This window comes from Nomascus leucogenys, chromosome 5 (assembly GCF_006542625.1).
Source record: "Nomascus leucogenys isolate Asia chromosome 5, Asia_NLE_v1, whole genome shotgun sequence".
Classification (NCBI taxonomy): Eukaryota; Metazoa; Chordata; class Mammalia; order Primates; family Hylobatidae; genus Nomascus; species Nomascus leucogenys.
This window is the reverse complement of record NC_044385.1, coordinates 77,351,554-77,473,449: the sequence shown is the minus strand read 5'-3', so window position 1 is coordinate 77,473,449 and position 121,896 is coordinate 77,351,554. Positions and strand designations below refer to the sequence as shown.

At 44.4% G+C, this 121,896-nt stretch overlaps 1 protein-coding gene across 1 annotated transcript; it reads right to left on the bottom strand.

Annotated features, from left to right (window-relative positions):
- Positions 1–2,717: 2,717 nt before the first annotated feature.
- On the bottom strand, positions 2,718–71,470 carry FAM124A (family with sequence similarity 124 member A). The gene is made up of 4 exons (XM_003270112.3): positions 71,224–71,470; positions 62,431–62,462; positions 41,667–42,400; positions 2,718–6,483 (listed from the first exon to the last, which is right to left on the bottom strand). The coding sequence occupies exons 1-4, from the start codon at positions 71,289–71,291 to the stop codon at positions 5,677–5,679; spliced, it is 1,641 nt and encodes a 546-aa protein (XP_003270160.1). The 5' UTR covers positions 71,292–71,470; the 3' UTR covers positions 2,718–5,676.
- Between the last annotated feature and the right edge of the window lie 50,426 nt (positions 71,471–121,896).

Sequence of the window (121,896 nt, the reverse complement as noted above, 5' to 3'; positions counted from 1 at the left end):
CCTCGGCCTCCCAAAGTGCTGGGATTACAAGCGTGAGCCACCGCGCCCGGCCTAGATTCTTTAATCGTAAATGAGAACTAGACAGCTACTCATCTTTCCCTTTTCACTCTGGCTTCCAGGAAATTCCAGGAAACTGCTGTAGCAGTTACATTTTTCTTTACGGTGGATATAGTTGTAGACTCCTTTTGGGGGGCCCGCTTTTCTATTTGCATTGTCTTGTTTCATTTGGAACTTAAATTGCCTCAATCCTTTGTAGACATAAACAGCATAGAAAATTAAATGCAGGATAATAAAGTGAAGTGCCTCCCTCCCGTTCATCCAGGTGGAGGCTTCTTCAATGAAAAGGGCACTCACTGACCCTCCCGCGCACAGCGGCCACCAGGTGGCACCAAAGCTTCCCCACAGCCACCTTCAGGGATGCGATTTGGCTTGAAAGCGTTTCTGTTCAGCCGGCCGGCCAGTTCTTGGGCTGTGCCACACACATTCAGAGTGACTCCAATCCAAAATGCTCTGGGTTTAGTTTTAGGGACTGGGCAAGGCTGACCTAAGGGAGTCAGGCAGCCTCTTTCAGGCGCTTAACTGATAAGATCAATATTTCAAATGTCTCAAATGGACCACTCCCAGCCAGAACAGGGCAGTGGGGCATGGTGAAGCAGCTCCATTTTTCTTTCTTTCTTTTTTTCTTTTTGAGATGGAGTCTTGCTTTGTCACCCAGGCTGGAGTGCAGTGGTGTGATCTCAGCTCACTGCAACCTCTGCCTCCCAGGTTCAAGCAATTCTCCTGCCTCAGGCTCTCAAGTAGCTAGGATTATAGGTATGTGCCACCATGCCCAGCTAATTTCTGTATTTTTAGTAGAGAAGGGGTTTCACCATGTTAGCCAGACTGAGCTTGAACTCCTGACCTCAAGTGATTCACCCACCTCAGCCTCCCAAACTGTTGGGATTACAGGTATGAGACACCGTGCCTGGCCTACAGCTCCATTTTTCTACCACCATCCCAGATAACAGGAGGCGACACCCTCATCACAAACAGAGTTCATGGAGGTTGTCAGTGGGACCCAGAAGGGGTCTTTTTGTCTTTACCATGTATTCTAGTGACTTCAGTCTGAAACGAGTGTGTTGCTCCTTATAGTGGGCACATCATGGGACATCAGTCCTCACCCCTCTAAGATGGAAATTGTTAAAAAGACTCAAGCCTGCCGACATTCATTCATGTTTGCCTCCATTATTCACTCAGGGAAATTAGATCTTTTAAAACCACTTTGTAAATAGACCTCTGTGCGCAAGACTAGAAAAAGCCTTCAGTAAAAGGTGGAAGAATGTACTAATATATAATCTTTAAATTCAGGTTCCTGACCCTTCATGGTTCCATTTGTTATAATAACAGTGTGTCAAAAGGTGTTTCCCTTGAGAACACAATTTATTCATGTCAGCTTCTCATGCTATTTTCTGAAGCCTCTGCAGTATCTGATCAATTGTATTTCTCAGGAATGCCAGAGAAGCAGAACCCTACAAATGATGAGCACATGGAGCCACGTGGCCTGGGGTGGAGGAGAGGGTGACTATTCAGCTATTCCTACTGCTCTCCTGAAATTCATACCCAGGGATCACTGGTCAGAACTGGTCACTGATACCGGTCTGAGGGTATGAGGAGGGAGAAGCTGTCCACAGCTGGTTTTATTGCCCTTAAAAATCTTATAGGAATTCCATGAATCTATTCAGATGCCTCTTGGCTGACAGTTTGGAGAACTAATTCATCTACAGAAAGTAGAAAGATAGGCCGGGCGCTCTGTCTCATGCCTGTAATCCCAGCACTTTGGGAGGCTGCAGTGGGAGGAGGGTTAGAGTCCAGGAGTTTGAGACCAGCCTGGGCAACATAGCAAGACTCTGTCTCTATAAAAAATAAAAAATTAGTGGGGCATAGTGGTGCATGTGTAGTCCCAGCTACTCAGAATGCTGAGGTGGGTAGATCACTTGAGCCTGGGAGGTTGAGGCTGCAGTGAGCCATGATTGTGCCACCGCACTAAGCCTGGGTGACAGTGATATCCTGTCTCAAAAAAAAAAAAAAAAAAGGAAAATAGGGAGGTAGGAAGATACCTGAGTTTCTCCTGATTTCCTTGTGGCCAGGAGCTCATTCTAAGTAAAGTAAACATGTGGTCTCACCTGGGAATGCACTGGGTGGTACAGTCCAGTACACTCTGCTGTGACTGTCCCCCTGCCCTCAGACCCAGGGGCTCAAGGAGCAGCCAGTACTAAAACCCAGTTTATTCAAGCACACATCAACCCTCCCATGTCACAAAAGTCTCTGCAGTGGCTCACCCACTGCTTCCACCAGTTTCTCTTATGCTCCTTTTAACCAGTTGAAGTGACCTAAGATGATTTCTGTAGGACTTGCCAGGTGAGTTGGGGACAGACAGAGAAAGATTTGCTCTTTAAAGCAGATACTAGGTGGTGTTTAGTGTAGGCCAAAGTGGGACTGTGAGCAGTAATTTGGGGGTGAGGGGATCTTACTTGGAAAAGAGGCAAATGAGGGATGGGATGTAACTCAACCAGAGCACTTACCAACACACCCCCTTCCCTGGCAATGCTGGAGGAAGTGCAAGGCCAAGGAAACGAGACACGGTTCCATTAAGTAACAAAAAACCAGGGCTACAATCTAGACTTCTTACACTACAGAGCCTAATACATAGAAATAATTTATGAGACAACCTCAATATCTTTCAATTGAATGCATTTATTGAGCACCTACAATGTGCCAGCATCTTTTACAAGGGTAATACTCCAAACGAGTCAGGATCCTCCAGAGAGTATTGGGAGCCCTTCTGGATGAGGAAGATGCTACTGGAATGGCCAGAAATGGAAGGGAAGGCTTTGGTAAATGTGTTCCTGTGACTCCCTCTCCATGGAGGGACTGCCATTTCCATGCGTTCTGCAGTAGGCGTCCTCTCCCTGCTCACCTGATGCTATGGGAACATTTTGCATTTCTTGCTTTCAAATGTTGTCTATGATGTCCTTTGGGGTCACTCAGTTTGGTAGATTGGACTGTGATGAGGGCAGGTCCCAGAGTTGTACTCTAAAGCAGTCCTAGGCGAGCATGTGAGCATACTGAAATAAGGACACTGATTAGGGAGAAAGAAGGAGCCAGCCCTCGGCCGTTAGCCTTTTTTTTTTTTTGGCCTCACTGACTTTTGCTACTGATGAACTTGCTTCCCTGTTCATTGGAGGTGGTATCATCACCTCTGAATTATTTTTCTCCTTCTTCCTAATGTTTGCAGGTTGCTTTTCATTATCAGCTATTGACTGAATCACATTTCTGGGCAGAAGGTGCAGTGCTGGTGGGTTTCCAGGAGTCGGCTCTGCAGAAAGAAGCTCCTTCCTGTTCTGAGTCCTGTGGTTCTGTAGTCATTGGTCTAACCTGAGTAGCCCACTTTCTTGGCATGACACACCACAGCAGCATTAGGTGGGAGACTTAGAATTTTTGTTGTTGACTGGAGCTGGGATGTTGAATCAACTTCGGGCAGCAGCCTAGCTCAAGGGATAATAAACTATGACACTTGGGCCAAATCTGGCCCACCAGCTGTTCTTGTAAATAAAGTTTTATTGGCTGGGAACGGTGGCTCATGCCTATAATCCCAGTACTTTGGGAGGCCAAGGTGGGCGGATCACAAGGTCAGGAGTTCGAGACCAACCTGGCAAAGATGGTGAAACTCTGTCTCTACTAAAAATACAAAAAATTAGCCAGGCATAGTGGCGTGCACCTGTAGTCCCAGCTACTCGGGAGGCTGAGGCAGGAGAATGGCGTGAACCCGGGAGGCAGAGCTTGCAGTGAGCCGAGATTGCACCATTGCACTCCAGCCTGGGCAACAGAGTGAGACCCTGTCTCAAAAAAATAAATAAATAAAGCTTTATTGGAACTCAGCCATTCCCATTCATTAACATTATTACCCATGGCTGCTTTCATACTACAGTGGCAGAGTTGAGTAGCTTCAACAGAGACCGTACGACTAGCAAAGGCTAAAACACTCATTATCTAGCCCTTTTCAGAAAAAGTTTGCTTACTCCTTATCCTAAATTAGGAGACTATATGTTTTTAAAAATTTAAATTAGAGCAGAATATTACAATTCTGAGTGTTGGAGAGTCCAGAATGCTTGGGGCAAGACCTAAGGCTGTCATTACAAGGATGGAAAAGACTTGAAGCTTCAGCTGAAGACCGATGGTTGGTAACTGCTGCCTGGAGGGTCGTGTTGGAAAGGACTCTGAGGCTGTGTCTGGGCTGGCGTGGGCATTTCCAGAGAGATGAACACTGTGCCATGATTAATTCAAGGAGCACCAGCCTGGGAATTGAGCTTGGCAAACCCACGCTCTTCTTCCTCAAAGGTAAATAGTATCCAGGGACAGCTTGGCACTGCCCCTGATGCCAGCCTTTGGCATTGCTGAGGTTGGAGCTGTAAACAAACATACTCTTACTGAGGTGAGAGGGAGATGAGATTCAAATACCATTCACAGTGTGACAGTAGCAGAGAACAGGCAGGAAAAGCCAAGGTCGTTGGGCTTCAGCGTTAATTAAAGCTCCCATGCAGTCATGTGAGGCTGGCAGTGCACTGGTGTTTGTTCAGGAGAGCGTTTCATGTAAAGTTTCCCGTTTTGGGGAGGACATCATTATTAATCTGTGTGATCAAAATGCTGGCTAAAATGTTCCAAATCATTTAAAAATGAGCAACATAGGCGTGTGACCCAGCATGGTCACAGCAGAAAGCAGTATACAGTCCGGCTCCTGTCATTTGAATATTGCCCTTAGACTGTAGTTTTTGAAAGTTGAAGAATCTTAAGACTACCTACCCATGATGTCTAATTCTGTAATCCCAACAAATGCTCTTCCTCAGTGATCCAAATAAATTTAGGTAGTGGAGTGGTCTTCAGAAGCCCATCATCCATTCCAGTGAAATGTGCTGTTGAAAAGGTGTATGCAAATCTACTTTCTGAAACTCACATATTTTAAATGCACCAAGAGTCTGTTACTCATGCTAAATCTTTATAAAACACATTAGCGACCTCTGCATAAATCCAGATTTTCAGGTGTTGCATGGCTTCAAGGTGAGGAATTACCTTAGTCTGATACATGTTTACTTCTCAAGCTGACTTTTTCCACTATAAGCAGTGCTTAAACATCCCTAGGGCCACTGTTTTCTGGTAATGTAAATATATATGGTGAATCCAGTAAGGTGTGCATCATGTTATTATGCAGTAATCCCTCATACAAGTCACTTACTATCTCTCCCACATTCAACGTTTTGGCCTTAATTGATTTTCCTTCATACCATGGAAAAATTGCCAAATTGGTTCTGGCTGACTAGGTTTTCTTTTCATTTCAAATAATTATATAAGCCATTTAAATTGTATAAACCCACTAAACCATATCTCAAATGCTGAATATTCAAAAAATATATTTTATGACAAGTTTGTTGAGAATTTATTTGCATAAAAATGCCAGTATTTTTCTGCTGTGTCTCTAGAGATATACCACACCCCAGCTAAGAGTGGGTGGTAGGCAAATGTGCTACGGGCTCCTGGGAAATGGATCATGAAGAATGTGGTGCGCTCAGTGGCCAGAGGGGCAGTGGGGCCTGAGTCTGTGTCTCTGAGTTTGTGTATTTCGAGAACAAGAGCAGAGGGCATTCAGATGTAGAATTCCTCCATGTCATTATCCCCGGGGCCAGCCGACCCTGGGGGTGGTGGCACGTTTCCATCGGTCTGCTTGACTTTGGGGGTATCACATGGGAGCTGTGGGGAGGAGTCTGTGAGGGTGGAGGTGCTGGGAGCTGGGGGAGCAGCACCAGCTGTCGCTGAGGAGCTGGAAGACCTTTTGATGAAGAAAGGGAGGGAAGCCCAGGAGGCCTCTGTCGTCACCCTGCTGACAGCGGGCAGTGGTCCCTCCCTGGAATCCTTGTGAGCTGCCCAGTGGCTGCTGCATCTTTCGGAGGGGAGGGATGTCTCCACTGTGCTGCAGAACCTACTGGGTGCAGAATACGCAGAGACCACAGACAGGTCCGATGAGGACAGCCGCAGGCCTGTGTCCACGTCTGTCTCCTGGGCCCCCTCTAGATCATCAATAGAGAGGAGGTGGCCATGCCTCCACTCTGATGCCCTGTGCCCTGGGGCACCTGTGCTTGAAAACCACTGTGGTTCAGCTGAGGAGGCCAGGGAGGGGCCGCCCGTGGGCAAACAAAACAAGGACTTGCTTCTCTGGAAAGACCAGGGAGGGTTGGGGGTGCTGTTGGCTCGTCCGGCAAATTCCTGCTGGTGCCCAGGAGGCAGGCCTGTCCGGATGGGCCCCGGGTGAGGATTGTTGAGCGGGGACTGCTGGCTGCTGCCAGGTGTATGGCTTGGTACAGCAGTGCTCGGCAAAGGAGTGGAATGACGTTTCTTCTCGGAGGAATGATGCACTCTGCCAGGTTTAGGAAACTTCTTATGCACCCTTTGTGCCTGTGGGGGGAGAGGCAGATCATATTAGTGCGGGATGGGAATTGTTAAATGCATCAGGAAACACAGTTACCAATCACTGGAAACTCCTGGCAATGTCATGGCAATAAAGCATTACCAGCGTTACCAGTTCTGCAATCTCTAGAGCAAAGACAGAGGTAGCAGAGCTTTGAGGAGCACCAGACAGACTTTTCCGTCTGAGGAGCCATCTCCGAGGCTAGGAGGAGATTCAGCTCCTTATGACAATACAGAATACTTTTTAAAGCACACATGCCCATTGCGCTCAACAAACTGGCAAAAAGAACACGGGCCTGGCTGAGTAGGATAACGGAGATAAGAATTATCACAAAATGCAAAAAGAATGCTTGCAGGGTTTGTTTCCTTCCAACCAAAGAGTCACAGTGTGCTCACCTGATAGACACTGTTTGGAAATGTTACCGATGAGAGGACAGAAGTGATCAGGATGGGCTATGCACAGACAATTTCAGACCAGAACCATGTGATTCTAGTACATGCATGATAGCCAGGACACAGTCTTAGGGTGGGGTGGTCCATGGTTCCAGACAGTAAATCCTCCATGAGTGAGGGGCTGTCGGGGTTAGCATTTATCTACTTGTTGCTAGTAACTACTGATTCCTCTATATACGTTGCCTTTCAGGAACAGTGTACAGGAAAGGGAGCTGCCACCTGCTGACTGTTCCTGCAGATCCTGCAGGGGTTGGCTGAGCAGCTTTGCCCTGTCATATCCCAGCCTGTCCTCCTGGTCCAGCAGCCCTCTCCCGCCCTCACTGCAGCTCACCAGTAACCCATTTCTGTTGCGCAGAACCGGAGACCTCTCTTCCAATGCGCATTTGCACCAGGGTCTGCTTCTCCCAGGTTCTCTCTCTGGTCTGTGTCCAAGCCTACAGGCCAGAACCCAAGGCCAACCCTACTGTGCATCCAAGGTTTCGATTAAATAATGGGTTTGGGGGCAGTCGGTCTGGCTTGACTTAGTATATATTAATAGTATCTGATTTACAAATCCCTGCAGTAAGAAAAGGGTTCTGACTGGGGTTTACTACAGGGGCTCTCTCTTGGCATCCAGCAGGAATGGAGAGTCACCCCTTTGGGACCGGGTAAGGAGCAGCCCCAAAAGGCTCAGATGTGCCTGAGAGATGTCACAGGTGGGTGGCTGCTGGGGAAACAAACCAATTTTCTTAATCATTTGAATTGGCTGAATAAAAGAGAAAATAAGTCATGAGGCTATTAAAGAAGTCCTTGGGTACAGAGGTTGTTTCCGGGGGAGGGGGACAATGTTTATTAATTCAAATGTCTATCTTATTTTTTCCAAAGGCCAATTCCTTTGGGTGCCCTAATGTCATTTTCCTTCTTGATAAGTATGCATCACCTTGTAACTTCTGTCTGCAAAGTCTTATTTGAGAACATGCACTTGGTGAAAAATTATTGCAGTCCGAATCTGCCTGAAAAAGGAAGACTTTGTGGTTGCTTTATGAGGAGCAGAAGGTCAAGGTTCCCATGCAAGGAATGCCAGGGGACGTCTAAATCTTCCCACTGTCAGGGAATAGGGCACTGTTCAATTTGGCTTAAAATCAGGCACAACTGATGGAGGATGAACATTGTGTAGTTTTGCAGAGATTTTCATGACTGTGCTTGTTTAACAGAAATCTATCTGTACTCTCTTATTTTTACCACATGATGAAGGTAGGAATCCAGACAAACCCTACATTCTGCTGCTTTGAAGAGAGATGGTACCCGGTCTTTTTCACTGGAGGGTGCCCACGTGCACAGTGGAGCTGCCTGCTGGGTGGGCAGAATTTGAGGCTGACATGGCACTGTGAATAACAGCAGGAATCCTGGGCGGCAGCAGGAGGCAGGTGGCTGAGGAGCCTCCACATCCCTCCTGAGGCCTGGAGCTGATGTGCCTGCAGGGTTTGGATCTGGGCAGATCTGGTGGTATTCTCTGGCTCTGTCCAGTGGCAGAGGGGTCAGTTTCTAAAAGTGGGGTCTTGTTGGATTTAAAGACAACTTGCACCTGTGAAGGTTGGAGCTCCTTTATGTGCTGTTCCCCCGGTGGTGGTTCCATCTCTGGCCTCTCTTGTGTGCTTGTCTGCTGACCAGAAACACTAGAAGCTGAGAGGGAGTTACTTTAGATGTTTCCAGAGACTCCTCCTCAGTGGACCTTTTTCGAGTGAAACGGGAACCTGAATCCTCCTCACATGGAAGCCTCCCCCAGGCTTTCAGCTCTTGGGGGCTGCCCTCCTGAGCTGCTCCAAGTGACAGCAGTGATGTACTGGTTCCTTTCTTTCTCTTTGAAGCAGTGCAGGCTAGCTGCCTCCCTGGAATCCAGAAGCTCCCTTCTTTCTATTTAAGGAACTCTATCTAAGGAACAGAATAGCATCACATAAATTGATGTGCTTAAGGCAACCAGCCCGGGAAATTTGGTTATGTCCCTAAAGTCACCAAAAAAATTGGAATTCAGTAACTGATCCAAGAGTTTTCCCTGCACCTTTGAGTGCAGTTTGCTGTTGGGGAAGCAAAGGGGTCTGCGGCGGACCACTGAGCCAAAGCACCTTTTTCAAGGATCTGGGTGTCAAGAGGCTCATTCTCTGGCACATGGATAGAATCCTTTCTCTCTTTTTTTTGAGACAGAGTCTCGCTCTGTCGCCAGGCTGAAGTGCAGTGGTGCGATCTCAGCCCACTGCAACCTCTGCCTCCTGGGTTCAAGTGATCCTCCTGCCTCAGCCTCCCTAGTAGCTGGGACCACAGGCACGTGCCACCATGCCCGGCTGATTTTTTGTATTTTTAGTAGAGACGGAGTTTCACCATGTTAGCCAGGATGGTCTTGATCTTCTGACCTCGTGATCCACCCGCCTTGGCCTCCCAAAGTGCTGGGATTACAGGCGTGAGCCACCATGCCCGGCCAATTCTTTCTCTTTAATTTTTTACTTTTTATAGATTTAGGGAGTACAAGTGCAGATTTCTTATGTGCAAATACCACATAGTGATGAAGTCTGTGCTTTTAGTGTACCCATCACCCAAACAGTGAACAGCATACCCAATAGGTAATTTTCAGCCCTCACTCCCCACTCACCCTCCCACCCTCCCACCCTGTGGACGCTCCAGTGTCTCTTAGTCCACTCTGTATGTCCATGTGTACCCATTGTTTAGGTCTCACTTCTAAATGAGAATATGTGGTATTTGACTTTCTGTTTCTGAGTTATTTCACTTAAGATAATGACCTCCAATTCTAACCATGTGGCTGTAAAAGATGTGATTTCATTCCTTTTATAGTTAAGGAGTATTCCATGCTATATACACACAATTTTTTTTCCAGTCATCCACTTGATGGACACTTAGGTTGATTGCATATCTTTGCTACTGTGGATAGTGCTGTGATAAACACACGAGTGAAGCTATCTTTTTGGTAAGAATCTTTTCTTCTTAAATCACTAGTAAAGGTGATTCTGCCCCTCCCCCAGGAGCCCTGGCAGAGTCTCATGATTTGTTCATGGTCAGGGACTTTACCCTCAGCCTCACACCTCCTCTTTCCCAGTAAGATCATTTCCTCTTGTTTTTTCCTTGGCAGAAACATGAACAGTGTGACAATGTCTGCTGGTAATGAGCCCGTGATGGCCATTTTAACACAGGGACTAATACAAATTTGGGGCTGTCTCAAGAAAATTGGGCAACGGGTTCACATTGAGAAATCAGAGTCTTGCTCTAAAGGAAAACACCATGTTTTGTTTTCCTTTCCCTTTCCTTTGGGTGGTTTTCATACACTCACTAAGGATGCTGGCCATGGGCAAACAAAGCCTGTGTTGTCTTTTTGGAATGGTCAGTGCAGGAAGAGGATTTGGATGAAAAGGGCAAAGTTCACTCTAAGAATGGACAAAGCCCGTACATGTTTTGTAAAATCAGTGATGTTTTTGGTAGAAAGTTTGAAAGTTGTCAAAGAGATGCTGAACTAGACAGGATGGCGGTTGAGCAAACGCTTGCTGGATTGTCATCTGTCTACCTTCTTTTCCTGTCGCCATTATGGAAGTGTAAGGCTTTCTGGAAAATCATCAGTTATAGCAACATACCAATTCCATTCTCTGCATAGAATGGCAGGTAGTATAATATGGGGTAAAAGTACTTATTCCCCCAAATTGGTAAAATGGCAGGAAAGTGATAATTAGCACCCCCTGTGGCTTCCTGCCAAGAGTTACTTGGCCTCCCTAGCTTCACCCCGCATACCTCTTGAGTGATCTTTCTGGAAGTCAAACCTGAACAAGCTCCTTGGCAAAACTCACTCCTTGGCAAGCTCTACAAGACCCGGCCTACCCCTTGAGCCTTGTGTCTTTCTAGAATCCTAACCCATGTGCTCCAGCAGTTTACAACTACCATGCTCCCAAACACCTCATGCTCATCTGTATCTCCATGACTTTACATGGTGCTCCCAGTGTCTGTGCACTTAGAGAATATCTGCCATCTTCGGAGACAAAATTCAAGGTGCTGCTGTGAAGCCTCATTTGGCCACTTCCCCTCATTTGGTGAACAACATGCACTCATTTCTCTTGGGCATATTCCTAGGAGTGGAGATGCTGGGCCACAGCATGAGCATGTTTGCAGCTTTAGTATATACTGTCAGTTTTCCAAATTGGTTGCATTGATATACAATTCTACCAGGAATTTATAAGTATTCCAGTTGCTCCACATCCTCACCAGCATTTGGCACTGTAATTCTTTTTTAATTTTAGCCATTCTGGTGGGTAATGGCATTTCATCATGTTGTTAATGCATTTCCCTGATGAGTGATGATATTGAGCATCTTATGAGATGTTTACGGGCTATTTAGGCATTCTTTTTAGAGACATGCCTGCTCTTTATGCATACTCTGGATTTAACACCTTTCTTAGATATATGCATTGCAAAAAATATCATCGGCCAGTTTGTGGCTTACCTTTTTGTTCTCTTATTGGTATCTTTTGATGAACAGAAGTTCTTTTTAAAGTCATTTATCTTTTTTTCTCTAAGGCTGGTACTTATTGTGCTCTGGTTTATTTCTTTATTTCTTTAGAGACAGGGCCTCCTTCTGTTACCCAGGCTGGAGTGCAGTGGCACGATCATAACTTATTGTAGCCTCAAACTCCTGGGCTCATGTGATCCTCCTGCTGCAGCTGCCTGAGTAGCTAGAGCTAAAGGCATGTGATACTATGCTCAGCCATTTGTTTTTTTGGTATATACAGGGTCTGGCTATGTTTCCCAGACTGGTCCTTGAATTCCTAGCCTCAGGTGATCCTCCTGCCTTGGCCTCCCAAAGCACTGGGATTTCAGGCATGAGCCATCATGCCTGGCCCCTTGCTCTATTTTAAAAACTTTTTGCTACTGTATCCAGTAGCCATTGTGAACCAGGATTCCTGAGTACTGTGGATGCCCACAGGTAGGACAGAAAATAAGCCACTCTTGATTAAGCCACGATTCTTTAGGTCCCTATCATTCTCCGTTGAACTTGAGCTTACAAATTACCTCAACAAATAAGAGATATTGATATATTTAGAGGAACTGGGTTAATTGTTAAATCTTCACTTAGTTCTGTGAGGCTTTTAGAAACTGGGTTGCTTGACGTCTGATCCTGCAATTATGTGTTTAAACAAAGGTTCAGTTTTGTACATAGCAAGCACTCAATATATTCCTGAATGAGTAAATACAAAAATACATGTGAGATACAAATACATATCTTCTAAAATAACTTAAGGTAATTTTAAGGTACTTATACATGTGTAAGTTATGATATATGCCTATATATCATAAGTCATAAATACCAATAAATATTATTTGATTTTAACAGAAAAAAGTTATGAGGACTCTGATATTTTTGGGAAAAGCAGTAGCAACATCTAATGATAAAGAGCAACTTTTCAAATAAAAAAAATATCTGAGTAGTTGTCTCAGGGACCAGCTTTGTTTAATACAGGTTGAGTATTCCTAATCCCAAATCTGAAATCCAAAATGCTTCAAAATCATGTCAGCTTTGAGTGCTGACATGATGCTCAAAGGAATGCTCACTGAAGCATTTTGGATTTTGGATTTCCAACGCTCAAGTGATAAGCATAATGCAAATATTCCAAAATCCAAAAAAAATCTGAAATCTTAATCACTTCTGATCCCAAGCATTTCAGAGAAGGGATAGCCAACCGGTATCAGTAGCGACTCTTGTGAAAATGTGGCAAGGATCCCAGGAGATACTATTAATAAACAGAAAAGGGCTGGGCACCTAGAAGTTCTAGGAAACAACATGGATATTGATCTGATGTATATTAAAAAGCTATTCACTTAAGGAGGAACAATACAGAAAATCAAAGTGACAGCTGAGGACCCGGAGCTAGCGCCAACAAATCTAATGATAGAATCTGTAAAACTTGAAAGAATATCATGCCCAGGTGCAAGCTTTCTCTTTGTATAAGTTCTGCATCTTTCCCCGAATATTTATTTTTGATGTAATTTGTGAATTACCCTGCCCATTGGCTGTAAAACACAGGAGTAGACAGAACTGATTTTTATATTAACAAAGGATCATCAGAGTTTCATTAAGTATCATTGATTTTAGGAAATTTCCAAAGAGAAATATCCCGTGACATAGTTCAATGACCAGGAGGAGCTGACAGAAATGATTAACAATAACTTAGGTTAAAAATCTCATTCTTACTTTATTTGAACAACAACAGATAGAGTATTTTGTTTTTGAATTATCCAGATAATTTCTTCAATTTTCCAATTTAATTTTCTATTGCACTGAGGGTATAATGCTAGCTTGTGGGACTGAACTTTAGCTAATTACTGCATTCTAGCCCAAAGGATTCAAGTTGAAAAAAAAAAAAAAATTAAGCCAACACAGTGTTACACGCCTGTAGTCCCAGCTACTCAGGAGGCTGAGGTGGAAGGATCGCTTAAGCTTAGGAGTTTGAGACCAGCCTGGGCAACATAGCAAGCCCCCGTTTCATTAAAAGAAAAAGTACATGCATACATATCTATCCGCGAGCCCGACTGGAATCTTGGATATTCAGTTTAATCTCAGTTTTCTCTAGCTCAGCACAATTGACATTTTCGGCTCGATAGCTCCTTATTGGGAGAGCTGTCCTGTGAGGATGTTTAACCGCATCCCTGACCTCTATCCACTAGATACCAATAGCACCCTGGCTACCTCCCAGTTGTGACAACCAAAAATGCCTCAGGACATTGCCAAATGTACCCTGGTGGAGGAGAGATGCCAAGTGCCCCCAGGTGAGAGTCGCTGCTAAACTTTTGTATTATGAAAATATAATGCCCTTGTATAAACCTGGGGGTATAAGTTCTGCAGGAATGCCTCTCTATCATTTTTTGAATTAAATTTTTATTTTTATAAACTGATCAGTAAACAGAGTTTTAAAAACAAAGTACACATTAGTTCTACAAAGCTTATAATGGGGGGAAAAAAGGTTTTACCCTTATCCAAGTCTTACTTCTTAGAGCAGTGCTGTCTGTAGAACTCTGTGCAGTGATGCAAATGTTCAATATCTGTGCTGTCTGATTTGGCAGCCACTAGCCTCCCAGTTCTCCCCAGAGGGGACTCCCTCAGCCTCCTGCCTGGGCAGGTGTTAGGAACCTGGCAATCCCAGAAGTGTAACACAGAATTGCACTTCTTCCTCCTGGGCCCAGTATGGCACTCCTACCTTGACTGTGCTTGGTGTCCTGTGGCCTAGGTCCCTGGTCCATCTTTCCAGAGAGTAAGCTCTGGCCTTCTGATGGGAAGGAGAAGAGGTAGCTGATCTGGGGGTTCAACTGGGGTGTGTGTGTGTGTGTGTGTGTGTATAAAGCTTTATTTACAAAAATAGGTGGCGGGCTAGATTTGGCCTGTGGTCTTTAATTTGTTGACTCCTGTCAATTACTTTCTGTACAAACTCCTAAACCAATTTTTCCCACTCTCTCATCTAGGCATAGACACTGTCTGTTTCCCATTTAGCCCAGCCATCTCCCTCCTGCTCCTTTCTTAGGGCCCAGGCCTGCAGCATCAAGTCTTGGCCATTCAGTGTCTCAGAATGATAAAGACAAGAGACAATCAGTGTGGGCAGGAGGGGAGTGTGGTTTGAGGACTCTTGATTTGGTAGGGAGCAGAGGGTAGGTGTGCCCCCAAAGCCAGCCTACTGACCTCCTGTGCCCCCAGCTTCCTTCTAAGAAGGTAGGGGGAAAAGGATATTCTGGTTTTGCAGAACTGGGCCACCCAGCCTGCCTTGAAGAGGGAAGTGGCTGGTCTCACAGCTGGAGCTTCTCTGAACTTTAAGTGTGAGATACTTATCACTGTTCTTGCTTTTTGGCCTGGACTCCAATCACTAATTCAGAGAAAAGTGAGCCCCCATTACTTGACATAATAAAAATGGATTATGAAAACTCAAAAGCAGTGCTACTGCAAGGCTGAGCTAGCTGACCATATCAGAAAAGGATCCACGCCTAAACTGTGGTTAACACCAGTGAGTCAGGTCTCCTCAACACCGTCAAAACCTTCCACTGGACTTGGCGAGGTTATATTACTGCCTAGACTGCAGCTGGGCATCATAGTCCCCACCTAACCATCCTCCACTCTGGCCACCCACACCATCATTAGAATCAGTGAATACACGTATTTGCCAGGAAAGATACTGGCAGCGTCCTCAAGACTGAGATTGTCATGAAATCAAGCCAAGAGGAAAAGAAACGAGAGCAGAATTTACTGTATTATGTGAGCCAGTACTCTGCAATCCTGGTTGCACATAAGAATCACCCAGAAAGCTTAAAAAAAAAAAAAAAAAACCATTCCAGAGCAACTGAAACAATCTCCGGGGTGGGTCCCAGGCATCAGTTGAAAAGCTCCTCAGGTGATTTGAATTAATGTGTAGCCGGACAAGGGCCAACCTTCTGATTTTCCCTGCTGCCTAGCTGGCTTCACTTCTCTTGTTCTGGGGCCCTTATCTATTTTTATGGCTACTGAAATTATTTTATTCTGAATGACTTTATATTTTCATGACTATATACTCTTCAAAACTTAAAAAATGCCTTTTTTTACTCTATGTGAACTAAACTCTTGCAACCTCCCAGCTCCAAAAATCTGTCATTCTGGAAAGCTGTAAAAATGGAGACCTAGAAAAACTGTGCCCTGTATAATGTGCAGTGAGAAAGCTAGTGGGAGAGGCAGCGCCAGCACACAGGAGTGTTCTGTCCCTTTTGTCTTATCCCTACTGTGTTAATTCCTTTAGCATTCACATTTTCCCCTCTTTGTATACAATTATCTTTGCTAAAGTATGCTGAACTTGTCCTTTCAATTAACCTCTGTCTGGAAAATGATATGGATAATGGAAATTCCAGAGAATGATTTCCACTGCCACATTTCCCTCTCAATAAATTTTTATTTTGTTCTTATCTGCAGATCTGTTTAAATAACAAAACTTGCTTTTTAGCCTTGAATCCTCATCAGTTCCACCCATTTCTACGGCTTACATAAGTTTGCTCTTGCAGTATTATCTGTTAACTCACTTAAAACAGAGAACTATTGAATATATTTGCAATGCTTATGCCAAAAACACAGGCTGCCTACATCAGAAGAGATCAAATAACCGCCCACAGGACAAAGACTCAGGCTGAACAAATGGTCCCTCCGGCCTTCCTCAGAATACATGGACGTCATGGACACTGTAGATTCTAAAGAGTAACTATAGATCTAATCTTTTCCATAAATCTGCCTAAGGGGGGAAAATGTTGATTGTTGAGATTAGCCTTGTACTAACAATGCCTCTTCTCAGCAAATAGAATTTAGGACAGCACCTCAAAGTTTCATGGGTTAGTAAGATTCATGCTAAGAATAGGTCAAGAATTCACTGTGGCTATTCTATTACCTGCAAAGCAGCAGTCCTTAGGTGCTCTCCTGGCCAGAATTCTGCGTGGGCTTTCTTGAGTGGTAAAAAACAAGTAAGAACATTATAAATTTAAAAAAAATCCCATCTTTGAAGTGCATAGTATTTAAGACACAAATGCAGAAACAAAAGGACCTAAAGACAGGGCAACTTGACAGATGTTCAAAGAATATGTCAATTAACTAAGTATCTTCTCCAGAGACAAGATGGGATGCAAGTACGTTGTAAATAATGACTTATCTCAAGTTTGCATTTTCAGATATGGCAGCAACCTCGTATGTAGTCAGTGGGCTATTTGCCTGAAAAAGTACCAGCCTCTTAACTTGCTGGGGACCCTTAAGGCTAGAGGATGATCTGGGTCTGGGGTCTCTGATTCAGGCTGGGCCCACCCTGGAGTTGCAAAGGGCCTTCAAAGAGACAGGCCAGAACCCCATGTCCACAGGAGGTGGAAGAACCCAGAGTAAACAGGATGTTTCCAGGAACACTGTGGGTGAGAACTGGCCCCCAGAACTGTCTCACTGATTCTAAACTCACCCAGGATAGTAGTTGGGTCCTGGGATTCTGGCTGTACCTAAGTAGTCCTGGGTGGGATTAAACTAACTCTCCATTAGTTACCTAGGGTGGGGGTTTACATAATCAGATAAAATTCTGGAATATCGAGGTAGGTTTTCTGATCTACTTTTGGATACAGAAAAAAAATCCAAAAAATACTTTAAAAAATTAACATTCAATTAATTAAAGTTACCAATTTCAAGCTCAATTTTCCCTTAAACTGATTGAGTTCAACTCACAAATCTTTTTTTTTTTTTTTTTTTTTTTTTTTTTTTTGAGATAGAGTCTTGCTTTGTCGCCCAGGCTGGAGTGCAGTGGCGCGATCTCGGCTCACTGCAAGCTCCGCCTCCCGGGTTCACGCCATTCTCCTGCCTCAGCCTCTCCAAGTAGCTGGGACTACAGGCACCCACCACCACGCCCGGCTAATTTTTTGTATTTTTAGTAGAGACGGGGTTTCACCGTGGTCTCGATCTCCTGACCCTCGTGATCCGCCCGCCTCGGCCTCCCAAAGTGCTGGGATTAACAAGCGTGAGCCACCGCGCCTGGCCTCAACTCACAAATCTTATTCTATTAATAAGTCTAGCAAAAGTTAACAATTAACAATTATTTTTAAAAGGGCTTTGTAGCTTAATTTCCTTTAACATCTTAAACTTCATTTATACATTTAATGTATTGATTTTAAGTAGTTCAGTGGTCTTATTCATAAACAAAATCTTTAAAGTACTTAAGTAACTCTTGTAAATCTAATCAATTCAACATATAAACATGGTGACAGTTAGATCCTCTTAACTGTTTCAATGTTACAAATTTACTGAAACTTTGCTCTCATATTCCTCAACTTAAAAGTACAAATCTAAATCAATTCTAAACTACATTTTACATTGGAATCACAAGGTTGACCTCTTGTCTTAATAGGTCAAATTCTCTAAAACACAACAAATTCTTAAAATACCAAACATGACCAAATTGTTTCTCAGCTACCACAAAAAATGTTAATATCATGTATTTTTACTGTATTATTTCTATTCTAAATTTTCCTGAGATTAAGTGTCCATTAAGCAGGTAATTATATCATTTCCAACAGTCTGGTGTTGCTTTTCTAGCTGACTGAGGTTGCACACAGACAGCAATTCTGGCCAGGGGGTGTCCCAACAAGGAGGGACACACAGCAGCCTCTTGTGGTTTCTGTAACAGGGATTCGGAACCGAAAAGAACTGTGCACATGGCCCATCCTCTCTGCACTTTACTAAGATTGTGGCTAACTTCCATCATGGCTTCATTGGCTCTGCATGTGTTTGTTTCTCCTAAGTTACTTACATCTTATTCAGCTGGATTCTGCATCTCTCTTGAGGCTTTGCTGCCTCTGTAGCCCTCTGATAACTTGGTGTTCCTGAGTTAATGGAAGAGAGGAGCTGGTTGAACCTGGAAGCCCCAGCTGTTTAAAATGTCCCACTTGAGTGTGATACTAAAGGAGCAACCCCAAACCAGCCAGGCAGCTGAAGAGAGAAGCAGGGTTAGGAAAGAAAGCCACTAAAGGTGCTCAGAACTTGGTGACCCACACCATTACACTTCAGTGGATCTTGGAAAGCAACTTCCTTTATTGACATCTGGGCCCTACAACGTGGTGTCCTCTTGTGACCATGCACAGGCCGCCTCCTGAGGTCCCAGTTGCACCTGTTCATGCTACAGGACCCTGATCCTGCCACCTAAGTGACTGAGCCAGGGTAGACACCTGACCTAATGAAAAGCAACTAAAAGACTGAGCTAAGCCAACTGGATTCTCCCTCTTCTTAACAGTGTGGATTGGGTTTTGACTTTCATCCATTTCCTCTAGTGAAAAAGAGATAAAAGACCTTTTTTGTTTTTTTGGTTTTTTTTTAATATGACATTAAGAGAAGGTTATAAAATTATTTCTTCACTCGATAATGACCAAGTTCTGGAAACTTCCTCCTTGGTCCTGTTATTTTTTCAGCCGTTGTCATTACTCCTTTCCATTGCCCTTTCAAAGGAAAGATGTCAGAACTGAATTTGTCCCCTAAGACTGTTTTACTCTTTCGTTCGTCAAGGACAGAAACCCAACTCACACTATTAAGAAAAGAGATTTAATGAACTGGGGAGATGTCCACAACTGCAGGAATGCAGCTGGGCCATAGGATAAGTGGAGCTAAAGGTTCAGACGCAACAAGTCCTGTTCCTTCTCTTCTCTGGCCTTCTCTCTGCAGGTCAGCACCCTTCCCTTCACTCAAGGCAGGATGGCTTTCTCTCCCTGGTGGAAAACACAGCTGCTGACCACTCCCCAAGCTTTACATGGAAGAGCCAACTTTTCTTTCCCAATTCCAATCCCCAATGCCTCGTGACATCTGGTGCACAGATAGTCTTGACACACCGACTACCGCTAGGGAGGCGGGACTGGGTTATTCTAACATGGCACTTCTGTGTGAATGGGGTAGGAGGCTCTCAGTAAAGGAGTACTGAAAAGGGAACACTTCAGTTGGCCACAATCTGGAGCTGACCGGTGCTGAATATTAGTAGAAGGGCAGCTTAACCCTTATACTCAGAGCATCGCTTAGCTGGTTCAGTAGCAGCTATTTCTCTTAAAACAGCTAGATTACATTTCTCATTTACATTGTTCAAAATGAATCAGAAAAAGAGAACACTTTTAGAAAAAAAATCTTATTTACATGAAACCTATGTGACAAGAAACCTATAAAACCTAATTTCTTGGAAATTTATAGGAAATGAGCAGATAGCCATAGCCTAAAGATTTAGCTCTGACTTCAACCCTGCAGTTCTAGGCATTTTCTTGGCTTCTCAATTTCAGGAAGTTATTCTTCTCTTTTGAGGTCCAGAAAAATCTATTGCAATTTCCTACAAGTATTTCAGATAAGCAATATGCTAGGATCAAACTAAAATGACATACATTTAAAAAATTTCAAAATCCTATATATTTTGTGTAATATATATTATGTAAAACAAGGGAATATATTTGAAAACAAATGTGGTCATTTCTTCCACAGGAGGTTTATCTACATGCTTCCAGAAGTTTTTGGTTTGGATTACTAGTGAATCTTAGCATGTGTGAGGACAATAATGGCTTGATTCAAGTAACCCAAAATCCTTATGCTTTGGAGGTTTAGTAAACAGTGATTTGAGGAAGAGAATCAGCCTCCTATTACAAGTTTTAAAAAGCAGGTTGAACCCATTTCCCCCATCGGCTCTCCTAATACACTACATAATTTTTATTACAGCTATTGTTTATTATCTGCCTGCCCCTGCTAGAATGTAATTTCACTAGGGCAGGGACTTCTGTGTTGTTTACTGATGTATTCTGAGCTCACAGAGCCTGGCACAGAGCAGGCACTCTATAAATTGGCTGAATGGACAACTGGTTAAATTTAGGCATGACATAAATTCCTCCTGACCTAAAGATTACAGGTCTGTGTTGATGCCAACAACTGCCATAAGGATTAACTACAGTGGCAGATGCTGTGGCAGGACTTTTCTTATTCCTGAGTGTCACTATGAGGGCGGTGGTGCATGGTGGAAGCCCGAGGGCTCTGTATGAGCAGAGGCCAAGGAACGTGGCTATGCAGGAGGCAGGTCCCCCTTCCCAAGTAGATGGCCTTGTCTTTCAGGATGATAATACTCAAGCTTCCTGCCCTTGCCACTTCCATTCTGACTTACAGACATTTTTACAATTGCTATAAACTTGCAGTGTTGTTACTGGTAAGTCATCAGTCTCCGTGGCTCATAATGGGCCCCATCACCTTCTAAAATCTAGTTGTCAAGTTCTGCCATAAACAAACACCTGCAGATGCATCCTTAGAGCATTACTGAGTCCCTGCTAACTGAACTGGCTTTGGGGTTGGACGGGTAGATTCCTGGTCACTAACGCACATTAAAAGTACCATTTTATTTGACAAAGGTGGTTTCAAAGAAAAAAAAAAAAAGGAAAAGAGTACAACTTAGATACCTACTTTAGGAGGACAGAGACACTGTGTGTGTCTTATGTTTTACCTAGCAGATGATAGCTTTTATATATTCTAAATAAAAATTTGGCAATGTTTATTCAGTGGCCTCCACTGGGAAAAGGCCCCCAAAACTATCCCCTAAAAATGGCTGAAAATATGTGCACTTTTCTCCAATGTTTATTATAAAACTTTCAAACATCCGAAAGTGTTAAAGAACACCCCTAGACCCACCACTTAGATGAAGTTGTCTTATTTTAAAAATCTACATATGCACATATATTATCTAAGTATGTATACATATATGTATGAGTATATATGTAATATAATCTGTATAGCTTTTTGGTGAGCCACTTGAAAGTAATTTGTGGCATCTTCTAGAATAATGTATATAAATCCCACATATGTGAGTGAGATGGGCACATGTTCCCATCGACCAATCAAGCACCTTGAATTCCTATCTCAGTTAGGAAGGTGATATATTTTGTGGTCTGAAAAGAGGCCCTTGCTGTTGGGAAGGCCCTGGGCAGCCACCAAATTCAGCTAATGGTGGAGCTGCCTCTGTGCATTTCAATCCTTAGTGGTTTATGGACTCTGATGATGGTGGTGGCAGCGGTGATAATGATAATAACAGCAGCTAATTTTTTATTTATTTATTTATTTATTTTTTTTTTTTTGAGACAGAGTCTCGCTCTGTCGCCCAGGCTGGAGTGCAGTGGCGCAATCTCGGCTCACTGCAAGCTCCGCTTCCCGGGTTCACGCCATTCTCCTGCCTCAGCCTCTCCGAGTAGCTGGGACTACAGGCGCCCGCCACCACGCCCGGCTAATTTTTTTGTATTTTTAGTAGAGACGGGGTTTCACCGTGGTCTCGATCTCCTGACCTCGTGATCCGCCCGCCTCGGCCTCCCAAAGTGCTGGGATTACAAGCGTGAGCCACTGCGCCTGGCCAACAGCAGCTAATTCTTCATAGTCCTTACCGTGTGCCAGGATTTACCATGCTACATTCTTTCCCTATATTTTGTTCATTTCATCCCATAACCATGTGGCCTTGACTGTGTTGACTTAGGCATGCGAGAACCACCCAGAAGTCCCTTCCCTGCAGCATTGTGTAGGGTTGGGTGTAAGGTGGAAATGCAGAAGCAGCCATTTCTTCATGCTCTGAAGGTTAGACTAGGGCTATCCCCAATCAGCTGGCTCAGTGCTCCCAGGCCTGCAGCTCCTCAGCTCTCACTAGATCTCCATTATTAGCTTCACCTGGCCCTGGGCAGGTGTGTTTTAGGACCACGGCAAAGGGTACCAGCTCCTCCTCAGGTCACCATGTCACAGAAGTTGAGGCGGTGAGAGACAGACGTGGGTTCCAGCACATCTCCCCGACTTCCCAGCAGCCTTCTTTCCCATCTGGTGGCCAAGCTGACCTGGGAAGATCTCAGCCCCAGCACCAAGAGTCTCCTTCTCCACCAGCTCCTCCAGCTGTGTGCCATCCTTAGGCCAGATCACTCCTAAGCCTCTGAGTGAGCCCTGACTGGTACAGCCATCCTATGAGATGCTTACTCGTATTACCCCCATTTTACAGATAAAGAAATAGAGGCACAGAGAAGGAAAGTAACTTGTCCAGGGTTGTAGAGCCAGCATTTGGAAGAGACAGGATACAAATGCAAACCCTGGCTCAGAGACCAGTCTTTGAATCATTGTTTTACTAATACACAAAACAGGAAAAATGATTCTTAGCATCAAAGCTTAAAGATGATACATATACAATGTCTGAACCATGACAGGTGCAAATATATGCTTAATAAATGTGATGGACATCTCAGTTACTCTGATTTGGTTATATGAGTGTATCAGATGGCCACAAGTACTGTGAAAATATGTACAGCTATTATGAATCCATAAAATGCATAAACTAGAATTTCAAATAAATAAATAGAAGTCACTGCTGTGGAAGATAAACAGTGTATGCAATTTTTTTTTTTTTTAAGAGATATGGTCTTGCTATGTTGTCCAGCCTGGAGTGCAGTGGCTATTCAAGGACGTGATCATAGAGCACTGCGGCCTGGAACTCCTGGGTGCAAGTGATCTTCCTGCCTCAGCCTCCCAAGTTACTGGGACTACAGGCATATGCCACTACATCTGGCAGGTGTATGCAACTTTGAAGCTGTCTTCAGTTTCAGTTAAGAGAGATCTCAAAGCACAGGCCACTGAGGAGGGACTGATACAGAGGGGCTGACAGACAGGCAGGGCTTGAGTTTCTGAGGATGTACAAGGTGAAGGGTCAGGTTTTGAGGAATCCTATAGGATAATGGAAACATGGACAACTGGTAGGGAGAGGGGGTGCCTTGGGGGTCAGACCAAGTGGCTGCTTTCATCCAGTGACTACAAGATTTTATTTAAAGCCAATTCTTGTTTCCTCTTCCAAAGTTGGACAAATAGCAATCATGGGCATTAAAACCATTCCAGAGCAAGCAAGACAGCACCACTGGACTAGAGTACCAATGGGTATAGCTTCTAAAGGCATCAGTCACCCTTGTCTTTGTCCTTGGCCACATGAAAAACATTTATACACCTTCAAATAGTCATAATGGAAGGCCATTTACTGTTATTTTGAATGATTCTCCTAAAAGGACCTAATGAGATTCAGCACCCAGAAAAGTTTGTTTTCAGATCTGGATTTTTGTTTTAATTAATAAAAATTTCATTTTTCTTTCTGATTTGGCTTCCAGGAAGCTGAGCACTTAATCCTCAATTCCTTTCTCTGCCCTTGCTGTATTTACTTTCTGATCTCTTAGTGAGGACAACTATCCTACTATGTATATATTTACTGAAATTTTTTTAGACGGCAGTATATAATTTATAAATACCAAATACAGACACTGAGAAGTACTGAAGAAATACAAACTCAAACTAAACGGGATTATAGGAAATTCCCAGTAAGCAGAAGCACAGTGAAGGGGCACTGTTGACTTGCTTCTTTCTCAAAGGGGATTGGAGGGTTTCAAGTGCCCAGGCGGGGTGCTGTGCTTGTTTCAGCCAGGTTTTCCACCTACTTACAAAGCACTGAGTCTGAAGCTCATGTAGTAGAGGGTTCGCTCGGCCAAGCGAGGGTCCCCCTGAGAGGCATGTGGGGCTCCATCTCTTGTTAATCCCATCACTCTCCAGCCAGCGCTGTGCAATGCTCTCGTCCCTGGAAGGGTGAGGACGCAGGGGAGAAGAGGCGTCTTCAGGGATGTGGTGAGGTCCAGGGGAACAGAAAGGTTGGCAAAGGGACCAAGGACCATTCAGGCCCTTTTTCCATCCCATGCTGGGGAATGCACAGAGAGCAGGCTCTCTGCCTGGTTAAGAGTAACCAGGCAGGACTGGCATTATGGCAGGCGGGCCAGCGTGGGCTTTTCGGGAGCAGATGGATGGAGCCCCTGTGGGCTGGGCCTGGAGGTCTTCACTCCTTACCACCTCCCTTAGGGCCAGCATGTGCTCTCCCCACCCTTGGTCCGAACACCACAGGGAGATGTCAGAGTGAGAGGCCCCCTAGTGGGAGAGGCTATGGCTCCCCACTAAGGGCCCACAGACTTCCAGCTACACTGACCCAGCAGGGACTACAGTGGGCCCAGGAGCCCTCTGCCTGACCCTGTGGCCTGGGTGAGTGCTTGCAGATGTCTGAGGCCAGTCGATGCTGGTCATGTGGCGCTTTTTAAAGCTTACTAAGAGCCTGCTGTGAGCAGGTGCTAAGCTAGTTGCTTGGGGTAAATAGTAACTGGATTCTCACACATGCCCCCTTCCAGACTACCTCGGGAAGATAGTGACTCAAGATGACAAAAATCCAAACTAGTAGAACCTAGATTCTTTGGTAGGAAAGCATGGACTCCCTTCACGTAAAGTCCCAGAGGCCCAGAGGCTCATTCTCTCAGCATGAAGCCAAGAGCCAGGAGGAAAGTTCCTTAAAGTGAATGTAATGTTTGACCTTCCGTTTGAATGGGAAGGAGGGTGGCAGCAGAAAAGAGACTAACCCAAAGGTCTCAAACCCATTTAGCAAAAGGTTCTTTTCCTACATTTTTGGGGATAAGTGAGGAAGAGAAAGAAAAAAAAATTTAAAGAATTTAAAGAAAAAAAATTGACATGTAGTTCACATGACAAAAATTATGTGGATGAAAATGTACCAAAATGCTCTGTGATGGTGGCAGCACCATGAGTGATTTTTTAAAATATTGTGCAACTTCCAAAACTTTTTTTTTGGGTAATTTGGTTTTGTTACTAATAAAATTATAATTAAAAGTATGAACACATCAAAAGAAGGATAAATAGAAGCTAACAAAAAATAACTACTAACATGGGGGAAAATTCAGTGGAGATGAAAGTAGGTTTTTGATCTGGTGTTTGAACAGGCTAATCTGACAAAGCTGGCAGGTCGCAGGACAGACAGGATTTGGTCTCTGCTTTGTGAGATCTAGAGCCTGGACTTTTAACTGCTGCCTCCCAGCAGGCATTGGCTATGCCTTCCTGTTTTCCTGGGCCAGGAGGGTGTCCCTCCAAAGCCACACCCCACTTCCCTGTGCCATGGCTCTCATAAGCCATGCCACAGAACAATCGGAACCAGCTGTGAACTTGGCGCACAGGGACCCTCTGGTTCATCTTTGTCCCCCTCAAGTACTGTACCTGTCTGAAAGGAGCTGTTCAAGGAGTTTGCTGACCTGAGCACCTCCTGGAAGTGCTGGACTGGCCATTTTTGGTGTGGTTTACTCACAGGCACAGAGAGGTTGGCTTGTAGCCCTGTGTCCCAGGGGATGGGCCCTGCCTGCTGGGCACCATTTGCTACATGCAGAAGCAGCAGCACTTTCTTCCAGATCTCCCACCAAACCTCCCTTAGGAAATGGAACCCTGAACAGACCAAACTAAATAAGCTAAGTGAGAAAGGAAGGGCAAGAGGGAGAGCTGTTCCAAGAATGAGAGCAGAAAACATCGCTTAAAACTCCTCACTTTCCTTCCTCTACCTCAAAGATCTGCCTGTAATCATAGTTCACTTCTTTTTTCCTAAAAGAAAATTACTCTTCCTCTCAGGGCTGAAAAGGCAACGATGTCACTTATACCTGCCGCAGGAATATTAAACCCAGATGATGCTCTGAGAAATGATTTTCTGGGGGTGACTTTCAAGCACGCTGGGTAGCCGGCACAGATGAAATGACCCTGTGCAGGCAATGCAGTTGGCTGAAATAGCGATTTCCTTCAGGGTCTCGGCCTAGGGGCAAGCCCATGGCGGGCACATTAGTACCACTTTCCCAGGTCCGGGACCCTCTGCGCTAGCCCCGTGCCCCATAGCCTGCTGTTCGCAGGTGTCTTCCTGCCCCCACATGTGGATCTCCCGCCCCTCAGGTCACTGCATCCCTGCCCAGAGAATACCTAGAGCCCAAGCGGGAGTAATAAGGCAAGCTAATGCTTACTGAGTAGCTGCCGTGTATCAGACATCAGGTGCTAATGGGATAAAATCAGTTTGAGGAAGGTTTGTTCACTCTCCAGATACCTCTTGAGACTTGTATTCTTGATGGTCTTACTGAGCCTGTTATGAATTAAAACTACAAATATTTTTAAAAGTGGCTGTGTCTTAGGTGGTAGTAATCAAACCTGAAGCAGCAGCTGGGCTATCCTGCCCTAGAGTGTGCTGTGCCTGGCAAATGTCTAGAAGGGTGTTATGGGCCAGTTCCTGGAGCCGGTCAGAGAGGCAGAACTTCAGCCCCAGCCCACATCTGCTGGACCAAACCCTCTGGAGGTGGAGTCCAAAAGTCTGTCTGACAAGCCCTCCAGGATTTTATGCCTTCTAAAGTTGGGGACGACGCCAACACTGGAAATGCCAGGTCTCTACTGGGTCCATGAGTCGACTGTGCCTCCATCCACTCCAGTCCTACCACTTACCATCTGTAGTACTGGGAAGTAGGCAGTTTTCTGACCTAAATATCAGTGTGTGCATCTGCAAAATGGAGATAAAAATGGTCTCTGGCTGGTAGAAATGCTGAGGGTTAAGTAAGATATTAGATCACACTTAGCCCAAAGCGTGGAACCTATTAAGTGTGCAATTAACATTAGTTATCACATTATTATTTCTAGGGTAAATGCTTTCCTGCATGAGCTCATTCCCAGGCAAGACCAATTGGGGATAGTCTGTCACCACTTCTGGCAGCAAGAAGCAGAGGTGTCATGCCAGGAGGGTGGACCATGGCAGTGTGTGTCTCTGGCCTTCCCAGGGACACTGGCTGAGCCCTCCCCTGGGAGAAGGGGGGCTCTCTCACAGCCACATGGCTGGCCTGGGGACGGAGGACTCCATCAGCACAGCCACCATTTTTTGTGTGTGGAAGGGAAGCTGGCCCACAGGCATCAGGCTTGGCATGAGGGTCAGGGACAGGGTACAGGATGGCCACCTCCAACCTGCTTTACTCTCTGGCCCTGCTTTCAGTGGCTGGAGGTTCCTGCTCACAGCCAGCCAGCAGACACCACGGCCCCAGGAGCCCTCATCCCGGATACCTCCTGATACAGCCCCCTCCTGTGTCCTATTGGGGGGTCCTCCTCACTCTGCACACACCCAGGAACTGCCTCTGAACCGCCCCCTCTGCCGAGGCTCCCCACTGCTCCCTCAGCCTCCTGCACACACCCCTACCAGCCCAAGGTCGCCATCTTCACCACCTTCTCTCTCCTTCTTTTATTCATTCCACAAACACTGGGTGTCTAACACATGCCAGACACTGTTAGAGGTGCTAGGGTGACAGCAGTGGGCAAAGGAGACCAAGTCCCTAACCTCAAGCTGCTTGTCCCTGGTGGGAAGGTGGCCAAGCCTGTGATGTGGGCAGCTGCCGTGTGCTGGCAGCTTACAGTGCTACGGGAAGGAACACAGCAAGGTGAGGGGGACGGGCTGGAGCATCTGTGCCTGAGAATGAGAGAGGGACAACTGCGTTTTACTGCGGGGAGACAGACCATTCTTCCCACAGATCTCAGTGAGCCTCCCTGTCAGTGAGCCTCCAGGGAGGCCTCACTCATGAGGGGATCCTGAGGGGAGACCTGTGGGGGAGCGGCAGCCAGCGTGTTTTTATGTGGGGAGGGGATCAGGCGGCGGGGACGGGGGTGGCGAGCCTGGGAGGTACCCTGCGTTCTGAAGGACCCCAAGTGACACAGGGTCACAGGCAGATGAGGGGAGAGGCAGGAGGTCAGCGGGAGGGGGAGGCAGGCCTCACCGGCCCTGGGAGGAGCTGGGCTTTACTCTGTGGATGAGCAGCCGCTGGAGGGTTCTGGGCAGGAGTCACATGATCTGATGTGCATTGTAAAAGGATCCCTCGGCCATCCAGTGGAGAAGTGGCTGTGGGAGCCCAGGGCAGAAACAAGAGGAGATGTCAGTCGCATTTAGAGACAAAGGGGGCAGCAGAAGTGGAGGAAGTGGCCGGGTTCTGCAAGCGTCCTGAGGTAGAGCAAGTGGTCTCACGAGAGAGGACTTGGGGATGACTCCGCTGGTTTTGGGCTTTGGAGCTGGAGCATGATTTGCCTGTTCTGGAGTTAGTGTCTCACCAGACGTCTCTGGCCCTGGGAAGATGCAGCTCGGAATGTGACGGCTGCCCCGGCCCCGTCCTGCCCAGGCCATTGTGCCTTCTGCTCCCTGGGGCTCCCCAGTGCCCCCGCAACAGCATCTGCCCCAGCTCTGCTCAGGCATAGGTTCTTCTGAGCAGCCTCTCGTGGCATCTTCCTACCCTGGCCACACAAACCCATCCACCTCTGTGTGGTAACGGTTGCCATTCCCGGGTCATGGGTGCTGACCGAGGGCACGCCAGAGGCATTCTTCCCATAGGTCTCAGTGACCCTGCTAGGGAGGAATTACCATCCTACGCGTTCAGATTTGGAAACAAAGGTTCCCAATGTGGTGGAACATGCCCCTAGCCACTCAACAGGTGAGTACAAGAGTTGAGACTCTGAAGCCCATGCCACATGCTGCCCTGGATGAGTTTTGAAGCCATAGCGCTGGAATGCTTTGCTAGCTTTCTTGGTTTGCATGTCTGCCATCTCCATTGCTCTGAAAGGTGAAGCCTGGCATATGAGGCTGTCCAATAACCCAGACATTAGAGTCTGAAGAGGGTTCGGGGACCCATGAGAGATCCCAGATGGCCCTCACTCCTCTATTCCCAGCTCACACTCATTCATTTTTTGACAATATAATAACTGAGACAGATCAGATACAAGTAAACAGATAAATATACAAGATAGTTGTTACGGGTTGAACTGTGTCCCCTCAAAATTCATATGTTGAAGTCCCATCCCCTAGTAACCTCAGAATATGACCTTATTTGAAAATAATGAGTTGTTGGAGATGGAGATGGAAGGAGCTTAATTAGGATGAGGTCATGCTGGAGAAAGGTGAGCCCCTAATCCAGTAGAACTGGTGTCCTTACATAAAGGGAAAATTTGGAGATGACACACACAGGGAGAATGCCATATGAACTTGAAAACAGAGACCAAGCTGGTGCTTCCACACACCAAGGAAGGCCAAGAAGGCCAGTGCAACAGCAGGCTGGGGGGGAGGCATGGAACAGATTCTTCCTCACAACCTTTGGAGGAACCAACCCTGCTGATGCCTTGATTTTGGACTTCCAGCCTCCAGAACTCTGAAACAATAAATTTATGTTGTTTAAGCCACCCAGTTTGTGGTACTATGTTAAAACCAAGACAAAAATTTGGAAAAGTGATTAAGTGTGTGAGAAGAAAAACCAGAGTGCTGAGGGTTGGGGAAAGGGAACTACTCTAGGTGGGGAAGGCAGAGAAGGCCCCTCTGAAACTTGGATGATGGGAAGGAAATCATGGAGGATATCATTCCAGGTAGAGAGAACAGCAGGTTTAAATGTCCTGAGGCAGAAATGAGTTCGCTGCATCTGAGGAACAGAAAACAGGCCAATGTAGAAGAAGGAGAGTGAGCAAGAGGGAAGGGAAATGAGAGATAAATAAAGCCAGAGAGCCATAGGCCTTGGTGAAGATCTGGAAGGGACTGCAAGGGCCATGGGAAGCCCTTGGAAACTCTGAATCTTGAAAGAGACATGATCTGATGCATCTTTTATGATGACGCACATAAGCACATGCACACAAATGGTCTAGATCTGGAGTGTACAGGGTGAAGATAAAACAAGGCCCATCTCAGTGTCTGCTCCACTCTTTCCATCCACTGTCACTTTCTGCACCTCCTAGTGGAGAATACCATGTGCTTCACCTCAGGAAGAGCAGGCCTTTCTCTGCTTCCCTAAAAAACAAGTTTCTGCCTTGTGCACTCTTGCTGGGAATGTAAAATCACACAGCTGCTATGGAAAACAGTGTGGTGGTTTCTTTCCTCAAAAAATTACACACAATTACCGTACAATCCAGCAATTCCACTTCTGGGTATACATGCAAAAGAACTGAAAGCAGGGTCTTGAAGAGGCATTTATATACCCACGGTCATAGCGGTGTTATTCACAATAGCCAAAAGGTGGAGGCAACTCAAGGGTCCATCCTGAATGGACATGAAAAATCTATCATATTCCTGCAATGGAATACTATTCAGCCTTAAAGGAAAGGACGTTCTGACACATTCTACAACATGGATGAACCTTGAGGACATTATGCCAAGTGAAATAAGCCAATAACAGAAAGACAAATATTATATGATCCCACTGACATGAGGTACTTATAGTAGTCAAACTCACAGGAACAGATAGTAGAATGGAGGTTGCCAGGGCCTCGGGGAAGAGGGATGGGAAGTGGTCAGTGGCTACAGACTTTCAGTTTGGCAGGATGAAAAAGTTACAGAGATGGATGGTGGTGATGGTTGCACAATAATGTGAATGAATAAAACCACTGAACTGTAGGCTTAAAATGGCTAAAATGGTAAATTTTATGTGTATTTTACCACAATTAACAATTACAAAATAAACCTCTGGAGCCCACATCAGTCCCTCATCACATCTTCAGTGGCATCTGTCTCTCTGTCCTCACAAAACCAGTGTCCCCAGTGTTCCAGGAATGATGGCCCAGTCAATCTCCTTGCTGCATGCAGAAGATAAGCAATACTGGCTGGTGTGGATGAGATCTGAAAAGCTCTCTGGTGATAACAAACAGTCCCACTCCTCTGCCTGGCAACTCATTTCAACTGGTAATAATTCTCCATGTCAGGTTTTCCTGCCTTTTAAGCCTTATTTAAAACCTTTAGTTGCAGCTCTTTTCTCTTTCTACCTTCTAAGGACCCAAGGGATAGAGGTGAGCATCTTCTACAGAACAACTTTTCCATAGACCTGGAGACCATTGTTAAATTATCTTGCCACTCTGAAGACATGGAACTACCTGCTCTCACCATTTTCCAGCCTAAAAGTACAGCCACAATCTCATTGTGGAATTGAGCTTTGGGTCCTTGGACTGTGCTTCTGTCTGTTGTTTTAGGGGGCCCCAAGTTACTTCTTAAGGAGAACTCTGGCCTTGCTCACAGCACTCCCGTAGCAGGCCTCCAAAAGAGGCAGGCGGCCTTCCATTCATCCAGGCCTGTGTTCCTACCAGGCTGCTCGGGACTCCCTGAGAAAGGAACAGTGCACAACCCCACATGGCCGAATTGCAGGACACATGAGCCTGTCCTTTACCTATCAATCACATAGAGAATAGGCTCCAGGAACCTGGCTGGGAATAAAAAAGGCTAATTCACTGACACTCACTAGCTACTGAAAGCCTGGCTGAGAGAAACAAATTGTGGGAGAGTATCTGAAGGTGCATTCTTCCCTCTGAGATTAAGCAAAACCACCAGAAGGTGTGAGTGGGGGCTACTCTGTTTGCCCAGCCTCCCCCTGTGCAGCAGCTTTTCTGAACTACATCTGGCTGGGCATACCTGGCCTCACTGCAGCCATCAGTTAAGAAAGACTTGTGAGTCCCCTGCTGTGTTATTCGAGAGGTGCGGCTGAGCACAGGCTGTTGACACCACTGAGCATGTGAGATGCTGGGGGGACTTTGCTTCCAGGACTCTGAACTGGGACAATATGTGCATCTAAAGCATAGTTGATTTTTCCTTTGTGAACTCTGAATCATATCATTGATGATTTTCCATTTTGCTTTTGCTGCTACAAGAACTCAAAGTCAACTTTGGGGCTCATTTCTGGAACAGTGCTGGCTGATAGAACTTTCTGCGATAAGGAAAATTTTGCAGTGGTGCTATCCAATACAGTAGCCACTAGCCACATGTGTCTAGTGCCAATGAGGAATGAAATTTAAATTTTAATTTTAATGGCAACATTAACTATGTAGCTAGTGGCTACCATTGAACAGTATAGCTCTAGAGAGTTGACATGCATTTTGGATGTCACACTTGGTTTATCTAATTTTTCTATGAATATTTGCCTTCTACTTGAAATCCCTTTGTATCTAATTGTTATCACTAATCTTCTTTCATGGTATATATCTTTGCCAGCCATCTTATAGTTTTTTAAATGTGAGATCCACTTATAAATATTAAAAAAAGGATAACATAGCCATATGCCCAATTTTTTTGGACTAGAAATTTCTTCTCCCTCCCCTTTTCATGTAATATAGAGTAATTAAGATGTTCATTTAAGTGGAGGGAGTCCCAGGGTGGGGGAGGAAGAATCTTTTCTTTGGTTTCTGTCTCTGTTCTGTTTTTTTCATCTGTGTGCTGCTTATACAAATGTTAAATTTGTGAAAATTCACTGAGCTATATATTTACAATGTGAACTTTTTGGTATATACATAATGAATAATATTCTTTAATAGAAAGTAAACAAAAACATATAAGGAGAACCTACTGTGTTCAAAGTAGAATGTCAGTTTAGTTCTATGGGGGATCTGGAAAGATTCATAAAGCAATCCTTGACTCCACAAAGCCATAGTTTAGTATCATCAGGCATCAGTGCAAATTTCTACAAAATTCTTCCAGGGGGCACCAGGAAGAACTGGGAACATGTTTGCTGACAGTGAAATGAAAAGAACCAATGGGAAGAGTCTTTCATGCCCTCTCTGCATTTTCCAGAGGAATCTTCGGCAACACCTGATGCTAGTAACTCCCCACCTACCTCCCTGCCCTCCCCCCATGAATCAGGCAATGCCAAGAATGAAGGGAAGATACGTTTCAGGAGGAGGACAGCTTTCTTTCCATTTTATCTGATGTCAGTACAACACATTTCCAAATTCCTACAAGGGGCTGAGTAGATCCCAGAAAAAAAAAGTTTCAATTTTTCTTCTCTGGAGGAATTAAAATGGGAGGAAGAAGTCCCCAAAATATGGAATGTTAAGTCAGTGGTGTAGGATGAGGAAATAAATGCAATCTTTCTTAACAAAAAAACTGTATTTTAAGCAAGCAACTAAAAACTACCCAATCAAGATTTTCTTCAATATATAGCTCCATTCAACTAAAGAAAAAAAATTTATCTTAAACATTACAGTTCAAAATGGCACTCAGGGAAGATACGCTGCTAAAGAGAATGTGGATAGAAAGGTTCACTCTCAACTGCTCTTCCCTCCAAGACCTAACTACCTTAATTTTGCTGAAGACTGAAATACAAATTTTTACTTTGGAAAGTAACTTACAGAGATGGGCAGGTGTGGATCTCGTGCTAGCTATCTGCACTGATGCAGCTGAACAGGAACCTGCTTGACGTTACGAGAATCTTGCAGGAGGAGGTAATGCGTCCTTTCGGCCCACATTCATTTAATTCCTCAACATATTACCATTTGAACAAGGGCCTGCATTCCTGAGTCCCAAGATACAAATCTTTTTTCTACTCTTTCACACTCTGTTGCTCTAACTTCAAAAGCCTGCGCCTGTATAGATTTTATAGCCATTTAAATATGTGGATCTTCTTTGAAATATTCTTTCCATGGTTCCTTTGAGCAGAGCCCAGGCCAAGCTTTCATACTGCATTCAGTTATTTATCTTATTAGAAGGATCAGGAGAAAAAAGTGCTCTAATTACTGCAAAAAGGAAGAAGTCACCTCAGAAACAGTCACATTCTTTTTGGTCTTTTAGTATAAACAATATCCTTTGCATTTCATTAACTTTTACTTGGTGCAACTGTATTATATTTTGCATAAAGATCTGGCATTCTTCAAACACAGAGACAATTTTTCTCACATTTCAAAAGGGATTATAGAGTAAATGCTAGAATATTGAATAATAAAACATTACTTAGTTCCTTATCTGCACAGTTCAAAAGGAAGTTTGAAAATTATCTAGTTCCCTTCCTTCCTCCCTCCCTCCCTCCCTCCCTTCCTTTTCTTTTCTTTTCTTTCTTTCTTTCCCTCTGTGGCCCAGGCTGCAATCTACTCAGCTCACTGCTGCCCGCGCCGAGGACTGCCTGGGACTGCCACCGCGCACCACCGCTGCCTGCTTTTTCTCCTTTGGCTGCAGGCGCGCGTTTGCCATCTTCGCCACGCTGGTCGCCAGCTCCTGACGCCGAGTGCTCTGCCCGCCTCAGCCTCCCGCGGTACTGGGACTGCAGACGGAGTCTCCCTCACCCAGTGCTCGGTGTTGCCCGGGCTGGAGTGCGGTGGCGTGGTCTGGGCTCCCGGCAGCCTCCGCCTCCCAGCCGCCTGCCTTGGCCTACCAGGGTGCTGGGATTGTAGCCCCTGCCCGGCCGCCGCCCCGTCTGGGAGGTGGGGAGCATCTCCGCCCAGCCACCCATCGTCTGGGAGGTGAGGAGCGCCTCTGCCCGGCCACCCATCGTCTGGGAGGTGAGGAGCGCCTCTGCCCGGCCACCCATCGTCTGGGAGGTGAGGAGCGCCTCTGCCCGGCCACCCATCCTCTGGGAGGTGAGGAGCGCCTCTGCCTGGCCACCCATCGTCTGGGAAGTGAGGAGCGCCTCTGCCTGGCCGCCCCGTCTGGGAAGAAGTGAGGAGCGCCTCTGCCCGGCCGCCCCGTCTGGAAAGTGAGGAGCGCCTCTGCCCGGCCGCCCCGTCCGGGAAGAAGTGAGGAGCGCCTCTGCCCGGCCGCCCCGTCTGGGAAGTGAGGAGCCCTCCCCCCCCCCCGGGAGGGAGCCCTCTGCCCGGCCCCCACGTCTGGGAAGTGAGGAGCGCCTCTGCCCGGCCACCCATCGTCTGGGAAGTGAGGAGCCCTCTGCCCGGCCACCCATCGTCTGGGAAGTGAGGAGCGCCTCTGCCCGGCCACCCATCGTCTGGGAAGTGAGGAGCGCCTCTGCCCGGCCACCCATCGTCTGGGAAGTGAGGAGCGCCTCTGCCGGCCACCCATCGTCTGGGAAGGAGGAGCGCCTCTGCCCGGCCACCCATCGTCTGGGAAGTGAGGAGCGCCTCTGCCGGCCCCCGTCGGGAAGGGAGGCCTGCCCGGCCCCATCGTCTGGGAAGTGAGGAGCGCCTCTGCCGGCCGCCCGTCTGGGAAGTGAGGAGCGCCCTGCCCGGCACCCACCGTCTGGGAAGTGAGGAGCGCCTCTGCCCGGCCCCCGTCTGGGAAGTGAGGAGCGCCTCTGCCCGGCCACCCACCGTCTGGGAAGTGAGGAGCGCCTCTGCCCCGGCCCCCCCGTCTGGGACCCCCCCCCCCCCGTCTGGGAAGTGAGGAGCGCCTCTGCCGGCCGCCCCGTCTGGGAAGTGAGGAGCGCCTCTGCCCGGCCACCCCGTCTGGGAAGTGAGGAGCGCCTCTGCCCGGCCCCCTCTGGGAAGTGAGGAGCGCCTCTGCCCGGCCACCCATCTGGGAAGTGAGGAGCGCCTCTGCCCGGCCCCCCGTCTGGGAAGTGAGGAGCGCCTCTGCCCGGCCACCCCGTCTGGGAAGAGTGAGGAGCGCCTCTGCCCGGCCACCCCCGTCTGGGAAGTGAGGAGCGCCTCTGCCCGGCCACCCACGTCTGGGAAGTGAGGACCCCCCCCCCCCTGAGGAGCGCCTCTGCCCGGCCACCCTCGTCTGGGAAGTGAGGAGCGCCTCTGCCCGCCGGGAGAGGCCCGCCCGCCCATCGTCTGGGAAGTGAGGAGCGCCTCTGCCCGGCCGCCCCGTCTGGGAAGTGAGGAGCGCCTCTGCCCGGCCACCCATCGTCTGGGAGAAGTGAGGAGCGCCTCTGCCCGGCCGCCCCGTCTGGGAAGTGAGGAGCGCCTCTGCCCGGCCCCCCGTCTGGGAAGTGAGGAGCGCCTCTGCCCGGCCACCCATCGTCTGGGAAGTGAGGAGCGCCTCTGCCCGGCCGCCCCGTCTGGGAAGTGAGGAGCGCCTCTGCCCGGCCCCCCGTCTGGGAAGTGAGGAGCGCCTCTGCCCGGCCACCCCGTCTGGGAAGTGAGGAGCGCCTCTGCCCGGCCGCCCCGTCTGGGAAGTGAGGAGCGCCTCTGCCCGGCCACCCCGTCTGGGAAGTGAGGAGCGCCTCTGCCGGCCACCCACCGTCTGGGAAGTGAGGAGCGCCTCTGCCGGCCGCCCCATCTGGGAAGTGAGGAGCGCCTCTGCCCGGCCACCCATCGTCTGGGAAGTGAGGAGCGCCTCTGCCCGGCCACCCACGTCTGGGAAGTGAGGAGCGCCTCTGCCCGGCCGCCCCGTCTGGGAAGTGAGGAGCGCCTCTGCCCGGCCGCCCCGTCTGGGAAGAAGTGAGGAGCGCCTCTGCCCGGCCACCCATCCGTCTGGGAAGTGAGGAGCGCCTCTGCCCGGCCACCCACGTCTGGGAAGTGAGGAGCGCCTCTGCCCGGCCACCCACCGTCTGGGAAGTGAGGAGCGCCTCTGCCCGGCCCCCCGTCTGGGAAGTGAGGAGCGCTCTGCCGGCCGCCCCGTCTGGGAAGTGAGGAGCGCCTCTGCCCGGCCACCCATCGTCTGGGAAGTGAGGAGCGCCTCTGCCGGCCGCCCGTCTGGGAAGTGAGGAGGCCTCTGCCCGGCCCCCGTCTGGGAAGCCCCGCCCCCCTCTGGAAGGAGCGCCTCTGCCCGGCCACCCACGTCTGGGAAGTGAGGAGCGCCTCTGCCCCGCCCCGTCTGGGGGGGCCCGCCGGCCACCCCGTCTGGGAAGTGAGGAGCGCCTCTGCCCGGCCGCCCCGTCTGGGAAGTGAGGAGCGCCTCTGCCCGGCCCCCACGTCTGGGAAGTGAGGAGCGCCTCTGCCCGGCCCCCCGTCTGGGAAGTGAGGAGCGCCTCTGCCCGGCCCCCCGTCTGGGAAGTGAGGAGCGCCTCTGCCCGGCCACCCCATCGTCTGGGAAGTGAGGAGCGCCTCTGCCCGGCCGCCCCGTCTGGGAAGTGAGGAGCGCCTCTGCCCGGCCACCCACGTCTGGGAAGTGAGGAGCGCCTCTGCCCGGCCGCCCCGTCTGGGAAGTGAGGAGCGCCTCTGCCCGGCCACCCATCGTCTGGGAAGTGAGGAGCGCCTCTGCCCGGCCGCCCCGTCTGGGAAGTGAGGAGCGCCTCTGCCCGGCCACCCATCGTCTGGGAAGTGAGGAGCGCCTCTGCCCGGCCACCCATCGTCTGGGAAGTGAGGAGCGCCTCTGCCCGGCCGCCCCGTCTGGGAAGTGAGGAGCGCCTCTGCCCGGCCACCCATCGTCTGGGAAGTGAGGAGCGCCTCTGCCGGCCGCCCCGTCTGGGAAGAGGAGGGCCCTCTGCCCGCCCCCCGTCTGGGAAGTGAGGAGCGCCTCTGCCCGGCCCCCCGTCTGGGAAGTGAGGGCGCCCTGCCCGGCCGCCCCGTCTGGGAAGAGGTGAGGGGCGCCTCTGCCCGGCCACCCATCGTCTGGGAAGTGAGGAGCGCCTCTGCCCGGCCGCCCCGTCTGGGAAGTGAGGAGCGCCTCTCCCCCCCCGTCTGGGGGAGGGCGCCTCTGCCCGGCACCCACGTCTGGGAAGTGAGGAGCGCCTCTGCCCGGCCGCCCCGTCTGGGAAGTGAGGAGCGCCTCTGCCCGGCCACCCCATCTGGGAAGTGAGGAGCGCCTCTGCCCGGCCACCCACCATCTGGGAAGTGAGGAGCGCCTCTGCCCAGCCGCCCCATCTGGGAAGTGAGGAGCGCCTCTGCCCGGGCGCCCCGTCCGGGAAGAAGTGAGGAGCGCCTCTGCCCGGCCACCCATCCTCTGGGAAGAGGTGAGGGGCGCCTCTGCCCGGCCGCCCCGTCTGGGAAGTGAGGGGCGCCTCTGCCCGGCCACCCACCGTCTGGGAACTGAGGAGCGCCTCTGCCCGGCCGCCCCGTCTGGGAAGTGAGGAGCGCCTCTGCCCGGCCACCCATCGTCTGAGAAGTGAGGAGCGCCTCTGCCCGGCCGCCCCGTCTGGGAAGTGAGGAGAGCCTCTGCCCGGCCACCCATCGTCTGGGAAGTGAGGAGCGCCTCTGCCTGGCCGCCCCGTCTGGGAAGTGAGGAGAGCCTCTGCCCGGCCACCCATTGTCTGGGAAGTGAGGAGCACCTCTGCCCGGCCACCCACCGTCTGGGAAGTGAGGAGCGCCTCTGCCCGGCCGCCCCGTCTGGGAAGTGAGGAGCGCCTCTGCCCGGCCACCCACCGTCTGGGAAGTGAGGAGCGCCTCTGCCCGGCCGCCCCGTCTGGGAAGTGAGGAGCGCCTCTGCCCGGCCACCCACCGTCTGGGAAGTGAGGAGCACCTCTGCCCGGCCACCCACCGTCTGGGAAGTGAGGAGCGCCTCTGCCTGGCCACCCACTGTCTGGGAAGTGAGGAGCGCCTCGCCCGGCCACCCACCGTCTGGGAAGTGAGGAGCGCCTCTGCCCGGCCGCCCCGTCTGGGAAGTGAGGAGAGCCTCTGCCCGGCCACCCATCGTCTGGGAAGTGAGGAGCGCTTCTGCCTGGCCGCCCCGTCTGGGAAGAAGTGAGGAGCGCCTCTGCCCGGCCGCCCCGTCTGGGAAGTGAGGAGCGCCTCTGCCCGGCCTCCCCGTCCGGGAAGAAGTGAGGAGCGCCTCTGCCCTGCCGCCCTGTCCGGGAAGAAGGGAGGAGCGCCTCTGCCTGGCCGCCCCGTCTGGGAAGTGAGGAGCACCTCTGCCCGGCCACCCATCGTCTGGGAAGGGAGGAGCGCCTCTGCCCGGCCACCCATCGTCTGGGAAGTGAGGAGCGCCTCTGCCTGCCGCCCCGTCTGGGAAGTCAGGAGTGCCTCTGCCCGGCCACCCACCGTCTGGGAAGTGAGGAGCGCCTCTGCCCAGCCACCCACCGTCTGGGAAGTGAGGAGCGCCTCTGCCCGGCCACCCACTGTCTGGGAAGTGAGGAGCCCCTCTGCCCGGCCGCCCCATCTGGGAACAAGTGAGGAGCGCCTCTGCCCGGCCGCCCCATCTGGGAAGTGAGGAGTGCCTCTGCCCGGGCGCCCCGTCCGGGAAGAAGGGAGGAGCGCCTCTGCCCGGCCGCCCCGTCCGGGAAGAAGTGAGGAGCGCCTCTGCCCGGCCGCCGCGTCTGGGAAGAGGTGAGGGGCGCCTCTGCCCGGCTACCCATCATCTGGGAAGTGAGGAGCGCCTCTGCCCGGCCGCCCCGTCTGGGAAGTGAGGAGCGCCTCTGCCCGGCCACCCACCATCTGGGAAGTGAGGAGCGCCTCTGCCCGGCCGCCCCGTCTGGGAAGTGAGGAGCGCCTCTGCCCGGCCACCCACCGTCTGGGAAGTGAGGAGCGCCTCTGCCCGGCCGCCCCGTCTGGGAAGTGAGGAGCGCCTCTGCCCCGCCACCCACTGTCTGGGAAGTGAGGAGCGCCTCTGCCCGGCCACCCATCGTCTGGGAAGTGAGGAGCGCCTCTGCCCGGCCGCCCCGTGTGGGAAGTGAGGAGAGCCTCTGCCCAGCCACCCACCGTCTGGGAAGTGAGGAGCGCCTCTGCCCGGCCACCCACCATCTGGGAAGTGAGGAGTGCCTCTGCCCGGCCGCCCCGTCCAGGAAGAAGTGAGGAGCGCCTCCGCCCGGCTGCCCCGTCTGGGAAGTGAGGAGCGCCTCTGCCCGGCTGCCCCGTCTGGGAAGTGAGGAGAGCCTCTGCCCGGCCACCCATCGTCTGGGAAGTGAGGAGCGCCTCTGCCCGGCCACCCATCGTCTGGGAAGTGAGGAGTGCCTCTGCCCGGCCACCTATCGTCTGGGAAGTGAGGAGCGCCTCTGCCCGGCCGCCCCGTCTGGGAAGTGAGGAGCGCCTCTGCCCGGCCGCCCCGTGTCTGGGAAGAAGTGAGGAGCGCCTCTGCCCGGCCGCTCCATCTGGGAGGTCTACCACGGAGGCCAGAAGCAATGTGGGGGCTGGACGTGGTGGTGGCTCACGCCTGTGGTCCCGGCACTCTGGGGGGCGAGGCGGGTTGATCACTTCGGGCTAGGAGTTCGAGACCAGTCTGGCCAACTTGGCGAAACATGAAAAATACAACAGACAAACCAACCAACCAACTCATTGACAACAAAACAGGTCTACCCTGGAGTCATACTCTAATTTTTTCTATTTTCCTCCCTTTCCGATCCTTTATCCCACTTTCTTTTTCTTCCTCTTCCTTCTCCCTCTTCTTTGTCAAATAGAGGATTGAGTTGTTATCACTGATCCATATAAAGTCCCTCTCTCATTTATTTTAACTCCCACCCCCCATTTCTATTCCCCAACTTCCCATGTGTAACCTTCCTAATATGTTTGTTTGATACGCATCTTTTTGTTTGTATGTATTTTTAGAGGATGTTTATTGTTTTTGTGTGCAGAAAAAATTAATTAAAAAAAAAAGAAAATTATCTAGTTCCTATAAATAGTAAGTATCTCAAGGTGACCTTTCTGATGAGAAATGAGGCCTGGCTGTAGTCTGAACCAGTTATCTGACATGTGCCAAATTCTGACTTCATTTCATGTTATGTGGATTATAGTTCTGGTGCTTAAAGCCAAAACCAACAAAAACGATGAAACTTTACCTGTGATTCAAGTAACCACAATCTTTGCCTCTTAAGGCAATGTCCCCCAATTCACTATCAACTTTCTCTTTTCCGGTAGCCAAACGTGAAAATTGAGACATCAGAGGTAGAGGCTTTTCAGAAAAATAAGGCCCTAGACTCCTGGAACTAATTTACTTGTAAAATCAAGAAAGCCTGGGTCTGGAAAGCATTTATCAGGTAGGACCAGATGTAGGATGTTCTGTAATATACACGCTGAATTTTGAATTGAGTATAACTAATGGTCTCTAATGAGTCTGGGACAACCACTGGAAGGATGAGAGGAGAAAGGGGGCTGATAATGAAGCTAAAGAATTTACCATGGAAGGACTAGGGCAGCCTATTTAAAATGAATTCGCTCACCCCTTCCAAGCTTAGTGAAACCTGAAGCTCCCAAGGCATCACTTACTCCTTAAAATGTTTAACGGGACATCCTTTTCCAAGTGATCACAGGATTTCAACAACCTGCTGCCCAGCAGTAGAAGGATGCAAGAGTAGAAGGTGGGGGAGGCAACTGAAGGAAGAGAATAGCTATCTCCTCTATGAACATCAATATATATTTTTAAATTTCCAGATAGATGGGCTTTCCTGAAGTTCCTTTGTGGGAGGGAAGAATCCAGTGGTAAAAACTCTCTAAGTACATGGGCACAGATTCAGGAATCTTTAATAGCAAATTCCCTAGCTTATAAGCTCATCTGAAATCCCCAGAAATCATGGGTGTTTAGTGGATGCCCAATAGGCGAGGACAGAAGGGGCACCTGGAAGAATTGGGAACATGTTTGCTGACAGTGAAATGAAAAGAGCCAATGGGAAGAGTCTTTCATGCCCTCTCTGACTTTCAGGCCACTTTGACTTCGACTAGGAGCTGGGCAGAGGGTCACTGATTCCTTCCTTGATCACTGCTCTGTGACTGTTACTATAGGGTTGGAGGCAAAGCTAACTGACTTGTTTCTTGGGTCCCCTAAACAGACAGGCAGGCATCCCCCCAGTACCTGCAGGAGGATCTTGTTCCCATCGTGGTCCTCCGTCTGCCAGCGCCCCTCGCTGATGGGGCTGCAAGGGTTGGGCAGGAGAGGCACGAGCTCGCCTATGTCCCTCACTCGGAACTCCAGCACGGAGGAGTCGGTGGGCACCGGGCACTGGTCACAGGGCAGTCTTTTCAGGGAGAACTGGATGTCCACATCCAGATTGGAAAAAATCGGGAAGATGCAGAAGTCCGCTTTCTTCTGGCTGGGGCTCCTCCGGAGAATCAGCTGGTAGAACCTGAGGCTGTCGGCGTAGTTGTCGTGGCGACAGTAGACGGTGAAGCGCACGATTTCCTTGCCGTAGTGCACGGGCCGGATGGCCCAAAGCGGCGTCCCGGGGGCCAGCGTGAAGAAGTCCTGGCTGCAGGGCAGGTAGGGCAGGAACCGGCCGTGCACCTGCTCGGTGTGGTGGTGGCGCCAAGGCGGCTGCTGCAGTGTGCGGTGCAGCTGCAGGATCTGCTCCTCGCCGTACTCCTCCTGCAGGAACAGCACCACAGCCAGAGCTGGCTGAGCGCCCTTGGGGGGCTTCCGTCGCCGCCGGCACGCCCGCCTCTCAGACACCCGGAACAGCGGGAGATCCGGGTGGATCCACGCCAGGACGTTGTCGATGGCCTCCTGCAGGGGCTGGGACTCCCCTGGGTCTGCGATTATGTGGATGCTGACCAGGAAAGGGTCCTGCGCCTCTTCAACGGAAAGCTCACCTGGGGGCACGCAAAAAACGAATGGATGAATGAATACAATTATGATTATTTCACTAAAGTGTCCAGCTATGATGTGTACTGGCTTGACAGGAAGAGAAGTCAAATTCTAACTGAAGTGACTCCATGACCTGTGATTTTCTGATCCCAAGTTTACCTATAAAAACTACTATGCCAGCACTCTAGCAGCCAAAGAGGAAAGGGCCGTTGCTATGTGAATAGTTTCCAAGCTGGACAGGGTGGGGAGAACCTTGGTCCTGTATTTCATCAGGTTGGTTGGTATAGGGAACATTTGACTTTATATTTAAGTATCAGACAAACAGTCAAGTCTAGTGACTTGGAAGGAACAACAGGCCCATTAGAAAAGATGGCATAGCATCTTGTGGACACCATTTAGTATTTCCTGAAATAACTGCAGGGCCTTGCCCCATACATGTTCCCTACACAAATGCACTCCTCTGGTTTGCTTATTTCATTTGTTTATTTTGTTAACACACACTCATGGGCTCCTTCCTACCTGCCTCACAGGGAGTGAGGCACAAGGCGAATGATGGAGGCCAAGAGAGACCTGTGCTTGCCCCTGGGGCTTACTCTATAGACAGGTCATGCCCTGGCTGGTGATGAGTCCTGCCCACAGCGTCCCCTACTGTGGGGGCCTGGCCACGATCATGTTGCTGCTGGAGACACAGGGAAGGCTGACCCCTGGAGCCAAGCACAGAGTTCTTGCTGTTAGAGCTTACTGGGGCTGAGGTTAGGGTGGAAGGAAAGCAGGGTGAGACCATGACTACCCATGAAAGGCTGCCTTTTGTGCCCCTTGCTGGGCCACGTCCACTCAGAAGCCCACACATCTTGAATGGGTCGGTTACCCTCCCTGTGATCTCTGGTGGAACACCTGAAAGTATTGAATTCCAAGCATGAAGTTGACTGTTTAACTTGGCAATAGTTTCCCATGGGGTGACAGTTTTTTGGCCACACTTGGCATATTTCTAAATCATATAACTATACCTGATAAAAGGCTTGCTCTTTTAAAAGATGGTTCTATTTGCATTTATATAAGTTTTAGGTCTCATTTAAGGGAACTGAGACATCTTTAGGCCAATTGTGATTTAGGGGGCTAGATTCACCTAGAACCTAGATCTGCCTTTACAAAACACCTGCCTCACAGTGTCCACTGGGGGTGTCAGGCATAGAGTGATCATGTGGTCAATTGTGTTCTATCAATGTGGTGTGCTTTTCAGACTCATAATCAAGTCACAGGATGAAAATTTTTTTGTGGTAAGGCAGACATTCCAAGTGGGCTTACAAGTCCATTTCACCATGTACAGCTGCAATAACATGGTTTTAATTTAATTGGATCAAAACCTGTCTGAATTTTCATCCTGACTCTATTAAGTGTCTCACTTGAAAACAGTCCAGCTTGTTGTCTTCTCTCTCATTCATGCATTCATTTGCACATCTGTTAAGCAATCAGTTTGTACCAGGCACTGGGGACACAAAGAAGCTGGCACTAATTATGTATGCCCAAGCACTATGGGAGTACATTTACGTATACTCTGGCATGACATGCTCCCTGAGAATTGTGCAGTGCATAACCTGCACAACCATAGGCAGCAGCCCTCTGAAGACCCATAAGCCCATAAGATGAGAACTTTGGGACTGAGTGGGGAAACACAAACATCAAAAATTAAAATTAAATCTGATATATGCCTAAAGGGAATACAATGGAATAGTAACTTGGGGTGGGGGCTAGATTCTAAAATCACTGTGAAGAAAAGGTTATCTATAGACACTGAAAGTCTCCTAAATTTCCAATAAAGCACTAACTTGTAACAAGACAAGATGTCCAGATAGATGTTTCTTTAGTTGAACACCACATAAAATAACCATTTTGCTGCAGGGCCATGTATAAGAGAATAGTCTGTTTTTTTAAACACTAAACCCTTACTCATCAAACCCTGCCCTTCACTCTACAAGAGGCTTTTGGGAACCTGAGAGGCTTCTGGAACTTAAGGATGACTAAGGTGAGAGCAGAGTCAAGTTTCAGCTCTCCACAATCATGGAGTAGAATGGCAAGTGGAATCCTTTAAATTGTTCTTCCCTCTCTTTCCTTCCTGCTGGCTGAGCATGCATTCTCAAATTTGTATGAGTTAAACGAGCATAAAGCAATTCCAACTTACCACATATGACAAAAGAAGGAGGGCTCTGCAGAAGGCTTCCTGGAGGAGGCACCATATGAACTGGGTCTTGAAGGGTAAAGGCAGAGCACATCCTCTTGCTCATGATGCCCTCAATGCTAAGGAGATTAGGAAGTGTTTACGAAGGTATAGAACTGTGCAAAAAACAAGCACATTTGGAAGGGGGCCGTGGGGAATTCTGAGACATGGCAACAGATGCAGCTGGAAAAATGGATTAGAACCAAGCTGTATGGGGCCTCAGCTCAGTTCAGTAGTTGATAAGGGGCAAAGGAAGGTTTTATGAAGGGGTGTCAGGATCAAGTTGGGGGAAAGTTGGCTACAGGCAAAATAAGGAGTTAGAAGACTAGTGAAGAGTCCAGACAGGAGATGACAAGGCCTTGGCAGAGTAGGAGATGATGTTAGTGGCTTCAGTTCCTTATCCTATCATGTATCCTTACTTTCTGCCATGTGACTACGTAGTTCCTCCCACTAAATGGGTGGCGTTTCCCCACCCTTTGATTTAGGATGAGACTATATGCCTAGCTTTGGCCAGGAGAAAGAGACAGCAGTGGCATGTGTTTTGGCTTGCCTCCCTGTGCTCCCAACATTTCCATAAGAACATGCTTGGTTGGGTGAGCCCACCAGTCCCGGTAAGGGGATGAGACACATGGAACAGACCCACTCTAGCTGAGCCTGCCCTAGATCAGCCAACCTTCACACCCAAAGACACAGGGCAAGAGCCACTCAGGTGAGCATGGTCCAGATCAGCTGACCCAAGACAAATGGGAAATAATAATGACGGTTGTTTCAAGCCTGAAACTGAGACTGGAGGTGGCTGTTACCCAGCAGTACTTACAGATCCAGGACAGTCAGTCAAGTGGGTAAATAGAAGAGGCACGGATTCACAGGCTATAAAGATGCAAATGGCAGGCCAGGGAGCCCACAGGCCTGGTGGGTGGGGTGTAGGAAAAGTTGGAGAGGAGTATATACCTTGAGGTTTCCAGCTTGAACAAGTGATCTGATGTGATGTTTAACTGAAATAGGAAATAGAGGAAGAAGGGCAGATTCATGGGAAAAGACAGAAAGTTCCACCTTGACCACTTGGCTTGAGATGCCCAAATGACTTCCAGGAGAGATGTCCTTTGGCAACTGGACCTTAGTGTTGCGTAGGTGAAGGGCTGAATTTAAGGATTGGCCAGTTACTTTCAGATCATATTCTCATTTTTATGCAGTTATCTGATAAGTATGTGCCCCCATATAGACATGAATCATGAAAATTCATCATGATGGCTAGGAAAACAATCAGAATTCAGAGATAATTCTGGCCCCTTTCTTTGCTTGCCCTTTCTGCCTGCCTGGCGTCTTTCGGTTTGGTTGAACATTCATGACACTATCGGCAGAAGTACAGTTGACGCGAAAGTAGTAAAGCTGCAATGAAATTTTCTGCCAGTCAGTAACTCCAGTAAAATTGGGAGAAAATACCACATCATCTAAATGGATTTCACTTTTCTCTGGTGCCTTGAACTCCCAACAGTGGAGACATGCGACTTTGCTAAACATCAGTGAATGCTCCATGTGAATGGAAAAGGACAGAAAGGCTTTGAACAAGGGCATCAAGAATTTTACCTGAAAAAATGACAGATGATTTTAATGAGGGGGGAAAAACGCCATGCGAAGTAAAGGAACATCTGGGAAAAGAAGCTGCCCGGGCCACCAGGCAGTCCCTTCAAGGTCCTAATCCCACCCCCAGGTGTGCATGTGGCCAGGTACACAGGGTGACATGTTAGCTAACATGGGTGCTTTCTCCATGTTCTACATGTATGAACTCGTTTAATCCTTACAACCACCATAGAAAGGGGAGGTGCTATGATTGTCCCCATTTTAGAGACCAGGAAATTGAGGCACAGGAGGTGAAGTAGCCTGCCAAGGTCACACAGAGTATGAGCACTAACTCCAGCATCCGAGTTCCGTGTGCACCATCAGCCCAGGCTCTGCAGAGAAGTGTGCTCGCCTCTCCACTGTATCCGTTTCACAGCAGAGTGGCCAGCTGCCATTCTCCATCCATGTGTGGCCACGGCAGCTCCCGCCTGGCCCCTCTGCACGGCTCTCCCACCTCATTCTGACTGCCTTCATTCCCGGCCACCAGCCAACAGCTTCATTTCTTGGACACCCACTTACATTTCTTTCCTCTGGCCCCAGGTCTTGGAGGAAGAATAAGCTAGAAACTGCCCTCCCTGTTGGCACATGCCCAGGTCTTCACATCTCAGCAGTGCCCTTGAGGGCAACTCAAACAGGCCAGCATCACAGGTGGGTACACAAGTGAAAGGAATGCACAACAGTCACCCAAGAAAGCCTACAGCATGGTGTGAGAGGCTTGGGTGTGAAGAGGCCCGGGAGAAGGTGGCTTCTGAGACTCCCCAGTGGAGCTGTCAGGGCGCTCAGCCCTGTGCCATCTCTATCAGTTACACAAAGGTTTCCCTGAGAGCAGTAACAAAGACCACGCTGAAGTCTGCATGGATGAGTGAATGTTTACAGCTCTGCAGAAGGGCGAAATGCCCGGCCTCAGAGCAGGGGGGTGAGCTGAAATGCATTCCACCAAGTACCAGCTCGCCTGGCAGTTTGGGAGGCAGCCAAGAGCAGTCGAGCCAGGATGACGAAGACCCAACCCCCAGAGCCCCCTCTGCACTGCCTGAACCAGGGACATGTAAGTGGCTAAGACCCTGCCCCAGAAGAGCTAAGGAGAATGAGCAGTAGCATTAGCATGCTCCGGCCATCACTAGCATGTACCCGCTGCACGTGACCTGAAAACATAAACAAAGAACACAGAACACAGCTTCAAGCTGTCATCAGGTGTTAGAGTTACCCCCCAGAGAAATGTGCCTCTGTGGAGCTGGATAGGAAACCAAGTATTTGACGGGAAGGACAGAAAATGTGAATAATTAATTGCCACAAAAAGTCTCTATGCCTCCCTGGAGAAGCACAGACGACATGACTGTGGGATGTGCTCTGCCTTTATCATATCTATTACATGTCTTCTCAAAGGACCTAGCGAGCACCTGTTGAATTAGGGTAAAACACAGACCAGAACCAAACAGAGCAGTGGCACAGACTGCCCCAAGGCTGGTGGGAGGATGGGAGCTCCTAGCACACCATTAACAAGGCTTTCAAATTAGTTTGTGTTTTCCTAAGGAGAAGGAAGATTCTTTTTCATTTGATTATAGGCAATTAGGCTTTCCTTTGATAACAAAAAATGAAAACTGTTAAAGAAAGCAGTGCACAAGCTCAGGCCTTCTATGATGCAGAAAGTGTACTATTAGCCTGGGCATTTGTTATATATATATATTTTCCAACATTTTACCTCTCCTGTGTATCCTGTTTCTGGCCATTTAAATTAATGGCAGAAAATTAATTTAGACAATAGCAACCATTTATTATGCTCTTATTATTTGCCAGACATTGTCCTACAAGCTTTATGTATACTATCTCATTTAATCTTTAAAGCAACACTATGATAGATGAACTACTAACTGATCCGCTCAAGACCATTTGGAGAACAGCAAGGGCTGTCTGAACCCCGGATCTGTGCTCCTCACCAGTATGTCCTCTCACCACTCAAGGGCACAATCCTTGTGATACAGAAGATGGAAAGAAATTATTTAGGCACATAGTGAGTATAAAAGAGCCCTTGGCAGAATTTTGCTTTTAACAAAAAAGCAGCCCCCAAATCATTTCTTTTCTAACAAAGAGCAGTCTGAAAATTCGAGCTGTAGACGTAGATAAGCAAGCTGGAAGCTTGCACGGATGAATGCCGGCAGCTGCGCCAATAGAAAAGGGCTACCTGAGGGCCAGGTATGTTCAGCCTGGAGGCTCCATCTTCCCTTTTCTTTGTCACCGTGTGTACAGTAAAGGAACAGGCAACATGGTGTCCGCCAGGTAGAGAACCCATCTGTATAATAAAAGATTAAAGTGGGGGGCGGCCAGATTTTCGCATGCTGTGCAAATGGCACACCTAGTCCTAACGAGTTTTTTGCATCTTATGCAAATGGCATACCTGGTCCGACCAATCTTTCGTGTCCTATGTAAATCAGACACCACCTCCTCAAGCTCATCTATACAGCCCTAAGCATTTCATGGCAGACCAGAAACCCGCTTGGGCGCCCTCTCTCTGCAGGAGATAGCCTTTCTCTTTCTTTCGCTTATTAAAGCTCTGCTCTTAATCTCATTCCTTGTGTGTCCACATCCTTGATTTCTTTGGCGGGAGACAACAAACCTCGGGTATTATCCTGGATGAATGACGCCCCTTCACTTGGAATCGTTGCGTTGGTTTTTCTAACCCGCTCTGAAATCATGGCTTAGCTCCTTCACCTACCTTAGGTGGGAGAGCCTGCTGTGAATGGGCTGGCTGTTTCGCCTGGGTGGGCATCCTCAGCTGGAGTCTTCGTAAGAAGAAGGCAGTCTGCCTGTTGACAGACTTCCGGGTGCTGGACCTACCTCAATGCTGCTTGTGCCAGGGCCCCTCACAACCACTCTCTGCAGTCTTGGGCTTTAGATCAGCCATGCCTGCATTGCCTCTTGCTGCCCAGTGCCTGTCAGACTAGCCCTCCTCCCAGAACTGGCCAACTGGTGTGTCCCCAGAGCACCCCCTCCCCAGCAGTGGGCATGTCTAGTTGACGATATCTCTCATTCCAAAATAACTTCCTAGACAAGTCTCAGGATATGACATGCTCAGGTACCCCTTTCTAGAATTTTTGGGCAACGATTAATATGATTGTCACTTTAGACACAATTTGTCACTGACAATTTGCAATTTAGTTTCATCATTTATTTAATCAAAGAATGTTTACTGAACATCCACCATGTGCCAGGCACTAGAGGATACAGTGGGGAATAAAACAGTCTCTGCCTTCAGAGAGCTTATAATCTAGTGAGGGAGACAGACAATAAACAAATATATAAGATGAAGCCGGGTAGCTAAGTCCTACAGATAGACACTTCACTGAACACACACATGCTCAATGTGGTTTCCAAGGCAGCGGCTGTAACAATTTACCATTGACGGAATAAACTGCCATGCACCATTCCAGTGCCAAAATTACTGCCAACACCGCAGTGCCCAGTAATCCCCGACAAGGCCAACAGACTGTGAAAGAGGGCACCTCCAGCTGTTGCAGGCTGTTTGGTTTAGGAATCTGGCCCTGGAGCCTGGCTTGAGACCTGCATAAGGTTGAATAAACACTTATTTGCATTTCTAAAGCCCCCATCAACGGCACTGAGTGGCTTGGGGGCTGGGATACTGGTCTGCCAACCAGACCCACATGATCCGGTGGCAGAAAACTCAGGTGAGACTGTGTCACACACACAACAAAGACACGTCCAGGGCACTGGCTGACACTGTGAATAAAGACCAGATCTGGGCTGGGCGTGGTGGCTCATGCCTGTAATCCCAGCATTTTTGGAGGTCGAGGCAGGTGGATCACCTGAGGTTAGGAGTTCAAGACCAGCCTGGTCAACATGGTGAAACCCCATCTCTACTAAAAATACAAAAAAATTAGCTGGGTGTGGTGGCGGGCGCCTATAGTCCCAGATACTTGGGAGGCTGAGTCAGGAGAATCGCTTGAACCCTGGAGGTAGAGGTTGCAGTGAGCTGAGATCACACCATTGCACTCCAGCCTGGGCAATAAGGGCAAAACTCTGTCTCAAAACAAACAAACAAAAAACAACAACCGGATCTGAAAGCAGAAGGGAAAAAGGCTCTGGGTGACGATAAACACGAAACTTGCAGAGGGCTGGCCTCCCCACATTGAGGCATTCCCCAGAATGCCAGAAACAAATGCCTTCAGAAAGGGGCCTCCAAATTCCCTCCTGGGAGACGCTATTCATCCGGAATGTAACGAGTAACCTGCCTTCATCTCTTTTTTTCACAGTTTTAGAAGCCAGTTGTTTGAAACTTTGAACTAATTAAAAATGTGTAAGCAACTCCCTTACTCCACCAATATTTAAGACAAAATCTCAGACTTTGTTAATTCTTAGTAATTTTATAATTTTGACAAGGCCTGTTGGCCTGCAATTTTGGGCTGTGAAAATGGCGAGACTGGTTGCAGTGCTGGAAATAATGACCTGTGGTGGCAGTGAAGTGACATATGGGATTTTTAACATGGAGATCCAAACTGCATTTATAATATAGATCATAAGGTTCTTCCTCAGCCTGATTTCACAGAAGTGTCCTGTAATTGAAGAACTGAACCTAGGCTGAAATGATTAAGCTAAAGCTTATATTTTCATTTGGCAGAGGAGTACAATAAAGGATCTTTCTGGTCTATAGGCCCTCTCATGTTTTTATAAGAAGGGTGGCTTTGCTATAACAGTTATTCGACTGCCCTCTCATTTTTTTTTTTTACGATTTGCTGCAGAAACAATGTCAGCGATGTGGATGTCTAATTCATACTCCTGAGCTCATTCTAAAACCAGGACACTATTAAGAAAAAAAAAAATATATAGAAAGTAAGGCAGATACTTTAGATACCCTGCCGGTTTTTTTTCCACTTGGAAATGGGACATCCATCTTACTTTAAATGTATTTCTAAGCTTCATTCAGGTCCATCATTCTGAAACATACTCTCCTGATGGGAAAAGGAGGGGGAGCAAAAGCCAGACACTAACCAAAGGAATGACAGACACTTTAAATTCTGACACAGCTTGACAGAGATTCTGGGATACCAGGAGGTTGATATGTAATTAGTTTGAGGAGGTGTAACTGCAGCTAGAAACACTTAAACATATCTAGCATACGTGTGTAAGTCCTTGGGACTGCAAGGACTTTGAAAGTTTATGAGAGGTAATGCAGGCCTGACATCCAGCAATGTACCATGCTTAATGATGTACTAAGACTCCTCTTGCATAAAAATTTGACAGTTCAAAATGCCTGAAGAGACTATAGCATTCTACACAGAGTCCTTTCTTCTACTCAGTAATTTTAATTCTCTCTAAACCACATTATGGCTTGTCATTTTCATTTGTAGCAAAATCATCCTGAGAAAGTCAGGATCTCAACAAATATTGGAGATCCGGAGATGACAGAAGCAGGGCTTGGAAACAAGAGGAACAGAATTAATATTCGTCTTGTATTAGGAAATGAAAGAAATCTGCCAAAAAGAACAAAACAAAAGAGACAAAAGAGGAAGATGTTAGCCTAAGCCTATCTCAAGGATTTGTTCATCAGGAAACTCCAGGCCTCTGTCTTACACTAGAGCTCGTGGGAGGAATCCTTACAATTATATTAGTCAAGATTTATCTTAAAAAGGGACTTATTCTGGCAGGATATTGAGAAATCAGATGAACAATGATTAGCTGTTGCAACTCTTCTAAGAAAAGCCACTGCATATGTGCTTATAAAACATGTCCTGAATGCAGTAGACGCAGCAGTGACGAAATCCAGCATTGGCTTTGCTCATGATCAAACGAGCAGTGTAGGAAGTGGATGGAACCTGGGGACTCATTTTTTTTTTGGCCTAAAATTCAGTGGAATATTCAAATATTTTGAAAGTTTTAATATAACACTGACAAGTCTCCAGTCCTTGTTTCTATGTCTCCTTAGAAAATGTGTACTTTGGGCCCATTTGCAGAACAAACTTACTGGACATGACTAGAAAATTAAGGATGGGTAAGATAGTCCAGCCCCCTCATTTAACAGTTGAGGTCAGGCCACTTGTCAATGGTGGGTCTAGAAAGAGAACAAACATCTCGGAACTCCCAGTTCAGGGCTTTCTCCTTTATACCTCAGCGGCACCTAGTCCTGAAGTGCCTGCCCCAAGGACTCCAAGTAAGAGGAGACAAAGCTTGTCCTTGCCTTTGGGCAGCTTACAATCTAATTGAGAAGCCAAGACCTTCACACGTGACAAATGTAACAAAAATACAAATGGGAGATGATACATTCTAAACAACATAGAGAATGAAATGCAGAAATAATAACCAAGTTTCCCTTTCCCAAGTTTTCTTAATCACCTTGGGGCCCTCCACCTACAGAGTCCTGGCTGTTCACTGCATCAGGGAGGATGGCAGCAGATAAACTTAGTAATTGAATTTCTGAAAATTTTGTTTTAACTCATAACAGAGGAAATGGTCTTGAAGGCCAAGGCTCTCTATTGCAAGAGCTGGGCTTCTGGAGACAGAAAAGGCTTTCTGAGCCAGGATAGGGCAAAAACCTAGAGCAGAGTGTTCACACTGTGAACCAGAAGGCAGAAGAACATGTGGGGCTGCAAGGGCAGCTTTTCCAGCTCAGATGCCAAGTTTGGGCTTCTGGTGGGAGGACGACGACTGGAAGGAACTTGACCAAAATCTGTGTGCCAGAAGGGTTCTAAGAAAGGATCATGGATCGAACCTCTCCTGGGCTGAGCCCTGCAGGCATTAGGATCCCTGAAAAGAGCAGGACTGTGTCTTCACTTGTTAGGGGGTGAGGGCAGCAGCTCAAGATGAAGTTCAGCTCAATTATAGAGAAATAAAGCAGTACTGCTTTTATGTCTGAGTTGGTGACTGAAAATTCATACTCTTTATAATAGGAGCTTCTTATAGGAGTTCTCAATGAAGAGCAGAACGTGTTATAATCTAACAGATGGTGAGCCCTTCATCACACTGTCTCATAGAGAGACCTCTAACTTCCCAGTTCAGTCTATCTGTGGCCCTACATGTTTGAGCCTCACTCTCCTCAAGCCTGGGGCAATGAAATATTAAATATGGACTTGTAGAGAAAGGCCCAATTATCTCCATAATTGACAAAGGAAAGACTTCTTGCAACTATTCTTGTTACGAAAAGGAAAATCATTCTTCTAAGCACAGGTTGAACTGCTCAGCTTCACTTCCTTTGTGTGCCAATAATAACATCAGAAGATGTCAGGGTCAGGTCAAAATAAAAAGGGGAGTGAGAGCATGTGGAACATTCCTTCCCTTCCCGAATCAGGTGATGTACAAAATAGAAGTTTCACAAATGTGGAGAAGGAGAGAAGGTTTAGAAAGAAGGAAGAATGATGGGATCATCTTAGTTTTCTTCGACTCTGAACTTTGTAACCTTGAAAGGATAGGACTTGGCTTTTTGTATCACATTTTTCAGCTACTTCTAACTTGTTATACCATCAGCGGTTAAAGGCAGCAGTATGGATGTTGAATAAAGATAGAAACTGTACTGGAGTGGAAAATATTTTCCATAAAGGCTGGATGGAGAACCAATGGCTTTGCTGTGGCTGTTACTGTGGTCCGAGGCTGGAGCAGGATTGTCATCAATACCACACTTCCAGTGAGGGCAGCAGAAAAGATTTCCCTGTGGTTCTCCAAAACCTGAAAGTCTCCCCATTTATAACCTACTCCATAGAGTAATTTTACTCATTGTTATTGTTTAAAAAACCTACTATCTATCTACATATGTATCTGTCTATCCAGATAACCTTTTGTGTACATAAAGTCACAATTTTTATGACACTCTCATCCGTGTCTGTGGGAGAGTGAAATGGCACCTTTGGAGAATACCCTAGCAATAGGGATCAAAAGCTTTAAAGAGTACACTTTTTACCCCAGCAATTCCAATTGTAGGAGTTTTTTCTAATAAGGAAGGATATGCACAAAGACCTATTAGAAAGATGTTTTTGGCAATGCTCTTTACAGTAGTGAAAAAGTGAATACAACCTATAGGACCAACAACAGGGAACTGGTGAATGAAGTACAGTGCAAAAATATAAGGGAATACCGTATGAATAGTCAAACTATTATAGAAATGAGTTTCCTGGCATATAAAGATGTTTGCACTATAGTTAGAAAATCAGACTATAAAACAAAATATACAATGCCATTTTTTAGTAAATTATTACCCAAAATGTTATATATCTACATAAATATATAGAAGCTCAGGAAAAAATCCTATAAAGGCAGATACCAACTTATGTATAATGGTTGCATCTGGATAGTAGGATTCTGGGTTTTCTTCTCTTTGCTAATCTGTATTCTCTGATTTTTCTGCAATGACTATGTATTATTTGTGTAGCAAAAAATTATTTTGAAATTGAGAAAAGCACCAGGCACATCAAGGTAAGGAGTAGTGGCAGTTATTCACTTTCGTTTCCTCTCTTGGGGGAAATCCTGACGATTCTGGTAGACCAGATATCCCTGAAGTACCACTTCAGCTTTTCAGGTGGGGGAAAAAAGTAGTCATGAGAAGTCTGCCTCCATTTTTCTTTCATACGCCGGATGGAAATCAACACCCTCTGTCGAGTTGAAGTCACACAACTAAAACTGACCTTTGAAACCAGAAGGACTACACCATATTTTTTTTTGGAAATGGATGCCAGCGTAGCAAAGCATCAAAGGAGTTGTCTGTGTCATATATTGTCCTTACCCTGTGATTTCCTGATGCATATCTTTGGTTATTGCTTTTTTCTTATCAACTGTCAGATAATACTGCCTAGCTTTTCAGGCCCCCATTCAGAGGACTCTGAATATACAGGCCCCACACCATGAAATAACAATCTAATGGACTCACACGTTCAGCTTCAGTAGATTCCTTCATCTCAGAGGTTTCATTTGCCACTTCCATGGTCCAACAGGTAAGGCTGCTACCTGCTTCTCAGACAAACCCCAAACACACACCTCTACCCTCTTCATAAGGGATATATCCTGTGTTTTAGAATAAACCACTCTCAATGGATAATCTTTTCAATTATCACCTTAAAAATGCAAATATCAAGTGAAAAGTGTTTTTCATCTAGATATTAGGTGGATCCTAGAGACTGTAGGTTTTAAAAATTAGAACCCAAAAGTAAGAGATTCAGATAAGCCACCTGTATCAGGGATGATTTAAGAGTGAGCTTGCATAACGAAGAAATGGGCTAGCTCGGTGCTCCTCAAACTTTCAGTACATACAACTTACTGGCCTCGGGAGGCCTGGGACTCTGCATTTCTAACAAGCTCCTGGTGATGCTGATGCAGTGGTCCCTGGACTACACTCTGAGCAGCAAATTTTCCAGTTTGGTGATTTTATAGGCTCTACCAAGCCATTAACACCTTCCCTGGGCAGCTGACAAAATGTGAAGCAGCAGGATGCCCTGACCCACAACAGTTGGCATTCTGTGGCTCTGAGGCTATGGCTGAGCCAAAACCTAAGTGGCTGCAAAACCCAGACCTGCCATAAATGCCACACACAGGCCTGTGGCCTATTAGTGTCACCTACCAGCTACATGCTAAATGGCCCCAGCCCTAAGAGGAGGGTCCAGGAACCTGACAAGTATCCCAAAGCCCCTCCACAGAAAGCTTCAATGCCTGGGGTTGTGGGAAGGGCCACCAGCAGCAGGGCCCTCTCTCTACAGTTAGGGAAAGCTGGAGTGAGGCCCCTGGCTTCTGGGGCGGGGAAAAGAAACCTTAAGGGTGCTCTCCCATACCATACACCTACAGGGACAGTAGCTATAGGTATACCAGATGTCCCATGCCTGGAATGCAATAGATACTACTGAGTAAAAGCTTGAATTCTGCAGTCACTTTGAAGGAAAAGCCACAGAAGAAGGCAGACTGGATAAGGAAATCAGAATGATCTGTCCAGACGTACAGCATTTCAGTGGTTTCTCACTGGTTTCTGCAGCCATGGCCACACACCAAGACGGAACATGTTATCACTGACACCATCGACCAACACTCAGCCCCTCATGGAGAACCCGATCCAGGGCTGCAGACTCATTCCAGCTGTGCCACAGCTCACCCTGAATCTCCTTTGAGGACAGTTTTGTGAATAAACATGACTGTTGTGCCAGGACATGGTCTTAAATGTAATAAAAATGGAAATAGTTCTTATTTGGGGTTCGTTGGCTGGAAGTTGCTCACTCAAGTGCTTCCAGCTCTGTGGATGGTAGAGTAGAAATTCAAAACCCTACGATTTTCCTCCAGTTGGAAATAAATACACCATCTCCCCAGTGCTTTTGTTTGTTTTATGTCAACTGCTGGGTTTACTACAGTATATCAAACAATCATTAGTATTACTAATAAGCCCTTTGGAAGCTAAGGAAGTAAAAAACTAATGAAAATAGGGGCAAACCTGAACTGAGACGCTCAAGATATACAACTAACTCTAACAGACTACATTCTAATTTAGACAATATTGGTGACTTTTCTTTATGACACTTTTACTGCAGCAGGGTGTGAAGCTGGGGATGGAAGGGGTAGATTTTTGAGTCTTTTCACAAACCTGTGAACACTGCCAACTCCATGCTAATCACAAAATTAAGCAAGTTCAATAGCTAAAATTGTTCTTTATGAGAATTAACAAACAGATTTGAGTTTTGCCTAGATCTTATGGAATAAGACTCTGGAAGAATATTTGTTTTGAGAATTATAGGGAAAGTATTTTACACAGAAGAAAAAATGAAGACTCTAACATTTACAAATGGATAAAAGTTAAATTGACTACTAGCATCTCTTCTGACACATTGATCTTCCTTTTCTGGAGATGTGATAAAAAACTGGTTCTAAAATGAGCAAAATCTGTCAATAAGTTATCATCTTCTCTAATGAAAACAGAAAGAAAATAATAAATACTTCATTATCCCAAGTCTGAATTTAGCTCTTGGATATGGAAACACAGATCATATGTATTCACGTATTCCCCATTGGGGAGGAGTTGTACAGTATGCAATCATATCTTTTCCATGTGTTGCTTTCAAAGCTCCTGCATTGGCTTATCACAAATGTAATCGCTTAATTGTATCACAATGAGCTCATCTTTCCCTCCAAAATGCTGAGGGGTTGCAAAAATGTGGCCAAGGCCAAAATCAAAACAGTTATTGCATCAGGATCCTGAACTTGTAAGAAAATGTTGAAATGACTGAGAAACTAAAGGGAGAAGGCAGCATTTATGAGGAAAGAGACAGCTGTGAGGAAAGAGACAGCTGTGAGGAAAGAGAGTCTCAGGGAGGGATGAGATGTTTTCCCAGACAGAGCAGCGAAGCAGCACTGACAAGCCCCGGTGGTGGCTCTAGACCAGCTATAGTGACTTGTAATTAACCAAGACACCTGGACTTGCCTATTTGAAAAACACCTGTGATCCACCTGACCCCTTTTCTCTCAATAAGAGTGTATCCAGGGGCCCAGAGCAGCAGCTGTGCCTAGTTGGGGCTGCTTCGAGGGCAACCCCAGGAAAGCAGCAGGGAGGATGTCGGCAGGGAGGGAGGCTATCTGAGTTACTGGAGGGACAGAGCAGGAAATTGGAAAAAGAAGGTAGGGCCAAAATGGAAGAGGGCAGGAATCTGAGGCCCCAGGAGGTTGAAAAACAGTTTCAGTGACTCACAGCCACCCGTCGTGTGTGCCTTTTTGCATGGCTTGGTACATGTTCCCAGGCTCAAATCAGCAGAGCACACTGTTCATGGCCTTTTCTCCCTGACTTCCACGGCCACAGAGAATTCTTCAGGGAACTGTCAAAGGGCTAGGAGAAGCCCTCTATCACTTCACCCGATCTTTTACCATTTGTGCTTTCTGCTGTCTACAAGGCATTCCTGCCATCACTGGCAGTTCCTAAGGTGCCAGCTAAAGAGTTCATGACTATCCTGAGTTTTGAGGAGGAACAGTTTTAGAGGCAAAATTAGGAGAGAAAATAGAGAAGGTTCCTTCAGAACAGCCTCAAATAGGACTAGTTAATTATTTGACTACTTCCTATCAGCTTATTCTGGGGCTAGATATCCTCAAAAAATGTCATATTTCCCTAAAAATATAATTTTTAAGTTCCTAATATCTTCTAAGAGTAATTCTCTAAGTATGATTATAATTTTAATTTGAATGGAAATATTCAATCACACATGATGCAAATTTCATTAGCATTACGTGGCAGAGTTGATTTTTTTTTCCTGGCATAATTATTGTTTTTCTTTTCTCCTGTTGATAAATAATTTCCCCCCTTTTATTTAAACCGCATAAGAATGTAAATTGTACATAGCGGCTTGATGATCTCACTAGATTTCTGGAAAAATAGGATTCTGGAAGTAAAAATTAATCTTCCATAGCAAGTATTATGATTTATTGAGATCTCCTGAGTGCCAATAGTGTGTTTAGCCTTTCAGAAAACATTGAAAAAAAAAATAAAAATCCTGTCTTCCTTGTCAATCTGAAAAAGGCAAATGAACCAGTTGCAACTGGAAAAAATTCATCCAGACAAAACCAAACCATCCATTAAAGAAGCCCCTCGGTCACGCCCCCCAGATCTGGACAGGGATAGAGGACAAGTCAGCGAAGTGCAGTTCCACGATCTGTGAGGTGGAGGAAAAGAGGACGATGCCCAGCAGTCCACATGCCTGCCCCTACCCTAGACCTGTGCAGTTCTGTGAGGGGAGGGGGACAAAAAGCAGCTGCTGCCTTTCACCACAGTCTCTCTACTGTGACCGACTTACAGGCAACTCACAGTTCAGAGAAGCTCAGGTTGATTCTGGCAGGCCCTTGCTTTAGGATTTACATTACAGGCCACGAGAGAGGATGCCCAGGCCTCCAGATTTTTATTCTGGGTCAAAAACAGAGCAAACAGAAAAGGTGTAAGTGCCTCAGTACTTCCCTGCTTCTTTCTTTCCTCCTTTCTTCCATCTCTTTGTAGAAGAGTTTCTTGGACATTCATATCTCAGCCTCCTAGAGCTCCTGGAAGGGCCCTTAAAGGCTTTCCAGCCTAATTGTCTTATTTACAGGGGAGGAAACAAAGGCCCAGAGAGGGTGAATGACCCAAGAGCATGTGGCTAATTCATGGTGGAACTGGGAGTAGAACTCAGGACACCTAACCACGCCACCACTCTTATACCTTTCGCTTAGTGATAACTTTTCTTTTTCTCCCATGGGGCAGCTGGCATGAGGAAGCAGCCCCATGCATTTTGAGGAAAAAGACAACTAAATAGAATGGTGCTCTCTGGAGAGAGGTCTCATTACAATCCCTAGTAATGAAAACTCAGCTGTGGACAAACAGGCAACAAGGTCGATGCTCTTGCTAGCTCACCCCAAGGAAGCATTTCTGCGCCTGTGAACTCAGGAACAAATGGGTAAAGGAGCATCATGTGAATGTTGTGTAAGAATCACTTGCAGACGCAGAAAAATCCACTTTGTAATAGTGAATGATTAGAATTAACTCTCAATTCCCAACAGGAGTCAGGAATCATTCAAAAGCCAGAGTCGAGAGGCTGACAGCAGTGGCAGAATGACAAGGAGATGCAGGAGCTGCTCCCAGGATGTCAAACTGGGACTGGGACAATGCAGCCGTAGGGCAGGGGCAGCCTGGGACCCTGCTGGACACAGACAGTGCCACCCCAAATCTCGACTGCGACTGGGAGAGGCCCTGTAACTAAATCATTCAGGATAAATAAGTCACTACCCTTCTCTCCACTCAGACCCCTGTGATTATGTAGTTTGTAGGGAAACATTATTTTAAAAATCTACTTAGGAAATATTTTTTTCTTATTGTAGCATTGTCAAATTGATACTTTAAAGGATTTAAGACTTTAGGTTTTAAAATTGTTTCCAAATATTTTCAGAAAGTCAACTATGTTACTCTTCACTGACTGCTCAAGGGGCCTTCTCCTGAAAGTGGGTGGGGCCAGGATTTATGCTCCTGGCTGGGAGAAGAGGCAGGCCAGGCACCGTGCTGGTGCTGAGGCAGGGACAGTCAACCCTCCCGGCTTCCCCTCACCCGCCCCGCCCTGGTATTCACTCTCCCCTTCTTCCTTATTAATGGAACCATAGCATGTGACAATGTAACCAAAGAAAACAACATTTTTCAGACTCCCTTGTAAGTAGGGTTAAACATGTGACCCAGGTCTGGCCAATAGAGATAAAAATTACTGTGTAGAGTCTCTGGGAAAATTCCTTAAAAAGTGGGGATGGCTCAGCTGGCAGGTACCTTCTGCCCTTCCCCTTTCCTTTTTCCTGCCCAGAACAAGGATGTGATGGCTGGGGTGGAGGAAGCCATGTTATAACTCTGAGACAAGACTGAGGAAGGAAGCCAAAAGCTGAGAACGGTGTAGTCAGATGACAAAAGGAGCTTCTACACCAGACCTGCACTGCCTCCTTGGACTTTTTTTTTTTCTTCTTCTTAAGGGTTAGAGGAAAACTAATCCCTACTTGTTTAACCATTATTTTCCACCATTATTTGTAGTCAAATACATTTCCTAATTGAAACACATATGCACACTCACTCACCAAGAGGCCCCAACACTGAAGAGTGAGGCAGGAACCACCAAACATTTAAAGTAGAAAGGAAGAGCAATAGCAGGGTATTGATCCCAGCTGCACTAATAGAAATTCCAACTCAGAGGCTGCAATTAAAATAAGAGAGGAAAACATCCCAAACCAAATTACCAGTTTTGATAACTACAGAGGTGTTGTGTTGTGACCCAGAGGACTGATTTGTGAGCTACAAATTGAGCTAAGGCTTCACACAAGTATTTTAGAAAAATCATTCTGAAAAGAAATGTAGCCTCTGGGCAAAACTGAGTGGAATGAAAACGGTGGCACAGAGAGACAGAGTTCAACTGAGCTTTCTCTGGTTTTAGGAATGCAGGAGCTTTGGGGAATGAGTGCAAATCTCTGAAGCATTATTCTCATTATTACTAATGGTTCTTAATAACTAAGGGGCAACATTGGGTCTCCGATTGGCTGAACTGACCAGAAATTGCTCAATGCAGTTATACTAATAATGAAATATAATTTGACACTAAATTACAAATCCAGATATAAAACTATCTGCTCAGTCTGTTATTGCAAAGGAAAACTAAGCCAGAACAGCAATAAATAGAATAATCCAATTAAGCGTCTCTCCATTTGGGAACTATTTAGAATTGAGAGTTTAACAGGCTAGTGAGATAGGGCAAAACAATTTAGTATTTACTGATTTAAACAATCAGGGCTTTTATATTAAGACAATTACTTTTGTTAATTTAAAATAAGTATTCAATCAATCTGAATGGCTTCGGTCATTTATGTAGTAATCTTAATCACTCTCAATTCTTTCTAGTTATGAGGCATAATTTCTCATGAGTACATTTACCTGTACTTTAATATTAAACACAAGCGCCTTTTTAATAACCAGAATGTCTTTGTGAACATATTCCTGATCATTTTTTGCTGCATATAATAACCACCTATAAGCCAGGAATTACAAATACAGGATGATGAATTGATAAAAATGTCTGTATTCTTTTAGCCACGTTTAAGTGGAAAAGTAATAGCTAAATTCCCTAATTATAACCTACATCGGTTATACATACTAATATATATGCATATCAATGTGCATATGTATTGGTAGATATGTATCGGCATGTATAACCAATGTAGGTTATAATTAGGGAATTTAGCTATCACTTTTCCACTTTAGCTATAACTGTTCCAACTGTTAACACACTTTGCAGGATTTTGCCAGAGATAGATGTTCCCTGCACTGGAGAGGGAAGGATATTTGCCTGCAGATGCAGACATGCAAGGGAAGAGATTTTGCAAGAGATGAGCTGGAGCAACCGCAGGGATCCAGGAATTGTGCTCTGAGCTTTCTGTTCGCCTGAGGGTAGCAGGTATCTGATAGATGTTTGTTCAGTAAAAGCGCTACCTCAGATTCTTCAGAGATGATGCTCCTAGAAGCATCCATAAGCAGCTGATAAAGCCTGGGTTATATCCTTCAGGCTGAATTTCTGTATGATCAGATTCTCCAGGAAAAGCCTCCACTTCCAGAGTTACAGCATCCTGTACCACATTTCTTTGGCAAAGATGCTTTGGTGATTCTTACCTACTATAAACCATGTACACACATGGCCTCTATGGTACTGACCTCTCCGGGGACCGTTAGACAATGCTGAAGAATGTTTAAAAGATACTTACTGCTCGTGGAGGACAGGTGGCTGTAGTCGGACCTGAAACACAAGACCTCAGTGTTAGTAGAATTCTTTATCCAAATGATTTATTCAAGCCAGAATTTTAAACAGTCGGTGGTAAGTAGCATTTACCTGGTAAAGAAATGTCACCAATTAAAAACTGTAGTGCTAAGGCTCATTTTATGCAAAATAAAGTTATGTCTGAATTTGAAAGAAAACTTTAAAGGAACTTTAGAATTCTGGGGGCTCTCATGTGAGTTCTGCAAATTCCTCTGATGAGGTTTGGAAGAAGCCATCTAAAGGTTTAGCAAAAATTTTGAATGGTTATTTTTCTGGGGAGAAGCCCCGAAGTTTTCAACAGATTCACCACTCATGGATTCACTCCAAAGGTTACTGCAAATGAGCACCCTTCAAATGTTCGCACCACACCATGGGGAAATGTCCTTTGCTGACATAAGCAGAGGATCCCAGCGCAAGGAGAGAGGGAACCTCAGCTGTGAAGGTTTCCACATTCAAGGTGGGGCTGACCACCAGGAAACAAAAGCACAATGATATTTCCACTGATTTCAATTCCATCTGAGAAGAAAGCCTGCTGGATATTAGAGCAACAGGATGTGAGCTGTGATAGGGAAAGGGAAAAGGCAGGCTAAGGCTGGGGTGAAATCGCCCTTTCAGTTTCTATGCTGAGAAATCAGCTGCTGGCACTCAGCCTCCGTAAGAGTGGGGCTCTGGCCAAGGATCTGCTTAATCTCTAGTAAGTTTCTGCCCTACTTCTGTAGCTGTTAAGACTTTCCTCTCTGGCAACAAATTTGATATGGAAGCTATGTATTTTCTTCCCCTAGGGTCCCAAAGTCATTCTCAGTAGGAAATTAATCACTTTAGCATGTAGGGATTTATTCTGCCATGGAAGTTGGGGACGTAGTTATGCAAATAAACTGCTTAATTATGTTTAATTTTATAGATATACATTCCTTTTATCTCCTTAGTCTCCTGCTGCCTTTCCTGAATCATCCAATTTTCACTCCATTGAACTTCTTGCCACATTTAAAAAAGTACATGCAAAACTTTTTTAAAAAATCATAAGCAGCATGCCTCTTACTGATTAAAATAACCTACATCACTCAAAATGCTGCATTGATTTATTGGTTGAGGAACAAAATGGAAGAAAACAACATGTGGTTTTCACTTTTGCAAATGAAATACTTTAGTAGTCACGGAATCAATGAATTTTAAAACTGGAAAGAATAACAACTACCAACATTTGCATATCCCTTTATATATTACAAACTGCATTCATATATATAGATATAATTCAATTTTTTATTTTATTGACTAGGAAATTAAAGTGATACTATCTGTACAGAGACCAGGAGGTGAGCAATGATTAGTGACTGAAGTTGAGTGTGCAGGGTGGGTGGAGAGAAGGACTCCGAAGGCAGAACGGATTGACTGGCTAGCACATGGTGACATACTGGCTAAGGAAGACAACAGAGAGGGGAGGGTCAAGGATTAGCAACGTTCTGAAGCCCAGGATTTGTAACCCAGTACTGGTGCATTAAATTCTTTCTGGAACCATTCAGGACATAAACTTTAGAACAATACTTGGAAATGTAAGTATTTATAAACTTAGAGACTGCTCAGCAAATATCCACTGTGGTAGATGCAACAGGAAAACAACTCGATTACAATAAAATCATCTTAAGATGGACAGACTTTAAAGAAATGTCATGACTATTCAAATACAACACACAATAAGAATGTGCGATATTTCTATTTCTTTTATTCTTTAAAATGTGTATTTTCAGCTAGGATTTTCCAAATTCTCTTGAAGCAGATGGGATTCACATACGCATACATTTTAAAGATCTGCATACAGATGGATATGTATGTAGAAGGAAATTTACACTTGAAACATAGTTCAAGAATCTTAAAGTGCAACAGTATTTTAGTGTCTTAGGACAGGTGCTGGCATAACTGATGCCCCTCTATGAGTCCCTCCACGTTTCTAGAGACTAAGGGCACCACCGGGTTGGGCCCACCGAATGGTCAGCCTTCTGACAATCACGCTGATCCTGCTCCAGTTCCCTCCACATACAGCAGCCAATCTTTGCAAAGGATAAATCTGATCATGTCTCTCTCTGGATGAAATTCAAGCTCGCTAGTGTAAAACACAAACCCCTCTCTCCGTGACGGATGGCCCAGCTCTGCAGTCCAAATTTCACCCCGGTCCACTGTCACAACAGAAACACACGGAAAGTCACCTACAGCCTCCCACTGCTCTCCAGCCTCTGATCCTCAGTATATGCAATTTGTACACAGTTGCCATAATGACAGAGACACAATTTTGAATTGCTCTTTTCACTTGATACCATCATAACATGCTGCTACACATTTCCTGTAATTATCATTTTAAATTAAGTAATACACTATAATTTGTTCAACCCTTTTGTTGGCTAAATGATTGTTCCTGGTTGTTCACCTTTACAAAACACATGGCAATGAGGTATTTATGAATATAGCTTTATATTTTTCTTTTCCTTAGAAAAATTATCATGGGTGGAAATATAGACTGAGTTGAGGAATAAATACTTTTATAGCTCTTAAAATATATTCCAAATAACCTCAAAAGCTTATTTACTAGAAATACTGCTAGGAAACACAAACTACAAAGCTTGAAACAATTTTGCACATAATAAATAGGTTCAAACCATTTCAGAGAACAACCAGGTATTTGATTAGGGTTCTCTGGACAAGTCTGTACTCTGGCCAAGTTTTTTTTTTAGGCAAGAAGGAACAGCAGTAGGGTACCTGCCTTGAGATTTCTGTTTATTGGTCTCACATCATAAGAATTTAGTTAGCTGGCTATGCATAAGACATTCAACCCTGCCAGAATGAAGCATGAAAGGTGAATTTAGAATGAAAAATTTATACACATGATATAGAGTAGAATACAAGAATTACGTACATTCACACACCTGACAAATATAGACACATTTCCAAATATTATTTAGTATTTGTGCCAATAATGAACAGAAAGATGCAGTCCCTTGACTATATTAATTACAATATTGCATATAGGGATTATACAGAGGTTCTGTACTTAAGACAGTTTACCCTATCAGACAGCAGCCTAGTTACCAAATGACATACTACATATATACAGAATACCTTCCTAAATTATTTTCCAGGAAAATCATGGCATAAGAATTGATCTTGGCATTCCTGTAAAATTGATCTTGATGTTTCTGTAAAACATCAGCTATTGAGCATCATGAACCTCATCTGTTAACCCTCATTGCACTGAATTAAATTTAATGTTAACTAGCTCCACCTTGAATACAAAGATAACAAAGTACTAACAAACGCTCTGGCCTTCTATACAGCATTTCCCCTTTCATCTTTTTAAAAGGCCTATCCCATTTAAAAATTCACCCCACGTATTCTTTTCCACCCATCTATTTAAAGTCTAGACCCTTGATTTTTTGTTATGTCTTAAGTCACAGCGAAGTATCAATTGGAGGTCCTCCAAAGAAACAGGGCATGGTATGGCCCTACAGGTTCAGAAGCTCAGTGACAGCTGAGGTGGAAGTGGAAGTTCATTAATGCCAGACCAAACTATTGAATGAAAATAATCCATCACATGCAAAAGAGTGGCTTACATGCCAAATCTTGAAGACATCACTAATGAAACAGTCATTATAAAGCATTGGCTTTTATTTGGGTTTACAAGGAACTGGCTGTCTTTCTATTTAAGGGATTCTGTTTCTTAAGATAGTTTACCACCATCAGCAGCCGACTTGCCAGTTTTTGCTAACAGAAAGTACATAAGAGCACAAGGCTTCTTTCAAGTGGATTTGGAAAATGGGAGTTTCAAAAGGACATCAATTGCTACAGAAGAATACTAGTTTGCTTTTAGTCTTTGCCTGTATTAGGTGGGTGAGACAGCAGCAGCAGCATTTCAAGCAAAAGAAAATGTCTGAGCAGAAAACAAGAATTAATTACAGATCAAACAGCTCCTGGAGAGGCAACTTCACTAGGTGGGAAGCACACTGGAGATCCAGGCTTCAATTCATGCCTCTAACGAGCCATGTGCCCTCTGAGTCTCCATTTCCTCATCTGTAAAACATAATTATTAGAATACCGAGGCATGCCCTGTAGTCTCTCAGATGTTCTGAATGATCAAATTACTTAAGGTATTTAAAAGCAACAGAGGATGTGTTGTGATGAGTTTGAAAAACATATGGTCTTGAGCTCACAATTTTCATTATACAAAACTCTAAGTTTATAATTTGGAGTGTTCTTCATAACAATAATAATATAGCATGGTGAGAAATAATCATGTACTAAGGGTTCTAGACACTGAACAGCCACTGTTCTAGGGGCTTTAAATATATACGCTCATTTAATCCTCACACCAACCCTAGAAGGTAGGTACTACTATCATCATCCCCATTGTACAGAGGAGGAAACTGAGAGCAGAGAGAGGTTAAGTCGCTGGATCAAGGTTTCACAGTCCCTAAGTGGAGGAGCCAGAATGTGAATGCAAGCAGGCTGGCTCTTGTGACTGTAACTTTCAAAGTGGCCAACATGGCCACTGGCAGTGGGACCCACAAAGTTTCTCAGAACTGTTTCTTCCATCATGCCGCTGAAAGGATGGATAATCAGCTTAAGCAATACCCTGACAGCCCTTGTTTCTGTGTTTTGTTCCCACTCCCTTACCCCAAATTTTGATGATCCTAACTACCCACTCTCTCTCTCTGCCTGACCCTAGGTGGTTGAGCATTGCTGCGAGAAAATAAATAACAAGGGGAACCTGCACCTCTTGTTATTTATTTAAATACGTAATTGCAAATTTCAACTGGGCACCTGCTCAACATTGCTCCAAACAACTATTCAAATCTCCATTCTCCTCAGATGGTGGAGGGCTGTATTTACACCAAAGAGAAACCCCATCTTGGCTGCCCTTCTAATTGCAGGAGGGGATGTCCTGCCTCCTACCTAAAGCCATCCATCCCCCTGTGGTCTGAAGTTCATCTGCCTCCACTTTTTCAGAATGCTGACACTATAGGGCCAGAAGCAGTGGCTGACACCTATAATCCTAGTGCTTTGGGAGGCCGAGGTGGAAGGATTGCTTGAGGCCAGGAGTTTAAGACAGTTTCTGAGCAACATAGCAGGACCTTGTGTTTATAAAAATAAAAATAAAAAAATTAGCTGGGCATGGTGTCGGTGGTGCAGGCCTGTAATCCCAGCTACTCAGGAGGCTGAGGCGGGAGGATTACTTGAGCCTTGGAATTTGAGGTTGCAGTGAGCCATGATTCCACCAATGCACTCCAGCCTGGGTGACAGAGAGAACCTGTCTGTTAAAAAAAAGAAAGAAAGAAAGCCGACATTACAGATTATCATCTTTTCTCTTCCTCTCCTTTCCCTTTCTACAAAATCCTTTCTTTCACACTGATTGCTCAATTAGCACCTATGTTTAAGAAATCTTTCTTCACTCCACTCTCCCCTTTAGCTACTGCCTCTTTTTGCCTCTCCTTTTTCCAGACAAAGGAATCCAGCTGTCTCTTTTTCTTCACCTTCTACTGCCTTCTAGAGCCACTCTAATCTGGCTCCTGCCTCCACCACCCCGCTGTGAAATACCACTCTTCCTTCACTTCATCATCTCCATTTAAAAAAGACATTTAGCGTTCCTCATCTTCATTAGTTTCTCAGTAGCACAGTTGATCTCTCTTTCCTTTCTCCAAAACTTAAACCTCCCTTGGCTTCAATGATTCATATTCTTCTTTCTTTGACTCCAAGTCTACTCTTTCTCAGGCTCCTTTATCAGCTCATTCTCATTGACTGCGTGTTTAAATGCGGTTTCTCAAGGCTGGTCTTAAAGAGCACCTGCTGCACAGAGTTGCTGAAGGATTCGAGGAGTCCATGAAATACATAAAGGCTTAGAACAGTAGGTGGCACATACTAAATGCTAAGAAAGTGCTTGCTATTACCTTTAGTTGATTTAGTCTCTCCCAGGGCTTCCATTGCCATGTTTAGGTAAATAGTACCCAAATGCAATGTCATCATGCAGACTTCCCTTCTGAGTCCCAGACAGATATACCCAACTGCTGATTTATCATCTTTACTTGGATGTCTTGCAACACCTCAGACACAGTGTGTTGAAAATGAAATGTCTCATACCTTGCCCAAACTTGGTTTGGAATAGATCACCAGCTACTTTGAGAATTTGATAAAAAAATAAGTTCTCTTCTCATACAAATTCACAAAGCACATCATTCTGCATACAACTTGAAGGAATTCATGGACCCCAAATTAAGGATCGCTGCCTTAGCAGATGTGTCACTTGAGCTGAGTCCTGAAAGAAGAGTAGAGTTTCACCTGGCAGACAGACATGTCAGGTGGGAAGGGCAGAGCTGGCAAAGAGGGCAGCTTGACAAAGGCGAGGAAACACAAAAACCTGTTGGATGTGGCTAGATACAAGGCGCAAAGAAGGACCTGCTGAGAAACAAGGCCAGGGAGGGAAGAAGGGACTCCATAACAGGAGTCAGGGCATATAGGCCACATTAAATTCCTTGCATTTGTAGATAACAGAGCCATACAAGTTTGAAAGGGAGAGACATGATCAGATTTGCATTTTAAAAATACTAACGATAGCAAACACTTATTGTTTTCTATGTGCTTTCTACACAATCTCTGTGAAAGCTGGATAGGGTAAGGGGTGGGGGCAAGCTCTTGAAAAGTAGGGAAACGAACAGCTTTTTGATAACTGAAATTCAAGGGCTCTGTGAATATATGGTAAACACAAAACTAATTAGCATACATTGAAACGCATGCTATTTTACCTTTAGCTTAAGGATGTTAGTGATATAGTAAGAATTCCTTTTTTTTGGAGATGGAGTTTCGCTCTTGTTGCCCATGCTGGAGTGCAATGGCGTGATCTCGGCTCATGGCAACCTCCGCCTCCTGGGTTCAAGCGATTCTCCTGCCTCAGCCTCCCGAGTAGCTGGGATTACAGGCATGCACCACCACGCCCGGCTAATTCTGTATTTTTTTTAGTAGGGATGAGGTTTCTCCATGTTGGCCAGGCTGGTCTCGAACTCCCGACCTCAGGTGATCCGCCCACCTCGGCCTCCCAAAGTGCTGGGATTACAGGCGCGAGCTACCGCGCCCGGCCAAGAATTCTTTAAACAATTCTGTCCTGTTACAACTACACATTTTAGTGACAGAGGCTGAGAACAGAAGCTCTGGTGTCAGCAGGAGGGGAACCCCTCCCAGGAGGCCTGGCAGCTGTCATGCTGATGTCCAGATCCTGGGGCGATGTCACCCCCTGGGTCCAGGACTTCCTCTCCCTTCTCTAAGGCAAAGCCCTTGAAAAAAATAGCAGTTTTAGGTGAGCTCTGCAAATTGAAAATGAATAGACTAGTGAATGCTTTATTTAACGCAGCTACAAATAAGCTGGTTAATTTTGCTTTGTTTCTTCTATTCACGGTCCAGCTAACGAGTGGCAGAAAAACAAAAGCCAATAATCTTCAATTAAAGTTGATAAATGCCACTTATACAAAGAGTGGGAAGAAGCAAGGAAGTTTGGCATTTAGCATCAGGTTACTCCACCAGATTATAATTGGGTGCTGTAGAGAGCTATGAATAAGTTTGGATAACAGAGAAAGCCCATTGCTGGGTGAATGCCCTAGGGAGCTTAAAGTCCCGCATTTGGGCTAGGAATGGTGGGGCAGGAGGGGCCGTGTGGGGAGCTTTGCCGGGGTTGGATTAGAACTCTGGGTCGATCGTGGGCCTGGATTCTCTACCTGCCCTTACAGGGTTGCCAAATCCTGAGATTAGTCTAAAACCCCTCCGACCTTCCAGGAATGAGGCTTTCTGTAGTCTGGGCAGCTCCCGCCCTCCCCCAGGATTACTCCAGATAGGAAAAGACACCCTTTCCTCGTGGGTCAGTACCCGCGGCCTGAATGTGGTGCTGACTCTGCACAGGAAAGTCCTTTTAGAGACAGAGGCTGCCTGGAAGCCTTTATAATGACATTCATCTCCTAAAAGGCATTTTGTCTTTTGTTCCGCTCAGGAAAACAGTGTTTGGAGACTAACTAATTAGTCTCCAAAGGTTTGAGCTCATTGTTTGAGCCCCCTGAAGCGAAGAGAATATTTAAAACAAAACAAAAAAAGGCATGGCTAGATCCTAATCCCAACACCATCTCCATTCCGCCGGTACAACAGGCCAACGGGTCCAGCTGGGACAGGTGCACTTAGAGGTGAGGAAGTTCGGCGGGACTGGAGGAGTCGAGGAGGGGGACTCGGCAGCACAGATTAAAGTCCCACGATGAAGCCATATAACGAGAAATGCCATCCTCCTAGCCGACTTAGGAAAGACTTTTAGGTGCGAGTGTCCCACTCTGCTTTTCCTCCTCTCCCGATCTCCAGGGCCGGACTCCAGGGGGCTCCGGAGCTACAGGAGGAAAGTCCCCGAGGAAAGATGAAACAAGTGCAAGAGCATCTCCTGTCTCTAGCGATGCAGACAAGGGGTCTTTGCATCCGCCTGGCGCTCTGCATCGCCTCACGGGATGGGTGGGCTTGCACTGAACCTTGAGTCCTTCCACTTTCCTCCCCCAAGGTGGGGCCCGCCCTGCCCAGGGCAGCGCGGCCCGCCCAGGAGGGAGCGGGGGATCCGGCAGGAGGAGAAGCCCCGCGCCCCGGTCCCGTCGCGGGGATCAGGAGGGTCCCCGGCCGGGGAGGAGCCGCCGCGCAACTCGGAGAACGCCCCCCGCCCGCGGCCCGGCCCGGCGCGGCTCACCCTCCGGTCTCGGCGCCCGAGTCCACGCAGTCGTCCTCCTCGCCGCCGCCGCCCGCCTTCGGGTCCATGGTGCACGTCCCGGCCGCGCTCGGCTTGCGGGCGCCGTCGTGACCCGGGGCGCCTTCCGTCCCGGCCGCCCAGTCCGAGCCGGCCGGGCTTCCTCCGAGCGTCTGGCGGCCCGGGAGCCGGCAAACAACTCAAGCGCCAGCCGCGAACCCCGCGCCGCGCCGCGCCCTCTCCCGGCCGCGCCCGGCTGGGCACCCGCGGCCGCGCCCGCCCCGCCCCTCGCCGTCCGGCGGGACCCGCGTGTGCGCGCGGCGGCGCGCGGGGAGTGCGCGCAAGCGCGTGTGCGAGCGCGTGGGGGGCGTGTGAGCGTGAGTGGCCGAGGTGCGTGTGGTCCCCTGCGTCTGTGGATGCGGTGTGATGTGGGTGCGGTGTGTAATCCTGGTTGCACGCGACTGTGGCTATGCTGAGCGCGTGTGCTCGTCTGTGGTGCGTGACCGCGTGTGTGTTGTGGGGGCGGGGTGAGTGTGCACACGAGAGCCGCCTCTCTCCCCCAGGCCCACAGTCCGGGAATCCCGAGCCCCAGGACTTGCCACGAGATTCTCCAGCTCCTGATCTGGAAGGAGCACTGAGAAAACCTACCTCAGCGCATGGTGAAAGCTGAAAAGGATTTGTTTCCCTTTTGGGACCAATTCGAACACCTGGGTGTTTTCTTCTAGTTTCTGAAGAATTGCTGACGCCAAATTCATTATCACCTTTCTCAGTACACGTCCTAGTGGCATCCCACCCCCTCAACTTGCCGGTTTACAATAGGTGTCATGCAGTCTTTTGCTACTTAAAGAAAAAAAGGCTTTAAAAATAATTTAAAGAGCATTGAATGAACCTGCAATTCACGGGTTGTTGCAGCAAGGGGATAACCTTAGGATGAGTTAATGATCGCTATTGGAGGGGCTCACCTCCTATTAGAAGGGTGAAGAGGGAGGCAAGTTGGCAGGGTGGGCGGAAGGAGAATCTGAACAACTTGAATTTAGTTCTGACAGCCCTATCCAAGCCATTGGGAGGAATTGTCCTTACTGAGCCTAAAATTTCTTGCACCCCAAACAGCAACGGACGTATTGGTGGGCATTAGCTGAAAGAAAGGAGCGTGCCAGTTCTTCAAGGGAGGTTCCCCTGCCCATGCACTGATCTCTAAAAGAAAATTCTCAAGTGGGGTGAGGAACATTGTGAGTGATGTAGTGCACAATGTCATTAATGATCATTTTTAATGTACTGATTCATTCAGTAAACAAATGCCAAACAGGAAGGTAAACTCTGCATATACAAATGAGAGAAAACAGCAACAGGTAAGATCCTTGCCTTCATGGCACTTACAATCCAGAGGAGAGACAGTCAAACAAATTCTGAGTGTATGTGTGTATGTATTATTATTATTATATGTGTATAATAAAATGGAGATAAACCACTATGAAGGAAAAGAATAGTGTGCCCAAGAAAGAGAGAACATAATTCAAATTGCGAGAGAGCAGGGAAAGCTGTCTCAGGGAGGGATACCTGAGCCCTCTTCTGCCTCAGGGCCTTTGCACTTTCTGTTCCTTCTTTCTGGGATATTTTCTCCCAGATTTTCTGCAAGACTCCCTCCACATTTCCTTCTGTTCTGGGTTCAAATGGCCCCTCATAAGGCAGGCCTCCCTGACTAATCCTACATCATAGTGTCCCCTTATCTGACTCTATTTCTTAGCACTCTATTAGGAACTGGCAGATGATAGATTTATTTACTGGCCACCTGCTCTTTCCTCCCCACCCATACCTCTAATGTCAGCTCCATAACAGCAGGGACACAGTGTTTTCTGTTCTTGGTGTGTCCGCAACACCTGGAACGGCCCCTGGAGCAATGTGCATGTGTCGAGTGAATGACAGGGAAGCAGCCCAGTGCAGGTTGTGGGGTGAGGAGGTGCTCCAGGAAGAGAGACCTGCAAGTGTGAGGCAGGTTGTGGCACTGAGCATTTAGTTAGAGGGGAAGTGATGGCAAGTTGGGTAACTGGAGCGATGTAAACTTGCAAAGACGGTAGCAAGACATTTGACCTAAGTGTGACACCTCCAAGAAGTCACCAGTAGATCATTATAGTGTATTTGGAAAATAGAAAAGGACTGTCAATGAATCCAAACTAAAAGGAGTAATACAAGTGGCCAAGTAGGTAAGTATAATGAATATTCCACCATTTTTTATCTTGCAGCCAGGAGGGAACCTGCCTTTATTTACTCTGTGTGGGAACAATTCAAACTGTACCTCGTTTGATCCTCAGGGAAGTGTCGTGAAATAAGCAAGATACTTTTCTATTTTACCGTTGAGGAAACTAAACCCCACTGAGTTCCAGTGCCTTGTCCCAGGACACCCTATCAGTGAGTAGGGAAGCCAGGTAGTCCACTTAAGGTGGCTGGGGCCTGTGCCACTTACCTAGAAGGCTGATGAGTGGGCCAGTTGTATCCTCAGGAAGATGGAAAAGGCCAGGGAAGAAAGGGTGAAATCAGCACGACTTTTAGAAGATGGGCTTTGGAAAACGAGATGCTATTTAAATGATTTCTGCCTTTCTCAAATATCCAGAGAAAGGGCATGCCAGACCAAAACCTCGAGCCACATCTCAAAATGATGCATTGATTCAGGTTCCCCTTGCCCACAGGGGACACAGTGTTATCATTCATCATTAGCATTGCAGTCTAATGGCAACTCAGTGATGCATTTATTATATGGAAGAGAAGCTTGAATAGTATCACTGTATTCTAGTGATGCATGGCTTTCTGCTTCAGTTCCCAGGTTTTAATAGCCTCACTTCATTTTTTACTTGTTTGTTTTGAGACAGGGTCTTGCTCTGTTGCCCAGGCTAGAGTGCAGTGGTGCAATCACAGCTCACTACAACCTCGACCTCCCTGATTCAAGTAATCCTCCCAGCCTCCTGAGTAGCTGGGACTATAGGCATGCCACCATGCCCAGCTGAGTTTTAATTTTTTTTTTAGAGAAAAATATGTTGCCCAGGCTGGTCTCAAACTCCTGGCCTCAAGTGATCCTCCTGCCTTGGCCTCTCAAAGTGCTGGGATTATAAGCATGAGCCATTGCACCTGGCCCATTTTTTTGGGGGGTGGGGTATAAGAGCTGCTGGCAGGTAACCAACACAAGAACCTTGAAGTGATCACTGCAGGGTATCTAGCCCCTAAACTTACATGGTTCCCACACTCCATAGTCCAGCTCTTTAATGTCAGTCTCTTTAATCACGGGGGTACAATGCTCTCCACCCCTTTAAGATGGGGACAGAAAAGTGTCACTGGTCTGCTTAGGGTGTCTTGACTGCTGCCCTCAAGATACTCCTATCAGAGCCTGAGAACAGTGTTGGGGGAATACTGAGGTATGGCAGGAAGTGTAACAGGCCAGGAAACATGAAACCTGACTTCTGGATCGGAATCCATCATGTACTAGTTGTTTAAACTCTCGATAGAGTAAAAGGATAGACCATCAAGTGTTTCTAAAGTTCTTACTACATGTCAGGCATTGTGGTAAGGATTTTACATACATGATTTATTTAATTCTCACAAAATCCTTGTGAGGCTTCCTTTGTCCTTAAAATGGGGTTGTTGATATAAATCTCACAGGAGATTCAAAGCCCCTTAGAAACTATGAAGCATATGAATAAAAGATATTGCTGATTTTTTAATCCCTTTTTCTCAGAAAGGTCCGAACATCAATCTTTTGTTGCATTTCACCTATAAAGCATATTTCAGTCTCTGTTTATATTATTGCATGTGTTGGTGTGTTAGAAAACAAGGCAGTTCATTCATTTATTTATTGAACACTCAGTGTGTACTAAGCAGGGGCTGGTGCTGGGGATATGTTGAGGAATAGGCCAGAGCTATTTTCTGGCCTAATGGAGCTTTTTGAGTCAAGAGAGGGCAAGGCCAGTGGGCATGGCTGGCCTTCCCACCAGGCACCTGAGAGGTATGTAGTGCCATCAGCCATTAGAATAGGACTGGAATGCCAAAGCCCTGTCTTGGAGGAAAAAACTTAAGATAATCGGATGGTAAATACAGTCCATCAACTTTGCTGATGAAAGAGATGGATTAGTAATTAAGAAGGCCAAGAGTAATTGGGAGGGGGCCAAAAAATGAGGAGCTAAGTAGCTTTAAGATAAGAACTTTAAAGCAAGAGACTGAAAACAGATAAAAATAAATATCTCCAGAACATAGGATTTGCCCAGATTTGGATTTCAATTAAGAGGGAAGCTAGGCCACTTTCATTGCATCTGTACCGTTTGCTATTAGGCGAGCTTGATTTAGTCCCTTAAGTAAAATATTTGTTAGGGTTATCCAGTAGCAAACAGAACCAGAAAATATATTGGTCTGGGAACTTTTGCTCTTTCGTTTTAATTAATTAATTACTTTTTGAAAACACATTTCCCAGAAACAAAAATTACAGGTTAAAGAATGACATTAAAATTTAAAAAAAAGAATTCTCTTTCTTCCAAATCTCCAGAAGAGTCTGTCTAATGTGAAAAATAAATATTATGATCATGAGAAGAAAATTTATAAACTATTGACAAATCTACTTAGACAAAGAAAGCCACTAGCCCTACATGCAAACATAAGGGGACCAGATGGCAAAGGGATAAATGAAAGGAAAGATAAACTGTTGTGTTGGGAAATAATCTCATTAAAATATAAATGACTCCACTTTGATAAGGGAGAGCACAGATAGTGGTCCTGCCTTGGAGGCTTCCCAAGAATTCTCAGCCTGCAGTTTATACCCGGACGAGATCTGGAGTCCAAGCCAGACATCAGACCACCCACCCACTGTGACCCCCAACAACTGGTGGGTGGGTGGGCGTAAAATGAGATGGGAATGTGAAAGGCTGGCTTCTGGAAAAGTGCTGTGGAAATTTAAGAATCAAAGGGAACCCTAGACTCAGGGCACTGCCCTCCAGTCCCCCGTGAATAGACACGCCTCCTGGGAACTGTGGCTAAGTCACCCATTTATGGTTCTACGAATAACCTAGGCTTGGAAAGCTTTGGCCTTCCGTCCACTTTCATCCTGACACTTTCCTTCAGGGACCCAGTCCTCCCCAGCTCCAACGGCCTGTTAGTCAGCTTGGGCCGCCATTACAAAGTACCACAGACAGCATGGCTTCAACAATAGAAGTTGATTTCCTCACAGTTCTGGAGGCTGGAGGTGGAAGATCATGGTGTCAGCAGGATGGGTTTCTCTGGAGGCCTCTCCTTTGCTTGCAGATGGCCACTTTCTCGCTGTATCTTTCTTCTATCTGTGTGCATCCTTGGGTCTCTTTGTGTGTCCAAATTCCCTCTTCTTTTTTTTTTTTTTTTTTTTTTTTGAGACGGAGTCCTGCTCTGTCGCCCAGGCTGGAGTGCAGTGGCGCAATCTCGGCTCACTGCAAGCTCCGCCTCCCAGGTTCACGCCATTCTCCTGCCTCAGCCTCTCCGAGTAGCTGGGACTACAGGCGCCCACCACCACGCCCGGCTAATTTTTTGTATTTTTTAGTAGAGATGGGGTTTCACCGTGGTCTCGATCTCCTGACCTCGTGATCCGCCCACCTTGGCCTCCCAAAGTGCTGGGATTACAAGCGTGAGCCACCGCACCCGGCTAAATTCCCCCTTCTTGTAAAGAAAACAGTCAGATTAGATGAAGACCAACTCTAATGGCCTCTTTGTAAGTGAATCACTTCCTTCCTTCCTTCCTTCCTTCCTTCCTTCCTTCCTCTCTCTCTCTCTCTCTCTCTCTCTCTTTCTTCTCTTTCTTTCTTTCTGTCTCTCTCTCTTTCTTTCTTTTTTTTTGAGATGGAGTCTCGCTCTGTCACCAGGCTGGAGTGCAGTGGCACAATCTTGGCTCACTGCAACCTCCGCCTTCTGGGTTCAAGCGATTCTCCTGCCTCAGCCTCCTGAGTAGCCAGGACTATAGGCGCACACCACCACACCCAGATAATTTTTGTATTTTTAGTAGAGACGGGGTTTCAACATGTTGGCCAGGGTGCTCACGATCTCTTGACCTTGTGATCTGCCCACCTTGGTCTCCCAAAGTGCTGGGATTACAGGCGTGAACCACCACGCCCAGCCCTGAATCACTTCTTTAAAGACCCTATCTCCAAATACAGTCGCATTCTGAGGTACTGGGGATTAGGATATTACCACATGAATTTTGGGGGACACAATTCGACTCATAACACTGCCTTTGAAGCCGTATCATGTGGGAGGCAGGATCTTATCATGGGTAAGACTGAGTTTCTCTCCAGCCACAGTGCACAAGCCCAAGTCTTCCCTCTGCCTCTATCACCTGCTAGGCATGTGAACTGGGGCAAGTTACTTAACCTCTCCGGTACTCAGTTGTTTGTATCGCAGGCATACTAAGGTCTTTATGAGGACTGAGATGTTATCACGCAGAGAGTACTGAGATAGTGCCTGGCACATAGGAAGTATTGGATATTATCATTTTACTCTGCGATCAGCTTCCGTATCTAAATCTTTCTTCATGACCTCTTTCTGGTTCTGCATCTGACTGTCCCAGTGCTCTTGTCCCTGTCCACAGGAATGTCATGCATTCATGCACTCACGATTCCAAATTATACTAACCCGACTATCCTGTTGGATCTGGTCCAAATAAGACAGAGATCCTGCCCTTGGACCCTGCCAATCATTAGTGGGAGATCCAAGCAAGTAAATCTCAAACCTCAATACAATGTAACTAATGCTGTGACAGTGGCATGTGCAATTCAGTTCAGAAAGCTGTGCAATGGTGAAATGCCATCTCTACTAAAAATACAAAAATTAGCCGGGTGTGGTGGCAGACACCTGTAATTCCAGCTACTCAGGAGGCTGAGGCAAGAGAATTGTTCAAACCTGGAGGCGGAGGTTGCAGTGAGCTGAGATTACACCACTGCACTCCAGCCTGGGCGACAGAGCAAGACCCTGTCTCAAAAAAAAAAAAAAAGAAAGAAAGCTGTGCAAGATGCTATTAGGGAGAAAATGACACATCCTCAGGAGGATGGGAAGGGAGGGGGTCAGGGAAAAGAGGAAAAGAGGAGGAAGTGCTGAGCACAGGTTTCAGAAAATAGATCATGTAAGTTGAGTTTTAAAGAGTAGAATTCAGCAAAGAGACGAAGAGGGGAAGGGCAGAAACCATTCTTCCAGCCCCACTCCTCCGTGGCTGCTGGTGTGTTGTTACTACAGACATCCTGGCACCTCCCCCGGCCCAGTGAGGACCTTGGCATTTGGCCCAGAATCATCCTGTCTACCTAAATTTCTGTCTTCATTTTGTACCTGCTCTAACCCTGCAATTTGAAACTCCAAGATACAAATTTATGACCACTCGTTCCAGTCCTTCCTACCCACCCTCATTTCTGTCTCCCTACCTATTCCTTAGCCTCATAAAAACTCCTACTTAGGTATCTCAATTGAGCCACCCTAAAGGTCTTTGGACATACCTACTGCTTTGAGTTGTTGGCCCACAGCACAGCTTTAAGAACTTTCACTGTGACTGGGCACGGTGGCCCAGACCTGTAATCCTAGCACTATGGGAAACTGAGCTGGGAGGATCACTTGATGCCAGGAGTTCAAAACCAGCCTGGGCAACATTTCAAGACCCTGTCTCTACAAAAATTAAAAAAATTGGCTGGGCATGGTGGGTTGCATGCCTGTAGTCTCAGCTACTCAGGAGGCTGAGGTGGGAGGATTCTTGAGCCCAGGAGTTGGAGGCTGCAGTGAGCTAGAATCGCACCACTGCATTCCAGCCTGGGCAGCAGAATATAACCCTATCTCAAAAAAAACAAAGAAAAGAAAAGAAAAAGTACTTTCATTGCTACAATCTCACAGAATACCAAATACAGGCACACACCTTGGTTCATCTTCCAGCCCGATTTCTCTGTATCTTCCTTGTGATGGGCCCTGTCCTCCTGGCTCATCAATTACTCTGTATCAGGGACTGCATTAGGTACTGGGGACACAGATAAAAAGGGCAAAATCCTGGACCCTAGCAGCTGCCAGCTATATTCCAGGGGTGAAAAGTAACTAGGCAGTTTGAAAACAATGTGATAACTTTTCTCAAGTTCCAAGTTAGGCTGAGGGAATCCTCTTTACCCCCCATAATAGGTCCCTGGACCTTTTGTCATAACTTTTATCACAACATCCGTTGGTGCACTTGGCTCATTTGCTTGCTTTTTGGCAGTAACATGCCTGTGGGTCCAGAGCCCTTTTTCTGAGTTGTAGCTTCACAAGTATCATGGGCCACTGAATGAAGAAAGAGGTTGCCTCACTGGGTGGGCTTGAGCAAAGCCTCAGGCACAGACAACCACTCTGGGGGTCAACCAGTACGCAGCTGCCTGACTAGCTTGGCTGTCGTCAGGGTGGCAACAAGAAGCACAACTGACAGTTTCTTTGGGGTTCCCTGGTGCTGGCAATGATGCTGCTTGCTCCTGCAGTGAGTTGTGTGGTTGTTGTTTTTAATACAGTCTGAGAACCTGACCTGGTCATCCCTTTTACAATGACTACTTTACAAATAAAGTCAATCCACCTAGATCCTCTCCACCCCTCTCAGAAATGTTACCCTATTGCTTGCTCCTTCTCTCTGTAGCATCTTCAGTCTTCTATGGGGTCTCTCCCATTAGCATTACATACACTTAACTTTTTCATGTTAAAAAAGAAAAAAATATTAACTCCACATCCCCTTTCAGCAGGTGCTACTCCTTCACACAGCAGATTTTCTGAAACCATTGTCCACATTTATTATCTCCATTTCCCTTCCATTACAGGTAGGTTGCAGTGTCCTTAGACACATCGATCCCTCCTTCCTTCTTGAAATGGTCTCTTCTCCTGTTTCCTAAGGTAGAAGGGCCCCTGGTTTTCATCCTGCCCCTCTGGTCCTGTCTGCTTTGCCTCCTATGCCACCTTGTCTACCCAGTCTTTATGGACTGCAGTCCCCAAAGCTTGTTCTTAGGTTCTCTGCTCTTATTAGCACGCGATCCCTGGGCCCATAATTTCATCTGACATGCATATGCTTAACTACTTATTAGTAGTTCCCTCTGCCTTAACTACTTATCAGTTCACCACCGAGCCTAGTCATTTCTGCTTGCAAGAAGTTCCCTGAAATTTTTTCCTCGTCTTCAATTCCATTGCTACCATCTTAATTCCATTCTTCCTTTCTCTCTAGCCTAGCTTATCACATTAGTCTTTCAAATAGCTTCCCACATCCATTCCTGCCCCCTTATATCCAATTGCCATACCACAGCCAGAGTGTTCTTCCTGGAGGACAAATCTGGCCATATTGTCCCCTCTATAGCTGAAAGACTGCAATAGCTTCCTGTTGCACTTAGGATGGAGACAAGCCCTCCATGTGTCATCATAGTCCTCTCCCTACTTTATTTGCATTCTCTGAACTCCAAGTACACCAGCCTTCTTTAGTTCCTCACAGGACAGGCTTCCTCTCCAGGCACAGAGCCTTTGCATATGCCAGGTACTCTACCTGGAATACTCTTCTTAGCCCGTCTTCATCTAGTTAACTCCTATTTAGTCATTAGATCACCTTTCAGTCATTATTTCCTTCCTGACTAGATTGACACCCCTCTTTTATGCATTCAGAGGACCTTAACAAAATCATTTTTATTTCTTCATGTGATTCTTCGACTATTTCCTCCTTCCCACCTCTAAATTATAAGCTCCATGAAGACCAGACTATCCTGCTTATCACTGTACCTTCACCGTCTAACATAGTGCCTGTCACATGGTAAGTGTTATTACAAGAAACGCTTAAATGCCTAGCAGTGAACACCCAGCCTAGCACACAGTAGGCATTCTGCAAATGTTGCCGAAAAGTGACTGAACACATGAGCTGGGAATGTTGTGATACCTCTTCTAATCCCATAGAGGAAACTAGAGGAATTCCCAAAGATGTTCACTCTCTTTTTAAAAAAGACTTCGAGTTTTATTCAAGTGTTCATTATGGGCAAAGCAGAATATGTGGGAGAGCTGACACAGTTCACATAACTAGGTTTCCTCCCACTGGGAGTTTTACTTACTGGAAGAGGCATGAAAACAGAGTACACTGAGTGACAATGGTTAATTCCCACAACCCCTCAAGAAGCAACCCAAGTGGATGGTGGGTGACCTCTGGATGCTTCCAAGCTGAGTAATCTAATCTGAAAACTGGCTGTGCTTTGATGCTTTTACTTCTTCATAATATTTTCCAAAATTATAAGTACTCTATGTCAGTCATCTCTAGGTGCAGTAGGTCATTTTCTTCCCAGTCTATCTTTGACTGGCAATCCCCAACTGTAATAGCTGTGGATGCTGTGCTACCTGAGGGTGCTCACAGGGTAGAGGTTGCTAAGCACCGGGAATTGTTTGTTGGAGGTTGTAGAATCTTTGCCTCTGGAGGATAAAGGGGCTATCTTTTAAATAGGACGATCTTTAGTTCCTTGGAATTAGGTTAAACATCCACCTGCTGAGGGGAGGCGATTGAGTCCATGAGTTCCCCGGGTCTCCCTCTGCCTTATGATTCCATGATTCTATTAATGTTTGACAGAAGGGCAAGTCTAAATGTGCAATTCCACATAACCCCTGAGTTTTCTCCTGGGGATGAAATTGAATAGAAAATGGAATATATCATAGTGATGGGAATCTGGCTGTGTGCTTTGGAATAGTAACTAGCTGCAGGGTTTCGTCACCTTGGAAACAAGCAAAGCCCAATATGGGGATCTCAGAGGGCTTATGCTACTGAATCAAAATTTATCTGGATTTGGCTTCATGGTGGGAGGGAATGCATGTAATATTTTATCTGTGAGTCTGAGAACACTGACAAATGGTGTTCTAAGTGAGTTAACAAGCTGGTAGTGCATTAACCAAAGAGATCAGGGTGCAGCCACTGGATTTTAGTGAGACAGGTGGGAACGTGGGGTCAGCTAGCTGTGGGAAGTTTTGGGTTGTTTTATACATGATGCTAAATATCAGGATGATTCTTGGGGGGAAAAAGTCTGCTGGACATCTGCCTGTTTGGTTTACAAGATGCCAAATACTGAGATATTTGAAAACATTCAAATGTCTGGCATTGCAATGATAACTTTCTGGATGAACAATTATATATTTTCTAAAATTCTTTAATTTGGTGCTACATAAATAATTTTTGAAAAGTTGTTTTATTAAATGGAACTGGGATTTACAATGCATATGCAGAGGGGTTTTTGTTTTAAATAAACATTTTCTGATACTATTATAGGATTTTTCCTAAGAGAAAGATTGTAGAAACTTGAACTTGACGTCTCAGCCACAGCCCACACAGGCGGCCATGCCCCCACTCTGGAGCACTTCCTCTCCTTGGCATCCATGCCGTCACTCTTGCTGGTTTATCTCCCACCTCTCTGGATGCTGCTTCTCTGATTCCTTTGCTAGGTCACAGAGATCAATCTGGCTTCTAGCATTGGAGCATTGGAATCTCTATTTCAGTCCATTACACCCCCCTTTGTCTTCTCATTCTCCACTCATTTCCTTGGAGATCCTGTGCATTCTCATGAGTATAAGCACTATTAATATGCAGATGACTTCTAAATTTATGTCTTTGGCCCATTTCCCCCAGCTGAGCTTCAACCCTAAGTCTAATTCTCTACATAGCATTTTTACTTGGATGGTTCAGAGATATACCAGATTCAGCATGTCCAAAACAGTAACTATGGTTTTCCTCCCCAAATATGCTGCTTTTCTTCCATGTTTCTGAGTAAATGATCCACCTGATATCAGGGAGCCATCTTTGATGCCTCCATCTCTTCCATCTTTTTTTTGAGATGGGGTCTCTCTCTGTCACCCACGGTGTTGTGCAATGGCGTGATCTCGGCTCACTGCAACCTCCACCTCCCAGGTTCAAGCGATTCTCCTGCCTCCGTCTCCCCAGTAACTGGGATTACAGGCGCCCACCAACATACCTGGCTAATTTTTGTATTTTTGGTAGAGACCCGGTTTTGTTGTGCTGGCCAGGCTGGTCTTGAACTTCTTACCTCAGGTGATCCGCCCGCCTTGGCCTCCCAAAGTGCTGGGATTACAGGTGTGAGCCACCACACCCAGCCTCTTCCACCTTTCAAATCAGCCATCAGAGATACACCTCATAAATATCTCCTGAATTGTCCAATTCTTTTCATCTCCTGTGTCACGTCCTCAGTCCAGGTCAATGTCATTGTAGACCCAGATAAATTGCAGTATCCTACCTAGCCCTCCTGTATCCACTCCTGCCCTCCGACAATCTATTTTCTATACCAGGTAGAGAACTCTTACAGAAATGCAAACCAGATCTTGTTTCTACGCTGCTTAAGGCCTTTCTTTGGTCTCCTGACACCTCTAGAAGTAGCAGGAAGAATGGGCTTGCAGGGCAATACTACAAATTATGTCTTAGAATTGTTGAGCTTCAGGTAGACATTAAGTTAAAGTCCACCGGGCAGTTGCAGATAGAGGTTATCATAGGATATATAAATGCAGTAGTTGTAGTAACTAAGAACCAACTAGAGATGTTGTAAAGGTAAGCTAGGAGGTCCCCAAGTCATAGCCTCATATTGGCAATCATACCTGGGTGTAGTCACAGTATTGCAGAGACTTTAGAGCATAGGACACTCTTGCTTTCTAGAGCTTCCGAAATTAACCAGTCTTTTAGGGTCTGTTCAAAACAGACAAAACTCACAAAAGATTGATGTACATGTCAATTATTAATTCATAGTAAGAAATACAACTACCAAAGAAAACAGTGGCTCAATACATTTGCTGCCTAAAGATACATAGACTCCAAGCTAGGGAAGTGAGAGAAATGATTCTTATTGAATTGTGGGTCCAGCATATTTATGTACATGTTCTAGCCCCTGTCAAGACTGTGTCTTACACTTGTTTATGCTTAGCAAAATTTAAGATTGAGAAAACAACTGTAAAGCATCCCGTCTCTACTAAAAATACAAAAATTAGCTGGGTGTGGTGGTGGACGCCTGTAATCCTGGCTATTTGGGAGGCCGAGGCAGGAGAATTGCTTGAACCTGGGAGGCGGAGTTTGCAGTGAGCCGAAATCGTGCCATTGCACTCCAGCCTGGGCGACAGAGTCCGTCTCAAAAAACAAAAAACAAAAAACAACAACAAGAAAAAACCAACACAAAAAACAAAACAAAACTTTAAAGCAGTTTTTACAAATATACGATACTTTTTTTTCTACAATGGTTTTTGTCCCTTATAAAAACAGAACAAAACAGCAAACAATTAACAAAAGAAAAACACAAGGGTATGGAAATGTTTAGTATTTAGAAATATTTGGTGCAAAATATATCATAAGTCAAAAGGTAACTTTGCACTCTCAACAGGAGCCAGCTGGAAGAATGTTTTAATTTATTAAACTTTTTGCCTTGAAGCTGATAGAGCAGTTTAGCAAATAGTCATTTGATTGCTCTCTTCTGCTTAGGTCTTAGGAAAAAATCACTAAAGAAGGATAAGCACCATGCTTCTGATATAATTGCCTTGGGGGAAAAGAATCAGTGAGACAAAAGCTCTGCTCTGATGAGCAGAAGTTGGGAGAGGCACAATAAAAGTTCTAAGCTCACAACTGCTGAGATTTGTGGTATTCCTCTCATCCTCATTAGCATAATATTGAGAATTTGACTCTGAGCCAGGCACTATTCTTCACCCTTTAAATATATTAACTCTTTGCATTCTTCAAGCCCTGTGAGTTAGATGGTATATTTACCCAATTTGCAGATAGGAAAATGGAGGTACAATGAGGCAAGTAACTTGCTAAAGCATACAGTCAAGAAAATGGCTGACCTGGGATTTCAACCTAGGTGATTTGATTCCTGAGTTCACCATCTCAAATACATGATCTCTTCCTTTTGTTCTCCCTGGAAATGAAAGCATGCCCCAAGTCAATGATCCATAGTTCCGGAGGAGATAACAACACAATGTCTGTGGTAAACCCCAGTCGCTTGAGGAGACATATGTCTGCACCCATGGAGGGGATCTACCCAAGGATCTGGGTTGGGGAATGGGCTGGGACATTGGTGCTTTTTCTACGTTTTTTCTTCCTTACTCACATAATCTCCCCAAATGCCTCCCTTTCTTAAGTGCCCTGGCTCCAGATTGAAACCATGGGTGAACATGAGCTCTCTGGTCAGTCCACAGGGACTCCCTCTCCTTTGATCTGTGCATTAGACACTTGGACAGAGTTGCACTGTCTTGTGGCTCTTTCCCTAGCTACCCGCTGACCACAATCTTCCATGCAAATCTTTCTTCAAAAAGACCAAAATACAATTGCTCAGATTTCAGCTTCCTTAATTAAAAATCCCACTCTAATTGTGCCTCTCCAAGAGGAAGCTACTAGCAAGCTAGCTTGACTGGCTTTGGGCTAACACAAATTGCATGTTTTGTATTTATGCACACTCTCTTTGTTTCCTTCTATATATGATTAACATTATTTACCATGTCATTGGTTTTCTGTTGAACACTCAGCAGGTGGCATTATTTATAAATTATAGGGGTGATGGATGGTATGTGGTAAAGGTGGAAATGTGGGTCAGCACGGACAGGGTGTTATAAGCATCTACGTGGGAGCCTCTGGCACAGAGGGAGAGAGAGAAAAAAAGTCAAAACAGACCTTGGGTACATCACCATTTAAGAAGTCAGTGAGAGTCAGAAAGGCTTGCTGGAAAAGTGAAACAAGATGTCATCACAATCTCTGGGGAAGCTGTGGCTCCTAGTTAGAGAGGCTGAGAATCGGGTGACAGAGAGGCTTATTGATTCCAGCCAAGGTGATTGCAGGTCCAAATCAGATCTGAGAATTAGTCAATGTGAACCTGAATCCAGGTATACAGACTGAAAGGCAACTCCACTGGGCAGAAGTGCACGCGGCGTCCTTATTGGAATAATGTCTATAGAAGGAAGCTCAAGTCTTCTTGCTCAAGGTCATTGGTAAAACTGCCCCAAATATCTATAACTAGTTAATAAGCAACTTTGATTCTTAGAGGAATCACTCTGGCTTTCTTGGGAGAGTCAGCCCTGTTTTCTTGGGCTAGTAACTGCAGCCTGTTGGCTGCAGTCAGAACAGTAATCCCCATTTGCTTGATATAATAAAATTGTTTACTTGGTTAATGTCTTTAACCCTAGGAATTAAATAAATGATGAAGTAGATCAAATCTATTGTATTAATGTCTCCTGGTAAGTTCACAAGTGATCTGTGTATATTTGAAATGTAAAGTTTAAAAGAATTCAGCTTACTGTTTGATCAAGCATATCCACCTCAGGGCCTTGGCACTTGGTACTCTTCTGCCCGAAATCTCTTCCACCTGATAGCCTTGTGCCTTGCTTTACTAAATTCTTTAAGTATTTACTCAGTTATCAACTTACCAAGGAAACTTTCCCGGATCAGCTTTTAAAAATTATACCTCACCCTTCCCTGCTCTGCTTTATTTTCTTCATAGCACTAGCCACCATCTGACATGCTATGTATTTTAATGATTTGCTCCCACTGTGCATCAGGTGCTGTTCTAGGTGCTGGAGTTAGAGTAATAAACAAAACAGACAACGTTTTTGCAGACAAATGCCTCTGTGAGCTGCTTGAGGTAGAAGCAAATGTCCAAGGGTGTGTCCATGTAACCAAAGATGAAAACTGAGGGGTCTCAGACACAATAGAAATGAAGAGGAAAAAATTGTCTAAAAGGATTTTATCTTAGTTGCTTCCTTTTGCTATAACTGAGTACTTGAGACTGGGAATTTTACAAAGAAAAGAACTGATTTCTTATAGTTCTGGAGGCTGGGACGTCCAAGATTTAGGGGCTGTATCTGGTGAGGGCCTTCTTGCTGGTGGGGACTCTCTGCAGAGTGTTGAGGTGGTGTAGGGCATCACGTGGTGAGGGGGCTCATGAGAGTTGGCCAAACTGGCTTTTATAACAGGCCCACTCTTGTGATAACTAACCCACTCCCTCGGTAATCCATTAATTCATGAGTGGATTAGCTCATTCATGAGGACAGAACCTTTAAGACCCAAACACCTCTCAAATGTTCCACCTCTCAATACTACTGCATTGGGAACCAAGTTTTCAGCCAACGCATGAACTTTTGGGAAATACATTCAAACCATAGATGATTTCGAGTATCTTAACAAAAATTACTCTATTAAATATTAAGTAATTATTGAGTTGGGATGTGATTTCTTAAACTTAAAAATATGTGCAAATGGTAAAAATTTCAAGCAGTATAAAGCCTAATACAATGAAAAACAAGGTGTTTTCTACCCCAAATTTCTTGTCCCATTTACCTAATTCTCTCCAAGTTTTTTCTGCTTCCTTCCAGACATTTTCCATGCATATACTCACATATATGAATGTGTTATCTTTCACCAGCTTGCAATATTACCAACAGACTATGCTTTGACTTTATTTTTTTCACTTAATATATTTTAGAGATGTTCCTATATGAACACATACACATCTACCTCCTTTTTGAAAAAGCTTTTCCTTTTATATTTTATTGTATGGAGTATCATGTTTTAAACTAGTAAGTTACTGATGAATTCAAATGATTCATTGATTAACATCCTTACAATACCTCTTTGTTAACTTGTCCATGTGTAAATACATTTGTAAGATAAATTCTTAATAGAAATGCTTAAAAGAGTTTAAAGTATTTCTTCCTTAAACTGTAGTTTGAATAAATGGAAAACTTGGTTTTACTCCCAGCATTCCCACTGTGTTAGACTAACACAAGGCTTGATACTTCATCTCTCGCTGCCCAATTCCCTATTCTAATAATGAAGATATTTAATAGCTATGCAAATAATACACTGGAGATGTAATTTATTAAAATGGCAGCAGAAAGTACCACTTATGCACTGGGAGATTGACTTAATAATTCAATTCCTTAAGCCTTTATTAAAGGCTCAACTATGAGCCTGATTCTTTCTTTCTTTTTTTTTTTTTTTGAGATGGAATTTCGCTTTTGTCGCCAGTCTGGAGTGCAATGGCACGATCTCTACTCACTGCAACCTCTACCTCCCGGGTTCAAGCAATTCTCCTGCCTCAGCCTCCCAAGTAGCTGGGATTACAGGCGCCTGCCACCATGCCTGGCTAATTCTTTTGTATTTTTAGTAGAGATCGGGTTTCACCATGTTGGCCAGGCTGGTTTTGAACTCCTGACCTCAGGTGATCCCCGCGTCTCAGCCTCCCAAAGTGCTGGGATTACAGGCGTGAGCCACCGTGCCCTGCTGGCCAGATTAAATTTTTTGTGCACATCTCAGTCCCATATGTGGTCCTCAGCCACAACAGAGAGGAGTATGGAAGTTGCCTGTTATGCCTCACCATCTAAAAGTGCAGTTGTGCTGAGCCTGCTGGCCAAGCCTTTGGTAGCCTAGCTGTGGCCAGCAGGAGAGCTTTTCATGGACACACACTATGTGAAGAGAGGAAAATCCCTCTTTTCTAGTGAATCATGGGGCCATTTGGCCCACTCCAGAACATTCAGGCTTGCTCCACCTCTGCCTATCACTGTATGTCAAGGACGCTGCAGGGATGGGACAGCCCATGTGGAAGCACTTACAGAGAACACTAGAACATGGGAAGCCAACCTGCAAGTCTTAGGCTCATGAGCAGCTCTTGGAACACCACAGACCCCCAGCCTTAAAGCAGCCTTAGTGAAAAAACTGGCAACAAAGCCAATATTTTTTCTTTTTTGTTTCGTTTTGCAGTAAGGCAGAAATTCAATAATAGATCAAAAAGTGAAGCTGCAATTTCCAGTGGTACGCTGGTAAACCAATTCTCTGGGAAAAAAATAAAGCCCTGAATGCCAATTTTCATGCTGTAAATACAACATGACCAGTTGGGGAGAGTTGCACACAACTGGCTCTCACATGCCAGTCTGGGCTATCTCTAGTGCACCACTGCACGTTACTTTTATACAGACCCGAAAGAACTGTTCATCTCTCCAAACACAGCCCTTGCTTGCAAATTTTCAATGGGGTCCAGTTGATATTGGGAGGTTAGAATTTTTCTATAACTAATAACAAAGTATATTGGTATTCTAGTTACTATTGCTGCAGCAAATCCCAAGACATAATGGCCCCAAAAAACTGTCTTATGCTCATGGATTTTGTGGGTCAGGAATTTGGACAGTGGATGTCTAAGGATGGCTTATTTCTGCTACATGTTAGAGGCTCCAACCAGGACACTCAAAGGCTGGGATTACTTGCTAACTGGGGGACTGGGATCATCTAGAAGGTTTCCTCATTCACATGTCTGGTATTGACACTGGCTTTCATCTGTAACCACAGCTGAGGCTATTGTCCAGAACACCTAAACATGGCCTCTGCACGTAGCGGCTTGAACATTCTCCTTGGGTGGTACCTAGGTTTCAAGAAAAAGCATCCCTAGAGGACCAGGTGGAGGCTGTATTGCCTTTTATGATGTAGCCTTGTTTCTTGTTTGTTTGTTTCTTTGTTCAAGGGAAATTGTAAGACACAGTATCATTTCTGCTAAAGTTATAAACTTGCCTAGATTCAATATTGAAATATAGAAGATGATGTGGGCTGGGAGGCATGTTTGTGGCCATCTTAGGAAAATATAATGTCCCAGAATTGGCATTTAGGGAACTCTTCAGAGAAGTAGACTGGGAATTGTTTATCATCCACCTTTTCCTCAAAATTTTTGTGTTAGTCTGTTTTGCATTGCTATAAAGAAATACCAGAGGCTGGGTAATTTGTAAAGAAAAGAGGTGTATTTTGCTCATGGTTTTGCAGGCTGTACAAGAAGCATGGCACATGGTGAGAGAGGGAGCTAAAGAGAGAGGGGGAGGGAGGCTTTTTTTTTCTTTTTTTTTTTGAGATGGAGTCTTGCTCTTGTCGCCCAGGCTGGAGTGCAACGGCATAATCTTGGCTCACTGCAACCTCCACCTCCCAGGTTCAACTGATTCTCCTGCCTCAGCCTCCTGAGTAGCTGGGATTACAGGCACCTGCCACCATGCCCTGCTAATTTTTGTATTTTTAGTAGAGAGGGGGTTTCACCATATTGGCCAGGCTGGTCTTGAACTCCTGACCTCATGATCCGCCCACCTCAGCCTCCCAAAGTCCTAGGATTACAGGTGTGAGCCACCACACCCGGCCTGGAGGCTCTTTTTTTTTTTAACAACCAGCTCTCACTGTAAGTTACAGAGTGAGAAGTCATTCATTACTGCAGCAAGAAAGGCACCAAGTCATTCATGAAGTATCCACCCCTATGACCCAAACGCCTTCTACTAGGCCCCATCTCCAACACTGAGGATCAATTTTCCACATGAGATTTGGAGGGGACAAATATCCAAACTATATCACCTCCCTTGAAGCTTTGATACTTTGGAGAGACCTCTAAGAGTTCTGTTTTAGACTGTATACCTAGATCACCAGAAAACAGCATGAGGAGGACTCTGTTAGCTTGAGAAATCAGAGGAACCATATTCATTTAGTTATTCAACAAAAATTTATCAGGGACCTACAGTGCATCTGGCAGTGTGCTAGGTACTTGGGAAAACAGACATAGTTCAGCACTCTTGGAACCTGTTTGACAAATAATCAAAAAAGTCACAAATAAACAAAATGTTGATAGCTTGAACAAATGTTAAAAAGAAAATAAATAGGATATGTGATGGAGAATGATTGGCAGGGTGCTTATGTTAGATGAGGAAGAGTCAGAGATAGAGCCTTTCTGAAAAAGTGACATTTAAGATGACAAAAGAAGAAATAGGAAAAGCCACAAGCCCAGCGTCTCAGGAACAGGAGACAGCAAGTCTGAAGCCCCAAAGCAGAAAAGTGTAATGCATCTTCTAGGGGCATAGTGAGAAAGGGGGAACAAAATATGACAAAGAGGGCTGGGCTGGTGGCCAAATTGTGGAGCTGTCAGCACAAATATGGCTTTTAACATTGCAGGGAAGGAAAAGACCCAGAGGAAGGGTGTAGATAGATGAGGCAGAAATGAGAAGACCCAGCACACAGAGGAACAGCCCGACTTTGAAGTCTGGCCAGACTTCAAAGAGGAGGCTGGGAAGGAGGGCAGTGATGGACGAGGAAACAGAAAGTACAACCAGACGAATGCCAAGAGAAGAGACTGCTTCTAGAATGTAGGAGCAGCCATCAGCTGAATTCAGCTAGTAGGCTGTGGAAGGTGGTACAGGCATGAACCTATGGGATTGGGAGCATGAAGGTTTTCATTGACGTTGTTCAGAGTCATTTCACTGGATTGGAAAAACCAAAAGCCCCATTGGAGTGGGAGATGAAGAGCTGGAGGCAACATTCCTGGTCAAATCTCTTGAACATTTTTGCTGGAAGCAAGTAAAGAGAAACGGAACGTTAACATTTTCTAAAGTGAGTTCTTCAGAATGTGAGCTATATTAGGTTTAAATTGGTTTAATGCAAATGAATTTTTGAGAAATCTTGGGTTTAAAAAAGTCTTTCCTACCTATCTTTATGCACCTGGATAAGCTAATATTCATTGTGAATTTTCCTCCTTATTTTCATTTAAAATTTCAAGCTGTGTCTCGCAGTACCAATGGAACAAACTTTAGGAAGCACTGAGCTCATCTATATTTTTTCTCCTCAAGTTTTATAAAGGGGAGACACAGGAAAAGCTTTCTAAATGTGCAGTTCTGTATTCTTTGCAAAACTGTAGTGAGCACATTGTTAATTGAGTGACTCAGTGTGCCTGATATCAAGAACTCTGTGACACATTTCCCCTACAAATTAATACCAGGAAAAATAAATTGCTTCTCAGAATGAACCGGGACATTTAAAAATATTGATCAATGAATCAAGAATAAATCACAACTTTCTAAAACTAAAAATGACCTTAAATGTAACCTGGTGAATCCCATCATTTTACAGAGGAGAGAAACAGGCCCAGCAATGTTAAAGCAGCTGCCTGTGCCCTGGATTCTTTAGCAGCAAGCTCCCTCTTCCCAGCCAGTCCTTGGGTCACCAGCCTGTAGGGAAACCATAGAGGACATTTGTTTCACCACACTGAGCTGCTAGGAGTCTTGGTAGTAGATCTTATCCTCAACTACAGTAATCAATTTGTCCTAGTTGCCTGATAACCTTTACTACAGTCTCTTAAAATTATTGTTTTTCTGGGGTTTTTTAAATGAGTATGCTTTACCTCTTTACGTGGGTTTTAGTTAAGAGCTCCGGATATTTTCAGAAGGCATAATCATAAATTATATTAATTTTAAATAAATAAGTGCATAAAGGAATTTACAAATTAGTCCTGCATGTTTGGAGGTTGGAAAGTATTTTCCTTATAAATCATGTTAAACACGGTAGTTAGTTTTTACCACGAGAGTCTTTAACCCGTAATAGAACTGGAGTTCGTTTGTACCTCTTTCTTAGGTTGGCCCATGTGTTCTTATCACCCTTTGGGGGTGGGAGGGTAAACCTTTGCTCCTGCCTGTTAAAGGTGGAGGCAGAGGTGAGAGCCAAGAACCTCTGTCTGAGTCACAGAGACAGAAAGTCAAAGAGAGAAGGATAGAGAGGAAGAGACAGAGAAAGAGAGAGAAAGAGACAGAGAGAGAAAGAGAGAAAGACAGTCAAAGAGAGAAGGAAAGAGAAAAAGAGAGAGATAAAAGTAGTAAAGAAAAAACAATGTACCCTATTCCTTTAAAAGCCAGGGTAAATTTAAAACCTATAGTTGATAATTGAAGGTCTTCTCCGTGACCCTGTAACACTCCAATACCACCTTGTTGTCAGTGTAAACAAGGGCACAGCCCGAAAGCACTGAGGCCACTGACAACCCATAGCCTTCCTATAAAAAATCCTTAACCCAGCAGGTTTCCTAACAGTGGATCTAAATCTTAATTAATTACCATACAAAGGTCCGACCAGATTTAGGAGGAACTCCCTTCAGGACAGGACAGGATAGATAGTTCCTCCTGGGCAATTAAGGGAAAAAGACAAAATAGGTATTCAGTAAGTGATAAGGAAACTCTTGTAGAAGCAGAGTTAGGAAAATTGCCTAATAATTGGTCTGCTCAAGAGTTGTTTGCACTCAGCTAAACCTTAAAGTACTTACAGAATCAGGAAGGAGCCATTTATACCAATTCTAAGTTAATATGGTCTAAACGAGGTCTTATTAATAGCAAAGAATAATTGAAATCCCAAACTTACAAGGTTTTCAACAAAAGTAAAGTTTGCTAAAAGTTAACAGTGTAACATGTATTATCCTAACTTCTAATCTTATGGAAATCAGACCCTGTCAGTTCCCTTCAAAGCTCAAGTCCAGTCAGCGCAGGGCCATACAACTAATACCCCTACTTATAGGGTTAGGAATGGCCACTGCTACAGGAACCAGAATAGCAGGTTTACCTACTTCATTATCCTACTACCACATACTGTCAAAGGATTTCTCAGACAGTTTGCAAGAAATAACAAAATCTATCCTTACTCTACAGTCCCAAATAGACTCTTTGGCAGCAATGACTCTCCAAAACCGCCAAGGCCTAGACCTCCTCACTGCTGAGAAAGGAGGACTTTGCACCTTCTTAGGGGAAGAGTTTTGTTTTTACACTAACCAGTCAGGGATAGTATGAGACACTACCCGGCATTTACAGAAAAAGGCTTCTGAAATCAGACAATACCCCTCAAACTCTTATACCAACCTCTGGAGTTGGGCAACATGCCTTTTCCCCTTTCTAGGTCCTGTGACAGCCATCTTGCTATTACTCACCTTCGGGCCCTGTATTTTTAACCTCCTTGTCAAATTTGTTTCCTCCAGGATCAAGGGCATCAAGCTACAGATGGTCTTACAAATGGAACCCCAAATGAGCTCAACTCTCAATGTCTACCAAGGACCCCTCGATTGAACCACTAGCCCTCTGGCTGGCCTGGAGAGTTTCCCTCTGGAGGACACTACCACTAAAGGGCCCCTTCTTCGCCCCTATCCAGCAGGAAGTAGCTAGAGTGGTCATTGCTCAATTCCCAACAGCAGTTGGGATGTCCTGTTTAGAGGGGGGATTGAAAGGTAAAGCCAACCGGACTTCCTGGGTCGAGTGGGGACTTGGAGAACTTTTCTGTCTTACAACAGGACTGTAAAATGCACCAATCAGCATCTGTAAAAACACACCAATCAGCACTCTGTGGCTAGCTAGAGGTTTGTAAAATGCACCAATCAGCGCTCTGTAGCTAGCGAGAGATTTGTAAAATGGACCAATCAGAGCTCTGTAAAATGGACCAATCGGTGCTCTGTAAAATGGACCAATCAGCACTCTATAAAATGGACCAATCAGCAGGACATGGGCAGGGACAAATCAGGGAATAAAAGCTGGCCACCCCAGCCAGCAGCAGCAACCTGCTGCGGTTCCCTTCTGTGTGTGGAAGCTTTGTTCTTTTGCTCTTCACCATAAATCTTGCTGCTGCTCACTCTTTGGGTCTGCACCACCTTTAAGAGCTGTAACACTCACCGTGAAGGTCTGCAGCTTCATTCCTGAAGTCAGTGAGACCACGAACCCACTGGAAGGAACAACTCCAGACACAACAGTGCACTGGCTAAGTACCATTCCTATGCTCCTGCTGACCTTCCTTCACTTGTTGCTTCTTCCATCACGTGGGAGTAAAGTGGCTCTTGCAGGCTGTCTGAGACTTGTCCACTCCATCTCACACTGTCTACCATGTTTTCTGCCTGCAACGTTCCTTTGTTTCAAGAACTTAGGGGTTTGGGCGTCTGTTCTGTTTGCTTTCTTCTCCTACACTCTCTCAGTCTGCCACTAACTATCTCCACATGCCCAAGGGCCTGAGAGAGCAAGAGTGGAGGTGAGCATAGGTCTCTACTTGAGAGAGAGAGAAAAAAAATATTCTTCTCTCCAACCAATGGTCACCAGGGTGCAGGCAAGTGGGGGAAGGATGGTGCCCAAAATCATTTTGCTTCTGTGAACCCCCCAAGAAATCTGCCCCTACTTCTCATGTGGGAGAGTCAGCTGTTTGGATATTGGGGGGAAACAAACAAACTTTGTATTGAAGTATCATGATATTCCGAATCCTTAGCTCTTACAATACCACAGATATTATATTATTTTAAAGATGATGGCAAAACTGAAGTTCAGAGAAGTTAAATAATATACACAAGATAAGACTTTTTAAAAAGACTTTGAACAATCCATTTTTTGTTTGTTTGTTTTTTGTTTTTTTGAGACGGAGTTTTGCGCTTGTTGCCCAGGCTGGAGTGCAATGGTGCAATCTTGGCTCACTGCAACCTCCACCTCCTGGGTTCAAGTGATTCTCCTGCCTCAGCCTCCACAGTAGCTGGGATTACAGGCATGCACCACCACGCCCAGCTAATTTTTGTGTATATATATATTTTTTAGTAGAGATGGGGTTTCTCCATGTTGGTCAGGCAGGTCTCAAACTCCCAACCTCAGGTGATCCGCCCACCTCAGTCTCCCAAAGTGCTGGGATTATAGGCATAAGCCACCACACCCAGCACAATCCATTTGTATAGTGAAATAGAATGTACGTTCAGAAAAGTGTAAACAGAAATGTAACAGCTCATTTTCTAAGTGTGAGTACTTACCAGGTCAAAGCATAAGCATCCACCACCCCAGAAAGTCTACCATGTTCCCCAAGGGTAACCACCCTCCTGACTTTTAGAATAATCACTTTCTTGCTTTTCTTTATATTTTTTTACGCCTATGCATAAAGTTTGCCGTTGCCTGTTTTTTTGAGCTTTAAGAAAATGACGTCATATAGTATGTATTTTATGTTTGACTTCTTGTATTCAACGTTATATTTGTGCAGTATAAAATTGCATAAATAGAAAAAAATTCTTTAAAACCGTGCATATTGAGGATTTGGGGGTTGTCCCCATTTTTTAGCTGCTTCTAATAGTGCTACTCTGAACATTCTTTTACATATCTATTGGTATACACGTTACTCTTGGACATACAACATTTGGATGTGTGTGTGTGTGTGTGTGTATGTATGCCTGTATGTTTGTATCAGTATATATACCTTTCTGGCTGTGATATGGGTATTTTCAACTTTAGTAGCTAACCTGAAACTATTTTTGAAAGTGGCTGTCCAGGCTACATTCCCATTAGCAATGTATGAAAGATCCTGTTGTTTCACATCTTTGCCAACACTTGTTATTGTCAGTCTTTTACATTTTATGTGTTCTGGTGCTTATATAGTAATATTTTGAGTAATATTTTGGTGTCGTTTTAATTTGCATTAATTAATTTGTGAGGGATCTAGGTTACGTGTGCCTTATGAGAATCTAATGCCTGATTTGCATTTACCTGATCATTAATAAGATTGTACACCTTTACATATACATATTTATTTAATATTTGCATTTCCCATATTGTGAAGTACCTGTTTAAGTCATTTTTCCTTCTTCTATTGGGTTGTTTTTTTCTCACTGCTTTGTGGGAGTTCTTTCTGTAGCCTGCAAATAAGCCCTATGTCAATTATTTTTATTGTAAATTTCTTCTCCTATTCTATAGCTTCCTTTTTCATTCTCTTCATGGTATTCTCTATGAACTGAAGCTTGTAATTTCAATGTACTCCAATTTACCCATTTTTTTCGTGACAGGTCCAAGATCGTGGAAAAATTATCTAGTATTATCTACTAGAATTCTATAGTTTAATTTTCATATTTAGATTTACAGTTGATTTTTGTATATGTTTGTGAAGTGGGGACAAGTTAATTTTTTTCCCATATGGATAGCCAACTATTTCTGAATGATTTGCTAAAGAGGCCTTTTTCCTCAATTTTTATAGACTGTTATTGTACCAATAATTGTGATTGAACAAGAGCATATTTCTTTAACTTGAAAAAAACCTCATAGTCACTGAAACACATTTATCTAAAGTTAGGCATTATCTAAAATTTGGAGAATGTAAAGCAAATCTCAGTATTTCTATGATTCATTCTTTTGTAAGGGGAATGAGCAAATCTTTGAATTACATGGTAGCTATTCCAAAAAACCAAAAGATAGTTTATGATATAGGCATCAAGAGCTGTCAGATATGAATATAAGTTATTTAAAGGCAAGAAATAGTCACAGGTACTATTTTGAAGGGGTACGGCAATAAGAAATGGTTATTAAAAACTTTGAGCTTTTTTGATAAATAAGGGACTTTTGCTAAAGTGAGTTACAATGGTGATGCCAAAAGAAAATATACTCAAAGATTTCTCTTTTTCTGACCTATTGAGAAGTTTACTTTAGAAAATTAAATATAATCTTAATACACCTTTATATATCCATGTCTCCAAATACACACATATAAAAATGTAAACTAAACTTAAAGCTTTCAACTTTGGCTTAACTAGAGTTAACTTTATCAGCATATTAAATAAAAACTGTAATATACATGTTACATACGTACATACGTATGTGTTTATTGATTGATTGCCTCTCAGCTCTGCTTTATGATACTGTAGCTGGACCCTGTATACATTTCTACTTTGCCAGATGATAGGATGCTAAGCTTTGTCAGTGGAGGACACTGGTAGGACATTGTACAAGCCAGGGGCTTCTCTTCTTGTTTCCAGTGCTTTCTTCTCTTCTTGCTCCTGTGGTGCTCACTGGCATGTGGGACACCCGGGTGTTTTCACACCTTAGCAAGTTTCAGCAGCATCCCTGAGGGCAACTTCTCAGTGACTTTAGCAACATCCACACAAGGGTTCCCCAGTAAGTTTCACCAGTGCCCCAGCAGCTTCCTGGGGAGTCTCAGAGGCAGCTTTATTATTAAGTCTCTCTCCTCTCACTGTACTCATGAAGTTTTATTTATTACTTTACAGTTAATTACCATCGTTATTCTCTTCAATGTTTAAATTCTCTCAAATTTCAGCCAGTGGAAGCCTCTTCAAGCTGCCTCCTATGTCTGTTTAACTTGCTCCCATTAGTCTTTAAGTGCTTCATTTCTTTCCCGCACAGCAAGATGTCCAAATGCAATTGATTTTTGTACATTGGCCTTGTTTTCATCAACAAGATCACTTATGTTAAGCTCACTTACTAATTCTGATAATTTGTCTGTAGAGTATTTGGGACTTTCTATACATACAGTCATAGCATTCTCAAATAATGATAGTTTTCATTCTTCCCATCTAATCTGTATAATTTATAATCCCCCAACTCATTTTTATTTTTATTTTTTGGCTTTTCTCTACCTGCTGAAACCTCCAGCAAAATACAGTAAAGAAGTGCTACTGGCAGACATCCTCATGTTGTACTTTGTTTCACAGCATAAGCTTCTAGCACTTCAGTGTTTCAGGTATGATGTTTATAGATACTTTTCATCAGATGAGGAAGATTCTCTTCTGCTCCTAGTTCACTAAGTTTTTGTAATAACAGATGTTGAATTTTATCAAAACCTTTTTTCTGGCTCTCTTGAGATAATCATATAGTTTTTCTCCCTTATGCTATTTATGTGGTGCATTCCATCATCTAATGTCGAATCAACCTTTTGTTCTTAGAATAAACCATATTTGAGAATTCGTAATGGAAGGCAGTTCCCACTCTCTGTAGAAAAGTCTATGGCTCTACAACTTTCCAGAGGGACCTGTATTTCTGTTCAGTACATCCAATCCAACAATTCTTGGGTTCCTAGGGTTTGGATATTTCTGCATTGCAGCTGTGGTAACAGTGTCCCATGGGTTATCAAAGATATGCTCTGAAGTCCAGATCTTCATGGTGCTGGTGGCATGCAGGTAGTGACAGGGGACAGGAGGCAAAGAAGTGACATCTGCTCCCACCCACCCCTACTGACTACCTGTATACTATTTAATCATTTTTTTCTCCATGTTGCATTCTGTATAATTTCTTCTGATTTATCCTTCAGTTTACTAATTCTCTTCAATCACATAGAATCTGCTGTTTAACCCACCCATGTAATTTTAAATTTTATTGTGTTTTTATTTCTATGAAATTTCATTTTAAAATCTGCTTTGTCATTTTTTATCTTTTTCTGTTTCTGCAGAGATCCACAAGTTTTATCTTTTATGGATTCAAACATAGTAAGCATGATTATTTTATAGACTGATAATTCCTATGTAAGCCTTGTGAATCTACTTCTGTTATCTGTTGCTTCTGCTGGTTCTTTCTCATGGAGTCTAGCTTTCTACCTGCCTAGTTATCTTTGACTGGATGTTAGATGTTGTATTTGGAAAAAAAAAAACCATAGGGGTTATTTGAAGCCTATAATTAAGGAAAACTTCATTCAGATAGGATTTCTAATTGTTTCTGCCAGGCATGGAGATGCTACCAGTTTGGGATGACTTTAAAACAAATTCAAGGCTTGAGATTCACTAGATCAGGGGTCCCCAACCCCCAGGCCACAAACCTACCTAGATAGGCCTGTAACCTATTAGGAACTGGGCCGCACAGCAGAAGATGAGCGGCGGGTGAGGGAGCTTCATCGGCATTTTCAGCCACTCCCCATCAGTCGCATTACCACCTGAGCTCTGCCTCCTGTCAGATCAGGGCAGCATTAGATTCTCATAGGAGTGCAAACCTCATTGTGAACAGCACATGTGAGGGATCTAGGTTACGTGCTCCTTATAAGAATCGAATGCCTGATGTTCTGTCACTGTCTCCCATCACCCCCAGATGGGACTGTCTAGTTGCAGGAAAACAAGCTCAGGGCTCCCATTGGTTCTACATTATGGCGAGTTGTATAATTATTCCATTATATATTACAATGTAATAATAATAGAAATAAAGTGCAAAATAAATGTAATGCATTTGAATCATCCTGAAACCATCCCCATACTCCAGTCTGTGGAAAAGTTGTCTTCCACGAAGCCAGTCGCTGGTGCCAAAAAGGTTGGGGACCACTACACTGGATGACCCAGGAATCAGGTTTAGGTGTAATTTTGTGTGAGGTCATCTATTCCTGAACTAGCGTCACCTTTTAGGCCCTTTAAGGTCCCAATCTTTTAAGTTCTCAAAACTAGAAATTGTTTTATTGTTGTATCCCCATAATGTTTAGGTCCTCAAGAAAACTGTTTTGGGATGGACACATGTCCTCAGAGCAAGATAGATATTTTCTCCCTCTTGGACTATAATTTTTTCTTCATTTTTGTATTTCCTTATCATTTTGCCAGCTCTTACCTGTTTTAAAATATTTTGTCCAGAGTTTTTAGTTGCTAAGTTTGGTTTGGCTTTAATAATTTAGCCTTGTTACTGGAATGAAGGAGAGCTCTTAGATATATTTTGAAGACAAACCTGAGACTTTCTGATGAACTGGAAGGAGCATGTGAAAGAAAGGAGTCAGGAGACTGTAAGACCTTTGACCTGTGCAACTAAGAGTGAGGGAAGCAGACAGGGAAGCAGGCTATGGGAAGGATCAGGAATTTACTTTGGGGCATGTTAAGAGGCCTACTGTAGGTTGATTTAAAAGAAATGGCAAAAACCGCAGTTACTTTTGCACCAACCTAATAGCTGTTCCAGTTAAGAAGTTGAGTAGGTAGTTGGGTATATAAGCTTGGAGTTCAGGGAAGAGGTTAAATCTAGAGGTTAAAACCCAAGGATGATTGCTGAAGACCTGTTGTTGAAGTGGCAGTCGTTGTTTAAAATGTATTAAGATCACTTCTGCAAATTTAGATGGACAAGACTATACTAGTGACAAGGGTTTTAAAAACTGAGGAAACAATGCAAGATTTTCTGAGGATATCTGAGTATAGCATTTTTGGTAATCGTTTCTTATTTATTGCAAATTATGTTTGATAACTAGAAAACAGAACTGTAAATAAGAGACGGGGACATTTCCCAATTCTGTGCCCACTGACCACTCAATTTTATTTCTATACATACATCAATTTCTACAATATGAAGGCATGCATTTTCTAATCTTACAGTCAGAAGAAAGGAGTTGGTTACTCAAGCAGAATGCCCAATCTCTGCTAAGAGTCCCTTTGGAAATAAAATGTATTCTTCCAGGGGTAAGTTGAATGTGGTCCTGAATGAAGGCGACAGAGGAAAGTCACTGACCTTTCATTTTCCTTGGCATTGTTGATTTGATTTTTGCGTCTATTTTTGTAATAATTCAATAGGGTACAGAAATCATTTTCCTTTTCATCACTTTTGTGTTTGTTTAAAATCCAGCATTCCATCCTACTCCCTTTCACTCAATATCTTTATTTCTCTTGTCTTTTTGTCCACATAGATACTATGTCCAAATAACAGATGAATACAAGTTATCAGATAAAAAGCTGTTTTTAATGTGAGCCCTTCAGAAAGAAGGTTTATGGTCAATTCTGATTCTTACTATAACCGAAATACATTTAGTGCTTACTTTGGGCAGGCTGTGTGCTAAGCAGTGTGCATACAATCTTTCATATAACCCTCATCATGACCCTTGGAGGCAGATGCTTCTATTATTCCCATTTTACAAAAGAGGCACAGAAGAGCTAAGTAACTCGTTAACAGCTGGTAAGAGGCAGCCAGACTTCAGAGCTCTTGCATCTACCCTCTATACTGTTAGGCCTGATAGATGGATACCATCTTCTAATGAGTTAATATAATCTTCATACATGGAGGACCAGTGATGCAAAAATCTAGGTCAACATGAAGTATAGAGAGTGCCCATGGACCTCGATTTCAAGTGGATTTATTTGCAAACTCTCTTTTTTTGAGCTCCTCCTCTGTTGCTCCACATTCTTTGCTGTTTGGTCTCATCTTCTACCAATATTTTTTTTTCTTTTTTCTTTTTTTTTTTTTTTTGCATTCCTGGAATCTTGCTGCATATCAGACACTAATTTTGGTTTTGATAGGTTCTCTGGCTTTTTTGGGGTAGGAGCTGAGTGTAGAGTGAATTAGCCCTGCACAAGGGATGGGAGAACTTGAGTGAAATGTTGAGTAGGGGTGGAGGGGCTGTCAGAGAGTGGAGTCTGTGGGCTAAGTGCCGGATGTGTGGAGAGAAAACACCTTCATAACACTGTCCTATGTGTGAAGTAACTTTTCTCTATGATTCCACAAGTCTTCAGTAATGACTTCAGCAATGATGGCATTCTTAGGTCATTTCATTTCCTGTGGAAACTGCTGAAAGGCTGAGTTCATGTTCTGGTTGATTCAGCCTGAATTAGGGTCAACAGGCATGAATGTGGGAGTAGGAGTGTCATAGGTAAAATGTTTTTGATAGAACAGTGGGAAATTGGTGTTCACGGTGTTGGAGGTCGATAATTCCCCATGATGAGCTGGCCTTGAGGCTGATCATGGGAGAGGTGACTGAAAGGGAGGGGCAGTGAGAGCTTTAGGAACTGAGAAATTGAAGAAACTAGGCAGAATTCATTCCTAACAACCCTCATTCTCTGATTATCAGTGCTTACTCATTACTGCTGTCATTAGAACAAGCCAACCGTTGCTTTTGTGCTTGCTAACTACTGCATCTGTGTGTTAAATCAAGTTTAGCCTAAAGCTGACTCCTTACCTACTTTAAATTTGGCCTAGAGGTTTTTCTGTACATAGTGAACTATAACAAGTGGAAGTGTAAACAGACCGTAGCCTACACTTGTGGCTGTCACCGAGTTTTGCCCAATCAAAAGTAGCCAACTGTTTGAACTGTGTTCAAATAAAGCAAATGTTAACCTGTAACCAATCCACTGTTTCTGCACATTACTTCCGTTTTCTGTACGTCACTTCCCTTTTTCTCTCTATAGATCTTGCACCACTGTGGCTGTCCTGGAGTTTCCGAGCCTACTCTGGCTTGGGAGGCCACCCGAGTTGCACATCTTTCATTGCTTGATGAAACTCCTTTGAATTTAATTCGGCTGAAGTTTTTCTTTTATCATGTGTAACGTCAAAATATCCAGTTGGAAAGGGGAAAAAACGATGATCCTCAAGAAGGTGGTTCGGGCACCACCAAGCCTCCAGCAGTGGGAAGATCAATGTCAAGGTGACTGACAAATTTCCCTTTTTTATTCAGATGTTTTGAAGTCAGGTAGGAACTAACAGAAAGTGGAGATTGGTGGGCAGTTTTCTAGAAATGAAATCTAGAAGTTGGACTAGATCATGGCATCTAGCTTGAGAGCCTCCGGAAAATAGGCCTCCATGTAATCTAAAAGTAAAGCTGGCCCATACAGAGATGAAAGGCTGGCAAGAGCCTGGGAAGTCTTTGAAAGGGAGGATTTTTAAATTTAGGTAGCAGGAAGGGAATGACGATGTCACAGCTAAGATCAGACAGCCTTCGAAGTAAAACCTACAGGTGAAATATGGAAGGGGAGACGGCGTTCAGGAGGCTTCAGTGGCCTATGGGGAACAGGAAAGGAATGAGACATAAAGGGGAGTTTTTAAAAGTTTGAAGTCTTATTTTTCACCTGTGGTCTAAGAATTTAAAATCTGGTTGGAATAAGGTACAGATGAAGAACAAACCAAATTTGTCTACAATATAATGTTCGTAATTAAGGAGAAGTCAGAATTTTGTATAATAGGAATAGGAATGGAGGGAAAGGGGACCAGTTCTGTTGACCACGCTTAGCAGATAAGGGCGTCTCGGACACCAATGTGCAAAGAGTCACCCGGGGAACTTGTTGAATGAGGATTTTGATTCAATATGTCTGGGATGGAGCCAGAGAGTCTGCATTTCTAATTATCTCCCAGGTGACATCAATGCTGCTTTGGGTGGCAAGGCTCTAGAGCAGGGATTTCCACAACTGAATTCACAAGAAAGCCCCTTAGGTACCTCTGATATGCAGCAGGATTTTGTAACTGGAGCTGTTGAAAACCTCGTTGAAGATTAATTAATGCAAGAACCAGAGGAATCAGGACAGTATTGAAGCTTCTTCAAGCAAAACGTTTTATTTCCAGCAGCATGTGGAAAAACATATCGTAGATGTCTGTATAAAATATCTAAAACAGCCATCAGAAATTTGGGATTTAATGTTTTTAATAAACCATAGAGTGCCTGTTTTAAAGATGTTGAAGTCCTGGAGTAACTAAAAAGGATAGATGAAGTGAGTAAATTTGTAGACACAGTGACACTTTTGTCGCTTCTCGAATCATACTTTAAATTATTTGAGTAATAAATGCGACCAATGACTTCTAGATATTTAAGGAGCTACAGTCAGAGTGTGTGTGTGTGTGTGTGTGTGTGTTAGAGAAGCCCTACTTTCACAGGGAATCCAGGGCCAAGAAAGGCTGACATTTCTTGTAATATATTCAGGTGGTGAAAATATGACAGCGTTCAGGCACTTCCAGTTTCACCAGACTCTCCCTCTCATTGTTGTAGACTCCCTTACTCTTCAGGACTCAACAGATTTCATCTCTGCTGCATCCAGTTTGCTCCTTTTAGTAGAGTGTAATTAGATGCAAATACAAATCACAGCTATTGTCAGAATTCAAATGGGTTCTAATGAGAATTAATATTTTCCATTTGTGAAAGTACTGATTCAGAGCACATAATGAGGCAAAAATTCAAAATTAGGCAGAAGCCACTTATTTCTCAAGCAGAAAGAACTATATTTTATTCATCTTACAGAGATTAGAATTTTGCAATCCAGATATCAGAGCTTTATGCTATAAATGATTTCTAATTCCTCAACCAAATCTTACTCTCCATAATAACAATTGAACATATGAATATGTGGCCGAGTTAATTGAATGCTAATGTCTGCACTTTAAAGTTTTATTGTCAGATCTTGTTTCATTAACACAATTATCCAAGAAAGCGTTATATTAAACGTACAACTGTGATATGCTCTACATATTAATCTGAATTCTTTTGGTTGCAAGTGACAAACTGAACTCACATTGATTTAAAGGAAAAGAGAAAGAAACTTACTGATTTATGTAACTACAAAATTTAGGTATACTTAAGGTACATTTGGACCTAAAGAATTAATTTTTCAATCTCTTCATCTTCTGTTTCTTTTAACTGTTGGTCCATTTAATTGCTATAGTAGATAGCTTTTTCTAATCAAGGAAAGTGTTTCAAAGCAGCTTAAACTTATTGACTTTAGGACTCAAGATCCCAGAAGAAGAAAAAGCTCAGACAGAAAATTCCTTGGGAAGACTGTGCCTCAGTCAGGATTACAGGGCCATCTCAGTAAACCATCATTATGGGCATAGGGCTGGAGCCCTGTCATTGGCCTATCTTGGGTTACATACCCATCTCTGGGACTAATGTGTGGTCAGCATCATCCTCACATTGACCACCTTGAATGAAAGTAGAATGTTTCCCCGAAAAAAAGGGTGATATGCAGACTGATGGTGTATTTCCACTCCATTATGGCCTAGCTCGAATGGTAGGTAAGATAGATGCAACTCATGGAAATGCTGCCAAGGACAAGAAGAGAAGTACCTGGAAGGGGTTCAGGGAAGTTTAATGGAAAAGGCACAGAAGCAATAAAGGTGTCTTAAATTAACATGTCCATGTATGTGTGTATAGTAAAGTTTATATCTGTTGATAGTGAACTTCAAACCTTCAAACAGAACTTTGTACTTTCTAAAGTAATTCACTACATTTTCTCACTCAGAAAATTCTTGGTTTGTGTGTGTGTGTGTTTTTTTTTTTTTTTTTTTTGAGATGAAATCTCGCAGTGTCGCCCAGGCTAGAGTGCAGAGGCTTGATCTCGGCTCACTGCATCCTCTGTCTTGGGTTCAAGAGAATCTCCTGCCTCAGCCTCCTGAGTAACTGGGATTACAGGTGCACACTCCCATGCCTGGCTAAATTTTGTATTTTTAGTAGAGACAGGGTTTTACCATGTTGGTCAGGCTGGTTTCGAACTCCTGACCTCAAGTGATCCACCCACCTCAGCCTCCCAAAGTGCTGGGATTACAGACATGAGCCACCACGCCCAGCTAGAAAATTCTTTATGACACAAAATTTGTCTCCCTATTTCTTCCACCAACTGGACTTGGGACCACTGAGAACAACTATTATGCCATTCTCAACAGGCTGTTCTTCAGATGTTTGAAGTTAATGGTCACGTCTTTCAGTCTAGTCGTTCCAGAATAAATATTTTTCATTGCCTCATTGTTCCTTGTATAATATGGTGTGAGACCCTTCCCACCCTCATCTGTCTCTGAGCACCCTTGCCTGTCAGAGTCCTTGTGAAGGTATATAGCTTACAACCATTCAGAGTGGGGAGAGCAATGATTATTCTGTTGTTTTAGATTTTATATTTTTATTAATGTGCCAAGACCACGTTAGTGCCTGGGAAATTTCTTATCTAAATATTAATACACCTTAAGCTTACTATAAAAGAAAACTTCCAAGTTCTTTTTTTTTTTGAGACGGAGTCTTACTCTGTCGCCCAGGCTGGAGTGCAGTGGCGCGATCTCAGCTCACTGCAAGCTCCGCCTCCCGGGTTCACGCCATTCTCCTGCCTCAGCCTCTCCTGGTAGCTGAGACTACAGGCGCCCGCCACCACGCCCGGCTAATTTTTTGTATTTTTAGTAGAGACGGGGTTTCACCATGGTCTCGATCTCGTGACCTCGTAATCCGCCCGCCTCGGCCTCCCAAAGTGCTGGGATTACAAGCGTGAGCCACTGCGCCCGGCCAGCTTCCAAGTTCTTTTCGTGAAAACTTTACATCTTCTTTATGCCTACTTGTTCAGCTGGTTTTGGCCTCAAATTTTTAATGTAAAAAAATTTTTCAGTTTTATATTTTTCATAAAGTCGCCATGTCTGTCTTAATAGCACAATAGAGAAGCAGTAAAGAGTAGTGAATGCTCACATAAACTTTAAAAAACTTTTATATTTAAAAGTAAACCAGATGCAAAAGAAGCTACAAAAAAATGTTTGCTTAATGACTTATAAGGCAAACAATTAGGTCAAGAAATAGAATTTTACCAGTCACTCCAGAAGCCCCTCCATAAGGTCTACCCTTGTCTTAATCCCTGCCTCCCCAATAGTACACCACTATGTTTATATGGTAAAATAAGCTAACCTGGCAATCAATCATGTGTAATATTTAAATATTTTTATTATCTAAATGTACATCAATAGACACTATAATCTTGTCCATTTAAAAAATTACAGCTGTTAAGTCTCTTAAACTCTAGTTTTCCCTCCATCTCTTTCTCTTAAAATTTATCTGTTGCATTTGACCTGAATAGTTATCTACAGTGTGGAGTTTTAAATTACATAATCATAGCATGAGTCAACATCTTCCTCCATCCTATGTATTTCCCGCAAATTGGTAGTTGGATCCAAAGTCTTGATCAGATTCATGCTTAATCCTTTCTCCAAGGCTGTAGGCCATGGTATGTTCTGTGGCGAAGAGGCACATAACGTCTGGTCATTTCTTTCTGTGGTTGCAGCTCTTGATGCTCAATGCCTTGATTCATTACTTCCCTGGGATTTGGAAATAGTGAAATTTTAATTCTATTATTTCTTGCAGTTTATTTAGTGTAAAACTTTATAAGGAGACATTTCACACATCTGCAATTTGGTTATGGAGTGGACTAGTTCATACAGAAAGACAGGATGATACTTTTTTCTTTCCATTTATTTAATAGTTTTCAAGATGAATTGTTTTTCTATCATTCTCTGAAGGTGAACAACAATTTGGTTTAAAAAATGTTATTATAAACTCATTGATTTAATGGGTCTATGATTGCAATTATCCCTTTGAAGCTCACTTGTTCCTTCTTTGGCCAGTGGGAGCCTCTTCAAGTCAGTTTCTGAGTATTTTTGACCTGGCCCTAGTAGTCTTTGATAGCCTCCTTGCTATCTGGTATAACAAAGTGCATCTTGTTCATTTTTTGCCTCGGACTTGGAATCAGTCACTTCCTCAAAGATATTCAAGCCTCTTTGGGTAGAAAGGGTATCTTAAGACCATAATCTGGGTGTTTCTAGGCTCTTAGTAGGCAGTTAATACATACGTCCGACAACTCTATGCTATGTAATCTTATGAATTTATATCGATACTTTTAATTAAAATTCAGAGATGTAAGGTTTTTTCTTAATCTGTTATATTACTTCTGTATCTTGTTTTTCCATATTGAGAATCTAAGAATCCTGGTTCTCAAGGACTTGAGGAATAATCAAATTAGAAATTTCATAAGTATTTATTTTCTTTTTTCCTCACTGCACACATAGTCTAAGATAAGAATATCCACAGTAATACTGTTCTACCACCACCAGTTAAAATTGTTTTTGCAGATGTGCTCCCTATCATCCTCTACTCTTTGCAATTATATAAAATCTTTGCTGCCTGAACATGTAGACATTATTGTTCTCTTTCCTTTTTATCCTAAATATAATTTAGCTCTACAAGTAAATGCGTATTTAATATTCACCAGTCCTTATTTTGATGTTTCTCAATCAAATTTGAAGTTCATTCTTTAGTATATTCTTCAGTAAGGGCTCATGCAAATAGTATTTCCCAAGTTCTTGCCATGTCAAATAGTTTATTGCCCTTATATTTGAAAGTCAGTTTAGCTGGTTATATAATAATTGGTTCAGTTTTCCTTGAGTGTCTAAAATCCGTTATTCTACTTTCTCTGGCATATGTATTGCTGCTAAAAATTCTGGAATCTGAAATATACTGGTTTTATCTAGATGACTGTAGACTGTAGTGTTTTTTCTTTCTCTTTAAAGTCTAGTAATTTTACTGAAACATAACTTGATGTTGGTCATTATGGGTCATTATTCTCAAATACATGGTGTGCCCCTTCAGTATGTAGTTTCAAACGTATCTTAATTTTAAGAAAGTTTTCATGAATTATATTTTTTAGTATTGTGTTTTCTTACTTTGGGTTTCTTCTTCTGGGATTCCTATTACCTATAAAATGGATCCTTTGCCTACTTTTAATATTTGTTATTTTTTTTAATTCTTTTTATCTCTACATTTCTTTTCAATTTAGAAAATGTATTCTTGTTGTCCTTCCATTTCTCTTACACCATCACTGTTGTGATGCTCTGTGTTGCTTCTAGTTTAGTCTTCATTTCTGAAATGATTTTTCTCATTTATTTTCCCCTGAGTTCTATTACCTCATTTCTGAGGTGAAGGATGTACTTGTTGGCTCTTACAGCTAAAAATAAACTGCCCCAAGATGTCATTTTGAGAAGAGAGTTGGAAATAAAATGGATTATCTCAAAGGAAAAAAAAAATATTGAAAGGGACTTACTTAAAACAGGTAAAAGCATATTAAAATAACTGATTAAGATCCCCGTGTCACTCACCAGTCTCATCTTCCCCTATATTTCTCCACTGAGTAGGAGCTCAGGAGATAGATAAACCAAGGCTATGTTTCCTTTCACATCTAACTAATTTTCTGTAAAGTTTTAACCCTACTGATCTAGGGCAGTCCCTATTCTGGAAAAAAATTGAAGGAGAAATTTATACATAGGCTCTTTGTCAACACTCCAGTCCCAACATCTACACTGAGCATAAAGAGACAAAGTAGAATTCTGAAATAGTTTGAGTTCACTCTTATTATACCAGTCAATTTATTTTTTTAAAAAATCTTTTATTTTGGAATTCTGCCTCTCCTGACTGTGGGTAAACAAGATGTTCTAAAACAGAAATGATTATGCGTTAGAGGTAGTTTTGGGGAGACTCTTTATAGTTCAACATTATTAAAAGAAAGGATATCTCTTTTCTGAATTACTCTGTAAAAGTACAAAGGGAGGATTATGACTAGAAGAAATGAGACAAGATAAGAAGCAGAGTAAGATACATAATAAGGCAAACACTTTCGTACTGAAATATTCATTTAAAAACATTGGCTATGTAGATATTTATAAGTAGTTTATTTTCTATACAGTTTCTGTGCAGTTATGACAGTCTCTAATTGCCTGATTTCAGTTATTATGCTTGTCAAAGCCATATACTATTTTTCTACAAAAATCACTTGTGATATTTTTAGTTTCCAGAGAGAATATAGCCCAAAGTTGAATAATCCAAAGTAAAAAGGTACAAATGAGAAGATATTGTTGTGTGGGATCAATCCATACAAAATTACATCAGATTACATCAAATAGAAATACCTCAAATTTTACTTTGGCCTCTTCTAGGGAAATTAAGGAATAAACAAAATCAAACATATAATACATTTTCACTGAACTCTATGTGCAAATTATTATACTAGATACAACGGGATAAACAACAATATGTGAGATGACTAATTTGCAAGTCAAAATGAAGACAGATCATTGAAGAGAAACTCTTTCTAATGAAGTTTATACCGATTTTCAAACTCTGTGTGCAATTTACTGATTATAGAAATAAAGAATTGGAGATATAGATTATGAGATAAGGGTGATTTCCATGTCACCAAGAATGTACTAATCTAAAATGAGATAGAAGAGAAAGTAACTATGCATTTTTGAAATGTTTGTCATTTGTTTGTGAATTCAACAAGCATTTATTAACCTGACTTAATACGCTCAGAAGAGCATATTAAATCTGAAGATGTATTTGTAGAAGTCTTTGGCATGTATACAGTAAGTAAAAATATGATATTGTCAAAGAAAGTTTGTGGAGCAAGAAAAGACAAAAAGCAAGCTTCAAGGAACATCAATATTTGAAGACTAAACAGCGTAAAAGCTGGAAAAGGAGACTGGAAGGCTTGGCCAGAGAGGAAGAAGGGAACAGCAGAGCATAGTGCCAAAGAAGCCCAGCAGAGCTTTTCCTCCGAGTGCCAAATTCTGCTGAGAGTTCAGTCAAAATGAGGTTAAAAAAATGCGCATTGGATTTAGTGGTAAGGAAGTCACTGATGAATTTGGTGGAAGCATTTTTTAATGAACATGTCTTGTGGAGAAGCTTGGGCATCTGTATTTTACAACATTTCACAGATGGTATGAACGTCACTCATCTAGCCCCCTCATATGATACTTCCTTTGGAAATTTACCCAGCTGTCTGATTCACTGTTTCTTGGACCACTCCCTTGCGAATGCCACCACAAATAATGCCCCATATTTGGGGTCCATTTAAGTTTCCTGGATATTACATCTGAATTGGCATCCCAAGGTTCTGCATGTCAGGGAGAGGAACAAGATACAGGAAGAAGTTAAAGATATCTTAGGATCCAGCTAGGTTGACAAATTAGATGGTGAGGCCATTAACCAAGATTTGAAAATAAATAAAGAAGGATGACCTAACAAGAGCAAAGAGAAAGACTATAGTCCTCAAAGAGTTTGGGAAAAGGTGAATTACAGAGTAACTATTTTCTAATATGTTTCCTGGGTAGGGGATGCCGTAGCAAATAGACAAATCTAATGTGTGGACTGGATTCATCCTTGTAATGGAGAAGGATGATGCATTGAAGTTATCAATGCTTAGCAAGTTTGACATACCTTCATATACTACCTCCTTTTGCTCTGATTCTCTATTTTACCAAGCAACATTTTAATTAATTTACTTAAATGATGAAATATGAAATACTTATTTGTGAAATTATAAAACTATGAAATAAGTAAATTAATCAGGACTTACCTGATTTTTAAAGATTAGGAATTTGGAGAAAAATGATATTATACTGTTGTTTTAATTTGCACTTTTTTTTGCTTGCTAGAGAGCTTGCAAATTAGTCACACATTTACTAGTCATTTCTGTTGCTTTTATTACAAATTCTGTGTTCATGCCTTATGCTCATTTTTCTATCTAGATTTTAGTATCATTCATACTGATATATTTCATAGCATTCATATATTAAAAGTTAATCCTTTGCCATATTAACGCCAGTATTTTTGTTGCTTAGTATTTAACTTGCATTAAACTTACTGTTTATTTTATATCAAGTTTTTGAAATTTTAATATAAATGAGTCTATTATTTTTTTCTTTTCATTTTAGGATTTTAAGCTTAGAAAAACAATTTCCTCTTCACAAGTAAGATACACATTTGCCTACTATTTCTTCTTGTTATGTTTACATTTTAAGATTTATCTCAATTCATATGCAGCTTATTTTAGTATGTATTATAAAGTGATGACCACTATTTTTCTCAATCACTGAGTTTGCAGATCATTTACAGAATATATCCTTTACTCATGTGTGGTTGTGGAATGGAATGGAATAGAATGCCACTAGGAGAGCAAACCCAAATGAACAGAGAAATCTGCAACAAAAGCCCCATGAGAAGGTATTCACATGAACCCCTACATAACAAGTGTGTGAGAAGGTATTTACACGAACACTCAAATACAAGTGAACTATGCATAGTAACCAAATCTGCTTAATATCAGCACCTACCTATAGATAAAAAAGAAGGGGCCGGGCGTGGTGGCTCACGCTTGTAATCCCAGCACTTTGGGAGGCCGAGGCGGGCGGATCACGAGGTCAGGAGATGGAGACTACGATGAAACCCCGTCTCTACTAAAAATACAAAAAATTAGCCGGGCGTGGGGGCGGGCGCCTATAGTCCCAGCTACTCGGAGAGGCTGAGGCAGGAGAATGGCGTGAACCCGGGAGGCGGAGCTTGCAGTGAGCCGAGATTGAGCCACTGCACTCCAGCCTGGGTGAAAAAGCGAGACTCCGTCTCAAAAAAAAAAGAAGGGAAAGCAGAGGGGTTTCTGACAGATCAAGGGTGAAAAGCCTCGAAACTGCTAACAGGTTTTCATAGGAAAGGGCAGCTGGCTGGTCTGAGAACAGAACTTCAGGAGCACTTTGCAACCTCCTATTTATGGGTGAGTGTTACAGTGGATTGGACCCTATGGACTGTCAAAACTAACAGTGCAGCCCCCTTGTAGGACGAAACATGCACTGAGGAGAAACTGCTGGACATAGAATCCAAATTGAGCAGGATGCAGACAATAAGTGCAAAAGAAAGAACATATCCTAGATTTTGTTTTCAAGGAAAACAAAGCTGAAATAAGGGCTTATGGGCAGATGGTTTATTTGGGATGGGATCCAAAGAGTAGGAGAGTGGTGTTAGTGAAGTAAATGAGGAAATCTAAAGAAGGATGCTTAACTAGTTGGCCACCCCATGGGAAACCTCGTCCCAATGCCACCAGAGCTTACTGAGGAATTTATTGTGATTTTCTTTGTGGCCTATGATACGATCAATTTTCAAGTGTGTTTCAAGACACTCTTCAGAGATATCTGGAGTGATAATTCATTTCTCAAAAATCTTCTGTTATTGTAAGTATCTTTAGCAACTGCTATCACTGGATTATTTGATCAGAATTATTTTTTGTCATGAAGCTTGTTGAGAATGCTGGAAACTAGTTCCAGATTATTAATAGATTTGTTTGGGCTGGTGGCAGTGGAGTGGGGAGGGCTAAGGTCAGGATGCTGGAATTAAGAGATCACTAGATACCACATTCAGTCTCTGACAATTAAAGCAAGCAAAGGATTAATGATTCAAGCAAAATAATTTAAAAGATGGATGTAAATTCAGTGTATTATACATCACATTAAAAATTAATAACAAATGTTTCTAGCATTGGTCTTTTAAATATATTTTAATGGATATTTCACTTGGAAGTTTGAAGAGTGAAACAGATACTGATAATATGAAATCACAATAGCCTAATAAAGTGCTGATTATTAATTAGGCTGCCAGCCAGGGATGTCAGTGCTGAGGAGGATTTGCCCTGGCTACACAATTACGTATGATAGATATAGATAGCTAGATTGATATAGATATCTATGTATATATATTTATATGATTATATATACTTAAATGATGATTATTCTGGTTTACAGATTCACCATGCATGAGTACAAATGTTGTGAACTAATTATCACATTCACAATCACCCCTGGGGCATTGATCCTTGAACCCTGGATACCTGTTAGGGAGCTTCCCACCCTTATGATTACCATAGAGATGATTGTGCCCAGAGAGCCATCTGTTTGTTTTTTTGTCTCTTTCTCATGTGAGTGCTCTGTTTTGGAAACTCCAACACTTAAGTTCTGGAGACATCGTCAAAAATATCATTTAAAACTTTATTGGCTAATAGAGATGGTACAGTCATAAAATTCTGTTTTCATGCAAAGGTACATGCTTTGCATGTAATAATTTAGTTTTCAATTTTTTCAGTGCAGTCTCTCCCCATTTATACTCAACTTCTGCTGGATATAGGGTTGGCTTTTGTTATGAGTGTTCAAAGAATTTAACTGAGTATAGTCCTTTTCCAACCTTATTCATGAAAGGTGCCTTTTAGAATCTCTCATATTTCAAATGAGTTGAAGCCAGTTGGCTGGTGTGTTTTTTTGTGTAACTCTTTCCTTCCCTATTCAATTTAGGTCTTGCGCATTCAAATGCAGTCAGCTGTTCTTTGTTTAGTAAGATTTCTGTAGGAATTGATTGAAGGACTACCTCTGGGCAAGAAGATGAGGAGTTCAGTGGGAAGGACTCAGATAGGTGGGTTTGGCACAATCTTCTTTTGGAGCAGAATTTAGGGTTTTACACAACAATCTAAATATTACTTGGGGATTAGCATGAAGATTGTAAATAGAAATGTAGAGAGCCTGCATTGTGTGGCAGGAATGTCATTGCTGAGTAACAGTAATGATCTTTATTGGTTCCCTTAAAACATGTAGCACTGAATCATTCTGGGCTTTCAGCCCCGTAAGCCTTGATAACCCTGGGTTCGTAGTTCCCTGGACCGTTCTTCCATCTGTGAAGAGGAAATCTTAATCATGGCTGATAGCTTTCCTAATCACTCTGAAGACTGGGTAACAGACATTTTTCAAGGAGGCCACAAAGGTCCTTAACGAATTTTAAAATCAAGAAGTGAAAATCTTCACTTGTTCTCCTACCCAGGATTCAGCTGCAATGTGGGCAAAATGGAAACGTGGCCTCCAAGACACGGAGTTGCCTCTTTTTTTTTTTGAGACGGAGTCTTGCTCTGTCGCCCAGGCTGGAGTGCAGTGGCACAATCTCGGCTCACTGCAAGCTCCGCCTCCCGGGTTCCCGCCATTCTCCTGCCTCAGCCTCTCCGAGTAGCTGGGACTACAGGCGCCCGCCACCACGCCCGGCTAATTTTTTGTATTTTTAGTAGAGACGGGGTTTCACCGTGGTCTCGATCTCCTGACCTCGTGATCCGCCCGCCTCGGCCTCCCAAAGTGCTGGGATTACAAGCGTGAGCCACCGCGCCTGGCAGAGTTGCCTCTTAAAAGTACTTGATAGATAATTCTGCTGAGAGGGGGCATTCTGAGCCAGCGTTAGGGAAGGTGCCCAATAATAATACATTCAGCCCTCCCTGTCCATGGGTTCTGCATCTGCAAATTCAGCCAACCATGTATCAAAAATATTTGGGGAAAAAATAATAAAATATGAAACAATTAAAAAAATAATAGAGCAATTATTTACATAGTGTTTACATTGTTTTAGGTTTTATAAGTAATCTACAGATGACTTAAAGTAAACAGGAGGATGTGTGTAGGTTACATGCAAATACCATGCCACTTCAAGCAGGGACTTGTGCATTTGCAGATTTTGGTATCCGAGGGGGTCCTGGAACCAATTCCCTCATTAATACCAAGTGACAACTGTAGTAGCAACATCAAGGATGATAGCAGCTACCATTTATTAAACATACACCATGTGCTAAGTGCTTACAAAAATTGCCCTTAATCCTTCCAACAAGAAATACATTAGTTTTCACTAATACTTTACAGAGAGAAACAAACTTGGGAGGTTAAATAACTTTTCCCAAATCATAGTACTGACGTGGATACTAAGCCAGGTTTGTCTGGAATGAAAGGTGAATTTCCTAATCCCTTCTGATTAGGGATAAATACTAAGGGATATATACTTCTGATTAGGGAAATATCCTTCTGGTAGGATATATACTAGCCTGTATCCATTAAATTCATATCAGGTGCCAGATATTATACAGGCATTTTTTGCTAATTTGGCAAAGTAATATTACCACCATCACCATTCATAGGTAGTGAAACAAAGGGTCAGAAAGGATTTATAATTTGTTCAAAGTCACATAGCTGGTGATCTGGAGAATTTGGATCAACTCCAGGTCTGTGTACTCCAAGACCCATCCTTTTCTCACCAAGGTATAGTGACTTCCCATGGGCACTCCTGGGTATTAAGAGAAGTGTGTTCACTGAAGGGAAAGTTTTTCTGGTCTTCCAGATGAACCTGGAACTTAATGTCAATTTTATTTTTCCAGGAAAATTCATACAAAAGAAAAAAATATAGCACATCTCTTGGAAATGAAATACTTCAGGTTTAATGTCTCTCTTGCTAATGCAGAATTTATCAGCCAAGACAGCTGGCTGGCCTGGTGAGGCACTGGACTGCAAGGAATTTTGAAAGTCTAGCATTATTGAAGGCATGGGAAGTCAATCTAGGAGCTGAATCTCACAACATGTAAAGGGAACATTTGGAGGAGTGATGGAGAAGTCACCTTCAAAAACAACATGTAGCTCTGTGGTTTCAGGATGTTGGCGTGTGTCCTATATTCTATTTAATAATGACCCCGTAGGGTGGTCCTTGGGTTGATCACTGTGCTGCTTGACCAGGTGTGGGCACTTCATCAATCGACTGCTGTGTGGGAAGCCTGACTTCTTCCTCAGAGGTACCCATTTCTACCTAGGAATCACATGTGGACATTCTAATTATACCATGGAGGGGTTATTAACTCAGGACAAAGACAGGGTAAAATAGACCCCTGAGAGCAGAGGCAACTTTGTGAGAGGGGGACATTTTCCTAAACATATTGCCTTTTTTTCAATAAGCACTGAAAGAACTCTGAACCTTGTGGCTGCCCTTTCATTACTTGCTGTTCAGCAAGGGGACAAGCAGGGGACAGGAGACCACTGTTACTCAGGTTGTCACTTGGAAGTTAATAAGCCAAGTGAGTGTCATTTGTGGGAGTTCTAGAATTTCCAGAGTGCAAAGGGGCAGACTCTGGTCAAAGTTCAGGATAAGAGCAGAAGAGAGATGTGGCCTAGTGATGGGGTCATTGTGAGGCTGGGAGCCCTTGATTCAATAAGCTTCTCATTTTTCTTTTTCGTTTTTCTTATTTTTCTTTTTAGATGGAATTTTGCTCTTGTTGCCCAGGCTGGAGTGCAATGGCGTGATCTCGGCTCACTGCAACCTCCGCCTCCTGGGTTCAAACAATTCTCCTGCCTCAGCCTCCCAAGTAGCTGGGATTACAGGCATGTGCCACCACACCTGGCTAATTTTGCAGTGGGAAAGGACTCAGATAGATGGGTTTGGCACTATCTTTTTGTATTTTTGTAAAAATCTTTTGTATCTTGTATTTTGTAAAAGTCTTGTATTTTTAGTAGAGACGGGGTTTCTCCATGTTAGGCTGGTCTTGAACTCCCGACCTCAAGTGATCCTTCCGCCTCGGCCTCCCAAAGTGCTGGGATTACAGGCGTGAGCCACTGCACCCGGCTATTTTTATTTTTTCAATGGGCTTTTTAGGTATTACTTTGTAGCAGGGGACTCTGAGTTGGGAAAAAGACTCTGAGACCTCTCCGCCAAGTAGAATAAACAATGGGATTACAGGCCCAGGTCATGGAGGCTTGAGACATTCAGTTTAGTTCCAGAGAGTTTGGAGAATGCAGCAGACATGTGACTACAGCATGTATAGAGATAGACACTGGATTGGAAATGTCAATCTTTGAAATCTAGTGTAGGGGACAAAGATGGGTTAGAGATCTGTAGAAAGGGTATGTGAGTGTTTACGTGCCTGTGTGGTGGGACCTGCAGTCTGAAATAATGGCACATGGATTTGGCTATTCAGGACAGTTGGGAATGTGGAAGGTGTGGGGGTTTTGTAGTTCATTCATTTGCACTGTCTGCATCCTGGAGGACAGGTCACTTCTTCCTGCTCATTGAGTCGTAGTTGGTTGTTTGCTATACATTGTCATTTCACTTCTTTGGGGTTTATTTCATTGCTTGGTATCTATGTTTGTACTAATTGAAGTATCTGGCCGTTAATTAAAAAGAAGCAAACAAACATATAATGCCATAGATTCATATGGGAAAACTGAGGCTGACCAAAATTTGATGGAGCCAGTAGATGGTAGAACTCAGACTAAAACTAGTGGCTCCTGACTTCGTGTTTTGTGACCTTTTCTGTGTTCAAGGGTATATCTGCTCACCAGCCTGTAAATGTAAACTAAACAGAGCTGTCTATTATTATAACTTCCCCCTCTAGTCTTCAAGTTATATTGAACCAGTTTTTCTATAAGACAGACATAAAGCTGCAGGCACAGCCCCTTTCCCTGAAATTAAAGGAATTAGTTGCTGTGAAATGCAAACAAAATTCAGAGCAGGTTGGACCAACCATGGACACTTGCCAAGCTTCTACTATATGTAAGGTACTCTAATATGGTTCCAAATTTTCTGGGACAGTTCTTTGAGTTATATAATTCTTCCACATTTTTACTCTTCTCTGGTACCTATTGCACTGACTTTTTCCCATATGCTTATTTGTCTTTTATATTTATTTGTTTGTGAATTTGTATATCATTGCTTTTCCTTCTTTTCCTATTGCATGAGGTCTGAGTTACCGTTAGCTGAATAGTTGTTAATGCTTAGAAAAATTAAAGACTTTACTTGTGCTACTAAGTGGCTGAGCTGGCACCTGGCCTTGATTCTCTTTGATTTCAAAGCCACTATGTTCACATCCATATTTTCAGGATGTTCCTAAAAAAAGGGACATTCACCAAAAAGTTTAAAAATTAAATGAATGCAGCATGTGCTTCTCTGACACACATTACTTCATCAGTGCATCTTAGAAACAATAATATCTACCCTAATAGGCCCTTGGATATTGCTAAGGTTTTTTATTTTCAAAATTTCTTAATTTTATGTATTTCTTTGAATGCAAAATTATTAGCTTTTGAAGGTGTTCTGTAACCAACAAGGGTTTCCCACCAAAATATGTTATTCTTGTGTTTACCTAAATTCCTTTGAGGGAATACTTGCTCCTAAAGAGGGATACGGGGAGAAAATATAATCTTCTGAAAAAAGAGATTTTAGTTAGCCTATAGCCTTAGTCATGGTGGCAGAGATCTGAAATGATAGTTGATTAAACAAAATAGAGATTTCTTTCTCTTTCATGTCATAGTTGGTGTATTAGTTTGTTCTCACATTGCTATAAAGAACCACCTGAAACTGGGTAATTTATAAAGAAAAGAGGTTTAATTAGCTTACAGTTCCACGGGCTGTACAGGAAGCATGGTTGGGAGGCCTCAGGAAACTTACAATCATGGTGAAAGGCAAAGAGGAAGGAGGCACGTTTTACATGGCTAGAGCAGGAGGAACAGAGAGAGGAGGAGAGGTGTTACATACTTTTAAACAACCATATCTCATGAGAACTCATTCACCATCGTGAGAACAGCAAGGGGGATGTTGGCCCCCATGATCCAATAACCTTCCACCAGAACCCTCCTCCAACATTGGGGATTACATACAGTTCAACATGAAATTTGGGCAGGGACACAAATTGAAACCATATTAATTGGTGTGTAAGCAGCCCGGGATTTGTAGGATGGCTTCATGGCATTGGTAATGAGGACCCAAATTTAAACCACATAATTCCACCCCAACCCCTCCCAAATATCATGTCCTTCTCACATTACAAAATACAATAATCTCTTCTCAACAGTCCCCTAAGTTTTAACTCATTTCAGCGTTAACGCAAAAGTCCACAGTCCAAAGTCTCATCTGAGACTAGGCAAGTCCCTTCTGCCCATGAGTCTGTAAAATAAAAAACAAGTTAGTTACTTCCAAGATACAATAGGGGTACAGGCATTGGCTAAACACTCCCATTCCAAAAGGGAGAAATCAGCCAAAACAAAGAGGCTACAGGCCCCGTGCAAGTTCAAAACCCAGCAGGGCAGCCATTGAATCTTACAGCTCCAAAATAATCTCCTTTGACTCCATGTCTCACATACACTGATGCAAGGGCTGGGCTCTCAAGGCCTTGGGAAGCTCCACCCTTGTGGTTCTGCAGGATACAGCCCCCTTGACTGCTTTCACCGGCTGGCTGGCATTGAGTGCCTGTGGCTTTTCCAGAAGCACAGTGCCAGCTGTCAGTGGATCTACAATTCTGGGGTCCGGAAGACAGTGACCCTCTTCTCGCAGCTCCACTAGGCCGTGCCCCAGTGGGGATTCTGTGTGGGGGACTCCAAGCCTGCATTTCCCCTCCACTTTGCCCTAGTAGAGGTTCTCCATGAGGACTCCACCCCTGCAGCAGTCTTCCTGGACATTCAAGGATTTCCATACATCCTCTGAAATCTAGGCAGAGGCTTCCAAGCTTCAACTCCCACACTCTGTGTACTTGCAGGCTTAACATCACATGGAAGCTACCAAGACTTATGGCTGGCACCCTCTGCCTGAGCTGTACCTTGGCCCCTTTTAGCCATGGCTGGAGCTGGGGCAGCCAGGATTCAGGGCACCATGTCCCCAGGCTGCACAGAGTAGCCGGACCTTGGTCCTGGCCCACAAAACCATTCTTTCCTTGTGGGTCTCCAGGCCTGTGATGGGAGGGGCTGCTGCAAAGACCTCCGAAATGCCTTTGAGGCATTTTCCCTATTATCTTGGCTATCAACATTTGGCTCCGCTTTACATATGCAAATTTCTGCAGCTGGCTTGAATTCCTCCCCCGAAAATGGGTTTTTCTTTTCTACCACATAGCTGGGCTACAAATTTTCCAAACTTTTACACTCTGCTTCCAGTTTCAGATCATCTATTTGCTCATGCATAACAAAAGTGACTTTGGCTCTGGTTCTCAATAAATTCCTCATCTCCATCTGAGACCTTCTCAGCCTGGATTTCGTTGTCCATAGCACTGTCAGTATTTTGGGCACAACAATTTAACAAGTCTCTAGGAAGTTCCAAACTTTCCCTCATCTTCTTGTCTTCTTCTGAGCCCTCTAAACTGTTCTAATCTCTGCTTGTTAAACCAAGTTCCAGTGTTGCTTCCACATTTGCAGGTATCTTATAGCAATGCCCCACTCCTAAGTACCAATTTTCTATATTAGTCTGTTCTTGCTTTGCTATAAAGAACCACCTGAAACTGGGTTATTTATAAAGCAAAGAGGTTTAATTGGCTCACAGTTCCACAGGCTGTACAGGAAGCATGGCTGGTGAGGCCTCAGGAAACTTACAATTATGGCGGAAGGCAAAGAGGAAAGAGGCTTATCTTAGATGGCGAGAGAAGGAGGAAGAGAGAGAGAACAGGGAGGTGCCACACACTTTTCAACAACTAGATCTCATGAGAACTCACTCACCAATATGAGAACAGCAAGGGGAAACTCTGCCCCCATGATCTAATCACCTCCCACCTGACCCCTCCTCCAACATTGGAGATTACCATTTGATGTGGGATTTGGGTGGGGACACAAATTCAAACCATATTAGTTGGTGTGTAAGCAGCCCAGGATAGGTAGGATGGCTTCATGGCATTGGTGATGGGGACCCATTCTGCATTATTGCTTCCTGTCTGTAGGGAGTTGCCTTTATCTACATAGTCCGAAATAACTCATCATTTTTGCCTAAGATGCTAGTGGGCAGGGGAAGAAAGCCCTTTCCTTTTAATGGGGCAGCTTAGAAGAAGCTCACCACTTCCAACTACTTCCCACTTGTCAGAACTTTGCTGCACGACAACACCATGTTGCAAAGGAGGCTGGGAAATATAGCCTTTATTTGGAGAAACTATTTGTTCAGCTGAAATTGAGAGAGAAGGGACAACAGTTACTAGGGGATAGCTAGCAATCTCTGGCACATAAGACTTTACCAGACAGTAAGAAACTGCACCTCCGATTTATGCATCTGACAATCTAAACTAAGTTTAAATCTTGGCT

What these genes read in the sequence shown, in the direction of transcription:
- FAM124A (XM_003270112.3), bottom strand. Translation starts at nt 71,291, where the DNA reads ATGGACCCGAAGGCGGGCGGCGGCGGCGAGGAGGACGACTGCGTGGAC. An exon ending in CCACCTGTCCTCCACGAGCA is followed by an intron (nt 42,401 to 62,430) that starts GTAAGTATCTTT and finishes GCGTGCCCCCAG; the next exon opens with GTGAGCTTTCCGTTGAAGAG. An exon ending in GGAACAAGATCCTCCTGCAG is followed by an intron (nt 6,484 to 41,666) that starts GTACTGGGGGGA and finishes CTCCCCCCACAG; the next exon opens with GCACAAAGGGTGCATAAGAA.